We start from the raw sequence: 143,774 nt of genomic DNA on the forward strand, positions 1-143,774 counted from the left end.
GCGGGGTCACTCACGGGCTGGCAGCTGCCGCGGTAGTGGCGGGTCATGTCGGCCACCAGCTGGTCCAGCCGCAGGCTGCGGGGGCCCAGGATCTGGATCCAGAAGTGCCCGGGGTTCTCCGACGCCGACACGTACACCTCCAGCAGCTCGTCCGCCGGGAAGCTCAGGTCGGGGCTGGGCACTGGGCCGGCCGGGAGGGTCAGCCGGCCCCCCCCGGGGTCACTCGGCATCCCCCCACCAGCTGCCAGCGGGTCGTTAGCGCGGGTCCCGGGGTCAATCAATCAATCAATCAATCGTATTTATTGAGCGCTTACTATGTGCAGGGCACTGGACTAAGCGCTTGGGAAGTCCAAATTGGCAACATCTAGAGACAGTCCCTACCCAACAGTGGGCTCACAGTCTAAAAGGGGGAGACGGAGAACAAAACCAAACATACTAACGAAATAAATAGAATAGATATGTCGCCCCGCTGCCCGGCCGGAGGGGCCTACCTTCAAACTTGGGGCTCTTGTTTTGGGGGGCCGGCTCGGGGGGTCCCTCGGGCAGGGGGGCGGCTTCATCTCCCCCTCCTCCTCCTCCTCCTCCTCCTCGCGGGGCCGCCTTCCACCGGCCTTCCGGGTCCCTGGGGGTGACGGGTTCTCCGGCCGCCTCCCGCCGCACGCCGACTGGTTGCTTGCGTTGGACGCGCAGCTCGGCCGAGTGGGCGATGTGGTTCCGCAGCACTTCGTCCTCCTGGACTTTCTCCCGGATTAGGCTCTGCGGGAGAAGGGGAGGGAAAGCAGAGGGGAAGGGGACGCCTCCTCCGGTAAAGTAATAATAATGACGACGACGGCATTTATTAAGCGCTTACTCATCATCATCATCATCATCATCAATCGTATTGATTGAGCGCTTACTATGTGCAGAGCACTGGACTATGCGCTTGGGAAGTCCAAATTGGCAACATCTAGAGACAGTCCCTACCCAACAGTGGGCTCACAGTCTAAAAGGGGGAGACGGAGAACAAAACCAAACATACTAACAAAATAAATAGAATAGATATGTACAAATAAAATAAATAGAGTAATAAATATGTACAAACATATACATATATACAGGTGCTGTGGGGAAGGGAAGGAGGTAAGATGGGGGGATGGAGAGGGGGACGAGGGGGAGAGGAAGGAAGGGGCTCAGTGTGGGAAGGCCTCCTGGAGGAGGGGAGCTCTCAGCAGGGCCTTGAAGGGAGGAAGAGAGCTAGCTTGGCGGATGGGCAGAGGGATTGGGGGCATTCCAGGCCCGGGGGAGGACGTGAGCCAGGGGTCGATGCCGGGGGGGTTACAAGGTGATCAGCACCTGTATATATGTTTGTACATATTCATTACTCTATTTATTTATTTTACCCGTACATATCTATTCTATTTATTTTATTTTGTTAATATGTTTGGTTTTGTTCTCTGTCTCCCCCACTTCTAGACTGTGAGCCCACTGTTGGGTAGGGACTGTCTCTATATGTTGCCAACTTGGACTTCCCAAGCGCTTAGTACAGTGCTCTGCACACAGTAAGCGCTCAATGAATACGACTGAATGAATGTGTATATGTTTGTACATATTTATTACTCTATTTATTTTACTTGTACCTATCTGTTCTATTTATTTTATTTTGTTAAAATGTTTGGTTTTGCTCTCTGTCTCCCCACTTCTAGACTGTGAGCCCACTGTTGGGTAGGGACTGTCTCTAGATGTTGCCATCTTGGACTTCCCAAGCGCTTAGTACAGTGCTCTGCACACAGTAAGCGCTCAATAAATACAATTGATGATGATGATGATTATGTTTGGTTTTGTTCTCTGTCTCCCCTTTTTAGGCTGTGAGCCCACTGTTGGGTAGGGACTGTCTCTAGATGTTGCCAACTTGGACTTCCCAAGCACTTAGTACAGTGCTCTGCACACAGTAAGCGCTCAATAAATACGATTGATGAGGATGATGATGATCAGGTTGTCCCACTGGGGGTTCACAGTCTTCATCCCCATTTGACAGACGGGGGAACTGAGGCCCAGAGAAGTGAAGTGACTGGCCCGAGGTCACACAGCAGGCCCGTGGCGGAGCCAGGATTGGAACCCAGGTCCTAACTCCCAGGCCTGTGCTCTTTCCACTAGGCCACGCTGCTATCCCTGCCCTCAAGGAACCCGGAGTCTCATGGGGGAGACAGCGGGTGTGATTGGCAGATTCTGAGGTAGCGAAAAACGCCCCCAATAAGGACTGTGAGCCCGTTGTTGGGTAGGGACCGTCTCTATATGTTGCCAACTTGTACTTCCCAAGCGCTTAGAACAGTGCTCTGCACACAGTAAGCGCTCAATAAATACGATTGATTGATTGATTGACAATCCCGGCTCCACCACTTGCTTGCGGAGTGACCTTGGTCAGGTCACTTCTGTGGGCCTCAGTCATCTGTAGAACGGGAGCCTCTACCTGTTCTCCCACCTCCTTGGAGCGTAGCGTCCCATGTGGGACAGAGACCGTGTCCGACCGGATTATCTACACCAGCGCTTTCTACAGAGGCAGCGAGGCTCAGTGGAAAGAGCCCGGGCTCTGGAGTCAGAGGTCATGGGTTCAAATCCCGGCTCCGCCAACTGTCAGCTGTGTGACTTTGGGCAAGTCACTTCACTTCTCTGCGCCTCCGTTACCTCATCTGTAAAATGGGGATTAAGTCTGTGAGCCCCACGTGGGACAACCTAATCACTTTGTATCCTCCCCAGCGCTTAGAACAGTGCTTTGCACATAGTAAGCGCTTAATAAATGCCATTATTATTATTATTATTATAAAATGGGGATTAAGACTGTGAGCACCCCCGTGGGACAAGCTGATCACCTTGTAACCTCCCCAGTGCTTAGAACAGTGCTTGGCACATATTAAGTGCTTAATAAATGCCATTATTCATTCAATCGTACTTATTGAGCGCTTACTGTGTGCAGAGCACTGTACTAAGCGCTTGGGAAGTCCAAGTTGGCAACATATAGAGACGGTCCCTACCCAACAGTGGGCTCACAGTCTAGAAGGGGGAGACAGAGAACAAAACAAAACATATTAACAAAGTAAAATAAGTGGAATAAAAAAGGACAAGTAAAATAAATAGAGTAATAAATACGTACAAACGTATATACATATATACAGGTGCTGTGGGGAAGGGAAGGAGGTAAGGCGGGAGAGATGGAGAGGGGGTGGGGGGAGAGGAAGGTGGGGGCTCAGTCTGGGAAGGCCTCCTGGAGGAGGTGGGCTCTCAGTAGGGCCTTATCATTCAATCAATCAATCAATCATATTTATTGAGCGCTTACTGTGTGCAGAGCACTGGACTAAGTGCTTGGGAAGTACAGGTTGGCAACATATAGAGACGGTCCCTACCCAACAGTGGGCTATCATTATTATTATTACAGGGCACATAGTGAGTGCCTATGTGAGAAGGCGAGAAGCAGCGTGGCTCAGTGGAAAGAGCCCGGGCTTTGGAGTGAGAGGTCATCGGTTCAAATCCCGGCTCCGCCGCTTGTCAGCTGTGTGACTTTGGGCAAGTCACTTCACTTCTCTGGGCCTCAGTGCCCTCCTCTGGAAAATGGGGACAAAGACTGTGAGCCCCCCGTGGGACCACCTGATCACCTTGTAACCTCCCCAGCGCTTAGAACAGTGCTTTGCACATGGTAAGCGCTTAATAAATCCCATCATTATTATAAGTGCCTACCAAGTGCTTAACAAAGACAATAAAGAAACAAGTACCATTGGTTGATTGATGACTCAGTTGATGGTATTTATTAAGCACTTCATCATCATCATCATCAATCGTATTTATTGAGCGCTTACTGTGTGCAGAGCACTGTACTAAGCGCTTGGGAAGTACAAGTTGGCAACATCTAGAGACAGTCCCTAACCAATAGTGGGCTCACAGTCTAAAAGGGGGAGACAGAGAACAAAACCAAACATACTAACAAAATAAAATAAATAGAATAGATATGTACAAGTAAAATAAATGATAGAGTAATAAATCTGTACAAACCTATATACATGTGCTGTGGGGAAGTCGAAGTAGGTAAGATGGGGGGATGGAGAGGGGGATGAGGGGGAGAGGAAGGAAGGGGCTCAGCCTGGGAAGGCCTCCTGGAGGAGGTGAGCGCTCAGTAGGGCCTTGAAGGGAAGCACTTACTGTGATGGGGAGGGTCCCGGGGCGAGGAAGTTGGGGGGCGGAGGGGGGACACCTTACCTTGGCCGTGTCCACTTCCTTCCGGGAGCCCGACAGGTTGATGGACCTGGTGAGAAGCAGTGCCCCCTCGGCCTCCCGGTCGCAGGAGATCCTGGCCCCCGAGCTCTTACAGATGGAGCGGATGGTCTCGCCCCCCCTGCCTGCGGAGCCCAACGTGCCCACCTGAGCCCGTGGGCTCCCCCCCGACCCAATCCAGCGGCGGGCGGGTTGGGGGGCCAAGCGGAAGAAGCTTAGTGGACAGAGCCTGGGCGTTAGAAGGACCTTAATATATGTCTAGACTGTGAGCCCACTGTTGGGTAGGGACCGTCTCTATATGCTGCCAACTTGTACTTCCCAAGCGCTTAGTACAGTGCTCTGCACACAGTAAGTGCTCAATAAATGCAATTGATTGATTGATTGATTGACCTGGGTTCTAATCCCGGCTCCACCACTTGTCTGCTGAGCCCCTTCCTTCCTCTCCCCCTCATCCCCCTCTCCATCCCCCCCATCTTACCTCCTTCCCTTCCCCACAGCACCTGTATATATGTGCCTTGTTCTCGCCCATCCCGCCGTCGACCCCCGGCCCACGTCCTCCCCCTGGCCTGGAATGCCCTCCCTGTGCCCATCCGCCAAGCTAGCTCTCTTCCTCCCTTCAAGGCCCTACTGAGAGCTCACCTCCTCCAGGAGGCCTTCCCAGGCTGAGCCCCCTCCTTCCTCTCCCCCTCGCCCCCCTCTCCATCCCCCCATCTTACCTCCTTCCCTTCCCCACAGCACCTGTACATATGTTTGTACATATTTATTACTCTATTTTACTTGTACCTATCTATTCTATTTATTTTATTTTGTTAGTATGTTTGGTTTTGTTCTCTCTCTCCCCCTTCTAGACTGTGAGCCCGCTGTTGGGTAGGGACCGTCTCTATATGTTGCCAGCTTGTACTTCCCAAGCGCTTAGTACAGTGCTCTGCACACAGTAAGCGCTCAATAAATATGACTGAATGAATGAATGAATGTATATATGTTTGTACATATTTATTACTCTATTTTACTTGTACCTATCTGTTCTATTTATTTTATTTTGTTAGTATGTTTGGTTTTGTTCTCTGTCTCCCCCTTCTAGACTGTGAGCCCACTGTTGGGTAGGGACCGTTTCTAGATGTTCCCAACTTGTACTTCCCAAGCGCTTAGTACAGTGCTCTGCACACAGTAAGCGCTCAATAAATACGATTGAATGAATGAATGAATGTATATATGTTTGTACATATTTATTACTCTATTTATTTTACTTGTACCTATCTATTCTATTTATTATATTTTGTTAGTACGTTTTGTTTTGTTCTCTGTCTCCCCCTTCTAGACTGTGAGCCCACTGTTGGGTAGGGACCGTCTCTATATGTTGCCAGCTTGTACTTCCCAAGTGCTTAGTACAGTGCTCTGCACACAGTAAGCTCTCAATAAATACGATCGAATGAATGAATTGAATGAATGAATAGTGCTTGGCACGCACCTGTATATATGTATATACGTTTGTATGGATTATTACTCTATTTATTATTTTACTTGTACATTTGTATTATACTTATTTTATTTTGTTAATGTGTTTTGTTTTGTTCTCTGTCTCCCCCTTCTAGACTGTGAGCCCACTGTTGGGTAGGGACCGTCTCTATATGTTGCCAACTTGGACTTCCCAAGCGCTTAGTACAGTGCTCTGCACACAGCAAGTGCTCAATAAATACGATTGAATGAATGAATTGAATGAAGGAACAGTGCTCGGCACGCACCTGTATATATGTATATACGTTTGTACGGATTTATTACTCTATTTATTTATTTTACTTGTATATATTTATTCTACTTATTTATTTTGTTAATATGTTTTGTTTTGTTCTCTGTCTCCCCGTTCTAGACTGTGAGTCCGCTGTTGGGTAGGGCCCGTCTCTAGATGTTCCCAACATGGACTTCCCAAGTGCCTAGTACAGTGCTCTGCACACAGTAAGCGCTCAATAAAAATGATCCAATGAATGAATTGAATGAATGAACAGTGCTCGGCACATAGTACGAGGAGCAGCGTGGCTCAGTGGAGAAGAGCACGGGCTTTGGAGTCAGAGGTCATGGGTTTGAATCCTGGCTCTGCCACATGTCTGCTGTGTGACCTTGGGCAAGTCACTTAACTTCTCTGAGCCTCAGTTACCTCATCCGTAAAATGGGGATTAAGACTGTGAGCCCCATGTGGGACAACTTGATCACCTTGTATCCACCCCCAGCGCTTAGAACAGTGCTCTGCACATAGTAAGCGCTTAACGAATGCCATTATTATTATTATAGTAAGCGCTTGGCAAGTAATAATCACGATAATAATAATAATGGCATTCATTAAGCGCTTACTATGTGCAAAGCACTGTTCTAAGCGCTGGGGAGGTTACAAGGTGATCAGGTTGTCCCACGGGGGGCTCACAGTGACCCCGCATGGACCATCCCACACCCCCGACTCTCCCCTCTCCATCCCTGACTCTCCCCCGGTGACCCCGCACGGACCACCCCGCACCCCCGACTCTCCCCTCTCCATCCCTGACTCTCCCCCAAGCAGCGCGGCTCAGTGGAAAGAGCCCGGGCTTTGGAGTCGGAGGTCACGGGTTCAAATCCCGGCTCTGCCACTGTCAGTTGCGTGACTCCGGGCAAGTCACTTCACTTCTCTTCATCCCCATTATCCAGCTGAGGCAGCTGAAGCACAGGGGAGTGAAGTGACTTGCCCAGAGCCACACAGGCGACGGTTGGCGGAGCCGGGATTTGAACCCACGACCTCTGACACGGAAGCCCACGCTCTTTCCACTGAGCCACGCTGCATCGCACCATAATTATCATTATCCGGGGTCGGTCCCCCTGCTAGGACACAGACGGGTAGCCCCCCAGCTTGGGGATAGAGGGGGGGTTTACAGGGAGGAGACGGGGGGCGGGAGGGCGCGTACCAATGATCTTGCCGATGGACCTCTGCGGTACGGAGATCTGCTCGTGCACCTGGGCGTGCTCCCGCAGGAGTCTGTGGACGGCGGCCTCGGCCTTGCACACTTGGACGGGGAAGCCACTGATGAGCAGCACCCGCTCTTCCCCGGCCCCTTCCACGTCCACGTTGATGCGGGCTCCCGTCTCCTTCCGCAGCTGCGGGGACGGGGGGATCATCATCATCATCATCAATCGTATTTATTGAGCGCTTACTATGTGCAGAGCACTGGACCAAGCGCTTGGGAAGTCCAAATTGGCAACATCTAGAGACAGTCCCTACCCAACAGTGGGCTCACAGTCTAAAAGGGGGAGACAGAGAACAAAACCAAACATACTAACAAAATAAAATAGAATAGATATCATCATCAGCATCATCAATCGTATTTATTGAGCGCTTACTATGTGCAGAGCACTGTACCAAGCGCTTGGGAAGTACAAATTGGCAACATCTAGAGACAGTCCCTACCCAACAGTGGGCTCACAGTCTAAAAGGGGGAGACGGAGAACAAAACCAAACATACTAACAAAATAAAATAGAATAGATATGTAGAAATAAATTAGAGTAAAAAAAAAAATATGTACAAACATATATACATATATACAGGTGCCGTGGGGAAGGGAAGGAGGTAAGATGAGGGGGATGGAGAGGGGAACGAGGGGGAGAGGAAGGAAGGGGCTCAGTCTGGGAAGGCCTCCTGGAGGAGGTGAGCTCTCAGCAGGGCCTTGAAGGGAGGAAGAGAGCTAGCTTGGCGGATGGGCAGAGGGAGGGCATTCCAGGCCCGGGGGATGACGTGGGCCGGGGGTCGATGGCGGGACAGGCGAGAACGAGGTACGGTGAGGAGATTAGCGGTGGAGGAGCGGAGGGTGCGGGCCCGGCTGGAGAAGGAGAGAAGGGAGGTGAGGTAGGAGGGGGCGAGGGGATGGACACCCTTGAAGCCCAGGGTGAGGAGTTTCTGCCGGATGCGCAGATTGATTGGTAGCCACTGGAGATTTTTGAGGAGGGGAGTAACATGCCCAGAGCATTTCTGGACAAAAATAATCCGGGCAGCAGCATGAAGTATGGATTGAAGTGGAGAGAGACACGAGGATGGGAGATCAGAGAGAAGGCTGGTGCAGTAGTCCAGGCGGGATAGGATGAGAGCTTGAATGAGCAGGGTAGCGGTATGGGTGGAGAGGAAAGGGCAGATCTTGGCAATGTTGCGGAGTTGAGACCGGCAGGTTTTGGTGACAGCTTGGATGTGAGGGGTGAATGAGAGAGCAGAGTCGAGGATGACACCAAGGTTGCGGGCTTGTGAGACAGGAAGGATGGGGATGGCGGGGGGTGACGGCTGGACCCGGCGGCCCGTCCTCCGCTCTCCCCCAGTGACGCGGCACGGACTATCTAGACTGTGAGCCCACTGTTGGGTAGGGACCGTCTCTATACGTTGCCAACTTGGACTTCCCAAGCGCTCAGTACGGTGCTCTGTACACAGTAAGCGCTCAATAAATACAATTGATTGACTATTCCACGCTTCGACTCTCCCCTCTCCATCCCTGACTCTCCCCCGGTGACCCCTTATGGACCATCCCGCACCCCCGACTCTCCCCTCTCCATCCCTGACTCTCCCCCAAGCAGCGTGGCTCAGTGGAAAGAGCCCAGGCTTTGGAGTCGGAGGTCATGGGTTCAAATCCCGGCTCTGCCACTGTCAGTTGTGTGACTCTGGGTAAGTCACTTCACTTCTCTGGGCCTCAGTTCCCTCATCTGGAAAACGGGGATGAAGACTGCGGGCCCCAGGTGGGACAACCTGATCACCTTGTGACCTCCCTGGGGCCTAGAACAGTGCTTTGCACATAGTAAGCGCTTAATAAACGCCATCAATATTATTATCATCATCCAAAATTCCCGACTTTCCTCTCTCCATCCCCGACTCTTCCCCAGTGGCCCAGCATGGATCATCCCACCCCTCTGTCTCTCCCCTCTCCATCCCTGACTTCCACAGTGACCCAGCACAGAGCACCCCACACCTCTGACTCTCCCCTTCTCCATCCCTGACTCTCCCCCAGTGGCCCCGCACGGATTATCTCACACCCCTGACTCTCCCCTCTCCATCCCTGACTTTCCCCCCGAGATCCAGCGGATTCCGCACCACACCCCCACATCTCCCCTCTCCATCCCTGACTTTCGCCCCGAGATCCAGCAGCTTCCACCCCCCCCCATCTCCCCCTCCACCCCTGACTTTCCCCCCGAGATCCAGCGGATTCCGCACCACACCCCCACATCTCCCCTCTCCATCCCTGACTTTCCCCCCGAGATCCAGCAGATTCCGCACCACACCCCCACATCTCCCCTCTCCCATCCCTGACTTTCCCCCTGAGATCCAGCGGATTCCGCACCACACCCCCACATCTCCCCTCTCCATCCCTGACTTTTGCCCCGAGATCCAGCAGCTTCCACCCCCCCCCCCCACATCTCCCCTCTCCCATCCCTGACTTTCCCCCCGAGATCCAGCGGATTCCGCACCACACCCCCACATCTCCCCTCTCCATCCCTGACTTTCCCCCCGAGATCCAGCAGATTCCGCACCACACCCCCACATCTCCCCTCTCCCATCCCTGACTTTCCCCCCCGAGATCCAGCGGATTCCGCACCACACTCCCACATCTCCCCTCTCCATCCCTGACTTTCCCCCCGAGATCCAGCGGATTCCGCACCACGCCCCCACATCTCCCCTCTCCATCCCTGACTTTTGCCCCGAGATCCAGCAGCTTCCACCCCCCCCACCATCTCCCCTCTCCACCCGACTTTCCCCCCGAGATCCAGCGGATTCCGCACCACACCCCCACATCTCCCCTCTTCATCCCTGACTTTCCCCCGAGATCCAGCGGATTCCGCACCACACCCCCCCATCTCCCCTCTCCACCCCTGACTTCCCCCCCGAGATCCAGCGGATTCCGCACCACACCCCCACATCTCCCCTCTCCACCCCTGACTTCCCCCCCGAGATCCAGCGGATTCCGCACCACACCCCCACATCTCCCCTCTCCACCCCTGACTTCCCCCCCGAGATCCAGCGGATTCCGCACCACACCCCCACATCTCCCCTCTCCATCCCTGACTTTCCCCCCGAGATCCAGCAGCTTCCACACCACACCCCCACATCTCCCCTCTCCATCCCTGACTTTCCCCCCGAGATCCAGCGGATTCCGCACCACACCCCCACATCTCCCCTCTCCATCCCTGACTTTCCCCCCGAGATCCAGCAGATTCCGCACACCCCCCCCACATCTCCCCTCTCCACCCCTGACTTTCCCCCCGAGATCCAGCAGCTTCCACACCACACCCCCACATCTCCCCTCTCCATCCCCGACTTTCCCCCCGAGATCCAGCGGATTCCGCACCACACCCCCACATCTCCTCTCTCCATCCCTCTTGAGCCCAGGGGCCTTGGCTGACCACCCACGGGAAGGCAGGGGCGGCGAGGCTGTGGAACCCCCCAGATGGTCCGTACCTGCGTGCCCACGTGCCCGGGGATGGCACCTTTTTCCTGCCGTTACCTTTTTGATGTTGGCTCCCTGGCGTCCGATGATGAGTTTCAGTGCCTCCTGGGGAACCCGCACCTCCACCTCCATGTCGTCGTCCCCGACGAACGTCAGCCGCTCCTCTGCGTCCGGCACAGGGTGTCAGCGGCCCCCCGGTGCCCCCGTCCAGCCCCCCCATTCTGCGACGCAGCCGGGGAAGGATGGGCGACGGTGCCCAAGCCCGGGTACCCACACCCCACCGCCTTGGGTCTCCTGGGCCCAGCAGAACAGGAAGCCCCCGACGGTTCCCACGTGCCCGGCCGCCCTCACCCATCCCCGTGCCCGCACCTCGGCTCTCGCGGAAGCGCCGGTACAGGATGTACCCGACGGTGATGCCAGCCGGGACCCCCAGAGCCACGGCCACTTTCTGGATGGGGGACAGGCTCTGCCACCAGCTCCGCCCGGCAGCCATGGTCTCCGGACAACTGACCGCATCCTGCACCGGGAGGGAGGAACGGACCCGTAACTACGCCGAAGTGGCCCACGCTTGCCCTCCCTACCCACCCCACCCCACCCAGAGAAGCAGGGTGGCCTAGTGGACAGAGTCCGGACCCTGGGAGTCAGAAGGACCCGGGTTCTAATCCTGGCTCCGCCACTTGTCATCATCATCATCATCATCAATCGTATTTACTGAGCGCTTACTATGTGCAGAGCACTGTACTAGGCGCTTGGGAAATACAAATTGGCAACACATAGAGACAGTCCCTACCCAACAGTGGGCTCACAGTCTAAAAGGGATATGTACAAGTAAAATAAATAAATAAATAGAGTAACAAATATGTACAAACATATATACATATATACAGGTATACATATATACAGGTAGACATGGATGTGGGGAGGGAGGGCATTCTGCTGCGGGACCTTGGGTGCGCTCCTTGTGAGCCCACTGTTGGGCAGGGACTGTCTCTATATGTTGCCGACTTGTACTTCCCAAGCGCTTAGTACAGTGCTGTGCACACAGTAAGCGCTCAATAAATACGATTGATTGATTGCCAACTTGTACTTCCCAAGCGCTTAGTCCAGTGCTCTGCACACAGTAAGCGCTCAATAAATACGATTGAATGAATGAATGAATGACTCTATTTATTTTGAAGCAGCGTGGCTCAGTAGGAGAGAGCCCGGGCTTTGGAGTCAGAGGTCACGGGTTCAAATCCCGGCTCTGCCAATTGTCAGCTGGGTGACTTTGGGCAAGTCACTTAACTTCTCTGGGCCTCAGTGACCTCATCTGTAAAATGGGGATTAAGACTGTGAGCCCCATGTGGGACAACCTGATCACCTTGTAACCTCCCCAGCGGTTAGAACAGTGCTTTGCACATAGTAAGCGCTTAAGAAATGCCATTATTATTATTTGTACTAAGCTGCACTAAGACATTCTATTAATGTCTATTCCATTTGACACCTGACTACATGTTTTATTTGGTCGTCTGTCTCCCCCTTCTAGACTGTGACCCCGTTGTCGGGTAGGGACCGTCTCTTATGTTGCCGACCTGTACTTCCCAGGCGCTTAGTACAGTGCGCTGTGCAGGTTGTCCCACTCGGGGCTCACAGTCTTAATCCCCATTTCACAGATGAGGTAACTGAGGCACAGAGAAGTTACGTGGCTTGCCCAGGGTCGCACAGCTGACGGGTGGTTTACTATTCTATTTATTTCGTTAATGATGTGCATTTAGCTTTAATTCTATTTATTCTGATGGCTTGACACCTCTCCACACGTTTTGCTTCGTTGCCTGTCTCCCCCTTCTGTGAGCCCGTTGTTATCAGAATAAATAGAATTAAAGCTAAATGCACCTCATTAACAAAATAAATAGAATTAATCAAATAAATAGAATTAATAAAATAAATAGCTCTGCACACAGTAAGTGCTCAGTAAATACGATTGAATGAATGGATGAATATATAGGCATATTGTGTATATATGCACATATCTATAATTCTATTTACTTATATTGATGCTATTGATGCCTGTTTACTTGTATTGATGTCCGTCTAGACTGTCAGCCCGTCGTGGGCAGGGATTGTCTCTGCTGCTGAATTGTGCTTTCCAAGCGCTTAGTACAGTGCTCTGCACACAGTAAGCGCTCAATAAATACGACCGAATGAATGAATTCAAGGTCCCGCACCGGGCAAGTGACGATGCCAAGATTACAACCCAGGTCCGCTGACGCTCAGGCCCGCTCTCCAATCAATCAATCAATCAATCGTATTTATTGAGCGCTTACGGTGTGCAGAGCACTGTACTAAGCGCTTGGGAAGTACAAGTTGGCAATATATAGAGACAGTCCCTACCCAACAGTGGGCTCACAGTCTAAAAGTCTCCATCCACTAGACCACGCTGCTCTGTGACACTGGACTCCTCCAAGCGCTTACGACAGTGCTCTGCACCTAGTAAGCGCTCAATAAATACGATCGATCGATTGATCTCCAATTCCCTCACTCACAACCCCCGCTCCAGCACGACTTCGCCCTCCCGCATGGCTTCACGGCTTCCTCAGCGTGGCTCAATGGAAAGAGCCCGGGCTTGGGGGTCGGAGGTCATGAGTTCAAATCCTGCCTCTGCCAACTGTCAGCTGTGTGACTTTGGGCAAGTCACTTCACTTCTCTGGGCCTCAGTTCCCTCATCTGTAAAATGGGGATGAAGACTGTGAGCCCCCCATGGGACAACCTGATCACCTTGTATCCTCCCCAGCGCTTAGAACAGTGCTTTGCACAGAGTAAGCGCTTAACAAATGCCATCATCATTATTATTATTATTCCTCATGCCAACTCTCTTGACCGCTTTTCCCCAGGCCTCACGCTAAGCGCTCAGTCCAGTGCTAAGTGCTCATTCATTCATTCATTCATTCAATCGTATTAATTGAGCGCTTACTGTGTGCAGAGCACTGTACTAAGCGCTTGGCAACATATAGAGACGGTCCCTACCCAACAGTGGGCTTACAGTCTAGAAGGGGGAGACAGACAACAAAACAAAACTTATTAACACAATAATATAAATAGAATAGTAAATATGTACAAGTAAAATGACGATCATTATTATTATTACTCTATTTCACTTGTACATATTTATTCTATTTATTTTAGTTTGTTAATACGTTTTGTTCTGTTGGCTGTCTCCCCCTTCTAGACTGTGAACAAAACAAAACATATTAACAAAATAATATAAATAGAATAGTAAATATGTACAAGTAAAATGACGATCATTATTATTATTACTCTACTTATTTTACTTGTACATATTCACTCTATTTATTTTGTTAATATGTTTTGTTCTGTTGTCTGTCCCCCTTCTAGACTGCGAACCCGCTGTTGGTTAGGGACCGTCTCTAACTAAATAGAATAAATATGTACAAGTAAAATAAATAAATAGAGTAATAATAATAATGATGGTCATTTTACTTGTACATATATACTATTCTATTTATATTATTTTGTTAATATGTTTTGCTCTGTTGTCTGTCTCTCCCTTCTAGACTGTGAACCTGCTGTTGGGTAGGGACCGTCTCTAGATGTTGCCAACTTGGGCTTCCCAAGCGCTTAGTCCAGTGCTCTGCACACAGTAAGCGCTCAATAAATACGATTGAACGAATGACCGTCTCTAGATGTTGCCAACATGGACTTCCCAAGCCCTTAGTCCCGTGCTCTGCACACAGTAAGCGCTCAATAAATACGATTGATTGATTGATTCTAGACTGTGAGCCTGCTGTTGGGTACGGACCGTCTCTATATGTTGCCAACTTGTACTTCCCAAGCGCTTAGTCCAGTGCTCTGCGCACAGCAAGCGCTCAATAAATACCATTGAATGAATGAAAAGAACACTATTATATTATAATATAATATACTATATATATAATATATAGGGACCATCTCTATATGTTGCCAACTTGTACTTCCCAAGCGCTTAGTCCAGTGCTCTGCACACAGCAAGCGCTCAATAAATACCATTGAATGAATGAAATGAACATTATTATATTATAATATAATATATTATATATATAATATATAGGGACCGTCTCTATATGTTGCCAACTTGTACTTCCCAAGTGCTTAGTACAGTGCTCTGCACACAGTAAGCGCTCAATAAATACGATTGAATGAATGAAATGAACATTATTATATTATACAGAGAAGCAGCGTGGCTCAATGGAAAGAGCCCGGGCTTAGAGAGTCAGAGGTTGTGGGTTCAAATCCCAGCTCCGCCACTTGTCAGCTGGGTGACTTTGGGCAAGTCACTTGACTTCTCTGGGCCTCAGTTCCCTCATCTGGAAAATGGGGATGAAGACTGGGAGCCCCACGTGGGACAAGCTGATCATCCTGTATCATCCCCAGCGCTTAGAACAGTGCTCTGCACATAGTAAGCGCTTAACAAATGCCATCATTATTATTATTATTATGTCAAATCCCGGCTTGTCAGCTGTGTGACTTTGGGCGAGTCACTTGACTTCTCTGGGCCTCAGTTCCCTCATCTGGAAAATGGGGATGAAGACTGGGAGCCCCATGTGGGACAACCTGGTCACCTTGTAACCTCCCCAGCGCTTAGAACAGTGCTCTGCACATAGTAAGCGCTTAACAAATGCCATCATCATCATTATTATTATTATTTCAAATCCCAGCTTGTCAGCTGTGTGACTTTGGGCAAGTCACTTGACTTCTCTGGGCCTCAGTTCCCTCATCTGGAAAATGGGGATGAAGACTGGGAGCCCCATGTGGGACAACCTGATCACCCTGTATCCTCCCCAGCGCTTAGAACAGTGCTCTGCACATAGTAAGCGCTTAACAAATGCCATCATTATTATTATTATTATGTCAAATCCCGGCTTGTCAGCTGGGTGACTTTGGGTGACTCACTTGACTTCTCTGGGCCTCAGTTCCCTCATCTGGAAAATGGGGATGAAGACTGGGAGCCCCACGTGGGACAACCTGATCACCCTGTATCCTCCCCAGCGTTTAGAACAGTGCTCTGCACATAGTAAGCGCTTAACAAATGCCATCATCATCATTATTATTATTATTTCAAATCCCAGCTTGTCAGCTGTGTGACTTTGGGCAAGCCACTTGACTTCTCTGGGCCTCAGTTCCCTCATCTGGAAAATGGGGATGAAGACTGGGAGCCCCAGGTGGGACAGCCTGGTCACCATGTATCCTCCCCAGCGCTTAGAACAGTGCTTTGCACATAGTAATTTATTTATTTTACTTGTCCATATCTATCCTATTTATTTTATTTTGTTAGTATGTTTGGTTTTGTTCTCTGTCTCCCCCTTTTAGACTGTGAGCCCACTTGTTGGGTAGGGACTGTCTCTAGATGTTGCCAACTTGTACTTCCCAAGTGCTTAGTACAGTGCTCTGCACACAGTAAGCGCTCAATAAATACGATTGATGATGATGATGATGATAGTAAGCGCTTAGCAAATACCAACATTATTATTATTATTATTATTATTCTAGCCCGACCGTTCCTCCATGGCTAGATGGTTCTCTCCCTCCCACTCCCCTCCCTCCCCCGCCATACCGCTCCCTTCTTTCCCCCCAGTCCCCGGGATCCCCCACTTCCCAAGCGCCTAGTACAGTGCTCTGCACACAGTAAGCGCTCAATAAATACGATTGATTGATTGATTGATTGATTGATTGATTGCCCATTGTGTTACTCGACGACCCCAGGCCCTCCCCCTCCCCGGCTTTACCGCTCAGGCCGCTCCCAAGCGGCTCCACCCGCCCGGCCGCGCGAAGCTCCTTCGCCCCGCGCCCCGCGCGCCGGCCCAGCCAATCAGCGCCCGCCCCGCCCCCTCCCCGGACCAATCACCGCCCTCCCTCCCGACGGCGCAGCCAATCACGCCGCCGCCCCGCGGCCGGCCAATCGGAGAGCCCGCTGGCTCGCTCCGCCCCCGTCGCGCGCCGCCGCCCGCCCCCCGCGGCCAATGGGAGCCGGAGCCCCCTGGGGGACGGGGCGGGGGGGAGGGAGGAGCAGGGGAGCGAGACGCAGCCAATCATTAATTAGGCTCGCGACTGCCTGGGAATAAAGCGACCAATCGGAGGCTCCGGGGGTGGGGCGGGGTGGAGGAGCGGGGGAGCGAGACGCAGCCAATCATTAATTGGGCTCGCGACTTTCTGGGAATAAAGCGGCCAATCGGAGGCTCCGGTTGGGGGGGGCGGGGCTGCCCGAGGGGGCGGGGGCGAATGTCGCCCTCCAACTTCACGGCGAAGGGAATAATATCTCCCTCCTCCCCCTCCCCACAGCACCTGTCTATATGTATATATGTTTGTACGTATTTATTACTCTATTTATTTTACTTGTACATATCTATTCTATTGATTTTATTTTGTTAGTATGTTTGGTTTTGTTCTCTGTCTCCCCCTTTTAGACTGTGAGCCCACTGTTGGGTAGGGACTGTCTCTAGATGTTGTCAATTTGGACTTCCCAAGCGCTTAGTCCAGTGCTCTGCACATAGTAAGCGCTCAATAAATACGATTGATGATGATGATTGTGTTACTTGACAACCCCTGGCCCCCCCACCCAAGGCCCCCCCCCCGGCGTTACCGCGCAGGCCGCTCCCAAGCTGCTCCACCCCGCCCGGCCGCGCGAAGCTCCTTCGCCACGCGCCCCCGCGCGCCGGCCCAGCCAATCAGCGCCCGCCCCGCCCCCTCCCCGGACCAATCACCGCCCTCCCTCCCGACGGCGCAGCCAATCACGCCGCCGCCCCGCGGCCGGCCAATCGGAGAGCCCGCTGGCTCGCTCCGCCCCCGTCGCGCGCCGCCGCCCGCCCCCCGCGGCCAATGGGAGCCGGAGCCCCCTGGGGGACGGGGCGGGGGGGAGGGAGGAGCAGGGGAGCGAGACGCAGCCAATCATTAATTAGGCTCGCGACTGCCTGGGAATAAAGCGACCAATCGGAGGCTCCGGGGGTGGGGCGGGGTGGAGGAGCGGGGGAGCGAGACGCAGCCAATCATTAATTGGGCTCGCGACTTTCTGGGAATAAAGCGGCCAATCGGAGGCTCCGGTTGGGGGGGCGGGGCTGCCCGAGGGGGCGGGGGCGAATGTCGCCCTCCAACTTCACGGCGAAGGGAATAATATCTCCCTCCTCCCCCTCCCCACAGCACCTGTCTATATGTATATATGTTTGTACGTATTTATTACTCTATTTATTTTACTTGTACATATCTATTCTATTGATTTTATTTTGTTAGTATGTTTGGTTTTGTTCTCTGTCTCCCCCTTTTAGACTGTGAGCCCACTGTTGGGTAGGGACTGTCTCTAGATGTTGTCAATTTGGACTTCCCAAGCGCTTAGTCCAGTGCTCTGCACATAGTAAGCGCTCAATAAATACGATTGATGATGATGATTGTGTTACTTGACAACCCCTGGCCCCCCCACCCAAGGCCCCCTCCCCGGCTTTACCGCTCAGGCCGCTCCCAAGCTGCTCCACCCGCCCGGCCGCGCGAAGCTCCTTCGCCACGCGCCCCGCGCGCCGGCCCAGCCAATCAGCGCCCGCCCCGCCCCCTCCCCGGACCAATCACCGCCCTCCCTCCCGACGGCGCAGCCAATCACGCCGCCGCCCCGCGGCCGGCCAATCGGAGAGCCCGCTGGCTCGCTCCGCCCCCGTCGCGCGTCACCGCCCGCCCCCCGCGGCCAATGGGAGCCGGAGCCCCCTGGGGGACGGGGCGGGGGGGGAGGGAGGAGCAGGGGAGCGAGACGCAGCCAATCATTAATTAGGCTCGCGACTGCCTGGGAATAAAGCGACCAATCGGAGGCTCCGGGGGTGGGGCGGGGTGGAGGAGCGGGGGAGCGAGACGCAGCCAATCATTAATTGGGCTCGCGACTTTCTGGGAATAAAGCGGCCAATCGGAGGCTCCGGTTGGGGGGGGCTGCCCGAGGGGGCGGGGGCGAATGTCGCCCTCCAACTTCACGGCGGAGGGAATAATATCTCCCTCCTCCCCCTCCCCACAGCACCTGTCTATATGTATATATGTTTGTACGTATTTATTACTCTATTTATTTTACTTGTACATATCTATTCTATTTATTTTATTTTGTTAGTATGCTTGGTTTTGTTCTCTGTCTCCCCCTTTTAGACTGGGAGCCCACTGTTGGGTAGGGACTGTCTCTATATGTTGTCAATTTGGACTACCCAAGCGCTTAGTCCAGTGCTCTGCACATAGTAAGCGCTCAATAAATACGATTGATGATGATGATTGTGTTACTTGACAACCCCTGGCCCCCCCACCCAAGGCCCCCTCCCCGGCTTTACCGCTCAGGCCGCTCCCAAGCGGCTCCACCCGCCCGGCCGCGCGAAGCTCCTTCGCCACGCGCCCCGCGCGCCGGCCCAGCCAATCAGCGCCCGCCCCGCCCCCTCCCCGGACCAATCACCGCCCTCCCTCCCGACGGCGCAGCCAATCACGCCGCCGCCCCGCGGCCGGCCAATCGGAGAGCCCGCTGGCTCGCACCCACCCTGTCGCGCGCCACCGCCCGCCCCCCGCAGCCAATGGGAGCCGGAGCTTTCTGGGGGACGGGGCGGGGGGGGAGGGAGGAGCAGGGGAGCGAGACGCAGCCAATCATTAATTAGGCTCGCGACTGCCTGGGAATAAAGCAGCCAATCGGAGGCTCCAGGGGTGGGGCGGGGTGGAGGAGCGGGGAGCGAGACGCAGCCAATCATTAATTAGGCTCGCCACTGCCTGGGAATAAAGGGGCCAATCGGAGGCTCCGTGGGGTGGGGGCGGTGCCGAGGGGGCGGGGGTGAATGTCGCCCTCCATCTTCGCCGCGGAGGGATTCCCTTCTAATAATAATAATAATTATTATTATTATGAGAAGCAGCGAGGCTCAGTGGAAGGATCCCGGGCTTTGGAGTCAGAGGTCATGGGTTCAAATCCCGACTCTGCTAGTTGTCAGCTGGGTGACTTTGGGCAAGTCACTTCACTTCTCTGTGCCTCAGTTCCCTCATCTGTCAAATGGGGATGAAGACTGTGAACCCTATGTGGGACAACCTGATCACCTTGTAACCTCCCAGCGCTTAGAACAGTGCCTTGCACATAGTAAGCTCTTAATAAATGCTATCATTATTATGATTATTATATATATTATTATAATATATACATATATTATAATAATCATAATAATAATGACATTTATTAAGCGCTTACTATGTGCAAAGCGCTGGGGAGGCTACAAGGTGATCAGGTTGTCCCACGGGGGGCTCACAGTCAGTCCCCATTTTACAGATAAGGGAACTGAGGCCCAGAGAAGTAAAGTGACTTGCCCACAGTCACACAGCTGACAAGTGGTGGAGCCGGGATTTGAACCCATGACCTCTGACTACAAAGCCCGGGCTCTTGCCATTGAGCCACACTGCTTCCACAAGGAGCTACAAACTCCTCCATCCCAAATCTAAGTGGCATGTAATTTGGTACCCCCCACCCCGACCACGTAGTAGACACCCCCCAACACACACAGGTCAACCGGCGCTGGCACGCGCGTACCCCCGGCGCTTAGAACAGTGCTTGGCACATAGTAAGCGCTTAACAAATGCGAAAACATAAAAAAAGGGCAGTAGCGTTAACCCCTTGCGCCCTGCAGCGCTTGCCGCTTTCGCATTTTTAATAATAATGATAATAATGGAATTTATTAAGCGCTTTATTTTTATGGTCGGGCGGCAAAGAGAGAGACCGTCCGGGGAAATGCGTAGAAATGGGGAGGAGAAGCAGCAGCCTTTTATTAATAATGATAATAATTATTAATAATTATAGCACTTGTTAAGCACTTACGATGTGCCAAGCACTGTTCTAGGCGGCAGGGTAGATACAAGTTAATCAGGTTGGACACAGTCCCTGTCCCACATGGGGCTCACACTCTTATCCCCATTTTCCAGATGAGGGAAGTGAGGCCCAGAGAAGTTAAGGGACTGGTCCGAGGTCACACAGCAGACACGTGGCTGAGCGAGATGAGAACCCAGGTCCTTCTGACTCCCCAGGCCCGGGCTCTAGCCACTAGGCCACATTGCTTTTCTGCTTCTTTGGGCACAGGGTGAGGACGGTGGTGTTGTCTAGGGCCCAGGGAGGAGGGAGGTAGGAGCTGTGGGCATAAGAGTGTATGTATATGGGAATGCCCTGTCTCCCCCATCATACTTGCAACCCTTCGAGGGCAGGGCCCGTGTCCCCTCCCTCGAATCCTCCTGGCATCCCTCGCTAAGCTCAATATGGGCAGAGAATATAATAATAATAATAATAATAATAATAATAATGGCATTTATTAATTTATTAATGCCATCTATCACCCTATTTATTTATTTATTTATTATTATTATTATTCATTATTTATTATTATTTATTTATTTATTTTACTTGTACATTTCTATCCTATTTATTTTATTTTGTTGGTATGTTTGGTTCTGTTCTCTGTCTCCCCCTTTTAGACTGTGAGCCCACTGTTGGGTAGGGACTGTCTCTATGTGTTGCCAATTTGTACTTCCCAAGCGCTTAGTACAGTGCTCTGCACATAGTAAGCGCTCAATAAATACGATTGATTGATTGATTGATTGATTAAGTGCTTACTATGTGCAAAGCACTGCTCTAAGCACTGGGGAGGTTACAAGGTGATCAGGTTGTCCCATGTGGGGCTCACAGTCTTGATCCCTATTTGACCGATGAGGTAACTGAGGCCCAGAGAAGTGAAGTGACTTGCCCAAAGTCACACAGCTGACATTTGACGGAGCCGGGATTTGAACCCAAGACCTCTGACTCCAAAATCCGTGCTCTTTCCACTGAGCCCTGCTGCTTCTCTATGATAGCATTTATTAAGCGCTTACTATGTGCAAAGCACTGTTCTAAGCACTGGAGAGGTTACAAGGTGATCAGGTTGTCGCACGGGGGGCTCACAGTTTTAATCCCTGCTGCTTTAATGCTGCTTCAGAAGCACTGTGGCTTAGTGGAGAGGGCACGGGCTTGGGAGTCAGAGGTCGTGGGTTCTAATCTCAGCTCTGCCACTTGTCCGCTGTGTGATTTGGGCAAGTTACTTAACTTCTCTGGGCCTCAGTGACCCCACCTGTAAAATGGGGATTCAGACTGTGAGCCCCACGGGGGACAACCTGATTACCTTGTATCCACCCCGGTGTTTAAAACGGTGCTTGGCGCGTAGTAAGCGTTTAACAGATACCATCATTATTATTATCAAGCCCTTAACAAATACCATAATTATTATTATTATTTGCTTGGATTCATACGTTCATTCAATCATATCCATTGAGCACTTGGCACTGCACTAAGCGCTTGGAAAGTACAATTCAATCAATCAATCAATCAATCAATCAGTTGTATTTACTGAGCGCTTACTGTGTGCAGAGCACTTGGAAAGTACAATTCGGCAACAGATAGAGACAATCCCTACCCAGCAACGGGCTCAGAGTCTCGACGCCAACCCAGAGCTTAGCACAGTGCCCGGCACGTAGTAAGCGGTTCCAAAATGCCGCAGTTATTATTACCATTACTGGGAGAGCTCAACGTAACGAATATGTTGCCAATTTGTACTTCCCAAGCGCTTAGTACAGTGCTCTGCACATAGTAAGCGCTCAATAAATACGATTGATGATGATGATGATGATATAACAGACGCACTCCCTCCGCCCATCCGCCAAGCTAGCCCTCTTCCTCCCTTCAAGGCCCTACTGAGGGCTCCCCTCCTCCAGGAGGCCTTCCCAGATTGAGCCCCCTCCTTCCTCTCCCCTTCCTTCCCTTCTCCATCCTCCCCGCCTTACCTCCTTCCCCTCCCCACAGCACCTATATATGTATACATATTTGTATACATACTTTGTACTTCCCAATTTGTACTTCCCAAGCACTTAGTACAGTGCTCTGCACATAGTAAGTGCTCAATAAATACGATTGATGATGTATACATACAGTATATATGTATCTATTACGCTATTTATTGATTGATTTCATTTGTACATATTTCTTCTATTCATTTTATTTTGCTACTATGTTTTGTTGGCTGCCTCCCCCTTCTATCATCATCAATCGCATTTATCGAGCGCTTACTGCGTGCAGAGCGCCGTACTAAGCGCTCGGGAAGTCCAAGCTGAGCCCGCTGTCGGGTAGGGACCGTCTCTAGACGTCTGCCTTATGGCCTTGCATAAATAGGTGCGTAAATTCTCGTTATCTTCTGTCGTCACTGTCTTGTGCAGGACGTCATCTGCCCTACGACCTTACATGGATAGGCGTTACTTGTTAATGGCCCTGAAGGCATCTGTTGCAGACAATACAAAAAGGAGTTTGATGATGATTGATGATGATTGATGATGATACGATTGATGATGATGAGTTGTTCTCTCAGCCTGCACAAAATGGAGGGTTCCTGTCATCATCATCATCATCATCAATCGTATACACAGAATGGAGTCAGCATACACAAAATGGAGTCAGTCAGGTCAAGTCCGCTAGTGGACAACAGGAGGTCAATCAATCAATCAATCAATCGTGTTTATCGAGCGCTTACTGCGTGCAGAGCGCCGGACTAAGCGCTTGGGAAGTCCAAGTCGGCAACATATAGAGACGGTCCCTACCCGGCAGTGGGCTCACAGTCAGTTGGGGAAAAACTGGACGACACCTGGGGGGAATTGGAGGGCGCAGGGGTTGGGGGGTCTGGAGGGGTGGGTCACGGGCCGGTTCCCCCGGGGGTCTCGGCTTCGCCGCCGAAGAGTTCGCGGTAGAGCGGGGGGAAGGTGTCTGGGGCCAAGGCCGGGTACAGGCGCTGGAAGGCCCGGAGCTGCTCCACGTGTTGGCTGCACAAGGCCCGGAGCTTCGTCTTGGGTGGGAGCTGTGGGAGGAGAGCCGGGTCAGTGGGTCCCCCTCCCCTCCCCGCCCCCTGCCCCCTGCCCCTCGCCGACTTGGGCCCGGGCCCCGCACCTGGGCCAGGACGTCCACGCGGTGCGATCCGCCCAGGAGGAGGTGGAGACCGGCTTCCAAAAGGCGCTGGAGCTGATGCACCTTCTCTCGGTCCCGCAGGCAAGGCCGGGCTGAGGGAAGAGGGAGGGAAGAAGGGGAAGTCACGGGGACCTGGGTTCTAATCTGGCCTCTGCCATTTAGAATAATAATAATATTATTATATATACTATATTATAATAACACAATACAATAGAATATAATATAATATGATATAATATAATAATATAATATAACATAATATAACATAATATAATATAATATAATACAATATAACATAATATAATATATAATGTAATATAATATAATATAATATAATGCAATATAATATAATACATTACAATATATAATATAATATCATATAATATAATATAATATAATATGATATGATATGATATGATATGAAATATAATATAATATAACAATACAATACAATATTATAATATAATATTACAATACAACCTAATGTAAAACATAATATAATACGATACTATATTATAATATATCATAATATAATACAATACAATTTCATAATACAATACTATAATATAATACAATATAATAAATATAACATAATACAATACAACATAAAACATAATATAATATAATATAATATAATATAATATAATATAATATATAATGTAATGTAATGTAATGTAATATAATATATATAATATTATGTATAATAATAATCTTTTAGACTGTGAGCCCACTCTTTTAGACTGTGAGCCCACTGTTGGGTAGGGACTGTCTCTATATGTTGCCAACTTGTACTTCCCAAGCACTTAGTACAGTGCTCTGCACACAGTAAGCGCTCAATAAATACAATTGATTGATTGATTGATCAACTGATTGATAACAATGATGGTATCTGTTAAGCACTTACTCTGTTCCAAGCACTGTTCTAAGTGCTGGGGTAGATACAAGGTAATCAAGACGACCCATGTGGGGCTCACAGTCACAACCCCCATTTTCCAGATGAGGTAACTGAGCCCCAGAAAATAATAATAATGGCATTTGTTAAGTGCTTACTCTGTGCCAAGCACTGTTCTAAGCGCTGGGATAGATACAAGGTAATCAGGTTGTCCCACGGGGGGCTCACAGTCTTCACCCCTATTTTCCAGATGAGGTGACTGAGGCCCAGAGAAGTGAAGTGACTTACCCAAAGTCACACAGCAGACAAGCGGCGGAGCCGGGATTAGAACCCATGACCTCTGCTTCCCCCAGCCCCTGCTCTTTCCACTAAGCCACGCTATGAAGTGACTTGCCCAAGGTCACACAGCAGACTGTGAGCCCGTTGTTGGGTAGGGACCGTCTCTAGATGTTGCCGACTTGTACTTCCCGAGCGCTTAGTCCAGTGCTCTGCACGCAGTAAGCGCTCCATAAATGCGATTGAATGAATGAAAGTGGCGGAGCCGGGATTAGAACCCACGACCTCTGCCTCTCCAGTCCGTGCTCTTCCCACTAGGCCGCTCCTTCAGCCCGTGAGCCCCCAAATGGGACTCTGTACAACCCGATGAGGTTATATTGCCCTTAGCGCTTAGTACAGTGAGCCCACAGTCCTTCTAGACTGTGAGCCCACTGTTGGGTAGGGACCGTCTCTAGATGTTGCCAACTTGTACTTCCCAAGCGCTTAGTCCAGTGCTCTGCACACAGTAAGCGCTCAATAAATACGATTGAATGAATACAGTGCACCTGGCACCTGGCCCCTTATACATATTTATTACTCTATTTACTTATTTATTTATTTATTTATTTATTTATTTATTTATTTATTTATTTATTTATTTTACTTGTCCATATCTATTCTATTTATTTTATTTTGTTGGTATGTTTGGTTCTGTTCTCTGTCTCCCCCTTTTAGACTGGGAGCCCACTGTTGGGTAGGGACTGTCTCTATGTGTTGCCAATTTGTACTTCCCAAGCGCTTAGTACAGTGCTCTGCACATAGTAAGCGCTCCATTAATACAACTGATTGATTGATTGATTAATAACAAACACCATAAAAAGGTGGAGGAGCAGCGCGGCTCAGTGGAAAGAGCCCGGGCTTTGGAGTCAGAGGTCATGAGTTCAAATCCCGGCTCCGCCCATTGTCAGCTGTGTGACTTTATTCCAAGCGCTTAGTCCAGTGCTCTGCACATAGTAAGTGCTCAAGTGTCCCCACAGCACCTGTATATATGTATATATGGTTGTACATATTTATTACTCTATTTATTTATTTATTTATTTATTTATTTATTTATTTATTTATTTATTTATTTTACTTGTACATTTCTATCCTATTCATTTTATTTTGTTGGTATGTTTGGTTCTGTTCTCTGTCTCCCCCTTTTAGACTGGGAGCCCACTGTTGGGTAGGGACTGTCTCTATGTGTTGCCAATTTGTACTTCCCAAGCGCTTAGTACAGTGCTCTGCACATAGTAAGCGCTCCATAAATACAATTGATTGATTGATTAATTGATTAATAACAAACACCATAAAAAGGTGGAGAAGCAGCGCGGCTCAGTGCAAAGAGCCCGGGCTTTGGAGTCAGAGGTCAAGGGTTCAAATCCCGGCTCCGCCCATTGTCAGCTGTGTGACTTTATTCCAAGCGCTTAGTACAGTGCTCTGCACATAGTAAGTGCTCAAGTGTCCCCACAGCACCTGTATATATGTATATATGGTTGTACATATTTATTACTCTATTTATTTATTTATTTATTTTACTTGTACATTTCTATCCTATTTATTTTATTTTGTTGGTATGTTTGGTTCTGTTCTCTGTCTCCCCCTTTTAGACTGTGAGCCCACTGTTGGGTAGGGACTGTCTCTATGAGTTGCCAATTTGTACTTCCCAAGCGCTTAGTACAGTGCTCTGCACATAGTAAGCGCTCAATAAATACAATTGATTGATTGATTGATTGATTAATAACAAACACCGTAAAAAGGTGGAGGAGCAGCGCGGCTCAGTGGAAAGAGCCCGGGCTTTGGAGTCAGAGGTCATGGGTTCAAATCCCGGCTCCGCCCATTGTCAGCTGTGTGACTTTATTCCAAGCGCTTAGTACAGTGCTCTGCACATAGTAAGTGCTCAATAAATACGATTGATCGATTGACTTTGGTCAAGCCACTTCACTTCTCTATGCTTCAGTTACTTCGTCTGTAAAATGGGGATGAAGAGTGGGAGCCCCCCATGGGACAACCTGATCACCTGGTAACCCCCCGGGCGCTTAGAACAGTGCTTCGCACATAGTAAGCGCTTAATAAAAATGCCATTATTGTTATTAAAAGGGGGCAGGGGAGAGGGGGACGGCCCCCCACCAGCCAGTCCACCACCCTCGCCCGTGTGCGGGCCCCAAAGCTCACTGGCGTTAATGAGGACCAGGGCGGCGTAGAGCGAGATCTCGTCCTCGGAGAAGCGCAGGGCGCACAGAGACTGGCAGAAGTCGAAGATGGCACCGACCAGTTCAGCACAGCCTGGGGGGGTGGTGGGGGGTCAGGGGGACAGAAGGGACAGGGGTGGGGTCTCCCCCACTCCCCCACCCCCCTCTCCGGCCCGACATGGGGTCACCGGCCGGCCCGGCGGGAGATGAGTCTGGCAGTGCGGCCCAGACAGAGCCCCCTTTTCCCTCTCCTCCTCCCCGCCCCACAGCCCCTGTATATAGGTTTGTACAGATTTATTACTCTGTTTATTTTCCTTGTACTATTAATAATAATGATAGCATTTATTAAGCGCATACTATGAGCAAAGCACGGTTCTAAGCGCTGAGGAGGTTACGAGGTGATCGGGTTGTCCCACGGGGGGGCTCACAGACTTAATCCCCATTTTACAGATGAGGGAACTGAGGCCCAGAGAGTAATAATAATAATGATGATGATGGCATTTGTTAAGCGCTTACTAGGTGCAGAGCACTGTTCTAAGCGCTGGGGGTGGATACAAGGTGATCAAGTTGTCCCACGGGGGGCTCACAGACTTAATCCCCATTTTACAGATGAGGGAACTGAGGCCCAGAGAATAATAATAATAATAATAATAATGATGGCATTTGTTAAGCGCTTACTATGTGCAGAGCACTGTTCTAAGCGCTGGGGGTGGATACAAGGTGATCAAGTTGTCCCACATGGGGGTCACAGACTTAATCCCCATTTTACAGATGAGGGAACTGAGGACCAGAGAATAATAATAATAATAATAATGATGATGATGGCATTTGTTAAGCGCTTACTACGTGCAGAGCACTGTTCTAAGCGCTGGGGGTGGATACAAGGTGATCAAGTTGTCCCACAGGGGGCTCACAGACTTAATCCCCATTTTACAGATGAGGGAACTGTGGCCCAGAGAATAATAATAATAATAATAATAATGATGGCATTTGTTAAGCGCTTACTATGTGCAGAGCACTGTTCTAAGCGCTGGGGGTGGATACAAGGTGATCAAGTTGTCCCACGGGGGGCTCACAGACTTAATCCCCATTTTACAGATGAGGGAACTGAGGCCCAGAGAATAATAATAATAATAATAATAATAATGATGATGATGGCATTTGTTAAGCGCTTACTATGTGCAGAGCACTGTTCTAAGCGCTGGGGGTGGATACAAGGTGATCAAGTTGTCCCACATGGGGCTCACAGTCTTAATCCCCATTTTACAGTTGAGGGAACTGAGGCTCAGAGAAGTTAAGTAACTTGCCCAAGGTCACACAGCAGACATGTGGCGGAGCTGGGATTTGAACCCATGACCTCTGACTCCAAAGCCCGGGCTCTTTCCACTGAGCCACGCCACTTCTCTGCTATTCTGTTAATGATGGGCATTCGGCTTTAATTCTATTTGTTCCGACGCCTTGACACCTGTCCACGTGTTTTGTTTTGTCGCCTGTCTCCCCCTTCTAGCCCGTGAGCCCGCTGTTGGGTAGGGACCGTCTCTCGATGCCGCCGACTTGGACTTCCCAAGCGCTTAGTACAGTGCTCTGCACATGGTAAGCGCTCAATAAATGCGACTGAATGAATGAATGTAGGGAGGGCACTGTTTGCGCGCCCCTCGCCTCACCCAGGGCGCGGAAGATGTCGGAGCCCCCGTATTTGCCCTCGAAGAAGACCGTGCGGTTGTCGGCGTTGAAGGCGCGGCTCATCTTCACCAACACCACCTCCATGGCGCCTGGCGGGGAGGGGGTAGACTGTGAGCCTGCTGTTGGGTAGGGACCGTCTCTATATGTTGCCAACTTGGACTTCCCAAGCGCTTAGTGCAGTGCTCTGCACACAGTAAGCGCTCAATAAATACGATTGATGATGACCGTCTCTATATGTTGCCAACTTGTACTTCCCAAGCGCTTAGTGCAGCGCTCTGCACACAGTAAGCGCTCAATAAATACGATCGATGATGACCGTCTCTATATGTTGCCAACTTGTGCTTCCCAAGCGCTTAGTACAGCGCTCTGCACACAGTAAGCGCTCAATAAATACGATTGATTGATTGATTGATTGATTGGGGGGGTGGCATGGAGACCCCAGACCCTGCCCCTTTTCCTATCCCCCAGTTCCCCCCCTTAATAATAATAATAATAATATAATCATCATCATCAATCGTATTTATTGAGCGCTTACTGTGTGCAGAGCACTGTACTAAGCGCTTGGGAAGTACAAGCTGGCAACATATAGAGACAGTCCCTACCCAACAGTGGGCTCACAGTCTAGAAGGGGGAGACAGAGAACAAAAACAAACATACTAACAAAATAAAATAAAGAGAATAGATAGGTACAAGCAAAATAAATAAATAGAGTAATAAATATGTACAAACATCTATACATATATACAGGTGCTGTGGGGAGGGGAAGGAGGGAAGATGCAGGGGATGGAGAGGGGGACGAGGGGGAGAGGAAGGAAGGGGCTCAGTCTGGGAAGGCCTCCTGGAGGAGATGAGCTCTCAGTAGGGCCTTGAAGGGAGGAAGAGAGCTAGCATTGAGAGCTAGCATTTATTAAGCTCTTACTATGTGCAAAGCACTGTTCTAAGCGCTGGGGGAGGTTACAAGGTGATCAGGTTGTCCCACGGGGGGCTCACAGTCTTAATCCCCATTTTACAAATGAGGTAACTAAGGCACAGAGAAATTAAGTGACTTGCCCAAAGTCACACAGCTGACAAGTGGGGGGAGCCGGGATTTGAACCCATGACCTCTGACTCCAAAGCCCGGGCTCTTTCCACTGAGCCATGGAATAATAATAATAATAATGATGGCATTTATTAATGTCATGCCCCTTCTAGACTGTGAGCCCGTTGTTGGTTAGGGACCATCTCTATATGTTGCCAACTTGGCCTTCTCAAGCGCTTCGTCCAGTGCTCTGCACACAGTAAGCGCTCAATAAATACGATCGAAAGAATGAATGAATTAAGCGCTTACTATGGGCAAAGCACTGTTCTAAGCGCTGGGGAGGTTCCAAGGTGATCAGGTTGTCCCGCGGGGGGGCTCACAGTCTTGATGAGGTCACTGAGGCTCCGAGAAGTGAAGTGACTCACCCAAGGTCACACAGCAGACATTTTGGGGAGCTGAGATTCGAACCCATGACCTCTAACTCCAAAGCCTGGGCTTTTTCCACTGAGCCACGCTGCTTCTGTACACTTCTGCACGCTCCCTTCTACTTGACCCCCCTTCTCTGTCCTATCCAGGCCCTCGCCCCCCGACACTCACAAACTCGTGCCTTCTCCAGACCCCTTCACACATACACACACACACACACATGCACACGCACACACACACACACACACACACACACACGCACTCCAGACCCCCTTCACACACACATAATCGAAGCAGCTTGGGAGCCAGAGGTCGGGGGTTCTAATCCTGCCTTCGCCACTCGTCAGCTGGGTGGCCTTGGGCAAGTCACTTCGCCTCCCCCTTTTAGACTGTGAGCCCACTGCTGGGTAGGGACCGTCTCTATATGTTGCCAACTTGGACTTCCCAAGCGCTTAGTACCGTGCTCTGCACACAGTAAGCGCTCAATAAATACGATTGACTGATTGATTGATTGATTGATTCTCGGGGCCTCAGTGACCTCATCTGGGAAATGGGGATGAAGGCTGGGCGCCCCACCTGGGACAACCTGATTACCGTGGGTCTACCCACCAGAAGCAATGTGGCTCAGTGGAAAGAGCACGGGCTCTGGAGTCAGAGGTCACGGGTTCAAATCCCGGCACCACCAATTGCCAGCTGTGTGACTTCGGGCAAGTCACTTAAATTCTCTGTGCCCCAGTTACCTCATCTGTAAAATGGGGGTTAAGACTGTGAGCCCCCCATGGGGCAACCTGATCACCTTGGAACCTCCCCAGTGCTTAGAACAGTACTTTGCACATAGTAAGCACTTAACAAATACCATCATCATTATTATTATTATTATGTATATATGCTTGTACATATTTATTACTCTATTTATTTATTTATTTTACTTGTACATATCTATTCTATTTTATTTTGTTAGTATGTTTGGTTTTGTCTCCCCCTTTTAGACTGTGAGCCCACTGCTGGGTAGGGACTGTCTCTACATGTTGCCAATTTGTACTTCCCAAGCGCTTAGTACAGTGCTCTGCACACAGTAAGCGCTCAATAAATACGATTGATGATGATGATGATGATGATGATTATCCTCCTCACACAAACATACCCTATCAAGACGCCCCCATGCCCTATCTAGATCTCCCTCACACCCCGCCATGCAGACCACTCCTCTAACACACATGCTCTACCCAGACCCCTGCAGACACACATACACAACCTATCCATATCACCCACTCTCTCGCCGCCCCAACACACATGTCCTATCCAGACTCTGCCCACACAAATACACTCTAATCAGACCCCCCCGTAAGCCCTATCAAGACCCTCTCCCCCCCAGCACATGCGACTTATCCAGACCCCCGCCCTCCACCCCGTCCCCCAACACAAGCACAGGGTCCCACCCGTCCCGCTCGTCCCCGCGTACCGGCTTTGAGCAGGACGATCTGGTCGTGCTGGCACAGATCCATGAAGCCGGGGAGCCCCTTGGCAAACTCCACCACGGACTGGATGGCCTCCGTCAGGCGCCAGGCGCAGCACCGCCACATCTCCCACACCGTCTGCGGGGGACAGGGGGGCGGCCCGGGCAGAGGGGGTCCGGGGTCAGATCCCCTTGACCCCACGTGGAAAGCCAGGCCTGAGGGTGGGTGCTGGAATAAGGGGTCGCGGGGGGTGTCCTAAAACAGGGATCAGGATGCTGGGGACCACTTAATAGGGGAGGATCTGGGGTGGGACACATTCCCCGTTCCATACAGGCCTCACAATCTAGGTACTGGTATCCGCAGCATGCCTTAGTGTTGGGTAGGGATCGTCTCTATATGTTGCCGACTTGGACTTCCCCAGCGCTTGGTGCGGTGCTCTGCGCACAGTAGGCGCTCAATAAATATGATTGAATGAGCCCCCCATCCCCCCTGCCTCACCTCCTTCCCCTCCCCACAGCACCTGTATGTATATATATATATATATATATATATACATACACAGTCCTTTCAGACTGTGAGCCCACTGTTGGGTAGGGACTGTCTCTATATGTTCCCAATTTGTACTTCCCAAGCGCTTAGTACAGTGCTCTGCACATAGTAAGCGCTCAATAAATATGATTGAATGAGCCCCCCATGCCCCCCGCCTCACCTCCTTCCCCTCGCCACAGCACCTGTATGTATATATATATACATACACAGTCCTTTTAGACTGTGAGCCCACTGTTGGGTAGGGACTGTCTCTATATGTTGCCAATTTGTACTTCCCAAGCGCTTAGTACAGTGCTCTGCACATAGTAAGCGCTCAATAAATACGATTGATGATGATGATGGTATATGTTTGAACGTATTTGTTACTCAATTTATTTATTTATTTTATTTGTGCATATTTATTCTATTTATTTTAGTTTGTTAATAAGTTTGGTTTTGTTGTCTGTCCCCCCCTTCTAGACTGTGAGCCCGCTGTCGGGTAGGGATCGTCTCCATATGTTGCCAACTTGGACTTCCCAAGCGCTTAGTACAGTGCTCTGCACACAGTAGGCGCTCAAAAAATATGAATGAATGAATGAATGAATAAAGCACGGGCCTCGGAGTCAGAAGGTCTACTGAGAGCTCCCCTCCTCCAGGAGGCCTTCCCAGACTGAGCCCCCTCCTTCCTCTCCCCCTCCTCGCCCTCCCCATCCCCCCCCGCCTTACCTCCTTCCCCTCCCCACATCACCTGTATATATGTATATATGTTTGTACATATTTATTCCTCTATTTTACTTGCACATTCATTCCTTCAATCATATTTATTGAGCGCTTACTGTGTGCAGAGCACTGTACTAAGCGCTTGGGAAGTACAAGTTGGCAACATACAGAGACGGTCCCTACCCAACATATCTATTCTATTTATTTTATTTTGTTAATAGGTTTTGTTTTGTGGTCTGCCTCCCCCTTCTAGACTGGGAGCCCGCTGTTGGGTAGGGACCGTCTCTAGATGTGGCCGACTTGTACTTCCCAAGCGCTTAGTACAGTGCCCTGCACCTAGTAAGTGCTCAATAAATACGATTGAAGAAGAGGGGTTCTAATCCCTGCTCCGCCACTTAACAATAATAATAATAATAATTGGTATTTGTTAAACACTTACTATGTGCAAAGCACTGCTCTAAGCGCTGGGGAGGATACAGAGTGATCAGGTTGTCCCGTGTGGGGCTCACAGTCTTAATCCCCATTTTACAGATGAGGTAACTGAGGCCCAGAGAAGTGAAGTGACTTGCCCAAGATCACACAGCAGCCATGGGGTGGAGTCGGGATTCGAACCCATGACCTCTGACTCCAAAGCCCCTGCTCTTTCCACTGAGCCACGCTGCTTCCCCAACACACTTGTCTGTTGTGTGACCTTAGGCGAGTCACTTCACTTCTCTGGGCCTGAGAGCTCTGAGCTTAGGGTTTCGGGCACAGGAGAGACGTGGGGGGATTTGTGGGGTGTGTGGCCCGAGGGCTACTGAGTCAGGAGGTCAGAGGCACAGATTGGGCTGGGGGAGGGGGAGAAGGAGACCCCCCCTTGCCCCCCACCATCATCTTCACCTTCCGCTGGTAACCGGCCACCTCCTCCCGAGAGAAGAGGAGGGGGCGCAGGCGCTGGAGGTGGTCCAAACGGAACTGGCACGTTTGACGGAAGGATTGGCAAACATCCCGAACCAGCCGCTCTATGGGGAAGAGGGAGAAGGGTGCTCACAGCTGATAATAATAATAATAATAATAATAATAATAGTATTTACTAAGCACTTACTATGTGCCAAGTACTGTTCTAAGTGCTGGGCACTATTCTAAGTCCCTTCCTGAGCCCCTTCTTTCCTCTTCCCCTCATCCCCCTCTCCATCCCCCCCATCTTACCTCCTTCCCTTCCCCACAGCACCTGTATATATGTATATATGTTTGTACATATTTATTACTCTATTTATTTATTTTACTTGTACATATCGATTATATTTATTTTATTTTGTTAGTATGTTTGGTTTTGTTCTCTGTCTCCCCCTCTTAGACTGCGAGCCCACTGTTGGGTAGGGACTGTCTCTCTATGTCGCCAACTTGTACTTCCCAAGCTCTTAGTACAGTGCTGTGCACGCAGTAAGAGCTCAATAAATACGATTGATGATGATGATGATGATGATGATGATGATGCTGGGCACTAAGTCCCTTCCTGAGCCCCTTCCTTCCTCTCCCCCTCGTCCCCCTCTCCACCCTCCGCATCTTACCTCCTTCCCTTCCCCACAGCACCTGTATATATGTTTGTACAGATTTATCACTCTATTTATCTTACTTGTACGTATCTATTCTATTAATTTTCTTTTGTTCGCATGTTTGGTTTTGTCCTCTGTCTCCCCCTTCTAGACCGTGAGCCCGCTGTTGGGTAGGGACTGTCTCTATGTTGTACTTCCCAAGCGCTTAGTCCAGTGCTCTGCACACGGTAAGCGCTCAATAAATACGATTGATTGATTGATTGATTGATTCTAAGATCTCATCCCGGCTGGACCGCCTCTCCCCCCACCCCTCCAACACTGACCTCCCCCCCACCCCAACAATTCCCCTCCTTGTCTCCCACCTCACCTATTTCCATCCAGGGGGTATCGGGGGCCTGTGGAAGTCCAGTGCAGGCCCCATTGAGACCCTGCTTGGCCGGGGGGCCGCGGTAGGGGCAGGGGTCCGGAGGGCACACGGGGGTCTCCGGGTGGTCCGGGCCTAGGGGAGGAGGGGGCTCAGGAGCTGCGGCTGCCGGGGGGGTCCCCTCCTCCTCCGGCCTTTGCTCCCGCTGCTGAAGCTGCTTCTGCACCTCGGCGTGTAGACTCTCTCGCTGCTTCTTGGACATGCGGCCGAATTTCACAGCTACGAGGTGTGGAGCGGGAGAGGAGTCATGTGTAGAGAAATAATAACACTACTACTACTTATCAAGCGCTTACTATATAGCAACCACTGTTCGAAGTGCTGAGGTAATAATAATGATTATGGTATTTGTGAATCGCTATGTGTCCTAAGCCCTGGGGTAGATACGAGGTAATCGGGTTGGACACAGTCCCTGTCCCATATAGGGCTCACAGTCTTAACCCCTATTTTACAGATCAATCAGTCAATCAATCGTATTTATTGAGCGCTTACTGTGCGCAGAGCACCGTACTAAGCGCTCAAGTACAGATGAGGGAACTGAGGCACAGAGAAGTGGAGTGACTTGCCTTCGGTCACACAGCAGACAAGTGGCAGACAGGGATTAGAACCCATGACCTTCTGATACCCAGGCCCGTGCTCTAACCACTAAACCATAGGTGCTTACTATGTGCCAGGCACTGGACTAAGCGCTGGGGTGGATCCTAATTAAGCACTTACTATATGCCAGGCACTGGACTAAGCGCTGGGGTGGATCCAAGCAAATCTTGATTGGCTTGTATTCTTAACAGTGATCATCCTCATGATAATAGTAATAATAATAGTAAGCGCTTAACAAAAACCACCATCAACCACAGAGAAGCAGCGTGGCTCAGTGGAAAGAGCCCGGGCTTTGGAGTCAGAGGTCATGGGTTCAAATCCCAGCTCTGTCAATTGTCAGCTGTGTGACTTTGGGCAAGTCACTTAACTTCTCTGGGCCTCAGTTACCTCATCTGTCAAATGGGGATTAAAAATTTGAGCCCCCCGTGGGACAACCCCATCATCTTGTAACCTCCCCAGCGCTTAGAACAGTGCTTTGCACATAGTAAGGGCTTAATAAATGCCACTATCATTATGATGATTATTGTTATGAATACAAGCCAATCGGGATTTGCTTGGATCCACCCCCAGCACTTAGTACAGTGCCTGGCACATAGTAAGTGCTTAATAAAATGCCATTATTATTATTATCATGATGATAATTATTGTTATGAATACAAGCCGATCGGGATTTGCTTGGATCCACCCCAGCGCTTAGTTCAGTGCCTGGCACATGGTAAGCGCTTAATAAATGCCATTATTACTATTATCATTATGATGATTACTGTTATGAATACAAGCCAACCAAGATTTGCTTGGATCCACCCCAGCGCTCAGTGTAGTGCCTGGCATATAGTAAGCGCTTAATAAATACCATTATTATTATTATCATTGTGTTATGAAAACAAGCCAATCGGGATTTGCTTGGATCCACCCCAGTGCTTAGTCCAGTGCCTGGCACATAGTAAGCACTTAATAAAGATCCACCCCAGCGCTTAGTCCGGTGCCTGGCACATAGTAAGCGCTTAATAAATGCCATTATTACTATTATCATGATGATGATTATTGTTATGAATACAAGCCAAACGGGATTTGCTTGGATCCACCCCAGCCCTTAGTCCAGTGCCAGGCACAAAGTAAGCGCTTAATAAATGCCATTATTATTGTTATCATGATGATGATCACTGTTATGAATACATGCCAATCGGGATTTGCTTGGATCCACCCCAGCGCTTAGTTCAGTGCCTGGCACATAGTAAGCACCTAATAAAGATCCACCCCAGCGCTTAGTCCAGTGCCTGGCACACAGTAAGCGCTTAACAAATGCCATTATTACTATTATCATTATGATGATTACTGTTATGAATACAAGCCAATCAAGATTTGCTTGGATCCACCCCAGCGCTTAGTCCAGTCCCTGGCATATAGTAAGCGCTTAATAAATGGCATTATTATTATTATCATTATGTTATGAATACAAGCCAATCGGGATTTGCTTGGATCCATCCCAGCACTTAGTCCAGTGCCTGGCACATAGTAAGCGCTTAATAAAGATCCACCCCAGAGCTTAGTCCAGTGCCTGGCACACAGTAAGCGCTTAATAAAAGCCATTATTACTATTGTAATGATGATGATTACTGTTATGAATACAAGCCGATCGGGATTTGTTTGGATCCACCCCAGCGCTGAGTCCAGTGCCTGGCACATAGTAAGCATTTAATAAAGATCCACCCCAGCGCTTAGTCCAGTGCCTGGCACATAGTAAGCGCTTAATAAAGATCCACCCCAGCGCTTAGTCTAGTGCCTGGCACACAGTAAGCACTTAATAAAAGCTATTATTGCTAGTATCATGATGATGATCACTGTTATGACTACAAGCCGATCGGGATTTGCTTGGATCCACCCCAGAGCTTAGTCCAGTGCCTGGCACATAGTAAGCGCTTAATAAAGATCCACCCCAGCGCTTAGTCCAGTGCCTGGCACATAGTAAGCGCTTAATAAAAGCTATTATTGCTAGTATCATGATGATGATCACTGTTATGAATACAGGCCGATCGGGATTTGCTTGGATCCACCCCAGTGCTTAGTCCAGTGACTGGCACATAGTAAGCACTTAATAAAGATCCACCCCAGCGCTTAGTCCAGTGCCTGGCACACAGTAAGCGCTTAATAAAGATCCACCCCAGCGCTTAGTCCAGTGCCTGGCACACAGTAAGCGCTTAATAAAAGCTATTATTGCTAGTATCATGATGATGATCACTGTTATGACTACAAGCCGATCGGGATTTGCTTGGATCCACCCCAGAGCTTAGTCCAGTGCCTGGCACATAGTAAGCACCTAACAAAGATCCACCCCAGCGCTTAGTCCAGTGCCTGGCACATAGTAAGCGCTTAACAAATGCCATTATTACTATTATCATTATGATGATTACTGTTATGAATACAGGCCGATCGGGATTTGCTTGGATCCACCCCAGTGCTTAGTCCAGTGACTGGCACATAGTAAGCACTTAATAAAGATCCACCCCAGCGCTTAGTCCAGTGCCTGGCACACAGTAAGCACTTAATAAAGATCCACCCCAGCGCTTAGTCCAGTGCCTGGCACACAGTAAGCGCTTAATAAAAGCTATTATTGCTAGTATCATGATGATGATCACTGTTATGAATACAGGCCGATCGGGATTTGCTTGGATCCACCCCAGCGCTTAGTCCAGTGCCTGGCACACAGTAAGCTCTTAATAAAAGCTATTATTGCTAGTATTGTGATGATGATCACTGTTATGAATACAAGCCGATAGGGATTTGTTTGGATCCACCCCAGCGCTTAGTCCAGTGCCTGGCACATAGTAAGCACTTAATTAGGATCCACCCCAGCGCTTAGTCCAGTGCCTGGCATATAGTAAGCGCTTAATAAATGCCATTACTATTATTATCATTATGATGATCACCGTTATGAATACAAGCCAATCGGGATTTGCTTGGATCCACCCCAGCGCTTAGTCTAGTGCCTGGCACATAGTAAGCACTTAATAAAATCCACCCCAGCGCTTAGTCCAGTGCCTGGCACACAGTAAGCGCTTAATAAAAGCCACTATTGCTAGTATCATGATGATGATTATTGTTATGAATACAAGCAGATCGGGATTTGCTTGGATCCACCCCAGAGCTTAGTCCAGTGCCTGGCACATAGTAAGCACTTAATAAAGATCCACCCCAGCGCTTAGTCCAGTGCCTGGCACATAGTAAGCACTTAATTAGGATCCACCCCAGCGCTTAGTCCAGTGCCTGGCACACAGTAAGCGCTTAATAAAAGCTATTATTGCTAGTATCATGATGATGTGATCACTGTTATGACTACAAGCCGATCGGGATTTGCTTGGATCCACTCCAGTGCTTAGTCCAGTGCCTGGCACATAGTAAGCACTTAATTAGGATCCACCCCAGCGCTTAGTCCAGTGCCTGGCACACAGTAAGCTCTTAATAAAAGCTATTATTGCTAGTATCATGATGATGATCACTGTTATGAATACAAGCCGATCGGGATTTGTTTGGATCCACCCCAGCTCTTAGTCCAGTGCCTGGCACATAGTAAGCACTTAATTAGGATCCACCCCAGCGCTTAGTCCAGTGCCTGGCACATAGTAAGCACTTAATAAATGCCATTACTATTATTATCATTATGATGATCACCGTTATGAATACAAGCCAATCGGGATTTGCTTGGATCCACCCCAGCGCTTAGTCTGGTGCCTGGCACATAGTAAGCACTTAATAAAGATCCACCCCAGCGCTTAGTCCAGTGCCTGGCACATAGTAAGCGCTTAATAAATGCCATTCCTATTAACTATTATAATGATGATGATTACCGTTATGAATACAAGCCAATCGGGGTTTGCTTGGATCCACCCCAGAGCTTAGTCGGGTGCCTGGCACATAGTAAGGGCCTAACAAAGACCATCATGAGGATGATTGTTGCTATGGATACCAGCCAATCGGGTTGGGCACAATCTCTGGGGCAAACTGTGTGATTCCAAGGGGGGGGGTGGGGTTGCTTTTGGTCCCCCCGTGGGCCCTCACCGTGGCGGGACATGCCCAGGGCGAGGCATTTCTGCAGGCGGCAATGCTGGCATCGGTTGCGGCTGGCACGGTCGATGGGGCACGAGCGCTGCCGGGCGCACGAGTAGGAGGCCGCCCCCTGCTGGCTGCGGCGGAAAAAACCCTGCGGGACACCGGGCGCGCGTGACCGGAGGGGGGCGCGCGCGGGCTGCGCGTGCGCGATGTGGGGGGGGGGCGCGCGGACGTGAGACCCCCCCCTCCCTCCCAGACTATTCATTCATTCAATCGTATGTGTGTGCAGAGCACTGGACTAAGCGCTTGGGAAGTCCAAGTTGGCAACATCTAGAGACGGTCCCTTCCCAACAGCGGGCTCACAGTCTAGAAGAGGGAGACAGAGAACCAAACCAGACATACTAACACAATAAAATAGAATAGATATGGGCAAGTAAATGAAATAAAGAAATAAATAGAGTAATAAATGGGGAATGGGGAATAGACGTGTACAAGTAAAATAAATAAATAGAGTAATAAATGGGGAGTGAATGATTGAATTCATTCATTCAGTCGTATTCATTGAGCGCTTACTGTGTGCAGAGCACCGGACTAAGCGCTTGGGAAGTCCAAATTGGCAACATCTAGAGACAGGCCCTTCCCTACAGTGGACTCACAGTCTAGAAGGGGGAGACAGAGAACCAAACCAGACATACTAACACAATAAAATAGAATAGATAGGGGCAAGTAAAAGAAATAAAGAAATAAATAGAGTAATAAATGGGGAATGGGGAATAGATATGTACAAGTAAAATAAATAAATAGAGTAATAAATGGGGAATGAATGATTGAATTCATTCATTCAATCGTATTTATTGAGCGCTTACTGTGTGCAGAGCACCGGACTAAGCGCTTGGGAAGCCCAAGTGGGCAACATACAGAGACGGTCCCTTCCCAACACCGGGCTCACAGTCTAGAAGGGGGAGACGGAGAACCAAACCAAACATACTAACAAAATAAAATAAATAGAATAGATATGTACAAGTAAAATAAATAGAGTAATAAATATGTACAAACATATATACATATCTACAGGTGCTGTGGGGAAGGGAAGGAGGTAAGGCGGGGGGATGGAGAGGGGGACGAGGGGGAGAGGAAGGAAGGGGCTCAGTCTGGGAAGGCCTCCTGGAGGAGGGGAGCTCTCCGTAGGGCCTTGAAGGGAGGAAGAATCGTATTTATTGAGCGCTTACTGTGTGCAGAGCACCGGACTAAGAGCTTGGGAAGCCCAAGTTGGCAACATCTAGAGACGGTCCCTACCCGACAGCGGGCTCACAGGCTAGAAGGGGGAGACAGCCAACAAAACAAAACATATTGACAAAATAAAATAGATAGAATAAATATGTACAAGTAAAATAAATACATATTTATTGAGCGCTTACTGTGTGCAGAGCACCGGACTAAGCGCTTGGGAAGTCCAAGTTGGCAACATCTAGAGACGGTCCCTACCCAACAGCGGGCTCACAGGCTAGAAGGGGGAGACAGCCAACAAAACAGAACATATTAACAAAATAAAATAGATGAAATATGTATAAGTGAAATAAATAAATATTTATTGAGCGCTTACTGTGTGCAGAGCACCGGACTAAGCGCTTGGGAAGTACAAGTTAGCAACATATAGAGACGGTCCCTACACGACAGCGGGCTCACAGGCTAAAAGGGGGAGACAGCCAACAAAACAAAACATATTAACAAAATAAAATAGGTAGAATAAATATGTACAAGTAAAATAAATACATATTTATTGAGCACTTACTGTGTGCAGAGCACTGTATTAAGCGCTTGGGAAGTACAAGTTGGCCACAGATAGAATATGCGCTCGTTGTGGGCAGGAATTGTCACTCTCTGCTCCAGCGCTTAGAACAGGGCTTGGCACATAGTAAGCACTTAAGATATATATTTTATATATATAATATAAGTTTGTATATATTTATTACTCTATTTATTTATTTATTATTTATTTATTTTACTTGTACATATTTCTTCTATTTATTTTATTTTGTTAATATGTTTTGTTTTGTTCTCTGTCTCCCCCTTCTAGACTGTGAGCCCGCTGTTGGGTAGGGACCGTCTCTAGATGTTGTCAACTTGGACTTCCCAAGCGCTTAGTACAGTGCTCTGCACACAGTAAGCGCTCAATAAATACGATTGAATGAATGAATGAATAATAATATCGTTGTGGGCAGGGATTGTCACTCTCTGCTCCAGCGCTTAGAACAGGGCTTGGCACATAGTAAGTGCTTAATAATAATAATGTTGGTATTTGTTAATGATAATAATGATGATGGCATTTGTTAAGCGCTTACTATGTGCAAAGCACTGTTCTAAGCGCTGGGGGGATACAAGGTGATCAGGTTGTCCCACGTAGGGCTCACAGCCTTAATTCCCATTTTTCAGTTGAGAGAACTGAGGCTCAGAGAAGTTAAGTGACTTGCCCAAGGTCACACAGCAGACATGTGGCAGAGCCGGGATTAAGCACTTACTATGTGCTAAGCGCTGGGAGAGATACAAGATAATCAGATGGTCCCACGTGGGGCTCACAGTCTTCATCCCCATTTGACAGATGAGGTCACTGAGGCCAAGAGAATAATAACAATAATGGTATTTGTTAAGCGCTTACTATGTGCAAAGCACTGTTCTAAGCGCTGGGGAGGTTACAAGGTGATCATGTTGTCCCACGGGGGGCTCACAGTCTTCATCCCCATTTTTTACAGATGAGGTAACTGAGGCCCAGAGAAGTTAAGTGACTTGCCCAAAGCCACACAGCTGACAGTTGGCAAAGCCGGGATTTGAACCCATGACCTCTGACTCCAAAGCCCGGGCTCTTTCCACTGAGCCACGCTGCTTCTCAAGCACTTAGAACAGGGCTTGGCACATAGTAAACGCTTAATAATAATAATAATGTTGGTATTTGTTAAGTGCTTACTATGTGCTAAGCCCTGGGGGAGATACAAGATAATCAGATGGTCCCACGTGGGGCTCACAGTCTTCATCCCCATTTGACAGATGAGGTCACTGAGGCCCAGAGAATAATAATTATAATAATAATGGTATTTGTTAAGCACTTACTATGTGCCAAGCACTGTTCTAAGCACTGGGTAGGTTACAATAATAATAAAAATAATACTAATGATAGCATTTGTTAAGCACTTACTATGTGCAAAGCACTGTTCTAAGCGCTGGGGGGGGATACAACGTGATCAGGTTGTCCCACAGGGGGCTCACAGTCTTAATCCCCATTTTACAGATGAGGGAACTGAGGCCCAGAGAAGTCAAGGGACTTGCCCAAAGTCACAAAGCTGGCAAGTGGCGGAGCCAGGATTGGAACCCATGACCTCTGATTCCAGAGCCCATGCTTTTTCCACTGAGCAATCAGATGGTCCCACGTGGGGCTCACAGTCTTCATCCCCATTTGACAGATGAGGTCACTGAGGCCCAGAGAAGTTCAGTGGCTTGCCCAAAGTCACCCAGCTGACAAGTGGCGGAGGCGGGATTAGAACCCACAACCTCTGATTCCCAAGCCCGGGCTTTTTCCACTAAGCACACCATTATTATTATTATTATTATTGTTATTATTGATAATAACAATGGTAATGTTTGTTAAGCGCTTACTACGTGCCAAGCACTGTTCTAAGCACTGGGGGAGATACAATAATAATAATAATGGCATTTATTAAGCGCTTACTATGTGCAAAGCACTGTTCTGAGCGCTGGGGGAGATACAGGGTCATCAGGTTGTCCCACGTGGGGCTCACATCTTAACCCCCATTTTACAGATGAGGTCACTGAGGCACAGAGAAGTTCAGTGACTTGCCCAGGGTCACACAGCAGACAAGTGGCAGAGGCAGGATTAGAACCCACGACCTCTGGCTCCCAAGCCCGTGCTCTTTCCGCTGAGCCACATTGTTGCACTGTACTTTCCCAAGCGCTTAGTACAGTGCTCTGCCCACAGTAAGCCCTCAATAAATACGATTGAATGAATGAATGAATTGTTCTTTCCCAAGCGCTCATTAAAATTAGAGAAGCAGCGTGGCTCAGTGGAAAGAGCACGAGCTTTGGAGTCAGAGGTCATGGGTTCGAATCCCGCTCCGCCACATGTCTGCTGTGTGACCTTGGGCAAGTCACTTAACTTCTCTGAGCCTCAGTTACATCATCTGTAAAATGAGGATTAAGACTGTGAGCCCCACGTGGGACAAGTTGATCTCATTGTATCCCCCCAGTGCTTAGAACAGTGCTTTGCACATAGTAAGCGCTTAACAAATGCCATTATTATTATTATTAAAAACAATTATAATAATTATAATTAGGGCATTTGTTAAGCACTTACTACTTGCCAGGCACTGTACTAAACGCAGGAGTGGATCTGATTAAATCGGGTTGGATCCAGTCCCTGGCCCACGAGGGGCTTACAGTCTCAATCCCTGTTTCACAGGGGAGGGAACTGAAGCCCAGAGAGGTAAAGCGACTTGCCCAGGGTCACACAGCAGACAAGTGGTGGAATCGGGATCAGACCTCTAACTCTCAGGCTCTATCCACTACACCATGCTGCTTCTCAATAGACTGTGAGCTCGCTGTGGACAGGGATTGTCACTGTTTATGGTTGCTCAGTGGAAAGAGCCCGGGCTTTGGAGTCAGAGGTCATGGGTTCAAATCCCGGCTCCGCCAATTGTCAGCTGTGTGACTTTGGGCAAGTCACTTCAATTCTCCGTGCCTCAGTTCCCTCATCTGTAAAATGGAGATTAAGAATGTGAGCCCCACATGGGACAACCTGATCACCTTGTAACCTCCCCAGCGCTTAGAACGGTGCTTTGCACATAGTAAGTGCTTAACAAATACCATCATCATTATTATTATTATTATTTCCCCCAGCGCTTAGTACAGTGCTCTGCACACAGTAAGCGCTTAGTAAGTACGAGTGAATAAATTTCCCTGTGGATTCTGGGGAGGAATAGGAGAGTTTAACCACCCCTTCCCCCCCCCCCCCACTGCAAGAAGCAGCGTGCCTCAGTGGAAAGAGCCCGGGCTTTGGAGTCGGAGGTCATGGATTCAAATCCCGGCTCCTCCAATTGTCAGCTGTGTGACTTTCGGCAAGTCACTTTGCTTCTCTGGGCCTCAGTTACCTTATCTGTAAAATGGGGAGTGTGAGCCCCCCGTGGGACAACCTGATCACCTTGTAACCTCCCCAGCGCTTAGAACGGTGCTTTGCACATAGTAAATGCTTAACAAATACCATCATTATTCTTATTTATTACCATGTGCCCTCTCTTTCCCGTGGGTTTCATGGTGGTATGTGTGTGTGTGTGTGTGGGGGGGTGACTTTGGGCAAGTCACTTTGCTTCTCTGGGCCTCAGTTACCTTATCTGTAAAATGGGGAGTGTGAGCCCCCCGTGGGACAACCTGATCACCTTGTAACCTCCCCAGCGCTTAGAACGGTGCTTTGCACATAGTAAACGCTTAACAAATACCATCATTATTCTTATTTATTACCGCGTGCCCCCTCTTTCCCATGGGTTTCATGGTGGTGTGTGTGTGTGTGTGGGGTGACTTTGGGCAAGTCACTTTGCTTCTCTGGGCCTCAGTTACCTTATCTGTAAAATGGGGAGTGTGAGCCCCCCGTGGGACAACCTGATCACCTTGTAACCTCCCCAGCGCTTAGAACAGTGCTCTGCACATAGTAAGCACTTAACAAATACCATCATTATTCTTATTTATTACTGCCTGCCCTCTCTTTCCCGTGGGTTTCATGGTAGTGTGTGTGGGGGGTGGGGGGGTGACTTTGGGCAAGTCACTTTGCTTCTCTGGGCCTCAGTTACCTTATCTGTAAAATGGGGAGTGTGAGCCCCCCGTGGGACAACCTGATCACCTTGTAACCTCCCCAGCGCTTAGAACAGTGCTCTGCACATAGTAAGCACTTAACAAATACCATCATTATTCTTATTTATTACTGCCTGCCCTCTCTTTCCCGTGGGTTTCATGGTGGTGTGTGTGCGGTGGGTGACTTTGGGCAAGTCACTTTGCTTCTCTGGGCCTCAGTTACCTTATCTGTAAAATGGGGAGTGTGAGCCCCCCGTGGGACAACCTGATCACCTTGTAACCTCCCCAGCGCTTAGAACGGTGCTTTGCACATAGTAAGCGCTTAACAAATGCCATCATTATTCTTATTTATTACCGCGTGCCCTCTCTTTCCCGTGGGTTTCGTGGTGGTGGTCTTGGGGGGCGGCAGTGGTTGGGAGGGAAGGGAGAGGCTGGAGGGGGGAAGGAAGGTCAGAGGTCAGGGGAAGGGGCCTAACCTTGCAGCCCTCGCAGGTGACGACTCCATAGTGCACGCCAGACGAGCGGTCTCCGCAGACCTTGCAGGGAATCGCTTCGATCTGCGCTGGAAGGGCGGGCGGTGATGCCTGGGACCCCGGGGACCCCTTTCGGAGTCCCACGAGACCCCCCCAAACCTCCCTCCCCTCCCCTCCACCCACCCACCCACCACCACCTGCTTCCCGCTCTCACGTGCGGGCGCGGGGAAGGGTGGGGGGATGATGGGGTGGCAGGGATGGGGAGGATGTGGTGAGCGTTGGGCAGGGGACACCTGGATTTCAGACCCCCAACCTCTCCCCGCCCCAACCCACCCACAAAGTCCCAGCTGGCTAGAGGCGGAGGGTGAGGGGGTGGTGAGGGAGGGAGAGAGCAGCGTGGCTCAATGGAAAGAGCCCGGGCTTGGGAGCCAGAGGTGGTGGGTTCTAATCCCCCTGTACTATCAATCAATCAATCAATCAATCAATTTATTGAGCGCTTACCGTGTGCAGAGCACTGGACTAAGCACTTGGGAAGTCCAAGTTGGCAACACATAGAGACAGTCCCTACCCAACAGTGGGCTCACAGTCTAGAAGACTAAGACTAAGCGCTAAGTACAGTGCTCTGCACACAGTAAGCACTCAATAAATGAATGAATACGTATTCATACACATATGCTCTGCACACAGTATGTGCTCAATAAACTAGAAGACTAAGACTATGTGCTTAGTACAGTGCTCTGCACACAGTAAGTGCTCAATAAATGAATGAATACGTATGCATACGCATACACGTATATATGTTTGTACGTATTTATTACTCTTTTATTTGTACATATTTATTCTATTCATTTCATTTTGTTAATATGTTCTGTTTTGTTGTCCGTTTCCCCCTTCTAGACTGTGAGCCCGCTGTCGGGTAGGGACCGTCTCTATGTGTTGCCAGCCTGTACTTCGCAAGCGCTTAGTCCAGTGCTCTGCACACAGTAAGCGCTCAATAAATACGATTGAATGAATCAATATGCATGCATACGCATGCACGTATATATGTTTGTACGTATTTATTACTCTATTTTATTTGTACAGATTTATTCTATTTATTTCCTTTTGTTAATCTGTTTTGTTTTGTTGTCCGTCTCCCCCTTCTAGACTGTGAGCCCGCTGTCGGGTAGGGACCGTCTCTATGTGTTGCCAACCTGTACTTCGCAAGCGCTTAGTCCAGTGCTCTGCACACAGTAAGCGCTCAATAAATACGATTGAATGAATGAATATGCATGCATACGCATGCACGTATATATGTTTGTACGTATTTATTACTCTACTTTATTTGTACATATTTATTCTATTCATTTCATTTTGTTAATATGTTTTGTTTTGCTGACCGTCTCCCCCTTCTAGACTGTGAGCCCGCTGTTGGGTAGGGACCATCTCTAGATGTTGCCAACCTGTACTTCCCAAGCGCTTAGTCCAGTGCTCTGCACACAGTAAGTGCTCAATAAATACGATTGAACGAATATGTATACATACACATATATATGTATATATGTTTGTACATATTTATTACTCTATTTCATTTGAACATATTTATTCTATTTATTTCATTTTGTTAATATGTTTTGTTTTGTTGTCCATCTCCCCCTTCTAGACTGTGAGCCCGCTGTTGGGTAGGGACCGTCTCTATCTGTTGCCAACTTGTCCTTCCCAAGCGCTTAGTACAGTGCTCTGCACACAGTAAGCGCTCAATAAATACGATTGAATGAATGAATATGTATACATACGCATATACGTATATATGTTTGTACGTATTTATTACTCTATTTTACTTGTACATATTTATTCTATTCATTTCATTTTGTTAATACGTTTTGTTTTGTTGTCCATCTCCCCCTTCTAGACTGTGAGCCTGCTGTCGGTAGGGACCGTCTCTATACGTTGCCAACCTGTACTTCCCAAGCGCTTAGTGCAGTGCTGTGCACACAGTAAGCGCTCTCCCCACAGCACCTGTATATATGTATATATGTTTGTACGTATTTATTACTCTATTTATTTTATTTGTACATATTTATTCAATTTATTTTATTTTGTTAATATGTTTTGTTTTGTTCTCTGTCTCCACCATTTCTAGCTGCCTCTGCATCTCTCTCAATCAATCAATCATATTTATTGAGTGTTTATTATTATTGTTGAGCATTGAGTGTTTATTATTATTATTATTATTATTATTATTATAATGATAGTACTTGTTAAGCCTTGTTAAGCGCTTACTATGTGCCCAGCCCTGTTCTAAGCGCTGGGGTTGATACAAGGAAGTTGGGTTGGACATAGTCCCTGTCCCACATGGGGCTCACCCTTTTAATCCCCATTTTGCCGATGAGGGAACGGAGGCCCAGGGAAGTGAAGCGACTTGCCCAAGGTCACACAGCAGAGATGAAAGCCCACTGTTGGGTAGGGACTGTCTCCATATGTTGCCAACTTGTACTTCCCAAGCGCTTAGTATGGTGCTCAGCCCACAGTAAGCGCTCAATAAATACGACTGATTGATTGATTGATTGATGTAACGGAGGCAGGATTGGAACCCATGCCAAGTCTGTGCTCTATCCACTACGCCACGCTACTTCTCGAACAGCGCTCCATAAATACGGCTGATTGATTGATTGATTGATGGATTGAACACGGAGACACTCAGAGAGGCAGGAGACTGGGGCCAGAGGGGGCCAGAGGGGGCCTCTCCCCCTCGTCCCCCTCTCCATCCCCCCCATCTGACCTCCTTCCCTTCCCCACAGCACCTGTATATATGTATATATGTTTGTACGTATTTATTACTCTATTTATTTATTTTACTTGTACATATCTATTCTATTTATTTTATTTTGTTAGTATGTTTGGTTTTGTTCTCTGTCTCCCCCTCTTAGACTGCGAGCCCACTGTTGGGTAGGGACTGTCTCTATATGTTGCCAACTTGGACTTCCCAAGTGCTTAGTCCAGTGCTCTGCACACAGTAAGTGCTCAATAAATACGATTGATTGATTGATTGATTCTGACTGCCACGTCTGTGCTCTACCCATTACGCCACGCTGCTTCTCGAACAGCACTCCTTAAATACGATTGATTGATTGATTGATTGATTGATGGATTAATTGAACATGGAGACACTCAGAGAGGCAGGAGACTGGGGCCAGAGGGGGAGAGATGGAGAGACAGGGAGACCCACAGGGATGGAGAGACAGGGAGTGAAGGGGATCAGAGAGAGACGCAGAGGGATGGGGCGATGAGAGACACACTCCCACCCGCCAGTTTCATCAATCGTATTTATCATCATCAATCGTATTTATTGAGCGCGTACTATGTGCAGAGCACTGTACTAAGCGCTTGGGAAGTACAAATTGGTAACATACAGAGACAGTCCCTACCCAACAGTGGGCTCACAGTCTAAAAGGGGGAGACAGAGAACAAAACCAAACATACTAACAAAATAAAATAAATAGGATAAATATGTACAAGTAAAATAAATAAATAAATAAATAAATAGAGTAATAAATATGTACAAATATATATACATATATACAGGTGCTGTGGGGAAGGGAAGGAGGTAAGATGGGGGGATGGAGAGGGAGACGAGGGGGAGAGGAAGGAAGGAAGGAAGGATGGATGGATTGAACATGGAGACACTCAGAGAGGCAGGAGACTGGGGCCAGAGGGGGAGAGATGGAGAGACAGGGAGACCCACAGGGATGGAGAGACAGGGAGTTAAGGGGATCAGAGAGAGACGCAGAGAGATGGGGCGATGAGAGACACACTCCCACCCGCCAGTTTCATCAATCGTATTTATCATCATCAATCGTATTTATTGAGCGCTTACTATGTGCAGAGCACTGTACTAAGCGCTTGGGAAGTACAAATTGGCAACATATAGAGACAGTCCCTACCCAGCAGTGGGCTCACAGTCTAAAAGGGGGAGACAGAGAACCAAACCAAACATACTAACAAAATAAAATAAATAGAATAGAAATGTACAAATAAATAGAGTAATAAATCTGTACAAACATATATACAGGTGCTGTAGGGAAGGGAAGGAGGTAAGATGGGGGGATGGAGAGGGGGACGAGGGGGAGAGGAAGGAAGGGGCTCAGTCTGGGAAGGCCTCCTGGACCCTGGGCCCCCAGCCCTTCCTCCGCACCCCTCCTCAAGGACAGGGCCCATCATTTATTCATTCATTCATTCAGTCGTATTTACTGAGCGCTTACTGTGTGCAGAGCACTGTACTAAGCGCCTGGGAAGGACAAGTTGGCGACATACAGAGCCGGGCCCTACCCAACAACGGGCTCACAGTCTAGAAGGGGGAGACAGAGGACAAAACACCAATGAGTCAGCCCAGGAGCCTCTGTCACACCCGAAACCCCTCACCCTGCCAGGACTCATTTGCCAGGAAACGTTCGCCGCTCCGTCTCCGGGAACCGGAGCGAGCAGAAATCAGCCAGGGCCCGGCCCCACCCCGGGGAAATCCTCCCTCGAGTCTGACCTCCATCCCTCTCGCTGCAGGCTGAAGAAAGCAGCGTGGCTCAGTGGGAAAGAACCCGGGCTTTGGAGTCAGAGGTCGTGGGGCCAAATCCCGGCCCCGCCAATTATAATAATAATAATAATAATGGCATTTATTAAGCGCTTACTATGGGCAAAGCACTGTTCTAAGCGCTGGGGAGTTTACAAAGTGATCAGGTGGTCCCACGGGGGGCTCCCAGTCTTCATCCCCGTTTTACAGATGGGGGAACTGAGGCCCAGAGAAGTGAAGTGACTTGCCCAAAGTCCCCCAGCTGACAAGTGGCGGAGCAGGGATTTGAACCCATGACCTCTGACTCCAAAGCCCGGGCTTTTCCACTGAGCCACGCTGCTTCCCCCAATTCCCCCAATTGTCAGCTGTGTGACTGTGGGCAAGTCACTTCACTTCTCTGGGCCTCAGTTCCCTCACCTGTAAAATGGGGATTAAGACTGTAAACCCTCCGTGGGACAACCTGATCACCTTGTAACCTCCCCAGCGCTTAGAACAGTGCTTTGCACATAGTAAGCGCTTAATAAATGCCATCATTATTATGATTATTATTATTCCCATCCAGAATTCCCGTCTCCCCGAGCCCGTCTAGCCCCAGATCTCTTTCCATCCATTCATTCATTCAACTGAGCGCTTACTGTGTGCACAGCACTGTACTAAGCGCTTGGGAAGTCCAAGTTGGCAACATCTAGAGACGGTCCCTACCCAACAGTGGGCTCACAGTCTACCCAGTGTGGCCCACCCGGGATGGGCAAGAAATCCTCGCCCCCGACCCCCATCCCTAAATCTAATCTCACTCCCACCTGCTGTCTGTTGGAGCCAGGTGGGACCTCTGGGATCCCAGCGCTTAGTACAGCGCCGGGCACACAGTAAGCACCTAACGAATACCATCATCATCATCATCAATCGTATTTATTGAGCGCTTACTATGTGCAGAGCACTGTACTAAGCGCTTGGGAAGTACAAATTGCCACCGTTATTATGAGGGATGGGTGAGGAGGGGGAGATGGGGGGCCCGAGGTAATAGACGCCCCCCAGAGAGGCTGCGATTGTGGGCTGGACCCCCTCCCGCCGGGCTTTGGAGGGAAGCTGGATTGCGTTGGAGGGGGATCTGGATCTTTCCTTTTCCTGCTGACCCAAGGAGAATCAAAATCATGATGGTATTTGTTAAGCGTTTACTACAGAGCAGCAGCGTGGCTCAGTGGCAAGAGCACGGGCTTTAGAGTCAGAGGTCAATCAATCAATCAATCAATCGTATTTATGGAGAGCTTACTGTGTGCAGAGCACTGTACTAAGCGCTTGGAGTTGGCAACATCTAGAGACAGTCCCTACCCAACAGTGGGCTCACAGTCTAAAAGGGGGAGACAGAGAACAAAACCCAACATACTAACAAAATAAAATAAATAGAATAGATATGAGCAAGTAAAATAAATAAATAAATAGAGTAATAAATATGCACAAACATATATACCTATATACAGGTGCTGTAGGTCATGGGTTCGAATCCCGGCTCCCCCACGTGTCTGCTGTGTGACCTTGGGCAAGTCACTAAAGCGCTTACTGTAAGTAGTAGTAAGGCCCTACTGAGAGCTCACCTCCTCCAGGAGGCCTTCCCAGACTGAGCCCCCTCCTTCCTTTCCCCCATCCCTCCGTCTTACCTCCTTCCCTTTCCCACAGGACCTGTATAGATGTTTGTACATATTTATTACTCTATTTTACTTGTACATATCTATTCTATTTATTTTATTTTGTTAATATGTTTGGTTTTGTTCTCTGTCTCCCCCTTCTAGACTGTGAGCCCACCGTTGGGTAGGGACTGTCTCTATATGTTGCCATCTTGGACTTCCCAAGCGCTTAGTACAGTGCTCTGCACACAGTAAGCTCTCAATAAATACGATTTATTGATTGACAACTTCTCGGAGCCTCAGTTACCTCATCTGTAAAATGGGGATGATTGTGAGCCCCACGCGGGACAACCTGATCACCTTGTATCCCCCACAGCGCTTAGAACAGTGTTTTGCACGTAGTAAGCACTTAACAAATGCCGTCATTATTATTATGTGCCAAGCACCGCTCTAAGCGCTGCGGTAGATACAAGGTAATCAGATTGTCATGCGGGGCTCACAGTCTTCATCCCCATTTTCCAGATGAGGGAACTGAGGGACAGAGAAGTGAAGTGACTTGCCCAAGGTCACACAGCAGACAATAATAATAATGGTGGTATTTGTTAATCGCTTTGACAAGCAGCATGGCTCAGTGGAAAGAGCCCGGGCTTTGGAGTCAGGAGTCATGGGTTCGAATCCTGACTCTGCCAGTTGTCAGCTGTGTGACTTTGGGCAAGTCACTTCACTTCTCTGGGCCTCAGTTCCCTCATCTGTAAAATGGGGATTAAGACTGTGAGCCCCACGTGGGACAACCTGATCTCCTTGTAACCTCCCCAGCGCTTAGAACAGTGCTTTGCACATAGTAAGTGCTTAATAAATGCTATTATTATTATTATTATTATTATTATTATGTGCAAAACACTGTTCTAAGCGCTGGGGGGGCTAGAACAGTGCTTTGCACATAGTAAGCACTTAATAAATGCCATCATTATTGTTATTATGTACAAAGCACTGTTCTAAGCGCGGGGGGGGGCTAGAACAGTGCTTTGCACATAGTAAGTGCTTAATAAATGCCATCATTATTATTATTATGTGCAAAGCACTGTTCTAAGCGCTGGGGGGGCTAGAACAGTGCTTTGCACATAGTAAGTGCTTAATAAATGCCATCATTATTATTATTATGTGCAAAGCACTGTTCTAAGCGCTGGGGGCTAGAACAGTGCTTTGCACATAGTAAGCGCTTAATAAATGCCATCATTATTATTATTATTATTATTATTATTATTATTATTATTATTATTATGTGCAAAGCACTGTTCTAAGCGCTGGGAGGGGGGCTACAAGGTGATCAGGTTGTCCCACTTGGGGCTCACAGTCTTAATCCCCATTTTCCAGATGAGGTCACTGAGGCCCAGAGAAGTGAAGTGGCTTGCCCAAGGTCACACAGCAGACAAGTGGCGGAGTCGGGATTAGAACCCACGTCCTCTGATTTACAGGCCTGTGAGCCAAGCTGAAGTCCCCTCCAACAACCCATCAGCCCAACAGCTCTTCTTCCCTGGGGTGTCAGCCCCTCTCCTGGTGGGGGGGAGGTTGGGGGGCTTCGGGGGGGAGGGGAGGACCACGTGACAACCAGGTGAGACCCCCCGGCGGGCATCACCCCCGCCCCCCACCCCCAATCTCCGTGGGGCACAGCTGGGCGATGCAGAGATAGCGCTCGCATCTGTTGCGATGTGTTGCCGACTGGTCCTTCCCAAGCGCTTAGTCCAGTGCTCTGCACACAGTAAGCGCTCAATAAATACGACTGATTGATTGATTGAGGAGAGGCAGGGTCGGGGGGTGGGGGGCTTTTGGGGGGGAGGCCAAATAGGCTGGGGAGGGGGAGTCTTCTCTGCCCTTCTCTGCCCTTCTCTTCTAGACTGGGGGGCCCACTGTTGGGTAGGGACTGTCTCTCTATGTTGCCAACTTGGACTTCCCAAGCGCTTAGTCCAGTGCTCTGCACACAGTAAGCGCTCAATAAATACGACTGATTGATTGATTGAGGAGAGGCAGGGTCGGGGGGTGGGGGGCTTTTGGGGGGAGGCCAAATAGGCTGGGGAGGGGGAGTCTTCTCTGCCCTTCTCTGCCCTTCTCTTCTAGACTGGGGGCCCACTGTTGGGTAGGGACTGTCTCTCTATGTTGCCAACTTGGACTTCTCAAGCGCTTAGTCCAGTGCTCTGCACACAGTAAGCGCTCAATAAATACGATTGAATGAATGAATGAATATATATATACACATACATATATACATACATATATACATACGTATATATACATACGTACACATATACATATATATATACATATATATATATATAAGTTTGTACTTGCTAACTTGTACTTCCCAAGCGCTTAGTCCAGTGCTCTGCATCATCATCATCATCATCATCAATCGTATTTATTGAGCGCTGACTATGTGCAGAGCACTGGACTAAGCGCTTGGGAAGTACAAATTGGCAACATATAGAGACAGTCCCTACCCAACAGTGGGCTCACAGTCTAAAAGGGGGAGAATAAATACGATTGAATGAATGAATGAATGAATGAATGAATGAATGAATGCCCTGCGGTTAGGGGTCCGCCCGGATCGGGGGTCGCGGAGTCCAGGCGTCCTGCCCCTCACCCCTCTCCCTCTCGTCCCCCTCTCCATCCCATCTTACCTCCTTCCCTTCCCCACAGCACCTGTATATGTGTATAAATCAATCAATCATATTTATTGAGCGCTTACTGTGTGCAGAGCACTGGACTAAGCGCTTGGGATATGTTTGTACAGATTTATTACTCTGCTTATTTATTTATTTTACTTGTACCTATCTATTCTATTTAGTTTATTTTGTTAGTATGTTTGGTTTTGTTCTCTGTCTCCCCCTTTTAGACTGTGAGCCCACTGCTGGGTAGGGACTGTCTCTATATGTTGCCAGCTTGGACTTCCCAAGTGCTTAGTACAGTGCTCTGCACACAGTAAGCACTCAATAAATACGACTGATTGATTGATTGATTTTACTTGTACCTATCTATTCTATTTATTTTATTTTGTTCGTATGTTTGGTTTTGTTGTCTGTCTCCCCCCTTTTAGACTGTGAGCCCGCTGTTGGGTAGGGACCGTCTCTATATGTTGCCAACTTGTACTTCCCAAGCGCTTAGTCCAGTGCTCGGCACACAGTAAGCGCTCAATAAATACGATTGATTGATTGATTAATGAATTAATAATGATATTTGTTAAGCGCTTACTGTGTGCCAAGCACTGTTCATTCATTCATTCAATCGTATTTATTGAGCGCTTACTGTGTGCAGAGCACTGGACTAAGCGCTTGGGAAGTACAAGTTAGCAAGTACAAACATATATATATATATTCATTCATTCATTCAATCGTATTTATTGAGCGCTTACTGTGTGCAGAGCACTGGACTAAGCGCTTGGGAAGTACAAGTTAGCAAGTACAAACATATATATATATATATACATTCATTCATTCATTCAATCGTATTTATTGAGCGCTTACTGTGTGCAGAGCACTGGACTAAGCGCTTGGGAAGTCCAAGCTGGCAACATCTAGAGACGGTCCCTACCCAACAGCGGGCTCACAGTCTAGAAGGGGGAGACGGATGACAAAACAAAACATATTCTAAGCTCTAAGGTTGATGCAATAATGAGAATAATGATAGCATTTATTAAGCGCTTATTATGTGCCAAGCACTGTTCTAAGCTCTAATGTAGATACAATAATAAGAATAAATGATAGCATTTATTAAGCGCTTACTATGTGCCAAGCACTGTTCTAAGCTCTAATGTAGATACAATAATAAGAATAAATGATAGCATTTATTAAGCGCTTACTATGTGCCAAGCACTGTTCTAAGCTCTAAGGTAGATACAATAATAATAATAATGATAGCATTTATTAAGCGCTTACTCTGTGCCAAGCACTGTTCTAAGATCTAATGTAGATACAATAATAAGAATAATGATAGCATTTATTAAGCGCTTACTATGCACCAAGCACTGTTCTAAGCTCTAAGGTAGATACAATAATAATAATGATAACATTTATTAAGCGCTTACTATGTGCCAAGCACTGTTCTAAGCTCTAAGGTAGATACAATAATAATAATAATGATAGCATTTATTAAGCGCTTACTATGTGCCAAGCACTGTTCTAAGCTCTAATGTAGATACAATAATAAGAATAATGATAACATTTATTAAGCACTTACTATGCGCCAAGCACTGTTCTAAGCTCTAAGGTAGATACAATAATAAGAATAATGATAACATTTATTAAGCACTTACTATGCGCCAAGCACTGTTCTAAGCTCTAAGGTAGATACAATAATAAGAATAATGATAGCGTTTATTAAGCACTTACCATGTGCCAAGCACTGTTCTAAACTCTAAGGTAGATACAATAATAATAAGAATAATGATAGCATTTATTAAGCGCTTACTATGTGCTAAGCACTGTTCTAAGCTCTAAGGTAGATACAATAATAAGAATAATGATAGCATTTATTAAGCACTTACCATGTGCCAAGCACTGTTCTAAGCTCTAAGGTAGATACAATAATAATAAGAATAAATGATAGCATTTATTATGCGCTTACTATGTGCCAAGCACTGTTCTAAGCTCTAAGGTAGATACAATAATAATAAGAATAAATGATAGCATTTATTAAGCGCTTACCATGTGCCAAGCACTGTTCTAAGCTCTAAGGTAAGATACAATAATAAGAAGAATAAATGATAGCATTTATTAAACGCTTACTATGTGCCAAGCACTGTTCTAAGCTCGAAGGTAGATACAATAATAAGAATAATGATAGCATTTATTAAGTGCTTACTATGTGCAAAGCACTGTTCTAAGCGCTGGGGAGGTTACAAGATGATCAGGTTGTCCCATGTGGGGTTCACAGTCTAAAGAAGCAGCGTGGCTCAGTGGAAAGAGCCTGGGCTTTGGAGTCAGAGGTCATGGGTTCAAATCCCGACTCCACGCCTTGTCAGCTGCGTGACTTTGGGCAAGTCACTTTGCGTCTCTGGGCCTCAGTTACCTTATCTGTAAAACGGGGAGTGTGAGCCCCCCGTGGGACAACCCGATCACCTTGTAACCTCCCCAGCGCTTAGAACAGTGCTCTACACACAGTAAGCACTTAATAAATGCCATTATTATTATTATTATTATAAAAGCAGCGTAGCTCAGTGGAAAGAGCACGGGCTTTGGAGTCAGAGGTCATGGGTTCGAATCCCGGCTCCACCACATGTCTGCTGTGTGACCTCGGGCACGTCACTTAACTTCTCTGAGCCTCAGTTACCTCATCTGTAAAATGGGGATTACGACTGTCAGCCCCCCGTGGAACAATCTGATCACCTCGTATTCCCCAGTGCTTAGAACAGTGCTTTGCACATAGTAAGCACTTAAATGCCATCATCATTATTATTTTTTTTTCCAGATAAGGGAACTGGGGCACAGAGAAGTGAAGCGGCTTGCCCAAAGTCACACAGCTGACAAGTAGCGGAGCGGGATTAGAACTCACGACCTCTGACTCCCAAGCCCGTGCTCTTTCCACTAAGCCACACAGTCCATCCGAGGGTGGGAGGTTTCAAAGGCCTGCGTGGAAGAGGGGGCTGCAGGCTAAATTAATTGGGTGGGGGGGTGGGGGGGTCCTGAGACCCGGATCCGTGCGGGGGATGGGGGCCAGAATCCAGAATCCAGAATCCAACTGGGAACAGCTTTCCAGCCCCCTCCCCATTATTAGAGCATCCCAGAGGTGGGTGAGGAGGAGTCGGGGAGGGGAGACTCCAAATGCTAGAGAAACAGCGTGGCCCAGTGGAAGGAGCCCGGGCTTTGGACCCAGAGGTCATGGGTTCGAATCCCGACTCCACCATATGTCTGCTGTGTGACTTTGGGCAAGTCACTTAAATTCTCTGGGCCTGTTACCTCATCTGTAAAATGGGGATTAAGACTGTGAGCCCCACGTGGGACAACCTGATCACCCTGTATCCTTCCCAGTGCTTAGAACAGTGCTTTGCACATAGTAAGCGCTTAACAAATGCCAATTATTATTATTATGCTGGGCGATTCCCCCCAGCTCCGCCTCCACTTTCCCCAAGCCAGGGCGAGAGTAACTGGTCTTCAGTTGCAACGAGAGGGAGCGAGGTTAGACTCAGGAGACGGGGGAGGAGTGAGGGTCACGCTCTGACTCTCCCCCAGTGACCCAGCACTGACCACCGGACACTTTTGACTCTCATCATCATCATCATCATCATCAATCGTATTTATTGAGCGCTTACTATGCGCAGAGCACTGTACTAAGCACTTGGGAAGTACAAATTGGCAACATATAGAGACACTCCCCTCTCATTCATTCGATCGTATTTATTGAGCACTTACTGTGTGCAAAGCACTGTACTGAGCGCTAGGGAAGTACAAGTTGACAATAATACGATTGATGATGATGATGATATAGAGACCCAACTCTCCCCAGTGACCCAATATAAATAATCTGATACCTCTGACTCTCCCCTCTCCCTCCCTGACTCTCCCCCAGTGACTCAACCTGAGCCGCTAGTCCAAAATTCTGCCCAAACTCCACTTAAGCATGAGTGCCTTTTTCCCTCCGGTATTTGTTAAGCGCTTACTATGTGCCAGGCACTGTACTAAGAGCTGGGGTAGATATAAGACAATCAGGTTGGACAACAGTCCATGTCCCACTAGGGCTCACAGTCTTAATCCCCATTTTATACTACTATTAATAATGGTATTTGTTAAGCGCTTACTAGGTGCCGAACACTATCCTAAACACTGGGGTAGATACAAGACAATCAGGTTGGACAACAGTCCACGTCCCACTAGGGCTCACAGTCTTAATCTCCATTTTATACTACTATTAATAATGGTATTTGTTAAGCGCTTACTAGGTGCCGAACTCTATCCTAAGCACTGGGGTAGACACAAGACAATCAGGTTGGACAACAATCCACGTCCCACTAGGGCTCACAGTCTTAATCTCCTTTTTATACTACTATTAATAATGGTATTTGTTAAGCGCTTACTAGGTGCCGAACACTATCCTAAGCACTGGGGTAGATACAAGACAATCAGGTTGGACAACAGTCCACGTCCCACTAGGGCTCACAGTCTTAATCTCCATTTTATACTACTATTAATAATGGTATTTGTTAAGCGCTTACTAGGTGCCGAACTCTATCCTAAGCACTGGGGTAGACACAAGACAATCAGGTTGGACAACAATCCACGTCCCACTAGGGCTCACAGTCTTAATCTCCTTTTTATACTACTATTAATAATGGTATTTGTTAAGCGCTTACTAGGTGCCGAACACTATCCTAAGCACTGGGGTAGATACAAGACAATCAGGTTGGACAACAGTCCACGTCCCACTAGGGCTCACAGTCTTAATCTCTATTTTATACTACTATTAATAATGGTATTTGTTAAGCGCTTACTACGTGCCGAACACTATCCTAAGCACTGGGGTAGATACAAGACAATCAGGTTGGACAACAGTCCATGTCCCACTAGGGCCCACAGTCTTAATCTCCATTTTATACTACTATTAATAATGGTATTTGTTAAGCGCTTACTACGTGCCAAACTCTATCCTAAGCACTGGGGTAGATACAAGACAATCAGGTTGGACAACAGTCCATGTCCCACTAGGGCTCACAGTCTTAATCTCCTTTTTATACTACTATTAATAATGGTATTTGTTAAGCGCTTACTAGGTGCCGAACACTATCTCACAGTCTTAATCTCCTTTTTATACTACTATTAATACTGGTATTTGTTAAGCGCTTACTAGGTGCCGAACACTATCCTAAGCACTGGGGTAGACACAAGACAATCAGGTTGGACAACAATCCACGTCCCACTAGGGCTCACAGTCTTAATCTCCTTTTTATACTACTATTAATAATGGTATTTGTTAAGCGCTTACTAGGTGCCGAACACTATCTCACAGTCTTAATCTCCTTTTTATACTACTATTAATACTGGTATTTGTTAAGCGCTTACTAGGTGCCGAACACTATCCTAAGCACTGGGGTAGACACAAGACAATCAGGTTGGACAACAATCCACGTCCCACTAGGGCTCACAGTCTTAATCTCCTTTTTATACTACTATTAATAATGGTATTTGTTAAGCGCTTACTAGGTGCCGAACACTATCTCACAGTCTTAATCTCCTTTTTATACTACTATTAATACTGGTATTTGTTAAGCGCTTACTAGGTGCCGAACACTATCCTAAGCACTGGGGTAGACACAAGACAATCAGGTTGGACAACAATCCACGTCCCACTAGGGCTCACAGTCTTAATCTCCTTTTTATACTACTATTAATAATGGTATTTGTTAAGCGCTTACTAGGTGCCGAACACTATCCTAAGCACTGGGGTAGATACAAGACAATCAGGTTGGACAACAGTCCACGTCCCACTAGGGCTCACAGTCTTAATCTCCATTTTATACTACTATTAATAATGGTATTTGTTAAGCGCTTACTACGTGCCGAACACTATCCTAAGCACTGGGGTAGATACAAGACAATCAGGTTGGACAACAGTCCATGTCCCACTAGGGCCCACAGTCTTAATCTCCATTTTATACTACTATTAATAATGGTATTTGTTAAGCGCTTACTACGTGCCAAACTCTATCCTAAGCACTGGGGTAGATACAAGACAATCAGGTTGGACAACAGTCCATGTCCCACTAGGGCTCACAGTCTTAATCTCCTTTTTATACTACTATTAATAATGGTATTTGTTAAGCGCTTACTAGGTGCCGAACACTATCTCACAGTCTTAATCTCCTTTTTATACTACTATTAATACTGGTATTTGTTAAGCGCTTACTAGGTGCCGAACACTATTCTAAGCACTGGGGTAGATACAAGACAATCAGGTTGGCCAACAGTCCACGTCCCACGAGGTCTCACAGTCTTAATCTCCATTTTATACTACTATTAATAATGGTATTTGTTAAGCACTTACTAGGTGCCGAACACTATCCTAAGCACTGGGGTAGATACAAGACAATCAGGTTGGACAACAGTCCACATCCCACTAGGGCTCACAGTCTTAATCTCCTTTTTATACTACTATTAATAATGGTATTTGTTAAGCGCTTACTAGGTGCCGAACACTATCCTAAGCACTGGGGTAGATACAAGACAATCAGGTTGGACAACAGTCCACGTCCCACTAGGGCTCACAGTCTTAATCTCCATTTTAGAGTTAAGGTAACCGAGGCCCAGAGAAGTGAAGTGACTTGTCCAAGGTCATACAGCAGACAATTGGTGGATTCGGGATTAGATCCCAGGTCCTTCTGACTCCCGGGCCCGTGCCATGCTGTTTCTCTGGATGGGGCCTCCCCGCCAAAGCCCAGACCAAATTCCCGATTATCCAGGGTCGTGGGTGACCTGGGCTCTGGCCCCCCAACCTCCCACCGGAGGAGGAGAGATCTTCTCTTCCTAGCAACTCTTCGCAGAGATAGACTGGAGAGATCTCCCCCCCGGTCCCTATGCAGAGACACAGGAGAGAGATGTGCACCCCCTCTCCCCCACCCGAGGGAGAATCTAGAAGCCCGTGAGTGTTCTAGACACCCTCGATAGAGAATTGGGGATCACCATGGGGATCACCCCTCTTTGTGGGGAAGGAGAGGGAGCGAGGGAGGAAGAAGGGGGGGGACCGAATCAAGCCAGGGAAGAGGAGGCAGGAGGGGGGGAAATAGAGGCTGGGAGTGGAAATAAGAGTCATGAGACCGGAGAGAGAGGGGAAACAGAGAAAGAAAGGAGGGGAAACAGAGGCAGGGAGGGGAAACAGAGATTTATTTATGTATTTTACTTGTACATATCTATCCTATTTATTTTATTTTGTTAGTATGTTTGGTTTTGTTCTCTGTCTCCCCCTTTTAGACTGTGAGCCCACTGTTGGGTAGGGACTGTCTCTATATGTTGCCAATTTGTACCTCCCAAGCGCTTAGTACAGTGCTCTGCACATAGTAAGCGCTCAATAAATACGATTGATGATGATGACGATGATGGAGAAAGACAGTAAAGAGGAGACAGGTAAAGGGGAAAAAGGAGACAGGGAGGGGAAACAGGAACAGCGGGGGAGACAGAGCAGGGAAGGGGAGAAAGACAAGGAGGGAGTATACAGGCAGGGAAGGGGGAGAGAGGCAGGAAAGAGGAGGCAGAGGCAGGGAAGGGGGGGAAACAGAGGCAGGGAGGGGAAACAGAGGCCCGGAAAGGGAGACAGACAAGGTAGCGGGAAACAGAGGCAGGGAGGGAGGAAACAAGGCACAGAGAGGGAGAAAGAGACACAGAGAGGGATACAGAGACACAGAGAGGGAGACAGAGGCAGGGAAGGGGGGAAAGAGAGGCAGGGAGGGGGAAAACAGAAGCACGGAGAGGGAGACAGAGACATGGAGAGGGAGACAGACACGAAGAGGGAGACACGGAGAGGAAGACAGAGACACGGAGCGGGAGACAGGTACGGAGGGGGAGAAAGAGACACGGAGACCATGTTCTCTGTCTCCCCCTTCTAGACTGTGAGCCCACTGCTGGGTAGGGACTGTCTCCATATGTTGCCAACTTGGACTTCCCAAGCGCTTAGTACAGTGCTCTGCACACAGTAAGCGCTCAATAAATGCGATTGATTGATTGACTGAGAGGGAGACAGAGGCAGGGAAGGGGGAGACAGGCAGGGAGGAGGGAAACAGAAACAGGGAAGAGGGGACAGAAGTAGGGAAGAAGAGACGGAGGTAGGGAGGGGAAACAGAGGCAGGAAAGGGGGAGAGGCAGGAAAGAGGAGACAGAGACAGGGAGGGGAAACAGAGGCCCCGAGAAGGAGACAGAGGCAGGGTCTCATCATCATCATCAATCATATTTATTGAGCGCTCACTGTGTGCAGAGCACTGTACTAAGCGCTTGGGAAGTCCAAGTTGGCAACATATAGAGACAGTCCCTACCCAGCAGTGGGCTCACAGTCTAAAAGGGGGAGACAGAGAACAAAACCAAACATACTAACAAAATAAAATAAATAGAATAGATATGTACAAGTAAAATAGAGTAATAAATATGTACAAACATAATATACATCTATGCAGGTGCTGTGGGGAAGGGAAGGAGGTAAGATGGGGGGGATGGAGAGGGGGACGAGGGGGAGAGGATGGAAGGGACTCAGTCTGGGAAGGCCTCCTGGAGGAGGTGAGCTCTCAGTAGGGCCCTGAACGGAGGAAGAGAGCTAGTTTCCTAGCTAGGCCCTAGGGTCTGGGCTTCCCTGGTTCCCTGGGCCCCGGGTCTGGGTTCGAGGTGCCCCCCGGCCTGGGTTCCATCCTTCCCCCGTCCCCACGCCCCCCAGGTCGCCCTCCCCAACTTACTCCTCATGGCCAAGAGCCGTCGGTGGGCGGGTGGACAGCGTCCGAGGGATGGGCAGGCCGGGCCGAGCAGGGCTCTCAGACCCTGGGCGGACACCTGCGCTCTGCCCGGGGCCAGAGGGGGCTGGCCATGGGGACCCAGGGGTCCCGGGGGTGGGACCGTCCCCCCCCCCAGCCCCCCCACCACACACTGTTGGCCAATCGGTGTCCCCGGGAGGTCCCGGGCTGGTGGGGAGGGGGGAAGAAGGAGCGTGGGCCCGACGGGGCGGTGGAAAGTTGGAAACCGCAGCTCGAAGCCACAGCTACTGCTCACACGCAGGTGGGGAAGGGGACCCCCCCCTCGCCCCCTCCCCATCTCTCCATCTCCCTCCTTCCCCCACCCCGGAGTCCCACCTCTCCCTAACCCCCTCCCTTTTTTTAATGGCATTTATTAAGCGCTTACTGTGTGCAAAGCACTGTTCGAAGCGCCGGGGAGGTTACAAGGTGATCAGGTTGGCCCAGGGTGGGGGCTCACGGTCCTCATCCCTATTTGACAGATGAGGGAACTGAGGCACAGAGAAGTTAAGTGGCGTGTGGCTCCGTGGAAAGAGCCCGGGCTTTGGAGTCAGAGGGCATGGGTTCGAATCCCGACTCCACCGCAACTCTGCCGTGTGACCTCGGGCAAGTCACTTAACTTCTCTGAGCCTCAGCGACCTCATCTGTGAAAATGGGGATGAAGACTGTGAGCCCCAAGTGGGACAACTTGATCACACTGTATCCCCCCCCGGTGCTTAGAACAGTGCTTGGCACATAGTAAGCGCTTAACAAATGTCATCGTTATTATTAAGTGACTTGCTCAAAGTCACACAGCTGACAATTGGCGGAGCTGGGATTTGAACCCATGACTTCTGACTCCAAAGCCCGTGCTCTTTCCACTGAGCCACGCTGCTTCCTTCTCTCCATACCCCCCCCAACCTTAAGCCCCTGTTCCCATCAGTAAGCGCTCAATAAATACGATTGATTGAATGAATGAATGAATCATGGCCTAGTGGCTAGAGCCCGAACCTGGGAATCAGAAGGTCATGGGTTCTAATCCCGGCTCCTCCACTTGTCTGCTGTGTGACCTTGGACACGTCACTTAACTTCTCTGGGTCTCAGTTACCTCATCTGTAAAATGGGGATTAAGACTGTGAGCCCCACATGGGACAACCTGATAACCTTGCAAGCAGCGTGGCTCCGTGGAAATAGCTTTGGAGCCAGAGTTCATTGTCAGCTGTGTGACTTTGGGCAAGTCACTTAACTTCTCTGGGCCTCAGTGACCTCATCTGTAAAAATGGGGATTAAGACTGTCAGCCCCCACTGGGACAACCTGATCGTTTTGTAACTTCCCCAGAGGTTAGAACAGTGCTTTGTACATAGTAAGCGCTTAATAAATGCCATTATTATTATTATTATTATTACCCTAGCACTTAGAACGGTGCTTGGCACATAATCAGTGCGTAATAAATGCTATTATTATTGTTCTTATAACCCGCTCCCCTCCTCCCTCCACTCCTTCTCCCCATAACCCCTTTCTCCCTTAACCCTCTCCCTTTTCCCCATAGCCCCTTCCCTCTTCCCTTAACCCTCTCTCTCCTTGTCCCTTCCCTTTCGCTTCCCACCTCCAGCTCCCTTCCCGCCCCCCTCCCAGAAAAGACGGACAGACGGACAAATGGACAGATAGATGGGTTTGGCAAAGTGGGGAGCTCTCTCTACGACCCGGCGTCTTGGGGAGCGGGTTTATCTCTGCAGAATCCCCCCACTCCTAGGGGGGAGAACGTTCCCCCAGGCAATTCCTCAACTGATAATAATAATAATAGTATTTGCTATATATATATATATATATATGCATATATATATATTTGCTATGTATATATGTTTGTACATATTTATTACTCTATTTATTTTACTTGTACATATCTAGTTTAGTTAGCATGTCTGGTTTTGTTCTCTGTCTCCCCCTTTTAGACTGTGAGCCCACTGTTGGGTAGGGACTGTCTCTATATGTTGCCAATTTGTACTTCCCAAGCGCTTAGTACAGTGCTCTGCACATAGTAAGCGCTCAATAAATACGATTGATGATGATGATGATTTGCTAAGCGCTTATTAAATAATGGTGGCATTATGAAGCGCTTACTATGTGCAAAGCACTGTTCTAAGCGCTGGAGAGGTTACAAGATGATCAGGTTGTCCCATGGGGGGGGCTCACAGTCTTCATCCCCATTTTACAGATGAGGTAACTGAGGCCCAGAGAAGTTAAGTGACTTGCCCAAATTCACACAGCTAATTGGCAGAGGCCGGATTTGAACCCATGACCTCTGCCTCCAAAGCCCGTGCTCTTTCCCACTGAGCCACGCTGCTTCTGCAGAACACCGTTCTAAGCTCTGGGGGGGATACAAGGTGATCAGGTTGTCCCACGGAGGGCTCACAGTTTTAAGCCCCATTTTACAGATGAGGGACCTGAGGCACGGAGATATTAAGTGACGAAGTCACACAGCTGACAATTGGCGGAGGTGGGATTTGAACCCATGACCCCTGACTCCAAAGCCCGGGCTCTTTCCACTGAGCCAAGCTGCTTCTCTGTACTTGTACAACTTGAACTTCCCAAGCGCTTAGTCCAGTGCTCTGCACAGAGTAAGCACTCAATAAATCCGATTGATGATGATGAAAAGGGGGGCGTCGAGGGGGTCCCAACTTGCCCTGGAGGGGGAGGGGGATCTTATTGCCCAATGGGCCTGTTTCTGCCCCCTCCCCACCCCCGCTGGGCCCGCTCCCCCCAAGCAGGCCCCCCGCCCCCCCCCCCCCCCCCCCGCGCTGACCTCTTTTCCTGGGCCCGGAGTCAGCGTTTCCGTGGGGCCTGCGGCCGGGGGAGGGGAAGGGCACAGGGACGAGCTGATGAAATCCGCTGAGCTGAGCAAAGCCCCTTCCCCCCACTCCCCACCCCCCCAGGACCGAGAGACCCCCCTCCTCTGCCTGGCGCTGCAGCAGGAGGGATGCGAGGGAGACCCCAAGGGCGTGGACTGAGGTGCAGGGGCCCTGCCGGGGGAGGACCACCTCTGGGCCTTCTCATCAATCAATCGTATTTATTGAGCGCTTACTATGTGCAGTGCACTGGCCTTCTGATTTCAGTGCGGACGTCCCCACCGTGAGTTTGCCCTCCATCCCTCCTGCTGCAGCGGCCCCCTCTACCTCCACCAGGCCGCCTCTGCCCCCCGTTCACACCTCGGCTCCGGTTAACCACGGGGATTCCCACCTGAGCCCAGCCTCGCCACAGCGCCCAGAGGCCCGCGGATGGGGATGGTGGGGGTTTCTTCCACTGCCCCCCTGCCTCCAAACCTCAGTACTTCCAGGTTCATCTCACTGCCGGTATCTCTCCCGCCTCCTCATCTCCCATGTCTTTTCAACTCCCCAACTCTCTGTCCTTGTCTCTCCCGTCTCCTCCATGTCCCCTGTCTCTCCACTCAACTCCCCTACCTCTCTGTCCTTGTCTCTCCTGTCTCCTCCATGTCTCCTGTCTCTCCAACTCCCCAGCTCTCCTGTCTCCTTCATCTCCGTCTCCTTCCATCTCTCCTGCCTCTCCCTGTCTTTCCTATTCCTCTCCACCTCCCCTATCTCTCTCCATCTCTCCTGTCTCCTCCATCTCCCTCTCTCCTTCCTTCTCTCCTGCCTCTCCCTGTCTTTCCTATTCCTCTCCACCTCCCCTATCTCTCTCCATCTCTCCTGTCTCCTCCATCTCCCTGTCTCCTTCCTTCTCTCCTGCCTCTCCCTGTCTTTCCTATTCCTCTCCACCTCCCCTATCTCTCTCCATCTCTCCTGTCTCCTCCATCTCCCTGTCTCCTTCCTTCTCTCCTGCCTCTCCCTGTCTTTCCTATTCCTCTCCACCTCCCCTATCTCTCTCCATCTCTCCTGTCTCCTCCATCTCCCTGTCTCCTTCCTTCTCTCCTGCCTCTCCCTGTCTTTCCTATTCCTCTCCACCTCCCCTATCTCTCTCCATCTCTCCTGTCTCCTCCATCTCCCTGTCTCCTTCCTTCTCTCCTGCCTCTCCCTGTCTTTCCTATTCCTCTCCACCTCCCCTATCTCTCTCCATCTCTCCTGTCTCCTCCATCTCCCTGTCTCCTTCCTTCTCTCCTGCCTCTCCCTGTCTTTCCTATTCCTCTCCACCTCCCCTATCTCTCTCCATCTCTCCTGTCTCCTCCATCTCCCTCTCTCCTTCCTTCTCTCCTGCCTCTCCCTGTCTTTCCTATTCCTCTCTCCCGTCTTTCCATGTCCCAGATCTCTCGTTATGTCCCCAGATCTCTCGTTATGTCTCTCTGTCTCTCCTACCTCTTCCATCTCTCCTGTCTCCCTCCATCTCTCCTGCCTCTCCCTGTGTGTGGCCTGAAAGCCACAGCACCTGTATATATGTATGTACATATTTATTACTCTATTTATTTATTTTACTTGTACATATCTATTCTATTTATTTTATTTTGTTAGTATGTTTGGTTTTGTTGTCTGTCTCCCCCTTTTAGACTGTGAGCCCACTGTTGGGTAGGGACTGTCTCTATATCTTGCCAACTTGTACTTCCCAAGCACTTAGTACAGTGCTCTGCACACAGTAAGCGCTCAATAAATACGATTGATGATGATGATGATGAAATCAGAGGAAGCAGTGGGTTGGGTGGCTGGAGGAGAGAAGGGGAAGCGGCAGAAAAGTTTGGCCTAGGGGACAGAGCACAGGCTTGGGAGTTACAAGGACCTGGGTTCTGGTCTCGGCTCACCACTCATCCGCTGTGTGACCTCGGGCAGGTCACTTAACCTCTCTGTGCCTCAGGTGCCTCATCTGTAAAATGGGGATTAAGACTGTGAGCCCCATCTAGGACAGGGACTGTGTCCAGCTGGATTATCCTCTATCTACCCCAGTGCTCAGAACAGTGACTGGCACATAATAAGCACCTAACAAATACTGTTATTATTACCATTATTATAAAGAAATGTACCTTGGACATTATACTCACAAGACCTGGGTTCTAATCCCGGCCCTGCCCTTGTCTGCTGTGGGACCTAGGGCAAATCACTTAATTTCTCTGAGCCTCAGTTTCCCCTAGACTGCAAGCTCATCATGGGCAGGGAACGTATCTGCTATTTCTGTTGCACTGTACCCTCCCAAGCACTTAGTACAGTGCTCTGAACATAGTAAGTGCTCAATAAATACCACTGATTGATCGATTGATCTGCAAAATGGGAATCCAATACCTGCTGTTCCTCCCATTTAGATTGTGAACCCCCTGTGAGGTGGGAACTGCATCCGATCTGACCAACTGTTATCTACCCCAGCGCTTAGAGAAGCCACATGGCTTAGCGGACAGAGCCCAGGCCTGGGAGAAAGAAGGTCATGGGTTCTAATCCTGCCTCCGCTGCTTGTCTGCTGGCTGCTTGACTGCTTGGGCAAGTCACTTCACTTCTCTATGGCTCAGTTCCCTCATCTGGAAAATGGGGATTAAGACTGTGAGCCCCATCTGAGACGGGGACTGTGTCTGGCCCATTTACTTCGTATCTCTCCCAGCACTTAGCACAATTCATTCATTCATTCAATCGTATTTATTGAGTGCTTACTGTGTGCAGAGCACTGTACTAAGCGCTTGGGAAGTACAAGTCGGCAACATCTAGAGACGGTCCCTACCCAACAACGGGCTCACAGGCTAGAAGGGGGAGACAGACAACAAAACAAAACATGTAGACGGGTGTCAAAATCGTCAGAACGAATAGAATTAAAGCTATATGCACATCATTAACAAAATAAATAGAATAGTAAATATGTACAAGTGAAATAGAGTAATAAATCTGTACAAATATACATACAAGTGCTGTGGGGAGGGGAAGGAGGTAGGGCGGGAAGGATGGAGAGTAGGAGAGGAAAAAGGGGGCTCGGTTTGGGAAGGCCTCCTGGAGGAGGTGAGCTCTCCGTAGGGCTTTGAAGGGAGGAAGAGAGCTAGTTTGGTGGATGTGTGGAGGGAGGGCATTCCAGGCCGGGGGTCGACGGTGGGACAGGTGAGAACGAGGTACAGTGAGGAGGTTAGCGGTGGCAGAGGAGCAGAGGGTGCGGGATGGGCTGGAGAAGGAGAGAAGGGAGGGGAGGTAACAGGGGGCGAGGGGATGGACGGCCTTGAAGTCGAGAGTGAGGAGTTTTTGATTGATGCACAGGTTGACAGGCAGCCCCTGGAGATTTTTGAGGAGGGGAGTGACATGCCCAGAGCCTGGTATATAGTAAGCATAGTAAGCAATTGAGAAATATCAATCAATCAATCAATCAATCGTATTTATTGAGCGCTTACTGTGTGCAGAGCACTGTACTAAGCGCTTGGGAAGTCCAAGATGGCAACATATAGAAGCAGTCCCTACCCAACAGTGGGCTCACGGTCTAGGAGGGGGAGACAGAGGACAAAACCAACCATACTAACAAAATTAAATAAATAGAATAGATATGTACAAGTAAAATAGAGTAATAAATATGTACAAATATATATGCAGGTGCAGTGGGGAAGAGAAGGAGGTAAGATGGGGGGGACGGAGAGGGGGACGAGGGAGAGAGGAAGGAAGGGGGTCAGTCTGGGAAGGCCTTCTGGAGGTCTTTCACTTCACAATTATTGTTACTGGGGGTCCTCGTCTCCCCGTGGAGCAGCTTCTGGCGGACACCAGTGGACACTGGTGGGGGTGGGTGGGTGGCTGTGTGCCACGTCCTCATCAGCTATGCAGGCAAGAAGAAGCTGCTGAGGTTGGAAGGAGAGGCCCCCTCACCCCCAAAGGGAAATGAATCAGATTCGGGTCATCTCCGCTCTGCCCCCTCTCCCGCCTCCACAGATGGAGAAGAGGTGGGCCCGGGGAGGGGGGAGAACGGTGAGGGGCTGAGCGTGAAGATAATAATAATAATTATGGTATTTCTTAAATGCTTACTATGTGCCAGGCACGGTACTAAGCGCTGGATCAATCATTCAATCAATCAATCATATTTATTGAGCACTTACTGCGTGCAGAGCACTGGACTAAGCGCTTGGGAAGTCCAAGTTGGCAGCATATAGAGACGGTCCCTACCCAACAGTGGGCTCACAGTCTAGAAGGGGGAATCTTTCACTGTACTTCTCAAGTGCTTAGTACAGTGCTCTGCACACAGTAAGCGCTCAGTAAATACGATTGATGATGATGATGATATTTGTACATATTTGTTACTCTATTTATTTATTTATTTTACTTGTACACATCTACTCTGTTTTATTTTGTTAGTATGTTTGGTTTTGTTCTCTGTCTCCCCCTTTTAGACTGTGAGCCCACTGTTGGGTAGGGACTGTCTCTATATGTTGCCAACTTGTACTTCCCAAGCGCTTAGTACAGTGCTCTGCACACAGTAAGCGCTCAATAAATACGATTGATGATGATGATGATATTTGTATATATTTGTTACTCTATTCATTTATTTATTTATTTTGCTTGTACGCATCTACTCTATTTTATTTTGTTAGTATGTTTGGTTTTGTTCTCTGTCTCCCCCTTTTAGACTGTGAGCCCACTGTTGGGTAGGGCCTGTCTCTATATGTTGCCAACTTGTACTTCCCAAGCGCTTAGTACAGTGCTGTGCACACAGTAAGCGCTCAATAAATACGATTGATGATGATGATGGTGATCTTCAGTGGACGACACCTCGACCCAGTGGCCTGCGTGGTTTTGGCCGCTGGTTTGTGTGGTGTGTGTGTCTGTGTGTGTCCTTGTGTGTTGGATTTATGGTAGCCAGGGAGGTTGGCAGTGAGTGAACGTGTGTGATTGTGCAATGGAGGAAGTGATGGGAGACTGAGGTTGTAGGTGTGAGAGAGAGAGAGTGTGTGTGGGTGTGTGGGTGTAATAATAATAACTGCGGTGTTTGTTAAGCGCTTACTAAGTGCCAGACACTGTACTAAGCATTAGGGTAGATAAAAGATAATCAGGTTGGGCAGAGTCATAGGGCTCACAGTCTTAATCCCCATTTTATTCATTCATTAGGTTGTATTATTGAGCACTTACTGTGTGCAGAGCACTGTACTAAGCACTTAGGAGAGTACAAAACAACAATAAACAGACACATTTCCTGCCCACAATGAGTTTACCGTCTACAGATGATGAAACTGAGGCATAAGGAAGTGAAATGACTTAACCAAGGTCACACAGCAGACCGGTGGCGGTTCTGGGATTAGAACTCAGGTCCTTTGACCCCCAGGCCCGTGGTCTTTCCACTAGGCCACACTGCTTCTCTGTGTGTGTGGCCATCCTTGCTCAGGGGAGATTATATGTGTGGTTTTGAGTGAGTGTGTTTGTCGTGGATCTGTTTGTGCGCTCCCTGCCTCAGTAGCCAAGAGCACTGGGTCTCCCCTGGGGAGGAATCAATCAGTCAATCAATCAATCAATCAATTGTATTTATTGAGGGCTTATTGTGTGCAGACCATGTACTAAACACTTGAACACTGTACTAAGCGCTTAGCAAGGAACCTCCCTTGCTCCACTGGGACGTCCCCTCTGAAATCTCACCTCCATCTTTCTTGCTGCCTCCCCCAGCTTCTCTTCCCTCGGAGAATGTTTTCTTTAATGTATTTGTTAAGCGCTTATTATGTGTTGAACACCGTTCTAAGCGTTGGTGTAGACACAAGTTTACCAGGTTGGATCCAGTCCCTGGCTCACACGGGCCTCACAGTCTAAGTAGGAAGGAGAACAGATATTGAATCCCCATTTTGCAGATGGGGGAACTGAGGTCCAGAGAAGTGACGTGACTGGCTTCAGGTCACACAGCAGAAAAGTGGCGGAGCTGGGATTAGAACTCAGGTCCCCTGATGCCCAGGCCTGGGCTCTTTCCACTAGGCTGTACTTTTTCTCCGGAAGCGCTCTTCGATTCAGACCCTCCATAGGTATAGGAGAGGGTCTCCATGGCTCCCACACCTCCAGGTTAGGGAAGTGGCAGAACTAAGTGCTTATTACAGTGCTCTGCACAGAGTAAGCTTAGTGGATAGAGCACAGACTTGGGAGTCAGAAGGACCTGGGTTTTAATTCCGGCTCTGCCACCTGTCTGCTGTGTGACTTAGGGCAAGTCACTTTACTTCTCTGGGGTTCCCTCATCTGTAAAATGGGGATTAATAATAATAATAACAATAACGGCATTTATTAAGCGCTTACTATGTGCAAAGCACTGTTCTAAGCACTGGGGAGGTTACAAGCTGATCAGGTTGTCCCGCGGGGGGCTCCCAGTCTTCATCCCCATTTTACAGATGGGGTAACTGAGGCCCAGAGAAGTGAAGTGACTGGCCCAAAGTCACACAGCTGACAAGTGGTGGAGTCGGGATTTGAACCCATGACCTCTGACTCCAAAGCCCGGGCTCTTTCCACTGAGCCACGCTGCTTCTCTATCTTCTCACAGATTGAGTCAGGGGGTCCCGAGGAGGGGTTCCGCCGACCCCCACCTGAAACCTTGGCGAAGAAGGTCTCTCCATCAGGGCTGCGGATGAGGCAAGAGAAGAACAGCTTCTGATCTTCGATCCTGTCCACCTGGACATCTTCTATCTTCTCACAGATTAAGACTGTGAGCCCCATGTGGGGCAGGGACTGCGTCCAACCTGATTAACTGGTTAATCAGAGTACTTGGCACACAATAAGCGCTTAGCAAGTACCGTAATTATTATTATTAGCAGTAGTAAGCGCTCAAAAAATGCCGCTGATTGACAAAGAACGGCCAGGGAGCACAAACCACCAACTGACCACCTTGAGAGTCACCGTTTAATCTTTGACCTAAGGGAATTGACCCTGTCCTCCAAAATCCCGAGCTGGAGTCAGGGGTTAAGGGTAGGGGTCAGAGGTTAAACTTAGGGGTCAGGGGTTACAGCCGGGGTCAGGGCAGATTGGCTTCAAATTCTGCGCTTGGTGAATTGCGTCCACAGGCTCGTGGGAAGGGGATGGTGAGTGGGGGGCAGCGTCTGGGGGGGCGGTGAGTTCCAGGGGCTCCTTCAGCCTGGGGGCTGTTCCCGGTGGGGTCCATCCCAGGACCCCAAGGGGGGCGGAGAGCGAGGCGTCGCGGTTGTGGTCCCCTCCCGGGGGCATCTACTCCACCGTCTCCTCTTCCAGCTCCAACTGGAGAAATGTGGCTGGAACAGAGACACCCGGAAACTGAGCCATGATGCACAGCATCACGATAGGGAGGGGGTGCGGTTGGCTGCCCCGTTGGGGTTATGGAAATATATGCTCCCCACCAGCCCAGCTCGTTGTGGGCAGGGAATGTGTCCGTTTGTTGTACTCTTCCAAGAGCTTAGTACAGTGCTTTGCACACAGTAAGCACTTGATAAATATGATGGATTGGGGTGGGTTCAGGTGGTTGGGAGAAGTGAGGGTAAGGGGGTCTGGGATTTGAGGAGTCCCAGGGATCCCGGAGTTTGGTGGGTCAGGGGGTCTCGGGGAGGGGTTCCGCGCACCCCCACCTGAAGCCTTGGCGAAGAAGCTCTCTCCGTCAGGGCTGCGGACGAGGCAAGAGAGGAACAGCTTCTGATCTTCGATCCTGTCCACCTGGACGTCCAGCACAGCCACTGTCTGGATGGGGATCAGGCTGCGGGGAGAACCCCCCAGCAAACACCCTCAGCGGACGGGTCATCCGGTCCCTCCCCCTGCCTCCGTGCCCTGGCCTCGCCTGCTGAATCATCATCATCATCATCAATCGTATTTATTGAGCGCTTACTATGTGCAGAGCACTGTACAAATTGGGGACATATAGAGACAGTCCCTACCCAACAGTGGGCTGCCTCCCGCCCATCCTCTCCCTAACGTTTTCTCTCCCGCTAGACTGTAAGCTAGTTGAGGGCAGGGAAGGTATCTGTTTATTACTCTATTGTCCTCTCCCAAGCCTTCAGCACGGCATGGCATAGTGGATAGAGCATGTGGGAGTCAGAAGGTCAAGGGTTCTAATCCTGGCTCCACCACTTGTCTGCTGTGTGACCTTGGGCAAGTCACTTCACTTCTCTGTTCCTCAGTTACCCTGTCTGTAAAATTGGGATTGAGACTGTGAGCCCCGCGTGGGCAGGGACTGTGTCCAGCCCAATTTGCTCGTACCCACCCCAGTGCTTAAGACGGTGTCTCGCACACAGCAAACGCTTAAACGCTTAGTCTAGTCCCTTCTAGTCTGTGAGCCCGTTGTTGGGTAGGGACCGTCTCTATATCAGTCAATCAATCGTATTTATTGAGCGCTTACTGTGTGCAGAGCACTGTACTAAGCGCTTGGGAAGTCCAAGTTGGCAACATATAGAGACAGTCCCTACCCAACAGTGGGCTCAACTTGTATTTCCCAAGTGCTTAGTACAATGCCCTGCACACAGTAAGCGGCTCAATAAATACTATTGAATGAAAGAATGAACACAGTCCATTATTATTATTGATATTACAGTGCTCCGCACACAGTTAAGTGCCCAGCAAATACAACCGAATAGGATAGAATTAACCTTCTCGGCTCCGGACCGGGTGGGAGGGAAGACTTTCGGGATCTCTGCTTCTCCTTTCCTCCCTCTTTCTCACCATCCCTGTCTCTGTCTCTCTTCCTTGCTCTCTCATCTCTCTCCCCAGGCTCCTTACTTCTTAAATTTGATGTTCAGGTTCATGGTGAAGAGTCCCTGGCCGGCCAGGTAGGCTGTTTTGGAGCAGGTTTCGTCGATCATAGCCGCGAGGGCCCCTCCATGGGTGAATCTGGATAGGGTAAGGGGAGGGGGTAGGAGATGGCGACCACCTGAACTCTACCCCACCTCTCCACCCTCAGCCCCTGATGAGATGCTTCTCCAAACTGGTCGGAGCCTAAGGCCCTGCCGGGGGAGAGGAGGGATTCAGAGGGGTTTCCCAGTCAGGAAAGGAGGGTTTCCTCCCTCGGCCCCCCAGCCCCTTACCCCGGCGGCCCCTCCAGGCACGGTCCCGGCTGGAACAGGCAGACCGATTTCCTCTGGTCCGGGTGGAAGAAAATCACGTATTCGAAGCCGCGACCCTCCGTCTCGAAGCCCCGGGTGAAGAGCCGAGAGGCCTGGTCTGCCGAGAGGGGGTGGGGGCAGAGACACACACCTTGAGACAACTGGGCAAGCCGCTAAACTTCTTTGTGCCTCGGTTGCTTCATCTATAAAATGGGGCTTAAGTCTGGGAGCCTTCTGTGGGTCAGGGATTGTGTCCACCCAGATTATCTTGCATCTACCCCAGTGCTTGGTGCGGTGCCTGCGTATAGTAAACGCTAAGCAAACACCACAATTATAGAGGGACAGACCAAAACGGAAACGGAAAACCAGACACAGAGATAGAAAGATCAATCAATCAATCAATCGTATTTATTGAGTGCTTACTGTGTGCAGAGCACTGGACTAAGCGCTTGTGAAGTACAAGTTGGCAACATATAGAGACAGTCCCTACCCAACAGTGGGCTCACAGTCTAAAAGCACTGTTCTAAGGGCTGGGGAGGTTACAAGGTGATCAGGTTGCCCCACGGGGGGCTCACAGTCTTAATCCCCATTTTACAGATGATTTTAAAGATGGATTGGGAGGGAGTGACAGAGAAAGAAATATGGAGAGGCAGAGATCCAGAAGAGGCAGAGGAAGAGAAATAGGTGAGGAGTTAAAGATTGAGAGAGAGAGGCAGAGATCCCAGGACTGAGGCAGAGAGGTGGGTGGGATGGAGAGGGAGAAGCGAGATGGAGCGATAGACAGGGAACAGCTTAGCATCTGGGGGTGTCCGGGGCAGGGAATGAACCCGGGCCCGGACTTGTCCAGACGTGCCGATCCGAACTGGATCCTCCAAGAAATCCCGGGACCTTGGGGCAGTCCCAGGAGGAACTTGGATAATAATTGCAGCATTTGCCAAGCACTCAGGTGTGCCAGGCACTGTACTAAGTGCTGGGGTGGTTTCGAGCAAATCGGATTGGACACAGTCCCTGTCCCACGTGGGGCTCACAGTCTCAATCTTCATTTTACAGATGAGGGAAATGAGGCACAGAGAAGTGAAGTGACTTGCCCAAGGTCACACAGCAGACAAGTGGGAGAAGCAGCATAGCTCAGTGGAAAGAGCGCGGGCTTTGGAGTCAGAGGTCATGGGTTCAAATCCCGGCTCTGCCAATTTTCAGCTGTGTGACTTTGGGCAAGTCACTTCACTTCTCTGGGCCTCAGTTCCCTCATCTGTAAAATGGGGATTAAGGCTGTGAGCCCACCCCGTGGGACAACTGGATCACTTTGTAACCCCCCCAGTGCTTAGAACAGTGCTTTGCACATAGTAAGCACTTAATAAACAAGACCCTGAACCCACTGTTGGGTAGGGACCGTCTCTATATGTTGCCAATTTGTACTTCCCAAGCGCTTAGTACAGTGCTCTGCACGTAGTAAGCGCTCAATAAATACGATTGATGATGAAGTGGGAGAGCCGGGATTAGAACTCACAGGCCCGGACTCTAACGCTACGCTGATGTCCAGAAAGACCCGGTTTGGGGCAAGGGTTGGATTCGGGATTCCCTTCCCCTCCCTTCGGGAGCTCCAAATGGGGGAGCGGAGCCCCCCTTCCTGAGGGAAGACCCTCGTACCGGAGGCGGAGGAGGGGATCCCAGGCAGCCTGAGTCCGCGGATGTGGTCTCCGTTGGATTTGTAGGAAGGCAACTTGACCCATCCGCTCCCGTCCTCGGTCCTGGCGAGCAAGGTGGCGAACAGGCCGGACAGGGCCGGACTCCAGCTGGGGTTGGGTTGGCCATGGTCCTGGAGGTCCGTCTTCTTGAGGCAGAACCTACCCACCTGAAATGGGTCGGGGGTCCCATTGGCACGCGCGCATTTTTTGTGCATCTTAGGTGTGTGTGTGCGTGAGTGGGACCCCCCACCCCCCGGGGATCCACCTCCCCTCCTCAGTCATCAGTCAGCGGGGCGTCCTAGTTTTCTGTTTCTTTTTCTTAAATGGGATTTTTTAAGCACATCATCATCATCATCATCATCAATTGTATTTATTGAGCGCTTACTGTGTGCACAGCACTGTACTAAGCGCTTGGGAAGTACAAGTTGGCAACATATACAGACAGTCCCTACCCAACAGTGGGCTCACAGTCTAAAAGGGGCAGACAGAGAACAAAACCAAACATACTAACAAAATAAAATAAATAGAATAGATAGCATCATCATCATCATCAATCGTATTTATTGAGCGCTTACTATGTGCAGAGCACTGTACTAAGCGCTTGGGAAATACAAATTGGCAACACATAGAGACAGTCCCTACCCAACAGTGGGCTCACAGTATAAAAGGGATATGTACAAGTAAAATAAATAAATAAATAAATAAATAAATAGAGTAACAAATATGTACAAACATATATACATATATACAGGTATACATATATACAGGTAGAAGCACATGCTACGGGCCAAACACTGTTCTAAGCACTGGGGTTGATCATCATCATCATCATCATCAATCGTATTTATTGAGCGCTTACTACGTGCAGAGCACCGTACTAAGCGCTTGGGAGTCCAAGTTGGCAACATATAGAGACGGTCCCTACCCAACAGCGGGCTCACAGTCGAGAAGGGGGAGACGGACAACGAAACATATAAACCAAATAAAATAAATAGAATAAATATGTACAATCAATCAATCAATCAATCGTATTTATTGAGCGCTTACTGTGTGCAGAGCACTGTACTAAGTGCTTGGGAAGTACAAGTTGGCAACGTATAGAGACAGTCCCTACAAGTAAAAGAATTGTTATGGAGAATATAACAATAGCGTGGCCTAACGGGTAGAGCCCAGGCCTGAGGGTCAGGAGGTCCTGGGTTCTAATCCCAGCTCAGCCACTTGTCTGCAGTGGGACCTTGGGCAAGTCACTTCTCTTCTCTGGGCCACGATTCCCTCATCTGTAAAATGGGGATTAAAATTGTAAGCCTTATATGGGACTTGGAAATGGAAAGAGAAGCAGTGTGGTCTAGCAGATAGAGCACGGGCCTGAGAATCAGGAGATCCTGGGTTCTAATCCCGGCTCCGCCACTTGTCTGCTGTATGACCTTGGACAAGTCACTTCACTTCTCTGTGCTTCAGTGTCATCATCATCATCAATCGTATTTATTGAGCGCTTACTATGTGCAGAGCACTGTACTAAGCGCTTGGGAAGTACAAATTGGCAACATATAGAGACAGTCCCTACCCAACAGTGGGCTCACAGTCTAAAAGGGGGAGACAGAGAACAAAACCAAACATACTAACAAAATAAAATAAATAAGGGTCCTCATCTGTAAAATGGGGATCGAGACTGGGAGCCCGACGTGGGACAGGGGCTATGTCCAGCCCGATTTGCTCGTGCCCACCCTCGCACTTAGTACAGTGCCGGGCACATAGTAAGCGCGTGGCTCCGTGGAAAGAGCCCGGGCTTGGGAGTCAGAGGTCATGGGTTCAAATCTCTGCTCCGCCACTTCTCAGCTGTGTGACTTTGGGCAAGTCACTTAACTTCTCTGTGCCTCAGTTCCCTCATCTGTAAAATGGGGATTAAGACTGTGAGCCCCACATGGGACAACTTAATCACCTTGTATCCTCCCTAGCACTTAGAACAGTGCTTTGTACATAGTAAGTGCTTAACAAATGCCATTATTATCATTATTATTATTATTATTAACAAGTACCCTAATTATACTATGGACTATGTCCAACCTGATTACCTCATATGTACCCCAGCGCTTAGTACAGTGCCTGGTACATAGCAAGCGCTTAACAAATACCCTAATTATAATATGGATTATGTCCAACCTGATTACCTCATATGTACCCCAGCGCTTAGTACAGTGCCTGGCACATAGCAAGCGCTTAACAAATACCCTAATTATAATATGGATTATGTCCAACCTGATTACCTCGTAGGTACCCCAGCGCTTAGTACAGTGCCTGGCACATAGCAAGTGCTTAACAAATACCCTAATTATAATACGGATTATGTCCAACCTGATTACCTCGCATGTATCCCAATGCATAGTACAGTGCCTGGCGCATAGCAAGCGCTTAACAAATACCCTAATTATAGTATGGATTATGTCCAACCTGATTACGTCGCACATATCCCAATGCTTAGTACAGTGCCTGGTGCATAGCAAGCACTTAACAAATACCTTAATTATAACATAGATTATGTCCAACCTGATTACCTCATATGTACCCCAACGCTTAGTACAGTGCCTGGCACATAGCAAGCGCTTAACAAATACCCTAATTATAACATGGATTATGTCCAACCTGATTACCTCATATGTACCCTAGTGCTTAGTACAGTGCCTGGCACATAGCAACCGCTTAACAAATACTCTAATTATAATATGGATTATGTCCAACCTGACTGTGAGCCCACTGTTGGGTAGGGACCGTCTCTGTATATTGCCAACTTGTACTTCCCAAGCGCTTAGTACAGTGCTCTGCACACAGTAAGCGCTCAATAAATACGATTGATTGATTGATTACCTCGCATGTAATCCCAATGCTTAGTACAGTGCCTGGCACATAGCAAGCGCTTAACAAATACCCTAATTATAATATGGATTATGTCCAACCTGACTGTGAGCCCACTGTTGGGTAGGGACCGTCTCTATATGTTGCCAACTTGTACTTCCCAAGCGCTTAGTACAGTGCTCTGCACACAGTAAGCGCTCAATAAATACAATTGATTGATTGATTGATTACCTCGCATGTAATCCCAATGCTTAGACAGTGCCTGGCACATAGCAAGCGCTTAACAAATACCCTAATTATAATATGGATTATGTCCAACCTGACTGTGAGCCCACTGTTGGGTAGGGACCGTCCCTATATGTTGCCAACTTGTACTTCCCAAGCGCTTAGTACAGTGCTCTGCACACAGTAAGCGCTCAATAAATACAATTGATTGATTGATTACCTCGCATTTAATCCCAATGCTTAGTACAGTGCCTGGCACATAGCAAGCGCTTAACAAATACCCTAATTATAACATGGATTCTGTCCAACCTGATTACCTCATATGTACCCCAGCGCTTAGTACAGTGCCTGGCACATAGCAAGCGCTTAACAAATACCCTAATTATAACATGGATTATGTCCAACCTGATTACCTCATATGTACCCCAGCGCTTAGTACAGTGCCTGGCACATAGCAAGCGCTTAACAAATACCCTAATTATAAGATGGATTATGTCCAACCTGATTACCTCGTATGTACCCCAGCACTTAGTACAGTGCCTGGCACATAGCAAGCGCTTAACAAATACCCTAATTATAACATGGATTATGTCCAACCTGATTACCTCGTATGTACCCCAGCGCTTAGTACAGTGCCTGGCGCATAGCAAGCGCTTAACAAATACCCTAATTCTAATATGGATTATGTCCAACCCGATTACCTCGCATGTAATCCCAATGCTTACCTGGCACATAGCAAGCGCTTAACAAAACCCTAATTATAACATGGATTATGCCCAACCTGATTACCTCGTATGTACCCCAGTGCTTAGTACAGTGCCTGGCACATAGCAAGTGCTTAACAAATACCCTAATTATAATATGGATTATGTCCAACCTGATTACCTCGCATGTATCCCAATGCTTAGTACAGTGCCTGGCACATAGCAAGCGCTTAACAAATACCCTAATTATAACATGGATTCTGTCCAACCTGATTACCTCGTATGTACCCCAGCACTTAGTACAGTGCCTGGCACATAGCAAGCGCTTAACAAATACCCTAATTATAACATGGATTCTGTCCAACCTGATTACCTCGTATGTACCCCAGCACTTAGTACAGTGCCTGGCACATAGCAAGCACTTAACAAATACCCTAATTATAAGATGGATTATGTCCAACCTGATTACCTCGTATGTACCCCAGCGCTTAGTACGGTGCCTGGCGCATAGCAAGCGCTTAACAAATATCCTAATTCTAATATGGATTATGTCCAACCCGATTACCTCGCATGTAATCCCAATGCTTACCTGGCACATAGCAAGCGCTTAACAAAACCCTAATTATAACATGGATTATGCCCAACCTGATTACCTCGTATGTACCCCAGTGCTTAGTACAGTGCCTGGCACATAGCAAGCGCTTAACAAATATCCTAACTATAATATGGATTATGTCCAACCTGATTACCTCGCATGTATCCCAATGCCCGGCACATAGCAAGCGCTTAACAAATACCCTAATTATAACATGGATTATGTCCAACCCGATTCCCTCGCATGTACCCCAACGCTTAGTACAGCGCCTGGCGCAGAGTAAGCGCTTAACAAATGCTATTAAGAAGAAATCGGAGGAGGAGAAAACTTACCATCTTGCGGATGGACTGCCCTGCATCTGACAGGGGTCGTCGGGGTGACCCTGGCGGGGTGAGTGGGCGCCCAAGGTGACGCAGGTGGGAGCCGAGCCCCCCAGGACTCCGGAGCACGGCTAGCATGGCTAGTATTTGGGAGGATGAGGAGGCCCAAAAATGCATCCTCAGAGCCGCCCTCACCACCCTCCCTCTGCCCCGGTTTCATCACCGAGAGACAAGTTGGGACTTGGGAGGTGATTGTCTCCAAAGACACCCACCTCCCCGCTCCGGGAGAAGGCGTGGGGGGGGAAAAGTCAAACACGTTGGACGATTTTTATAAGGTTGGAAGGGGTGGGGGACGGCGAGGAGGGCCCCCGGGAATTTATTTTGATGACACCCGTCCACGTGTTTGGTTTTGTCGTCCGTCTCCCCCTTCTATCATCATCAATAATCGTATTGATGGAGCGCTTACTATGTGCAGAGCGCTTGGGAAGTCCAAATTGGCAACATCTAGAGACAGTCCCTACCCAACAGCGGGCTCACAGTCTAAAAGGGGGAGACAGAGAACAAAACCAAACATACTAACAAAATAAAATAAATAGAATAGATATGGACAAGTAAAATAGAGTAATAAATATGTACAAACATATATACAGGTATATACGTTTGTACATATATATACTTCTAGACTTTGAGCCCGCTGTTGGGTAGGGACCGTCTCTAGATGTTGCCAACTTGGACTTCCCAAGCGCTTAGTCCAGTGCTTTGCGCACGGTAAGCGCTCAATAAACACGATTGAATGAATGAATGAATCCGGTGGGACTTTTAATTGATTGAGGGGTTTCTTTGTCTGGCTGGTTTCATTCCTTCATTCATTCAATCGTATTTATTGAGCTCCTACTGTGGGCAGGGCAATTAATTGATTAATGATGGTATTTGTTAAGCGCTGATTAGGAGCCAAGCACAAGTCTCAGCACTGGGGTAGATGCAAGGTCATCAGATTGTCCCACACGGTGCCTCAAGGTCTTAATCGCTCAGTACAGTGCTCTGCTCACAGTAAGCGCTCAATAAATACAATTGATTGATTGATTAATCATCATCATCATCATCAATCGTATTGATTGAGCGCTTACTGTGTGCAGAGCACTGTACTAAGCGCTTGGGAAGTACAAGTTGGCAACATATAGAGACAGTCCCTACCCAACAGTGGGCTCACAGTCTAAAATGTGTGATTAATCACACATTAATCAGACAATCACACTCTTGGAAGCAGTGTGGCTCAGGGGAAAGAGCACAGGCTTTGGAGTTACAGTTCATGGGTTCGAATCCCAGCTCCGCCAATTGTCAGTTGGGTGACTTTGGGCAAGTCACTTAACTTCTCTGTGCCTCAGTTACCTCATCTGTCAAATGGGGATTAAGATTGTGAGCCCCCCGTGGGACAACCTGATCACCTTGTAACCTCCCCAGAGCTTAGAACAGTGCTTTGCACTTAGTAAGCGCTTAATAAATGCCATTATTATTATTATTATTATTAATCCCCATTTTACACATGAGGTCACTGAGGCCCAGAGGAGTGAAATGGCTTCCCAAGGTCACACAGCCCCCCGCCCTATGTCCTTCCCCTCCCCACAGCACCTGTATATATGTTTGTACAGATTTATTACTCTATTTATTTTACTTGTACATACTTACTATTCTATTTATTTTGTTAATGATGTGCATCTAAGCTTTATTTCTATTTATTCTGATGACGACACCTGTCCACATGTTTTGTTTTGTTGTCTGTCTCCCCCTTCTAGACTGTGAGCCGTTGTTGGGTAGGGACCGTCTCTATATGTTGCCAACTTGGACTTCCCAAGCGCTTAGTACAGTGCTCTGCCCACAGTAAGTGCTCAATAAGTACGATTGAATGAAAGACAGAGCGGGATTAGAACCCACGTCCTCTGACTCCTAAACTCGGGCTCTTTCTGCTAAACCACACCGCTTCTTTTAGCTAAAAGAGACAATCCCTGCCCATACGGGGCTCTCAGTCTACAGGAGGGGAGACAGACTTCAATATAAGTAAATAGGCATCAATATAAATAGAATTATAGATATATACATACACACATAAGTGCTTTTAGACTGTGAGCCCACTGTTGGGTAGGGACCGTCTCTATATGTTGCCAATTTGTACTTCCCAAGCGCTTAGTACAGTGCTCTGCACACAGTAAGCGCTCAATAAATATGATTGATGATGATGATGATACGGGGCTCTCAGTCTAGAGGAGGGGAGACAGACTTCAATATAAGTAAATAGGCATCAATATAAATAGAATTATAGATATATACATACACACATAAGTGCTTTTAGACTGTGAGCCCACTGTTGGGTAGGGACCGTCTCTATATGTTGCCAATTTGTACTTCCCAAGCGCTTAGTACAGTGCTCTGCACACAGTAAGCGCTCAATAAATACGATTGATGATGATAAGTGCTGTGGCGGGAGAGGAAAGGAAGCGAGGCTGGTGCCGTGCCTTCCCGGGGCCCGTGTTGCCCCGTTCGGCGTTCTTCTCTCTTTTTTAAGCACTTAGTACAGTCCTCTGCACAGATTAAGTGCTCAATAAATACGATTGAATGAGTCAGGGTGACACAGAAGGGAGGGGGAGCTGAGGAAAAGTGGAGCTTAGTCTAGGAAGGCTTCTTGGAGGAGGTGGGCCTTCAGTAGGGCTTTGGAGGGGGGAAGTGTGATTGTCCGTCAGATTTGAGAAGCAGCGTGGCTCAGTGAAAGAAGCACGGGCTTTGAAGTCAGAGGTCATGGGTTCAAATCCTGGCTCCACCACTTGTCAACTGTGTAACTTTGGGCAAGTCACTTAACTTCTCTGGGCCTCAGTTCCCTCATCTGTAAAATGGGGATGAAGACTGTGAGCCCCACGTGGGACAACCTGATCACCTTGTAAATTCCCCAGCGCTTAGAACAGTGCTGTGCACATAGTAAGCGCTTAATAAATGCCATTGTTATTATTATTATTATTTGAGGAGGGACGGTGTCCCAAGCCAGAGGTAGGATGTGGACCAGGGGTCGGTGGCCAGACAGTGTCCTTTTCCCTCCCCTTCCTGGGGTCCCTGGAAGTCTGGCTGGGGGTGTCCTCATTGTGGGAATTATGGGGGTCCCCAGGAATCGGTCGAGGTGCGGAGAGGGAGCAGGGTGGGGGTCGTCCCAGGGGGAGAGGAGAGGCAGGAGGGCAGAGTGAGGCCCAGGCCGGGGAAATCAAATCCCGGCTCCGCCAACTGTCAGCTGTGTGACTTTGGGCAAGTCTCTTAACTTCTCTGTGCCTCTGTTACCTCATCTGTAAAATGGGAATGAAGACTGTGAGCCCCCCGCGGGACAACCTGATCACCCTGTAACCTCCCCAGCGCTTAGAACAGTGCTTTGCACAGAGTAAGCGCTTAATATTAAGCCACTATTATTATTAAGGGTGATTAAACCCCTCCTGGCCTCTCCATTGGCTCGCCCCCCCCCCCCCACCTCAGGATGAAAACATTTAATCGCTTAATCGGAACAGCAGGTCCTTAATAGGTGCCAGGCAGTGAGCGGGAAGGAGTTTTAAGTCTCGAAAAAGGCTGGGCCATCATCATCAATCGTATTTATTGAGCGCTTACTATGTGCAGAGCACTGTACTAAGCGCTTGGGAAGTACAAATTGGCATCCCCACCTCTGACACTCCCCAAGCCCCTCAAGACACTCTGTCTCCACTGTTTTGTTCCTGGCTCAAATCTGGGCTGCTGTGGCGTCCCTCCCCTCCTTCAAAATGCCACCTCCTCCAAGAGGTCTTCCCTGATTACACCCCCTCCCAGGAATCAAACTCTGTAGAGGCCTTCCCAGACTGGAGCCCCCTCCTTCCTCTCCCCCTCCTCCCCATCCCCCCCGCCTTACCTCCTTCCCTTCCCCACACCACCTGTATATATTTTGTACGTATTTATTACCCTATTTATTTGTACATATGTTTGGACGTATATATTACTCTATTTATTTGGACATATTTTAGACTTTGAGCCTTTCAGGCTGTGAGCCCACTTTTGGGTCGGGACTGTCTCTATATGTTGCCAACTTGTACTTCCCAAGCGCTTAGTACAGTGCTCTGCACACAGTAAGCGCTCAATAAATACGATTGATGGTGATGATGGAAGGGGAGCAAGGCGGAGAGGGTTGGGGGTGGTCCTGGGTGTGAAGATCCCTGATTCTCTTTAATATAAACTATAAATAAGTAGTAATAATAATAATGATGGTATTTGCTAAGCACTTTACGTGCCAGGCACTGTACTAAGCGCTGGGGTTAAGCTCACCTCCTGCAGGAGGCCTTCCCAGACTGAGCCCCTTCCTTCCTCTCCCCCTCGTCCCCCTCTCCATCCCCCCATATTACCTCCTTCCCTTCCCCACAGCACCTGTATACATGTATATATGTTTGTACATATTTTTTTTACTCTATTTATTTATTTTATTTGTACATATCTATTCTATTTATTTTATTTTGTTAGTATGTTTGGTTTTGTTCTCTGTCTCCCCCATTTAGACTGTGAGCCCACCACTGGGTAGGGACTGTATCTATATGTTGCCAATTTGTACTTCCCAAGCGCTTAGTACAGTGCTCTGCACATAGTAAGCGCTCAATAAATACGATTGATGATGATGATGATGGGGTTGATACAAGCAAATCGGGTTGGACACGGTCCCTGTCCCACGTGAGGCTCACATTTTCAATCCCCACTTTACAGACGAGGTAACTGAGGCCCAGAGAAGTGAAGCGACTCGCCCAAGATCACACAGCAGACAAGTGGCCGAGGCAGGATTAGAACCCATGACCTCCTGACTCCGGGTCCGTGCTCTATCCACTCCGCCAGGCTGCTTCTCGTAAATAAATTACGGCTATAGACGTAAGTGCTGTAGGGCTGGGAGGGGGGATGAATTAGAGGAGCGGCGTAGTATTAAGGATTCAGAAGGTCATGGGTTCTAATTCTGACTCCACCACTTGCCTGCTGAGTGGCCCTGGGCAAGTCCCTTCTTTGCCTCCGTCTTTGTCTCTCCTCAAACCGACCAGGTGGGAAAGGGAGGTGCTTCTGGGGGTGAGGGGGTGGAGATGTGGGGAGTTCAAGCGCCTGACTGCACGGAGGCAGGGGACTGGATCATCATCATCAATCGTATTTATTGAGCGCTTATTATGTGCAGAGCACTGTACTAAGCGCTTGATCTGGATCTGGAGGGTTTGCTCCTCTCCCCACCCACAAGGGAACGTCAACTCTTCGAGGTCCACGGGCATGAGGGTGACTGCGGGGGAGACGGAGACACACAAAGGAAGAGGGAGACAGAGAAAAAGGAAAACGGGCACACAGAGATGGGGAGACTGAGGTACAGAGACAGGGACGGAAGGCAGATAAACACACTGAGAGAGGCAGAGATTCATTCTTTCATTCAATCACTCAAACGTATTTATTGAGCACTTACTGTGCGCTGACCACTGGACTCAGTGCTTGGGAGAGTAGAATATAACAACAGACCGACCCATTCTCTGCCCACAGTGAGCTTACAGTCTAGAGGGGGAGATAGACACTAAAAGAGAAGCAGCGTGGCTCAGTGGAAAGAGCACGGGCTTTGGAGTCGGAGGTCATGGGTTCAAATGCCAGCACTTGTCAGCTGTGTGACTTCGGGCAAGTCACTTCTCTGGGCCTCAGTTACCACATCTGTAAAATGGGGATGAAGACTGTGAGCCCCCCGTGGGACAACCTGATCGCCATGTAACCTCCCCAGGGCTTAGAACAGTGATCATCATCATCATCATCAATCGTATTTATTGAGCGCTTACTATGTGCAGAGCACTGGACTAAGCGCTTGGGAAGTACAAGTTGGCAACATATAGAGACAGTCCCTACCCAACAGTGGGCTCACAGTCTAAAAGGGGGAGACAGAGAACAAAAGCAAACATACTAACAAAATAAAACAAATAGATATGTACAAGTAAAATAAATAGAGTGATAAATCTGTACAAACATATATACATATATACAGGTGCTGTGGGGAAGGGAAGGAGGTAAGATGGGGGGGATGGAGGGGGGACGAGGGGGAGAGGAAGGAAGGGGCTCAGTCTGGGAAGGCCTCCTGGAGGAGGTGAGCTCTCAGTAGGGCCTTGAAGGGAGGAAGAGAGCGAGCTTGGCGGATGGGCAGAGGGATTGGGGGCATTCCAGACCCGGGGGATGACGTGGGCCGGGGGTCGATGGCGGGACAAGTGATGATGATGATGGCATTTGTTAAGCGCTTACTATGTGCAAAGCACCGTTCTAAGCGCTGGACAGTGCTTTGCACATAGTGAGCGCTTAATAAGTGCCGTCATTATTATTATTAAAAGAAATAATTACAGATATGGATCTAAGTGCCGTGGGGCCGGGAGAGGCCGAATAAAGGGAGCAAGTCGGGGCGAAGCAGAAGAGATGGGGAGAAGAGGAAAGGAAGTCTTAGTCGGGGAAGGCCTCTTGGAGATGGGCCTTCAATAAAGGTTTAAAGCGGGGGAGAAGAACCGTCTGTTGGACATGAGTATCTTTGGTTTTGTTCTCTGTCTCCCCCTTTTAGACTGTGAGCCCACTGTTGGGTAGGGACTGTCTCTATATGTTGCCAATTTGTACTTCCCAAGCGCTTAGTACAGTGCTCTGCACATAGTAAGCGCTCAATAAATACAATTGATGATGATGATGATGATGATGTATGGCCTAGTGGAAAGAATGCAGGCCTGGGAGACAGAGAACCTGGGTTCTAATCCCAACTCTGCAACACTCCTACCACCTTGGGCAAGTCACTTCACTGCTCCGTGCCTCAGTTCCCTCTTCGGCAAAATGGGGATTCAATACCTGCTCTCCCCCCTTAGCTTATGAGCTCCACCCTGGACCCGATTATCTTAAGAAGCAGCGTGGCTCAGTGGAAAGGGCCCGGGCTCTGGAGTCAGAGGTCGTGGGTTCAAATCCCGGCTCCGCCAACTGCCAGCTCTGTGACTTTGGGCAAGTCCCTTCACTTCTCTGGGCCTCAGTTCCCTCATCTGGAAAATGGGGATTAAGACTGTGAGCCCTCTGTGGGACGATGTGATCACCTTGTAACCTCCCCAGTGCTTAGAACAGTGCTTTGCACATAGTAAGCGCTTAATAATTACCATCATTATTATTAGTATTAAGAAGCAGCCTGGTGTATTGGATAGAGCATGGGCCTGAGAGGCCACCAGTTACCTACCGTCTGACCTTGGGGAAGTCACTTCACATCTCTGTGCCTCAGTTACCTCATCTGTAAAATGGGGATTGAGACTGTTGGCCCCTTGTGGGACAGGGACTGTCTCCAACCCCATCAGAGGAGCAGCGTGGCTCAGTGGAGAAGAGCACAGGCTTTGGAGTCAGAGGTCATGGGTTCGAATCCCAGCTCCGCCACATGTCCGCTGTGTGACCTTGGGCACTTAACTTCTCTGAGCCTCCGTTACCTCATCTGTAAAATGGGGATTAAGACTGTGAGCCCCTTGTGGGACAACTTGATCACCTTGTATCCACCCCCAGCGCTTAGAACAGTGCTCCGCACATAGTAAGCACTCAACAAATGCCATTATTATTATTATTATTATTATTATCTGCTTGTACCCACCTCAGTGCCTGGCACAAGGTAAGTGCTTAACCAATACCACAAAGATTATTATTACCCCCAGTGCTTAGCACGAGGTAAGCACTTAACGGACACCACAATTAATCACGTTGGCAGGTTAGGTGCCCGGGGGAGGAGCTGGGAATGTGGGAAGCCTCCCCTCCAGTCATGGAGCAAACAGGGAAGTGGATGGACAAACAGGAGCTTGGATTCGGCGCTCGGCTCACACCCAGTCGGTCTGGCTGAGGTCCGGGGTTCGGCCCAGTGGGTTTTGGGGACTCCTGGTTTGGGAGTCTAGACTATCTTCTAGACTGTAAGCCCACTGTTGGGTAGGGACCGTCTCTATATGTTGCCAGCTTGGACTTCCCAAGCGCTTAGTACAGTGCTCTGCACACAGTAAGCGCTCAATAAATACAACTGATTGATTGGGAAGCTCAGAACAAGCGCGAGGGGAGCACGCTGCTCCCTCCACCATCCATGTACACGCTCCCCGTATCTTTGAAGACCCCACTCCCACCAGATGTCGAGTTTTTGGAGGAGAACATGAAGGAGTAAAAGACACCACCCCCTCCCCAACTCTCTAGAACATTTTATTATATCCCAACCAACAAAGCTTTGAGCAGCTGCTCCAAAAGGGGGATTTCATTCCCCGTCCACCATCACCCCCAAACTGCTCTGATTTACCTGCCCCTGAGAACGGAAAATAATTTGGGGCGGCCACACCAGTAGCACGCAGGTCCTCACCAGGCTCCAGGTCCCAGTTCCCGGAAAGGCTGGTCTCAGAGTGGCTTCAGAGACATTCCCGCCCCACATTTTCCACTCACGGAGTCCCTCCCCGCCCACCCCGCTGTTTCTCAAATGGGGGGGAAACTGAGTCCACGGCCCGGGTTGGCCCGGAGACGCCGTGGGGTTCCGTCAGCGGGAGGAGCGGGAGAAAATGAGGGAATCAAGAATCTGGTTGGATCGGCCACTTCGGAGGCCCTTTGTGGCGGAGGCAGTCTCTCGCAGTCCCGTCATATCATCTTGTCGGGGTCCAGTTTGACAAAAAGACCTGAAGAGAGAAAGGGGACGTGAAAGGATGATCCCTACCACCTTGCGGGGTGGGGAGGGAGGGCTTTGAGTGCTCAATAAATACCACCGGTTGATTGATTGATGCAGCAGGAGGGAGCGTGGGTACACTCAAAGGCAGGTGGTTGCTCTGGGGACTGGTGGCCCCAGTCAGCCTCCGAAAACTTTAAAAAAAACCGGGCTGGATTCCCCCACCCCCGACCTCCGTGTTTCTGCCTCAGAGGCAGGGGACTGGGCCAGATCATCATCATCAATCGTATTTATTGAGCGCTCACTATGTGCAGAGCACTGGACTAAGCGCTTGGGAAGTCCAAATTGGCAACATCTAGAGACAGTCCCTACCCAACAGCGGGCTCACAGTCTGAAAGGGGGAGACAGAGAACAAAACCAAACATACTAACAAAATAAAATAAATAGAATAGATAGGTACAAGTAAAATAAATACATAAATAGAGAAATATGTACAAACATATATACATCATCATCATCAATCGTATTTATTGAGCGCTTACTATGTGCAGAGCACTGGACTAAGCGCTTGGGAAGTCCAAATTGGCAACATATAGAGACAGTCCCTACCCAACAGTGGGCTCACAGTCTGAAAGGGGGAGACAGAGAACAAAACCAAACATACTAACAAAATAAAATAAATAGAATAGATATGTACAAGTAAAATAAATAGAGTAATAAATATGTACAAGCATATATCCATATATACAGGTGCTGTGGGGAAGGGAAGGAGGTAAGATGGGGGGGATGGAGAGGGGGACGAGGGGGAGAGGAAGGAAGGGGCTCAGTCTGGGAAGGCCTCCTGGAGGAGGTGAGCTCTCAGTAGGGCCTTGAAGGGAGACCTCCTCAGTTCCCTGTGGGGAGCGGCGGGACGGGGTGAGAAGCACGGTGACTTAGCGGACAGAACCTTCTGGGAGTCAGAAGGACCTGGGTTCTAATCCCGGGCCCGCCCCCTGTCTGCTGGGTGACCTTGGGTAAGTCACTTCACTTTTCTGGGCCTCAGTTACCTCATCTGTAAAATGGGGATTAAGAATGTGAGACCAGGGGCTGTGTTCAGCCTAACGTGCATCTACCCCCGTGCTTTGCACATAGTAAGCACTTAACTGCCACCACCCCCTCCCCAACTCTCTAGAACATTTTATTATATCCCAACCAGCAAAGCTTTGAGCAGCTGCTCCAAAAGGGGATTTCATTCCCCTGTCCACCGGGTGACCTTGGGTAAGTCACTTTACTTTTCTGGGCCTCAGTTACCTCATCTGTAAAATGGGGATTAAGAGTGTGAGACCAGGGGCTGTGTTCAGCCTAACTTGCATCTACCCCCGTGCTTTGCACATAGTAAGCACTGAACTGTTATTTTTATTATTGTGAGCGGTTAGGAGAGGAGGTGGGAGGATGATTATCTGGCCTTGTGAGAAGGGTGAACGGGTTTGGCCGGGGGAAACACAGGTGGATTATCCGCAGATTTCAATTATCCAGGCGCGCCCTCAACCCTCAAGGGCAGGAGGGGGGCGGCTGCGTTCATTCTTTGATTATCTGAGCCCTGTGGGGAAGGGTGGGCGGTCGGCGGTGGCCTTATCATCATCATCATCATCAATCGCATTTATTGAGCGCTTACTATGTGCAGAGCACTGGACTAAGCGCTTGGGAAGTCCAAATTGGCAACATCTAGAGACAGTCCCTACCCAACAGTAGGCTCACAGTCTGAAAGGGGGAGACAGAGAACAAAACCAAACATACTAACAAAATAAAATAAATAAAATAGATATGTACAAGTAAAATAAATAAATAAATAGAGTAATAAATATGTACAAACATATATACATCATCATCATCAATTGTATTTATTGAGCGCTTACTATGTGCAGAGCACTGGACTAAGCGCTTGGGAAGTCCAAATTGGCAACATCTAGAGACAGTCCCTACCCAACAGTGGGCTCACAGTCTAAAAGGGGGAGACAGAGAACAAAACCAAACATACTAACAAAATAAAATAAATAGAATAGATATGGACAAGTAAAATAAATAAATAAATAGAGTAATAAATATGTACAAACATATATACATCATCATCATCAATCGTATTTATTGAGCGCTTACTATGTGCAGAGCACTGGACTAAGCGCTTGGGAAGTACAAATTGGTAACATATAGAGACAGTCCCTACCCAACAGTGGGCTCACAGTCTGAAAGGGGGAGACAGAGAACAAAACCAAACATACTAACAAAATAAAATAAATAGAATAGATATGTACAAGTAAAATAAATAAATAAATAGAGTAATAAATATGTACAAACATATATACATCATCATCATCAATCGTATTTATTGAGTGCTTACTATGTGCAGAGCACTGGACTAAGCGCTTGGGAAGTCCAAATTGGCAACATCTAGAGACAGTCCCTACCCAACAGTGGGCTCACAGTCTAAAAGGGGGAGACAGAGAACAAAACCAAACATACTAACAAAATAAAATAAATAGAATAGATATGTACAAGTAAAATAAATAGAGTAATAAATATGTACAAACATATATACATATATACAGGTGCTGTGGGGAAGGGAAGGAGGTAAGATGGGGGGGATGGAGAGGGGGACGAGGGGGAGAGGATGCCTTACTCGTTGCATCGGCGTGGAGGGTCTCCTGGTTGGCACTGAGGATGTGGCAGGTAATGAATATCTTTCGCCCCTCGAGCCGATCCACCCAGCTTTTCAGTACAATGGTCGAGCCAAGAGGGACGGGGCTGTGGGAGACACAAAACGGTGCCGTCGTCAGGCCTTGAGCCCTTCCCGGGCCCCTCCCCGCATCAGTGGGGTGGCAGGGGGGGTGCCCGGGGGGATACCAGGAAGGGAATCAATCAATCAATCAATCAATCAATCGTATTTACTGAGCGCTTACTGTGTGCAGAGCACCGGACTACGCGCTTGGGAAGTCCAAGTTGGCAACATATGGAGACGGTCCCTACCCAACAGTGGGCTCACAGTCTAAAATAATAATAATAATTGGCATTTGTTAAGCGCTTACTATGTGCAAAGCACTGTCCTAAGCGCTGGGGAGGATACAGGGTGATCAGGTTGCCCCACGTGGGGCTCACAGTCTTCATCCCCATTTTACAGATGAGGGAACTGAGGCTCAGAGAAGTTGCCCAAGATCACACAGCAGACATGTGGCGGAGCCGGGATTCGAACCCATGACCTCTGACTCCAAAGCCCATGCTCTTTCCACTGAGCTACGCTGCTTATAATAATAATAATAATGGCATTTATTAAGCGCTTACTGTGTGCAGAGCACTGTTCTAAGCGCTGGGGAGGTTACAAGGTGATCGGGTTGTCCCGGGCAAAGGGGGAGACAGAGAACAAGACCAAACATACTAACAAAATCAAATCAATAGAATAGATACGTACAAGGGAAGCAGCGTGGCTCAGTGGGAAAGAGCCCGGGCTTTGGAGTCAGGGGTCATGGGTTCGAGTCCCGGCTCTCTCACATGTCTGCTGTGTGACCTTGGGCAAGGCACTTCACTTCTCTGAGCCTCGGTTCCCTCATCTGTAAAATGGGGATTAAGACTGTGAGTCCCACATGGGACAATCTCGTCACCTTGTATCCCCCCCCCAGTGCTTAGAACAGTGCTTTGCACGTAGTAAGCGCTTAACAAATACCATCATCATTATTATTATTTAAGTAAAATAAATAAATAAATAGAGTGATAAATATGTACAAACATATATACAGGTGAAGGGAAGGCATCCGGCCGCCTGCCCCTCCTACCTCTTGTAGTTGATGTTGAGGTTGGCGGTCATCACGGCACCGCTGACCAGGACGGCGCAGGTGGCCATGATGCTGTCGACCATGGTTGCGATGGCTCCTCCGTGGACGAACCTGGGGCGCGGGGGGGGGGGGAGAGGGAGTTTTCCGGGGAGCCGGCGGGGAGGAAGTCAATCAATCAATCAATCAATAAATCGCATTTATTGAGCGCTTCCTATGTGCAGAGCACCGTACTAAGCGCTTGGGAAGTACAAATTGGCAACATACGGAGACGGCCCCTACCCAACAGTGGGCTCACAGTCTAAAAGGGGGAGACGGAGAACAACACCAAACATGCCAACAAAATAAATAGAATAGATATGTACGAGTCCAGGTTGGACTTCCCAAGGAAGTCCCAAGAGTGGGATTTCTGGGAAGACAGCTCCCAGTCCCGAGTTGTCTTCTTGGGGCCACCCTCCAGGAATGGACCCTTGACCTCAACTCCATTTCTGACCCCCAGGCTCCCCTCCAGGGATGGGGCCTCGGCCCCCTGCTCTTACTGTCTCTATGTGATGCCAATTTGTACTTCCCAAGCGCTTAGTACAGTGCTCTGCACATAGTAAGCGCTCAATAAATACGATTGATTGATTGATTGATTGTTCTATCTGCTGTATGACCTTGGGTAAGTCATTTAGACTGTGAGCCCACTGTTGGGTAGGGACTGTCTCTCTAATGTTGCCAACTTGGACTTCCCAAGCGCTTAGTACAGTGCCCTGCACGCAGTAAGCGCTCAATAAATACGATTGATTGATTGAACGTCCCCATTCCTCAGTTCCCTCATCTGTAAAATGGGGATTAAGACTGTGAGCCCCGTGAGGGACATGGGCCGTGTCCAAACTGATTGAATTCTACCGATCCCAGCGCTTAGAACAGTGCATGGTATATAGTAATAATAATAATAATGATGGCATTTATTAAGCGCTTACTATGTGCAAAGCACTGTTCTAAGCGCTGGGGAGGATACAAGGTGATCAGGTTGTCCCACATGGGGCTCACAGTCTTCACCCCCATTTTACAGATGAGGTAACTGAGGCACAGAGAAGTGACTTGCCCAAAGTCACCCAGCGGACAATTGGCAGAGCCGGGATTTGAACCCGTGACCTCTGACTCCAAAGCCCGGGCTCTTTTCCACTGAGCCACGCTGCTTCTCTAAGCGCAAGCACTTCAATAAGCACTTAAATATCGAAATTATTATTATTATTCTGACCTCGGGGCTCCCTTCAGGAATGGACTCTTGGCCCCCTGTTCCAGTTCCATCTGCTGAGAGACCTTGGGCAAGTCACTTAATTTCTCCGTGCCTCAGTTCCTTCATCTGTAAAATGGGCCTTGGGCAAGTCATTTAATTTCTCCGTGCCTCAGTTCCTTCATCTGTAAAATGGGGATTAGGACTGCGAGCCCCAGATGGAACACGGACTCTGTCCAACCCGATCAGCTTCTACCTACCCCAGGGCTTAGTACAGTGCTCGACACATAGTAAGTGCCTAACGCCATTATTACGTCACTCAGAGAAGCAGCGTGGCTCAGTGGAAAGAGACCCGGCTTTGGAGTCATCATCATCATCAATCGTATTTATTGAGCGCTTACTATGTGCAGAGCACTGGACTAAGCGCCTGGGAAGTACAAATTGGCAACACATAGAGACAGTCCCTACCCAGCAGTGGGCTCACAGTCTAAAAGGGGGAGACAGAGAACAGAACCAAACATACCAACAAAATAAAATAAATAGGATAGAAATGGACAAGTAAAATAAATAAATAAATAAATAAATAGAGTAATAACTACGTACAACCATATATACATATATACAGGTGCTGTGGGGAAGGGAAGGAGGTAAGATGGGGGGATGGAGAGGGGGACGAGGGGGAGAGGAAGGAAGGGGCTCACAACAGTGGGCTCACAGTCTAAAAGTCAGGGGTTCGAATCCCGGCTCCGCCAATTGTCGGCTGTGTGACTTTGGGCAAGTCACGCCACTTCTCTGGGCCTCAGTTCCCTCATCTGGAAAATGGGGATTAAGACTGTGAGCCCCCCCGTGGGACCACCTGATCTCCTTGCAATCTCCCCCAGCACTTCGTACAGTGCTTTGCACATAGTAAGCGCTTAATAAATGCCATTATTATTATTATTATTGTTATTCTGACCCCAGGGCTCCCTCCAGGAGCGGCCCCCCGGCCCTGGCCCTTACCCCGGGGCTCCCTCCAGGAAAGGGCCGGACTGGAAGAGGCAATCGGCCTTCTGTTGATGGCTGCTGTAGAAGGTGACGTACTCAAAGCCCAGCCCTTCGCCCTGGATGCCGCGGGTGAAGAAGCGCGGTGGCTGCGTGAACTTCGGGGGCTCCACGGACATCTCTGGGAATGGAAGGACACCCGTGAGGCCTGGCTCTGGCCCTCCCCTTCTCCAACCCAATCCCCTTTGCCACTCCTGCCCTCCTCAATAATAATAATAATAATGATGGCATTTATTAAGCGTTTACTATGTGCAAAGCACCGTTCTAAGCACTGGGGAGGTTACAAGGTGATCAGGTTGTCCCTCATGGCGGCAGGGGGGCTCACAGTCTTCATCCCCATTTTCCAGAGGAGGGAACTGAGGCCCAGAGAAGTGACTCGCCCGAAGTCACCCAGCTGACAAGTGGGGGAGCCGGGATTTGAACCCATGACCTCTGACTCCAAAGCCCGGGCTCTTTCCACCGAGCCACGCTGCTTCCTCAATTCTCCCCGCCCTTTCCAACCTGTCTCCCCATCGGCCCGCTGCAGTTTTCACTTGCCCTAAGCCCCCCTTCCCTCTCCCCCGCATCCTTGCGTCACCCCGACTTGCTCCCTTTACTCACCCCCACAGCGCTTATCTCTGGCATTTATCATCATCATCAATCGTATTTATTGAGCGCTTACTGTGTGCAGGGCACTGTACTAAGCGCTTGGGAAGTACAAATTGGCAACATATAGAGACAGTCCCTACCCAACGGCGGGCTCACAGTCTAAAAGGGGGAGACAGAGAACAAAACCAAACATACTAACAAAATAAAATAAATAGAATAGATATGTACAAGTAAAATAGAGTAATAAATATGTACAAACATATATACATATATACATACAGTAAGCGCTTAATAAATGCCATTATTATTTTTATTATTATTAAATATGATTGAATGAATGAATGAAAGCGGGAAAACCATGGCACCTCAGGCTCCCCTGCTGATTGGCTAAGGAGAAGCAGTGTGGCTCAGTGGAAAGAGCACGGGCTTTGGGGTCGAGGTCATGGGTTCAAATCCCTGCTCTGCCAACTGTCAGCTGTGTGGCTTTGGGCAAGTCACTTAACTTCTCTGGGCCTCAGTTCCCTCATCTGGAAAATGGGGATTAAAACTGTGAGCCCCCCATGGGACAACCTGGTAATAATAATAATGGCATTTATTAAGCGCTTACTATGTGCAAAGCACTGTTCTAAGCACTGGGGTAGATACAAGGTGATCAAGTTGTCCCACGTGGGGCTCACAGTCTTCATCCCCATTTTACAGATGGGGTAACTGAGGCCCAGAGAAGTTAAGTTTTAGACTGTTTTAGACTTTAGAAGTTTTAGACTGTGAGCCCACTGTTGGGTAGGGCCTGTCTTTATATGTTGCCAACTTGGACTTCCCAAGCGCTTGGTACAGTGCTCTGCACACAATAAACGCTCAATAAATACGATGGATTGATTGAGTTGCCCAAAGTCACCCGGCTGACAATTGGCAGAGCCGGGGTTTGAACCCGTGACCTGTGACTCCAAAGCCCGGGCTCTCTCCACTGAGCCACGCTGCTTCTCTAGTAGGCGCTTAACAAATGCCATCATTATTAAGGAAGCGCCCCCCTCGCCCCCCAACACCACACCCCGAAGCAGCGTGGCTCACTGGAATGAGCCCGGGCTTTGGAGTCAGAGGTCATGGGTTCAGATCCCGGCTCTGCCAATTGTCAGCTGGGTGACTTTGGGCAAGTCACTTCACTTCTCTGGGCCTCAGTTTACCTCATCTGTAAAATGGGGGTTAAGACTGTGAGCCCCCCGTGGGACAACCTGATCACCTTGTCACCTCCCCAGCGCTTAGAACAGTGCTTTGCACATAGTAAGCGCTTACTAAATGCCATTATTATTATTATTATTATTATTACCGCAGGCTTTCCTTTTTCTCGTTAGACTGTGAGCCCACTGTTGGGTAGGGACTGTCTGTATATGTTGCCAACTTGGACTTCCCAAGCGCTTAGTACAGTGCTCTGCACACAGTAAGCGCTCAATAAATACGATTGATTGATTGATTTTATTTCTTTAGTATGTTTGGTTTTGTTCTCTGTCTCCCCCTTTTGGACTGTGAGCCCACTGTTGGGTAGGGACTGTCTCTAGATGTTGCCAATTTGTACTTCCCAAGCGCTTGGTACAGTGCTCTGCACACAGTAAGCGCTCAATAAATACGATTGATGATGATGATTGAGTCTCGGCAGGCGCGCATGCGCAGCAGCGCGAAGCCACGCCCCCTTCGCCCGGGAGCCGCGCGTGCGCAGCAGCAGGAAGCCACGCCCCCTTTTCGGCCGGACCGCGCGTGCGCGGGGACCCTCCCCGGCCGAGGGAGAAGTGCCTTGGGCGGCCGGGAGGGGGCGGTGTCGACCCGTACTGATGGGCCTGCGGGTGGTGGTGGGGTCCAGTACAGTGTCCTCGACCCCAGGGGTGTAGCAGCAGAAGGAGGGCAGGCGCTCCCAATCGTCGTCCTCACACCGCTCCATGTACTGCGCGTAAAGCCCCCTCAGCTCCCGGCTCCACGAGGCGTTGGGCAGCGAATAGTCCTTGGAGGCAGGGCCCTCCCCCTGGAGAAGCAGAGGGAGGAGATATAATAATCATCACCAGGGCATCTCTCACTGATTCATTCCTTCATTCAATTCCTTCATTCAATCGTATTTACTGAGCGCTTACTGTGTGCGGAGGACTGGACGAAGCCCTTGGGAAGTACAACTTGGGATGGTTTCAAAGAACCATCGCCAGGGAAAGGGATCATCATCATCAGTTGTATTTATCGAGCGCTTACTGTGTGCGGAGCACTGGACGAAGCGCTTGGGAAGTACAAACTGGCAACATATCATCATCATCAATCGTATTTATTGAGCGCTTACTATGTGCACAGCACTGTACTAAGCGCTTGGGAAGGACAAATGGGCAACATCTAGAGACAGTCCCTACCCGACAGTGGGCTCGGCGTATTTACTGAGCGCTTACTGTGTGCGGAGGACTGGACGAAGCGCTTGGGAAGTACGAGTTGGGATGGTTTCAAAGAACCATCGCCAGGGAAAGGGATCATCATCATCGGTTGTATTTACTGAGCGCTTACTGTGTGCGGAGCACTGGACTAAGCGCTTGGGAAGTACAAATTGGCAACATATATTGACAGTCCCTGCCCAACAGTGGGCTCACAGTCTAAAAGGGGGAGACAGAGAACAACACCGAACATGCTGACAAAATAAAATAAATAGAACAGATATGTACAAGTAAAATAGAGTAATAAATATGTACAAACATATATACATATATACAGTTGCTGTGGGGAAGGGAAGGAGGTAAGATGGGGGGGATGGAGAGGGGGACGAGGGGGAGAGGAGGGAAGGGGCTCAGTCTGGGAAGGCCTCCTGGAGGAGGTGAGCTCTAAATGAGAAGCAGCATGGCCTAGTGGAAAGAGCCCAACCTGGGAGTCAGAGGACCTGGGTTCTAATCCCCGCCCCGCCAGCTGTCTCCTGTATGACCTTGGGCAAGTCACTGCACTTCTCTGGGCCTTAGTTCCCTCATCTGCAAAACGGGGAGTCAATACCTTGGTTTTGTTCTCTGTCTCCCCCTTTTAGACCGTGAGCCCACTGTTGGGTAGGGACTGTCTCTAGATGTTGCCAACTTGGACTTCCCAAGCGCTTAGTCCAGTGCTCTGCACACAGTAAGCGCTCAATAAATACGATTGATGATGATGAATACCTGTTCTCCCTCCTACTTAGACTGTGAGCCCCATGTAGGATCTGATTATCTTGTACCTGCCCCAGAGGTCAATGCAGTGCTTGGCACATAATAAACGCTGAAACGCATAATAAACGCTTTTAGACTGGGAGCCCACTGTTGGGTAGGGACTGTCTCTCTATGTTGCCAATTTGTACTTCCCAAGCGCTGAGTACAGTGCTCTGCACATAGTAAGCGCTCAATAAATACGACTGATGATGCTTAAGGAATACTACAATTATTATTATGATTACTATTAAGCTCTGTCCCAGTCAGTCAACATTTATTGAGCACTTACTGTTTGCAGAGCACTGTATTAAATGCTTAGGAGAGTATAATACAGAGTTGGTAGATCCGTTCCCTTCCCTTAAGGAATTTATAGTCTAGAGAGGAGCTAGATGGTCTAGACTGTCTTTCTTGCCCATTCTCTCCCCACTGACGGTTTGATTTCACCTGTCAGGGTCTAGACAGGTTCTCTCGGCCATTCTCTCCCTGTTTGACTTCACCATTCACTCATTCAATCGTATTTATTGAGCGCTTACTGTGTGCAGGGCACTGCACTAAGCGCTTGGGAAGTTGGCAACATATAGAGACGGTCCCTACCCAACAGCGGGCTCACAGTCTAGAAGGGGGAGACAGACATCAAAACGTGTGGACAGGTGTCAAGTCGTCGAACAAACGGAATTTCTGGTTCACTCATTCATTCATTCAAATTTATTGAGCGCTTACTGTGTGCACAGCACTGTACTAAGCGCTCGGGAAGTCCAAGTCGGCAACAGATAGAGACGGTCCTTACCCAACAGCGGGCTCACAGTCTAGAAGAGGGAGACAGACAACAAAACATGTAGACAGTTACCGCCTTCTGAACTCAGAGCACCCTGTAATTGGTTTCTGTCTTATTTTTGACCACTTAGGTCCGTGCAGTAGGCATTTTGCAAAAACAATATGAGAATAAATTCTTCATTTTAGATGCAGCCTACCTGGAAGCACGAGGGGGAGGTAAATGACTTCTGAAGTTCTCTTCTAACTGAATGATCGCATCCGAGGAGGAAGTTCTCCAACTGACAGAACTAAAAGAACTAAAGTTATTTTAGACTGTGAGCCCACTGTTGGGTAGGGACTGTCTCTATATGTTGCCAATTTGTACTTCCCAAGCGCTCAGTCCAGTGCTCTGCACACAGTAAGCGCTCAATAAATACGATTGATGAGGAAACGGTATTAAAGCTAGATGCGCATCATTAACAAAATAAATAGAATAGTAAACATCTAGACAGGCTCTCAGGATGACTCTTTCCCCGCTGAATGTTTGACTTCGCCTTTTAAGACTCAATAAATAAGCGCTCAATAAATATGATTGATGATGATTAAGACAGTCTCTCTCAACCATTCTGCCCCACCGACTGTGCGGCTGCGCCTTTCGTGAGACCACCAGAGCCGAAGATGACGCTAATCCTAACCTGTCCGACCCCTTAATAATAATAATAATAATGATGGCATTTATTAAGCACTCGCTATGTGCAAAGCACTGTTCTAAGCGCTGCGGGGATACAAGGTGATCAGGTTGTCCCCCGTGGGGCTCACAATCTTAACCCCCATTTTACAGATGAGGGAACAGAGGCCCGGAGAAAATAATAATAATAATGCAACTCTCCCCTCTCTGTGTCAGCAGCAGGTGCCAGACCCAAACTGGACAATACTATCTTGTGCCAGGGGCTTTGGACTGAACCGTGGTTGGGGAAGAGTCAGGGATGGAGAGGGGAGAATCAGGGATTTTGGATGGTCATCATCATCATCAATCGTATTTATTGAGCGCTTACTATGTGCAGAGCACTGTACTAAGCGCTTGGGAAGTACAAATTGGCAACATATAGAGACAGTCCCTACCCAACAGTGGGCTCACAGTCTAAAAGGGGGAGACGGAGAACAAAACCAAACATACTAATAAAATAAAATAAGTAGAATAGATATGTACAAATAAAATAAATGAATAGAGTAGTAAATATGTACAAACATATATACATATATACAGGTGCTGTGGGGAAGGGAAGGAGGTAAGATGGGGGGATGGAGAGGGGGATGAGGGGGAGAGGAAGGAAGGGATGGAGAGTCAGGGATGGAGAAGGGAGAGTCAGGTGGGGTGGTCCATGGTGGGTCACTGGAGGGAGAATCAGTGATGGAGAGGGGAAAGCCAGGGGTTCTGGGGCTCAGATGGTCCAGTATAGTGTCCGGCGTACAGAAGGCTCCCAACACAGTGACCTGCTCAGCAGTCAGCACTTAGCAGGTGCCCAATCAATCAATCGTATTTATTGAGCACTTACTATGTGCAGAGCACTGTACCAAGCGCTTGGGAAGTACAAATTGGCAACATATAGAGACGGCCCCTACCCAACAGTGGGCTCACAGTCTAAAAGGGGGAGACAGAGAACAAAACCAAACATACTAACAAAATAAAATAAATAGGATAGATATGTACAAGTAAAATAAATAGAGTAATAAATATGTACAAACATATATACAGGTGCTGTGGGGAAGGGAAGGAGGTAAGATGGGGGGATGGAGAGGGGGAGGAGGGGGAACTCACCATCAGAGTGGTGAGTTGTTCTTTTTTTTTTAATTTTTCTCGTCTGTTCTCGCGGAGGCACCCTCTAGTTCCCGGGTACACTAGGGGGGAAGGAAGGACCGACCGGGTCAGTCCGGGAAAAGGACCTCTCGTCAGGTAGAAGGGAGAGTCAGGTGGGATGGTCCATGGTGGGTCCATGGTGAGTCTTTTAGACTGTGAGCCCACTGTTGGGTAGGGACTGTCTCTATATGTTGCCAATTTGTACTTCCCAAGCGCTTAGTACAGTGCTCTGCACGTAGTAAGCGCTCAATAAATACGATTGATTGATTGATTGGTGGGTCACTGGAGGGAGAATCAGTGATGGAGAGGGGAAAGCCAGGGGTTCTGGGGCTCAGATGGTCCAGTATAGTGTCCGGCGTACAGAAGGCTCCCAACACAGTGACCTGCTCAGCAGTCCGCACTTAGCAGGTGCCCAATAAATACCGTTGACTCCGACTTTGACGGAAGTTGGTGTAGCCACCTGGTAGCCTCAAATTATTCCCTCAGCCGCCCGGAAGCTGTTTCAGACATCTCAAGAGGCTTTTACTTACCCGGATCATTTTCTCCCTAATTATCTCCTTTTATCCGCTCCCCATCCCCAGGAGGCAGGGAGGGAGCAGGTATCATTAGATCCACTTCAAAGAGGAGGAAACTGAGGCCCAGAGAGATCTGGTCACTTGCCTGGGGTCACCCAGCAGGCACAGCTGATACCCCCTACTCTCAGACCCCTGGGGTTTTCTTTCCCTGCTCCCGCCCCCCGAAAAACACCCCTCAAATCCTCGACTTCCAGAAATCATCCATCATCATCATCAATCGTATTTATTGAGCGCTTACTATGTGCAGAGCACTGTACTAAGCGCTTGGGAAGTACAAATTGGCAACATATACAGACAGCCCAATCCCCTGCTTCCAGACCAGGAAAAACAAGGCTCGACTCCTCCCTCCCCTACATAATTATAGTTTATCTCTATTCAGCCCCCACAGTGGCAGGAAGTTTTATTGGGTGATTCCAACCGGAATCACTCTTGCCTACTGTCTTCTACCTCTTGTAATAATAATAATAATAATAATAATAATAATAATAATAATAATGGTATTTGTTAAGCACTTACTATGTGCCAAGCACTGTTCTAAGCGCTGGGGAGGTTACAAGGTGATCAGGTTGTCCCACAGTGGGCTCGCAGTTTTAATCCCCATTTTCCAGATGAGGTCACTGAGGCCCAGAGAAGTGAAGTGACTTGCCCAGAGTCACCCAGCTGACAGGTGGCGGAGCCGGGATTTGAACCCACGACCTCTGACTCCAAAGCCCGGGCTCTTTCCCCTGAGCCAAGCTGCTTCTTGTACTCAGTACAGTGCTCTGCACCTGGTGTGAGAAGCAGCTTGGCCTAGAAGATAGAGCCGGGAAGGACCTGGGTTCTAAACCCAGCTCCGCCACTTGTCTGCTGTGTGGCCCTGGGCAAGTCACTTCCCTGGGCCTCAGTTTCCTCCTCTGTAAAACGGGGATTAAATCTTATTCCCTCCTACCTAGACTGTAAGTCCCATGCGGGAAAAAGGATTGTGTCCAACCTGATTAGCTTCTATCTACCCCAGTGCTTAGAACAGTGTTAGGCACATAATAAGCACTTAAATACCGTGGAAAAAAAAATAACGATGAGCAGAGCACTGTATTAAGTGTTTGGGGAGAGTATCAAGGAGTTAGTAGCAACAGGCAAGTGTGCTGAGCGTGGAACTGTGTCCATTGCCCTGCACACAGAAAGCCCTCAATAAATACTAATACTTGATTGATCGATTATTGGGGAACTCTGCACTACAGAGGAGGAAGACAGACCCTGTCCTCTGGGTATATATATATACATATATATATGTATATATGTTTGTACATATCTATTACTCTATTTATTTATTTATTTTATTTGTACATATCTATTCTATTTATTTTATTTTGTTAGTATGTTTGGTTTTGTTCTCTGTCTCCCCCTTTTAGACTGTGAGCCCACTGTCGGGTAGGGCCTGTCTCTATATGTTGCCAATTTGTACTTCCCAAGCGCTTAGTACAGTGCTCTGCACATAGTAAGCGCTCAATAAATACGACTGATGATGATGATGGGAGTTTACGATCTAAGAAGGATTGTAAGTAGCATGCAAGCAGGCCATGTAGTGTGGCCTAGTGGAGAGAGCCTGGGCCCGAGAGTCGGAAGGAACTGAGATAATAATAATGATAATAATAATAATAATAATTGTGGTATTTCTTAAGCACTCATTATGTGCCAGGCACTGTTATAAGTGCTGGAGTATATAGAAGATAATCAGGTTGAACACAGTCCCTGTCCTGCATGGGGCTCACACTCTTAATCCCCATTTTATACATGAGGTAACTGAGGACCAGAGAAGTGAAGTGACTTGCCCAAGGCCACCCAGCAGACAAGTGGCAGCATCACTTAACTTCTCTGTGCCTTAGTTCCCTCATTTGTAAAATGGGGATTCAGACTGTCAGTTCCCCGTGGGACAACCTGATCACCTTGTAACCTCCCCAACGCTTAGAACAGTGCTTTGCACATAGTAAGTGCTTAATAAATGCCATTATTATTATTATTAAGTGGCAGAGTCCCAATTAGAACCCAGGACCTTTAGACTTCCAGGCCCAAGTCTATCCAAATACACCATCCTGTTGCATCATAAAAGAAGTTCAAGTACAGGTACAAGTAAAAAAAAATATACACATTCATTCAATCATATTTACTGAGCGCTTACTGTGTGCAGAGCACTGTACTAAGCGCTTGAGAAGTCCAAGTTGGCAACACAGAGAGACGGTCCCTACCCAACAGCGGGCTCACAGTCTAGAAGGAGGAGACAGAGAACAAAACAAAACATATTAACAAAATACAATAAATAGAATAGATATCATCATCACCATCATCATCAATCGTATTTACTGAGTGCTTACTGTGTGCAGAGCACTGTATTAAGCGCTTGGGAAGTATAAGTTGGCAACATATAGAGACAGTCTCTACCCAACAGCGGGCTCACAGTCTAGAAGGGGGAGACAGACCACAAAACAAAACATATTAACAAAATACAATAAATAGAATAAACATCATCATCATCATCAATCGTATTTATTGAGCGCTTACTGTGTGCAGAGCACTGTACTAAGCGCTTGGGAAGTACAAGTTGGCAAAATATAGAGACAGTCCCTACCCAACAGCGGGCTCACAGGCTAGAAGGGGGAGACAGACCACAAAACAAAACACATTAACAAAATACAATATATAGAATAAACATCATCATCATCATCAATCGTATTTATTGAGCGCTTACTGTGTGCAGAGCACTGTACTAAGCGCTTGGGAAGTACAAGTTGGCAACATACAGAGACAGTCCCTACCCAACAGTGGGCTCACAGGCTAGAAGGGGGAGACAGACCACAAAACAAAACATATTAACAAAATACAATAAATAGAATAAACATCATCATCATCAATCGTATTTATTGAGCGCTTACTGTGTGCAGAGCACTGTACTAAGCGCTTGGGAAGTCCAAGTTGGCAACATAGAGAGACGGTCCCTACCCAACAGCGGGCTCACAGGCTAGAAGGGGGAGACAGACCACAAAACAAAACATATTAACAAAATACAATAAATAGAATAAACATCATCATCATCATCAATCGTATTTACTGAGCGCTTACTGTGTGCAGAGCACTGTACTAAGCGCTTGGGAAGTACAAGTTGGCAACATATAGAGACAGTCCCGACCCAACAGTGGGCTCACAATCTGAAAGGCTCAAAGTCTAAAATATGTCCAAATAAATAGAGTAATATATACGTCCAAACATATGTACAAATAAATAGGGTAATAAATACGTACAAAATATATACAGGTGGTGTGGGGAAGGGAAGGAGGTAAGGCGGGGGGGATGGGGATGGGGAGGAGGGGGAGAAGAAGGAGGGGGCTCAGTTTGGGAAGGCCTCTACAGAGTTTGATTCCTGGGAGGGGGTGTAATCAGGGAAGACCTCTTGGAGGAGGTGGCATTTTGAAGGAGGGGAGGGACGCCACAGCAGCCCAGATTTGAGCCAGGAACAAAACAGTGGAGACAGAGCGTCTTGAGGGGCTGGCGGGTGTCAGAGGTGGGGATGCCAATTTGTACTTCCCAAGCGCTTAGTACAGTGCTCTGCACATAGTAAGCGCTCAATAAATACGATTGATGATGATGGCCCAGCCTTTTTCGAGACTTAAAACTCCTTCCCCCTCACTGCCTGGCACCTATTAAGGACCTGCTGTTCCGATTAAGCGATTAAATGTTTTCATCCTCAGGTGGGTGGGGGGGCGAGCCAATGGAGAGGCCAGGAGGGGTTTAATCACCCTTAATAATAATAGTGGCTTAATATTAAGCGCTTACTCTGTGCAAAGCACTGTTCTAAGCGCTGGGGAGGTTACAGGGTGATCAGGTTGTCCCACCGGGGGCTCACAGTCTTAATCCCCATTTTACAGATGAGGTAACAGAGGCCCAGAGAAGTTAAGAGACTTGTCCAAAGTCACACAGCTGACAGTTGGCGGAGCTGGGATTTGAACTCATGACCCCTGACTCCAAAGCCCGGGGTCTTTCCACTGAGCCACGCAGTTGAACCCCAACACTCCCCCACCAACACTGGTCCTAAGGGGCTTTCGGACAAGAGAAGCAGTGTGGCTCAGTGGAAAGAGCATGGGCTTTGGAGTTATTCATTCATTCAATCGTATTTATTGAGCGCTTACTGTGTGCAGAGCACTGTACTAAGCGCTTGGGAAGCCCAAGTTGGCAACATATAGAGCCGGTCCCTACCCAACAGTGGGCTCACAGTCTAGAACGGGGAAACAGAGAACAAAACGTATTAACAGAGTCAGAGGTCATGGGTTCAAATCCCCATTCCGCCAATTGCCAGCTGGGTGACTTTGGGCAAGTCACTTCACTTCTCTGTGCCTCAGTTCCCTCATCTGTAAAATGGGGATTAAGACTGTGAGCCCCCCTTGGGAAAACCTGATCACCTTGTAACCTCCCCAGCGCTCAGAACAGTGCTTTGCACATAGTAAGCGCTTAATAAATGCCATTATTATCATTATTATTATTATTAAGTGGGGTGTTTGTGCCACCTCAGGCATGGCGACCCTTGCCCAACCTCTGGATGCAAGACAAGAGGTGGGAGTGCGCCTTCGACCCCGACTAGGGGAATCTTCCCCCATTAGTCTGTATATATGTATACATGTTTGTACGTATTTATTACTCTATTGATTTATTTATTTTACTTGTACCTATCTATTCTATTTATTTTATTTTGTTAATATGTTTGGTTTTGTTCTCTGTCTCCCCCTTCTAGACTGTGAGCCCACTGTTGGGTAGGGACCGTCTCTGTGTGTTGCCAACTTGTATTTCCCAAGCGCTTAGTGCAGTGCTCTGCAAATAATCAATCAATCGTATTTATTGATTATTTATTGTGTGCACAAAGTAAGTGCTCAATAAATACGATTGATTGATTAGTCTGATCCACTGGAGGAGGGGGGGACCCCAAGGGGGGCTAAGGGAGGGGATTAAGGCCCAGGCTTGGGCAGGGGACACTGGCCAGCTGGGGAACAGGGGAGCTGTTGACCTTCCTTAACCCCGACTGTGTACGAATGTGTGTGTATGTACGAATGGGTATAAATGTGTGTATATGAATATATAAGTGCAAGAGTGTGTGAATGTGTGTGTATATGAATAATAATAATAATAATAATAATGTTGGTATTTGTTAAGGGCTTAATATGTGCCAGGCACTGTTCTAGGCGGGGGGGGGGGGGGATACAAGGTCATCAAGGTTGTCGCATGTGGTGCTCACAGTCTTAATCCCCATTTTACAGATGAGGGAACTGAGACCCGGAGAAGCGAAGTGACTCACCCACAGCTGGCAATTGGCAGAGTCGGGATTTGAACCCACGACCTCTGACACCCAAGCCCGGGCTCTTTCCACTGAGCCACGCTTCAGGTGGGTGAGTGTGTGTGTGTGTGTGTGTGTGTGTGTGTGAATATGTATGTATCGCCCCCCTGGTGCTCAGAGGCTCTGGAGTCAGAGGGCATGGGTTCAAATCCCAGCTCCACCGCCTGTCAGCTGTGTGACTTTGGGCAAGTCACTTAGCTTCTCTGTGCCTCAGTTCCCTCGTCTGTAAAATGGGGATTGACTGTGAGCCCCTCGTGGGACAACCTGATCACCTTGTAACCTTCCCAGTGCTTAGAACAGTGCTTTGCACATCATCATCATCATCAATCGTATTTATTGAGCGCTTACTGTGTGCACAGCACTGTACTAAGCGCTTGGGAAGTACAAGTTGGCAACATATAGAGACAGTCCCTACCCAACAGTGGGCTCACAGTCTAAAAGGGGGAGACAGAGAACAAAACCAAACATACTAACAAAGTAAAATAAAATAATAAGCGCTTAATAAATGCCACTATTATGGAGAAGCAGCGTGGCTCACTGGAAAGAGCCCGGGCTTTGGAGTCAGAGTTCATGGGTTCAAATCCCGGCTCTGCCAATTGTCAGTGTGTGACTTTGGGTAAGTCACTTCACTTCTCTGGGCCTCAGTGACCTCATCTGTAAAATGGGGGTTAAGACTGCGAGCCCCACGTGGGACAACCCGATCACCTTGTAACCTCCCCCGCGCTTAGAACAGTGCCCTGCACGTAGTAAGCGCTTAATAAATGCCATCATCATCATCATCAGAACAGTGCTCTGCACATAGTAAGCGCTCTCCCCCTTCTAGACTGTAAGCCCGCTGTTGGGTAGGGGCTGTCTCTATCTGTTGCCGACTTGTACTTCCCAAGCGCTTAGTCCAGTGCTCTGCACATAGTAAGCGCTCAATAAATACGATTGATTGATTGATCGATTATTAGTATAGTAAGCACAGTTAGGAAATAGCGTCATTATGATCGTGGCTCAGTGGAAAGAGCCCGGGCTTTGGAGTCAGAGGTCATCATCATCAATCGTATTTATTGAGCGCTTACTATGTGCAGAGCACTGTACTAAGCGCTTGGGAAGTACAAATTGGCAACATGTAGAGACAGTCCCTACCCAACAGTGGGCTCACAGTCTAAAAGGTCACGGGTTCAAATCCCGGCTCCGCCCGTTGTCAGCTGGGTGACTTTGGGCAGGTCCCTTCACTTCTCTGGGCCTCGGTTCCCTCATCTGTAAAATGGGGATGATGACCGGGAGCCCCCCGTGGGACACCCTGATCCCTTGGTAACCTTCCCAGCGCTCAGACCAGTGCTTTGCACAGAGTAAGCGCTTAATAAATGCCGTCATTCTGATGATGATGATGTGTGAGTGTGTGGGTGGGGGGGACTCACGGACAGAAGTCGGTCTGGCGGCGGGGGTCCCGGGGGTCCCCGTTGTCCGGGGTGGCGGAGGAGGGCGCCGGAGGCCCGGAGGAGGCCGCCTCGTAGCCAGGCAACGGCCTTCATCCCGCGGGGCTCGGGCGGCCTCCGCGCTGACCTCCGGGCTGACCTCCCGCCCGCCGCCCCGGACGGAAGGGGGCGGGGCCGGGACTGACGTAAGGGGCGGGGCGTGACGCAGGGGGCGGGGACGGCCACGGTGGGCGGGGCCTGACGGAATGGGCGGGGCCGTGCCTGACGGGCGGGGCGTGACGTACGGGGCGGGCCCGGGCCCGGGCCCGCCGAGGTGGGCGGGGCCTACGGCAGTGGGCGGGGCCCGGCACGGGGGTCGGGGCCGCGTCTGACGTCATGGGCGGGGCACGACGTGGAGGGCGGCCCCGGACCTGACGCGATGGGCGGGGCCCGACGCAGGGGGCGGGGCCTAATGCACTGCGCGGGACCTGACGCGATGGGCGGGGCCCGGACCTGACGAGGTGGGCGGGGCCCGGGCCCGCCGAGGTGGGCGGGCCTACGGCAGTGGGCGGGGCCCGGCACGGGGGTCGGGGCCGCGTCTGACGTCATGGGCGGGGCACGACGTAGGGGGCGGCCCCGGACCTGACGCGATGGGCGGGGCCCGGGCCCGACGAGGTGGGCGGGGCCTATGGCAGTGGGCGGGGCCCGGCTCGGGGGTCGGGCCCGCGTCTGACGTAATGGGCGGGGCACGACGTAGGGGGCGGCCCCGGACCTGACGCGATGGGCGGGGCCCGGACTTGACGAGATGGGCGGGGCCCGACGCAGGGGGCGGGACCTGACGCAGTGGGCGGGGCCCGGGCCCGACGAGGTGGGCGGGGCCTATGGCAGTGGGCGGGGCCCGGCTCGGGGGTCGGGCCCGCGTCTGACGTCATGGGCGGGGCACGACGTAGGGGGCGGCCCCGGACCTGACGCGATGGGCGGGGCCTGACGCAGGGGGCGGGGCCTAATGCACTGGGCGGGACCTGACGCGATGGGCGGGGCCCGGACCTGACGAGATGGGCGGGGCCCGACGCAGGGGGCGGGACCTGACGCAGTGGGCGGGGCCCGGGCCCGACGAGGGCGGGGCCTACGGCAGTGGGCGGGGCCCGGCTCGGGGGTCGGGCCCGCGTCTGACGTAATGGGCGGGGCACGACGTAGGGGGCGGCCCCGGACCTGACGCGATGGGCGGGGCCTGACGCAGGGGGCGGGGCCTAATGCACTGCGCGGGACCTGACGCGATGGGCGGGGCCCGGACTTGACGAGGTGGGCGGGGCCAGACGCAGGGGGCGGGACCTGACGCAGTGGGCGGGGCCCGGGCCCGACGAGGTGGGCGGGGCCTATGGCAGTGGGCGGGGCCCGGCTCGGGGGTCGGGCCCGCGTCTGACGTAATGGGCGGGGCATGACGTAGAGGGCGGCCCCGGACCTGACGCGATGGGCGGGGCCTGACGCAGGGGGCGGGGCCTAATGCACTGCGCGGGACCTGACGCGATGGGCGGGGCCCGGACCTGACGAGGTGGGCGGGGCCCGACGCAGGGGGCGGGACCTGACGCAGTGGGCGGGGCCCGGGCCCGCCGAGGTGGGCGGGGCCTATGGCAGTGGGCGGGGCCCGGCTCGGGGGTCGGGGCCGCGTCTGACGTCATGGGCGGGGCACGACGTAGAGGGCGGCCCCGGACCTGACGCGATGGGCGGGGCCTGACGCAGGGGGCGGGGCCTAATGCACTGCGCGGGACCTGACGCGATGGGCGGGGCCCGGACTTGAGGAGATGGGCGGGGCCCGACGCAGGGGGCGGGACCTGACGCAGTGGGCGGGGCCCGGGCCCGACGAGGTGGGCGGGGCCTATGGCAGTGGGCGGGGCCCGGCTCGGGGGTCGGGCCCGCGTCTGACGTAATGGGCGGGGCACGACGTAGAGGGCGGCCCCGGACCTGACGCGATGGGCGGGGCCTGACGCAGGGGGCGGGGCCTAATGCACTGGACGGTACCTGACGCGATGGGCGGGGCCCGGACCTGACGAGATGGGCGGGGCCCGACGCAGGGGGCGGGACCTGACGCAGTGGGCGGGGCCCGGGCCCGACGAGGTGGGCGGGGCCTACGGCAGTGGGCGGGGCCCGGCTCGGGGGTCGGGCCCGCGTCTGACGTAATGGGCGGGGCACGACGTAGGGGGCGGCCCCGGACCTGACGCGATGGGCGGGGCCTGACGCAGGGGGCGGGGCCTAATGCACTGGGCGGTACCTGACGCGATGGGCGGGGCCCGGACCTGACGAGATGGGCGGGGCCCGACGCAGGGGGCGGGACCTGACGCAGTGGGCGGGGCCCGGGCCCGACGAGGTGGGCGGGGCCTACGGCAGTGGGCGGGGCCCGGCTCGGGGGTCGGGCCCGCGCCTGACGTAATGGGCGGGGCATGACGTAGGGGGCGGCCCCGGACCTGACGCGATGGGCGGGGCCTGACGCAGGGGGCGGGGCCTAATGCACTGGGCGGTACCTGACGCGATGGGCGGGGCCCGGACCTGACGAGATGGGCGGGGCCCGACGCAGGGGGCGGGACCTGACGCAGTGGGCGGGGCCCGGGCCCGACGAGGTGGGCGGGGCCTACGGCAGTGGGCGGGGCCCGGCTCGGGGGTCGGGCCCGCGTCTGACGTCATGGGCGGGGAACGACGTAGGGGGCGGCCCCGGACCTGACGCGATGGGCGGGGCCTGACGCAGGGGGCGGGGCCTAATGCACTGCGCGGGACCTGACGCGATGGGCGGGGCCCGGACTTGACGAGATGGGCGGGGCCCGACGCAGGGGGCGGGACCTGACGCAGTGGGCGGGGCCCGGGCCCGACGAGGTGGGCGGGGCCTATGGCAGTGGGCGGGGCCCGACTCGGGGGTCGGGCCCGCGTCTGACGTAATGGGCGGGGCACGACGTAGAGGGCGGCCCCGGACCTGACGCGGTGGGCGGGGCCTGACGCAGGGGGCGGGGCCTAATGCACTGGGCGGTACCTGACGCGATGGGCGGGGCCCGGACCTGACGAGATGGGCGGGGCCCGACGCAGGGGGCGGGACCTGACGCAGTGGGCGGGGCCCGGGCCCGACGAGGTGTGCGGGGCCTATGGCAATGGGCGGGGCCCGGCTCGGGGGTCGGGCCCGCGTCTGACGTAATGGGCGGGGCACGACGTAGGGGGCGGCCCCGGACCTGACGCGATGGACGGGGCCTGACGCAGGGGGCGGGGCCTAATGCACTGGGCGGTACCTGACGCGATGGGCGGGGCCCGGACCTGACGAGATGGGCGGGGCCCGACGCAGGGGGCGGGACCTGACGCGATGGGCGGGGCCCGGACCGGCAAGGTGGGGCGGGGCCTGACGCAGTGGGCGGGGCCCGGGCCCGACGAGGTGGGCGGGGCCCGAAGCGTTGAGCGGGACCTGACTCCATGGGAGGGGCCCAACGCTGTGGGCGGGGCCTAATGCACTAGGCGGGACCTGACGCTGTGGGCGGGGCCCGGACCTGACGAGTGGGCGGGGCCTGACGCGGTGGGCGGGGCCCGGACCAGACGAGGTGGGCGGGGCCCGACGCGTTGGACGGGGCCCAATGCACTGGGAGGGGGCGGGCGCAGAGGGCGGGGCCAGACGCAGCAGGCGGGGCCCAGACTCGAGGAGGTGGGCGGGGCCCGAAGCATTGAGCGGGACCTGACTCCATGGGAGGGGCCCAACGCTGTGGGCGGGGCCTAATGCACTAGGCGGGACCTGACGCTGTGGGCGGGGCCCGGACCTGGCAAGGTGGGGCGGGGCCTGACGCAATGGGAAGGGCCCGACGCCGTGGGTGGGGCCTGACGTAGGGGGCGGGGCTCTGGCGTGACGAGGCGGAGGGGGTCTGACGCAATGGGCGGGGTCTGAGACTGTGGGCGGGGCTTCTCGCAGGGGGCGGGGCCCGGACCTGACGCAGTGGGAGGGGCCGGCCGTAGGGGCGGGACTTGATAGGGTGGGCGTGACCTGACGCAGTGGGCGGGGCCGGACGCATTGGGCGGGGCTTGGCGCCGGGGCGGGGCCGGCTGGAAAATCCCTGGTTGAGGAAGGGCGCTCGACTGTAGCAGCGGGCGGTGGGCCGGGCGGGTTTATTTATTTTACTTGTACCTATCTATTCTATTTATTTTATTTTGTTAGTATGTTTGGTTTTGTTCTCTGTCTCCCCCTTTTAGACTGTGAGCCCACTGTTGGGTAGGGACTGTCTCTATATGTTGCCAATTTGTACTTCCCAAGCGCTTAGTACAGTGCTCTGCACATAGTAAGCGCTCAATAAATACGATTGATGATGATGATGATGACCCCCGCCGGTGGGAGGAGGCGGCGCCGCCAAGGGGCGGGGAGGGCTTTGATCTCGGCCCCTTCTTCGGTTCCCCCACCAGGGGGCGCAGGGAACGGCTGTGCTCCCTCCTGTTCGCTTCTCCTTCCGGTTTCGGGCCGGGGCCGCAGTGCGCTTGCGCCTCGGCGCGCGCGCGAAAGGCGGAATGGCGCCATCCCGCTCGTGACGTAGGCACGGCGGGAGCGGGCGGGGGAGGGGGGGTTGGTGCGCGCGCTCCGGGCTGCGCATGCGCGCGTTGTATGAGGCCCTGAGGCCAGGGAGTGGGGGGGTAGCGGGGGTTGTCCGTTTCATTCATTCAATCGCAGTATTTATTGAGCGCTTACTGTGTGCAGAGCACTGTACTGAGCGCTTGGGAAGGACAAGTCGGCAACATCTAGAGACGGTCCCGACCCAACAGCGGGCTCACAGTCTAGAAGGGGGAGACAGACAACGAAACGAAACATGAGGACAGATGATGATGAGTCATCAGAATAAATAGAAGTAGAGCTCGATCAATCAATCAATCGTATTTATTGAGCACTTACTGTGTGCAGAGCACTGGACTAAGCGCTTGGGAAGTCCAAGTTGGCAACATCGAGAGACGGCCCCTACCCAACAGTGGGCTCACAGTCTAAAAGGGGGAGACAGAGAACAAAACCAAACATACTAACAAAATAAAATAAATAGAATAGATATGGACAAGCAAAATAAATAAATAAATAGAGCAATCAATCAATCGTATTTATTGAGCGCTTACTGTGTGCAGAGCACTGGACTAAGCGCTTGGGAAGTACAAGTCGGCATCATACAGGGACAGTCCCTACCCAACAGTGGGCTCACAGTCTTGAAGGGGGAGACAGACAACAAAACCAAACATATTAACAAAATAAAATGGAATAGATATGTACAAGTAAAATAAATAAGTAAATAGAGTAATCAATCAATCGTATTTATTGAGCGCTTACTGTGTGCAGAGCACTGGACTAAGCGCTTGGGAAGTCCAAGTTGGCAACATCTAGAGACAGTCCCTACCCAACAGTGGGCTCACAGTCTTGAAGGGGGAGACAGACAACGAAACCAAACATACTAACAAAATAAAATCAATAGAATAGATATGGACAAGCAAAATAAATAAATAAATAGAGCAATCAATCAATCGTATTTATTGAGCGCTTACTGTGTGCAGAGCACTGGACTAAGCGCTTGGGAAGTACAAGTCGGCATCATACAGGGACAGTCCCTACCCAACAGTGGGCTCACAGTCTTGAAGGGGGAGACAGACAACAAAACCAAACATATTAACAAAATAAAATGGAATAGATATGTACAAGTAAAATAAATAAGTAAATAGAGTAATCAATCAATCGTATTTATTGAGCACTTACTGTGTGCAGAGCACTGGACTAAGCGCTTGGGAAGTCCAAGTTGGCAACATATAGAGACGGTCCCTACCCAACAGTGGGCTCATAGTCTAGAAGGGGGAGACAGACAACAAAACCAAACATACTAACAAAATAAAATAAAGAGAATAGATATGTACAAGCAAAATAAATAAATAAATAGAGCAATCAATCAATCGTATTTATTGAGCGCTTACTGTGTGCAGAGCACTGGACTAAGCGCTTGGGAAGTCCAAGTTGGCAACATATAGAGACGGTCCCTACCCAACGGTGGGCTCACAGTCTAGAAGGGGGAGACAGACAACAAAACCAAACATATTAGCAAAATAAAATAGATAGAATAGATATGTACAAGTAAAATAAATAAATAAATAGAGTAATCAATCAATCAATTGTATTTATTGAGCGCTTACTGTGTGCAGAGCACTGGACTAAGCGCTTGGGAAGTACAAGTTGGCAACATACAGAGACGGTCCCTACCCAACAGTGGGCTCACAGTCTAAAAGTCTCACAGTCTCACAGTCTAGATGCACATCATTAACAAAAGAAATAGAATAGTTAATATGTACAAGTAAAATAAATAGAGCAATAAATCTGTACAGACATATATACAGGTGCTGTGGGGAGGGGAACGTTTGCGGATATGTTTTTTATCCTTGCGTCCTTCTCTCCTAATAACAGTACTACTAATTTCGGTATATGTTAAACTCTTACTGTGTTCCAAGGATTGTGCTAAGCGCCGGGGCAAATACAAGATAATCAGATGACACACAGACCCTGTTACACATTGGTTTATTAATAATAATAATAATAATGGAATTTATTAAGCTCTATATGCGAAGCACTGTTCTAAGCGCTGGGGAGGTATAATAATGATGATGGTGTTTGTCCATCCCACTGTCGGGTAGGGACCATCTCTCTATGTTGCCGACTTGGACTTCCCAAGCGCTTAGTACAGTGCTCTGCACACAGTAAGCGCTCATTAAATACGATTGAATGAATGAATGAATGTCTTCTAGACTGTGAGCCCACTGTTGGGTAGGGACCGTCTCTAGATGTTGCCGATTTGGACTTCCCAAGCGCTTAGTCCAGTGCTCTGCACACAGTAGGCACTCAGTACATACGATTGAATGAATGAATGAAAGTCTTCTATTTATTACTCAATTTATTTTACTTGTACATATCTATTCTATTAATTTTATTTTGTTAGTATGTTTGGCTTTGTTCTCTGTCTCTTCCCCTTCTAGACTGTGAGCCCACTTTTGGGTAGGGACCGTCTCGATATGTTGCCAACTTGGACTTCCCAAGCGCTTAGTCCAGTGCTCTGCATACAGTAAGCGCTCAATAAATACGATCAATCAATCAATCAATCGTATTTATCGAGCGCTTACTGTGTGCAGGGCACTGGACTAAGCGCTTGGGAAGTCCAAGTTGGCAACATAGAGAAACAGTGATTGATTGATTCTAGACCGTGAGCCCACTGTTGGGTAGGGACCGTCTCTAGATGTTGCCGACTTGGACTTCCCAAGCGCTTAGTCCAGTGCTCTGCACACAGTAAGCGCTCAATAAATACGATTGAATGAATGAATGAATGATTGAATGAATGAATGAATGAATGAAATACCAGAAAAAAAAAAGAGAGAGAGGAGGGAGCTCCGGTCGGCGCCCAAGGGGAGGTTCTTCCCCGAGCCAGCAGAGGGCGCCCTCCACCGGCTTCAATCAATCGTATTTATTGAGCGCTTACTATGTGCAGAGCACTGTACTAAGCGCTTGGGAAGTCCAAGTTGGCAACATCTAGAGACAGTCCCTACCCAACAGTGGGCTCACAGTCTAAAACGGGGAGACAGAGAACAAAACCAAACATACTAAGAAAATAAAATAGAATAGATATGTGCAAGTAAAATAAATAAATAAATAGAGTAATAAATAGGTACAAACATATATACATCATCATCATCAATCGTATTTATTGAGCGCTTACTATGTGCAGAGCACTGGACTAAGCGCTTGGGAAGTCCAAATTGGCAACATCTAGAGACAGTCCCTACCCAACAGTGGGCTCACAGTCTAAAAGGGGGAGACAGAGAACAAAAGCAAACATACTAACAAAATAAAATAAATAGAATAGATAGGTACAAGTAAAATAGCCGGGAGCCACGAGGAGGGAGGGAGTTGGCTGGCACAACGTGGGGCGCAGTGTGTCGCTTCCTCACTTGAAGCCAGAGCTCCAGGGGCCGTCAGCTTTCCCCTCCCCTCCTTCCTCCACCCCAACCCCAGCCCTACCCTCCCTGCCAACTCACAAACACTCACAACTCCTCCCCCTTCTACTCATTCATAGGGACTGTCTCTATATGTTGCCAACTTGGGCTTCCCAAGCGCTTAGTCCAGTGCTCTGCACACAGTAAGCGCTCAATAAATACGATTGATTGATTGATTCATTCATTCATTCATGAGCGCTTGCTGTGTGCAGAGCACTGGACTAAGCGCTTGGGAAGTCCAAGTTGGCAACATAGAGAGACGGTCCCTACCCGACAGCGGGCTCACGGTCTAGAAGGGGGAGACAGACAACAAAACAAAACATTAATTCATTTATTCAATCGCATTTATTGAGCGCTTACTGTGTGCAGAGCACTGTACTAAGCGCTTGGGAAGTACAAGTTGGCAACATAGACGGTCCCTACCCGACAGCGGGCTCACAGTCTAGAAGGGGGAGACAGACAGCAAAACAAAACATTCTTCATTCATTCAATCGTATTTATTGAGTGCTTACTGTGTGCAGAGCACCGTACTAAGCGCTTGGGAAGTACAAGTCGGCAACATTCATTCATTCAATCGTATTTATTGAGCGCTTACTGTGTGCAGAGCACTGTACTAGGCGCTTGGGAAGTACAAGTTGGCAACATATAGAGACGGTCCCTACCCAACAGTGGGCTCACAGTCTAGAAGGGGGAGACAGAGAACAAAACAAAACATACTAACAAAATAAAATAAATAGAATAAACATGTACAAATAAAATAAATAACTAAATAGACTGTGAGCCCATTGTTAGGTAGGGACCGTCTCTATCTTTTGCTGATTTGTACTTCCCAAGTGCTTAGTACAGTGCTCTGCACTAAGCGCTCAATAAATACGATTGAATGAATGAATGAAACACATGCACAGGCTCAGCAGGCCTACTCTGTGCACACAACACATCAAACAAAGACCCCGTGCTCACGACGGACACGCAATACACGTAATAATAACACGGATACACGCACAACACAAGGTGCAGACCCCCTTTACACGCAACCCACGCAATGCAAATCCACGGTACATACAACACACGCAGCCCCTTGGAGCGCGCAGGCTTAATCCTCATTTTACAGATGAGGGAACTGAGGCCCAGAGAAGTGAAGCGACTAGCCCAAGGTCACACAGCAGACTAGTGGCAGAGCTGGATTCGAACCCAGGTCCTTCCGACTCCCAGGCTCCTGCACTCTCTCCTCCCACAGTGGCTTCTCGACTGTGAGCCTTCTAGACTGTGAGCCCACTGTTGGGTAGGGACCGTCTCTAGATGTTGCCAACTTGGACTTCCCAAGTGCTTAGTACAGTGCCCTGCACAAGTAAGCGCTCAATAAATATGATTGATTGATTGATTGATCGGCTCCGGGAGGGCTGAGATCACTTCACAGGCTGGCTGAGGGCCATAGCCTGAGAGATGAGTGAGTTAGGGATCTGGGGACGGATCCTGATTTTTGCAGCATCTTCCCGTAGTTCAACACTCCACTCACTCCTCCTTGGGCGGCCCTCTGAGCCTCTGTTTCTGAGTATTTAGGCGCTTACTATGTGCCACAGCTGTACTGAGCGCTGGGATACATACAAGATCATCAGGTTCGACACTGCCCCTGTCCCACATGGGGTTCACAGTCTTAATCCCTCAATAAATATGATTGAATGAGCTCCCCATCCCCCCCGCCTCACCTCCTTCCCCTCCCCACAGCACCTGTATGTATATGTATATATATATATGTATATATATATATATATATATATATATACATACACAGTCCTTTTAGACTGTGAGCCCACCGTTGGGTAGGGACTGTCTCTATATGTTGCCAATTTGTACTTCCCAAGCGCTTAGTACAGTGCTCTGCACATAGTAAGCGCTCAATAAATACGATTGATGATGATTTTACCGAAGGAGGTAAATGAGGCCCAGAGAAGTAAAGCGACTTGCCCGAGGTCACACAGCAGACAAGTGGCGGAGCCGGGAATAGATCCCAGGTCTTCTGAATCCCAAGCCCTAACTCTATCTGCCAGGCCACACTTCTTCCCTGTTTTCATGTGTGTCTTCATCCCTCTTTTAGACTGTGAGCCCACTGTTGGGTAGGGACTGTCTCTATATGTTACCAACTTGTACTTCCCAAGCGCTTAGTACAGTGCTCTGCACACAGCAAGCGCTCAATAAATACGATTGATGATGATGATGTCTTTGTCTTCATTAATAATAATAATAACGATGATGGCATTTATTAAGCGCTTACTATGTGAGCAGTGGCTTCTCTAATAATGGCTCAGTGGAAAGAGCGCGGGCTTTGGAGTCAGAGGTCAGGGGTTCAAATCCCGGCTCCGCCAATTGCCAGCTGGGTGACTTTGGGCGAGTCACTTCACTTCTCTGGGCCTCAGTTCCCTCATCCGTAAAATGGGGATTAAGACTGTGAGCCACCCCCGTGGGACCGCCTGATCACCTTGTAACCTCCCCAGCGCTTAGAACGGTGCTTTGCACATAGTAAGCGCTTAATAAATGCCATCATTATTAGGGGTTCAAATCCCGGCTCCGCCAGTTGCCCGCTGTGTGACTTTGGGCAAGTCACTTCACTTCTCTGGGCCTCAGTGACCTCCTCTGCAGTGTGGCTCATTGGAAAGAGCCTGGGCTTTGGAGTCAGAGGTCATGGGTTCGAATCCCGGCTCCACCACACGTCTGCTGTGTGGCCTTGGGCAAGTCACTTAACTTCTCTGAGCCTCAGTTCCCTCATCTGTAAAATGGGGATTAAGACTGTGAGCCCCACGTGGGACAACTTGATCACCTTGTATCCCCCCCCAGCGCTTAGAACAGTGCTCTGCACATAGTAAGCGCTTAACAAATGCCATAATAATAATAATAATTATTATTATTATTATTATCTCTGAGTGTGTCTCTGTCTTGCAGTCCTCCATCTCTGAGGATCTCTGTCTCTCCATTAGCTAATTCTTTCTTGGAGTATTTCTCTCTGTCCATTTCGAAATCCGTCTCCCCCGTTAGACTGTTAGCTTCTTAAGGACAGGGATCCCGTCTACCAATTTTAGGGTACTGTACTCCCCCAGGCACGAAGTACGGTGCTCTGCACACAGAAAGTGCTCAATAAATACCAAAGATTGTCTAATCGTTTGATTAATTGATCTTTCTTTCTTCCAGGGCCTCTATATTTTTCCATCTCCGACTCCCTTTCTCAAATCTCTACCTCCCCGTGTCTCTTCATCCCTCTGACTCTTCACATCTCTCTTCGTGTGCCAATTTCTCCTTTTCTTAAAGCCCGGGCTTTGGAGTCAGAGGTCATGGGTTCAAATCCCGGGTCCACCACTTGTCAACTGTGTGGCTTTGGGCAAGTCACTGAACTTCTCTGGGCCTCAGTTCCCTCATCTGTAAAATGGGGATGAAGACCGTGAGCCCCACGTGGGACAACCTGATCACCTTGTAAATTCCCCAGCACTTAGAACAGTCCTCTGCACATAGTAAGCGCTTAATAAATGACATTATTATTATTATTATTATTATTATTATCTCCCTTTCTCTCTGCTTTTCTCCCTCTCTCTCTCTCTCCCCCCCCTACTCGTTTCTCGATTTCTCTCTTCTCTTGTTCCCTTCCTTTACACCCTTTCGCTAGCCCGTGTTGCAATCTTGCAAGCTAGTAATAATGGAAAAAAACAAAAAATTGCCACCAGGGCCTAGATTTATTCCCCAGCCCTTCCTCTTCCCTTTCCCTTTCTCTCTCCCACCTCCCTCCCCCGTCCCTTGGCCCATCATCATCATCAATCTTATTTATTGAGCGCTTACTACGTGTACTAAGGGCCCATGTGCCCTCCTCTTGGCCTGCGTCCACCTGCAAAGGAATTCTGCTGAGAGGCGGACATTCCCCACATACTGCCCGCTCCCGGAGTGGGAAATTCTCCAAGTGGTCGCGGCACTTGGAAGAGACCGGGCTCTTCCAAAGCGGATCCGGGGAAACCCCTCCCTCCTGCCCCCACCAAGTCACGGGTGGGAAGCAGGGTGAGTCAGCTCTGCCCCTTTTCTGCCAGGTGAAAGTCCCTTCACTTCTCTGGGCCTCAGTTACCTCATCTGTAAAATGGGGATTGCGACTGCGAGCCCCACGTGGGATAGGGACTTTGCTCCACCCGATTTGCTTGTATCCATCCCAGCGCTTAGCACGGTGCCTGGTATATAGTAAATGCTTAACAAATCCCACAATTAGTATTAATTATTAATTACTATTATTATTATTTCACCTCTCTGTTCCTCAGGTACCTCATCTGTAAAATGAAGATTAATTCAATTCAATCCAGTCATATTTATCGAGCGCTTACTGTGTGCATAGCACTGTACTCTCCCAGCGCTTAGAACAGTGCTTCGCACATAGTAAGTTCTTAACAAATGCCATCATTATTATTATTATTTCTAAACGCTTGGGAGAGTATGATACGACAATAAACAGACACATGGTGAGAACTACGTGGGACAGGGACTGTGTGCAACCCGATTATCTTGTCTCTACCCCAGCGCTTAGTACAGTGCCTGGCACATAGTAAATGCTTAACAAATACCACAATTACAATTATTAAACTGGGGGTGGGGGGAGAGTGAGATGATAGGTGAGGGGTTGGGCTCATAATAATAATAATAATAATAATAATAATAATAATAATAATAATTGTGGTATTTGTAAAGAGCATACCATGTGCCAGGCACTGTTGTGGATACCAGCAGCATGGTGTAGTGGACAGAGCACAGGCCTGGGACTCAGAAGGTCATCGGTTTTAATCCCACCTCTGCCACTTGTCTGCTGTGTGACTTTGAGCAAGTCACTTCACTTCTCTGGGCCTCAGTCACCTCATCTGTAAAATGAGGATTGAGACTGTGAGCCCCTCATGGGACTGTGTCCAACCAGATTTGCCGGTATCCACCCCAGCGCCTAGTACAGTGCCTGGCACATAGTAAGTGCTTAACAAATACCACAGTTATTATTATTACAAGCTAATTCCCCTTCACTAGACTGTAAGCCCCCTGTGGGCAGGGAGTGTCACCCTTTATTGCTGCATTGTACTTTCCAAGCGCTTAGTTCAGTGCTGTGCACACGGTAAGCGCTCAATGAGTACAGCGAAGCAGCGTGGCTCAGTGGAAAGAGCCCGGGCTTTGGAGTCAGAGGTCATGGGTTCAAATCCCGGCTCTGCCACTTGTCAGCTGTGTGACTTTGGGCAAGTCACTTCACTTCTCTGGGCCTCAGTTCCCTCATCTGTAAAATGGGGAGCCCCACGTGGGACAACCTGATCACCTTATGATCTCCCCAGCGCTTAGAACAGTGCTTTGCATATAGTAAGCGCTTAATAAATGCCATTATTATTATTATTATTAATACGATGAATGAATGAATGAATGAATGAATGAATGAATTGGCCGCTTCGCGTGGACTCGGCGGGGCAAGGCGGCTGCTGATTGGTGGCCTCTGAGTGACGTCACACTCATAGTCCCGATGCGGGGGGCGAGCTCCCCCTTGAGGCCGTTCGGGAAATCTCTCGGTGCAGGCCACGCCCCCCTACCCCTCCTAGGCCCCCTCTAATAATAATAATAATAATGGCATTTCTTAAGCGCTTACTATGTGCAAAGCACTGTTCTAAGCGCTGGGGAGGTTACAAAGTGATCAGGTGGTCCCATGGAGGGCTCACAGTCTTCATCCCCATTTTACAGCCACGCCCACCTACCCCTCCTAGGACCCCTCTAATAATAATAATGGCATTTCTTAAGTGCTTACTATGTGCAAAGCACTGTTCTAAGCGCTGGGGAGGTTACAAGGTGATCAGGTTGTCCCATCGGGGGCTCACAGTCTTCATCCCCATTTTACAGCCACGCCCACCTACCCCTCCTAGGACCCCTCTAATAATAATAATAATAATAATAATAATGGCATTTCTTAAGCGCTTACTATGTGCAAAGCACTGTTCTAAGCGCTGGGGAGGTTACAAGGTGATCAGGTTGTCCCATGGGGGGCTCACAGTCTTCACCCCCATTTTACAGATGAGGTGACTGAGGCCCAGAGAAGTGAAGTGACTTGCCCAAAGTCACACAGCTGACAAGTGGCAGAGCTGGGAATCGAACCCATGACCTCTGACTCCAAAGCCCATGCTCTTTCCACTGAGCCACGCTAATAATAATAATAATATCGATGGCATTTGTTAAGCACTTACTATGTGCCAAGCACTGTTCCAAGCGCTGGGGGGGATACAAGGTAATAATCAGGTTGTCCCGCATGGGGCTCACAGTCTTAATCCCATTTTACAGATGAGGTAACTGAGGCCCAGAGAAGTGAAGTGACTTGCCCAAAGTCACACAGCTGACAAGTGGCGGAGCGGGGATTAGAACCCACGACCTCTGACTCCCGAGCCCGGGCTCTTTCCACTGAGCCACGTTGCTTCTCTAGACTGGCAGAAAACGTATCTACTTATTGTTCTCTTGTACTCTCCCAAGCGCTTTTTAATAATAATCATTGTAGTATTTGGATTGAGACTGTGAGCCCCCCATGGGACAACCTGATCACCTTGTACCCTCCCCAGCGCTTAGAACAGTGCTTTGCACATAGTAAGCACTTAATAAATGCCATTATTATTATTACTATTAGTTAATCGCCTATTATGTGCCAGGCACCGTACTAAGCACTGACGTGGATCCAAGCAAATCAGGGTGGACACAGTCCCTGTTCCACAGTTTCAACCCCAATTTTACAGACCAGGGAACTGAGGCCCAGAGAAGTGAAGTGACTTGGCTAAGGTCACCCAGCAGAGAAGTGGCGGAGGAGCCGGGATTAGAACTCATTAATCCAGCGCTCCGCATACAGTGAGGGCTCAATAAATATGATTGACTGACTGACTGAGTGAGCCAGCTGGGCCTTGGCCTGTTGGGATAGTGCTGTCCCTGGACCTCGTGCCCCAAAAGGTCCACCCGCCGGGACTATCCATTCCTGGATTTCCCCCTTCTGCCCTCCTCCTCCATCCCGGGCTCCCTGCCCAGGCCCGAGCCCACAGCCTCCCTCCATCCTTCTGCCGCTGTCCTGCCCCCCTCTTCCTGTGACTCACAGTTGGAGGGTACAACTGGTCATGAAACCATGAAAACACACACATACGCATACACCGGAACACACGTCCCGGGACCCACCCAGCGTCCCGTTGCTGGGGCGATGGTGGATATTTAGTTAAACAGTGACGGGGGGGAAGGGAAGGCCCCGGGAACCTGGAAGAGGGGGGAAGGTTGAGGGGGGTCAATGAATCACAGCTGAATCTGTTCTCAATTAAACCAAGGAGGCCCATGTGCAAGGCGGGAAGGCTGCTGTCTTTTCCGGGCCACTGCAGGGAGGGTAGTTATGGTGGTGGGCTCTGTGGGGGCCGCCTCCTCCCCAACTGCTCCCCTGTGGGGAGTGAGACCCATCCTTTCCCCTTTCCCTGAGGTGAGACAGTCCCACCCCTCCAATGCCAACAAGCTGTGTGACCTTATGCAGGTGTCTTAACCTTTCTGGGCCTCCCTTCCTTTCCATTATTATTATTATTATTAATCTTAATAATTATCTTAATTATAATTATTATAATCTTAATAATAATCTTAATAATAATAATAATAATAATAATGGCATTTGTTAAGCACTTACTATGTGCAAAGCACTGTTCTAAGCACTGGGGGGATACAAGGTGATCAGGTTGTCCCACGTGGGGCTCACAGTCTCAATCCCCGTTTTACAGATGAGGGAACTGAGGCTCAGAGAAGCTAAGTGACTTGCCCAAAGTCACACAGCAAACATGCGGTGGAGCTGGGATTCGAACCCATGCCCTCTGGCTCCAGAGCCCGTGCTCTTCCCACTGAGCCCCGCTGCTTCTCTTAATCCCCATTTTATAGGTGCGGTAACTGAGGCACAGTGAAGTGACTCGCCCAAGGTCACGCAGGATACAAGTGGCAGAGTCAGGATTAGAACCCAAGTCCTTCTGTCTCCCAGGCCTGGACTCTATCCACTAGGCCATGCTGTTTCTCAGTACTTCTATACTCAATCAATCAATCGTATTTATTGAGCGCTTACCATGTGCAGAGCACTGTACTAAGCGCTTGGGAAGTCCAAGTTGGCAACATCTAGAGACAGTTCCTACCCAACAGTGGGCTCACAGTCTAAAAGTGGGAGACGGAGAACAAAACCAAACATACTAACAAAATAAAATAAATAGAATAGATATGTACAAGTAAAATAAATAAATAAATAAAGAGTAATAAATATGTACTCGAAAAGTTCTGTACCAAGCACTTAGTACAGTGTTCTGCACACAGTAAGTGCCCCGTAAATATCGATTGATTGAACCCCTTCCTTCCTCTCCCCCTCGTCCCCCTCTCCATCCCCCCATCTTACCTCCTTCCCTTCCCCACAACACCTGTATATATGTATATATGTTTGTACATATTTATTACTCTATTTATTTATTTTACTTGTACATATCTATTCTACTTATTTTATTTTGTTAGTATGTTTGGTTTTGTTCTCTGTCTCCCCCTTTTAGACTGTGAGCCCACTGTTGGGTAGGGACTGTCTCTAGATGTTGCCAATTTGTACTTCCCAAGTGCTTAGTACAGTGCTCTGCACATGGTAAGCGCTCAATAAATACAATTGATTGATTGATTGATTGATTGATTGGGAGCGGAGAGAAAGGCATGCCGTGGTGGAGGAACTGAAGTTCAGGAGGTCTTGGAAGTCGTTCAGTCAGTCAGTCAATAGTATTTATTGAGTGCTTCCTGTGTGCAGAGCACTATAATGAGCACTTGGGAGAGTACAATACAACAGTAAAGTCACATTCCCTATCCACAACGAGCTTACAGTAGAGGGGGAGACAGACATTAATATGCATAAATAAATGATGGAAATGAATATAAGCAGCAGCATGGCTCAATGGAAAGAGCATGGGCTTTGGAGTCAGAGGTCACGGGTTCAAATCCCAGCTCTTCCAAAACTGTGTAACTTTGGGCAAGTCGCTTCACTTCTCTGGGCCTCAATCAATCAATCAATCGCATTTATTGAGCGCTTACTATGTGCAGAGCACTGTACTAAGTGCTTGGGAAGTACAAATTGGCAACACATAGAGACAGTCCCTACCCAACAGTGGGCTCACAGTCTAAAAAGGGGAGACAGAGAACAGAACCAAACATACCAACAAAATAAAATAAATAGGATAGTAATGTACAAGTAAAATAAATAAATAAATAGAGTAATAAATATGTATTTATTTGTATTTATTTGTATTTGTATTATATGTAATTATGAGGCCTCAGTGACCTCATCTGTAAAATGGGGATTAAGATTGTGAGCCCCACATGGGGCAACCTATTCGCCTTGTATCCCCCCCCAGCGCTTAGAACAGTGCTTTGCACATAGTAAGCGCTTAACAAATACCATCATTATTATTATAAGTAGTGTGGGGCTGGGAGGGGGGGGATGAACAAAGGGATCAAGTCAGGGTGACGCAGAAGGGAGTGGGAGAAGAGGGAAGGGGGGCTCGGTCCGGGAAGGCCTCTTGGAGAAGAAGGGCCTTCAGTAGGGCTTAGAAAGGGTGGGGGAGGAGTGAGGGTGCTGGAATGAGGCTGGAGAGGGGGAATCCAGAAAATCTTTGGGATCATATTTCCCCTCGGCGGCCCCAGCTGAGTCATCAGGGACAGGGCCAATATTGTTCACTGGTCCCGGCCACAGCCAAGCCACGGGCCAGCTGGCCCGGCCCGGCCATCTTCAAAACATTATTAAGGTCCCATCTCTTCTGTTGTCCACAGCGGACTTGACATGACTGACTCCATTTTGTGTATACTAACAGTAACCCTCCATTTTGTGCAGGCTGAGAGAACAACTCCTTTCTGTATTGTCTGCAACAGATGCCTTCAAGGCAATTAACAAGTAACACTTATATATGTAAGGTCCTAGGTCCGATGACATTCTGACAACATAAGATAACAGAATTTAGGACTACATCCTGACTAGACAGTGACAACAGAAGATAACAGAATTTAGGATGACATCCTGACAAGACAGTAACAACAGAAGATAACGGAATTTACACACCTATTTATACAAGGCCATAAGGCAGATAACAACAACCTTAACAAGGCAGTAAAATCATAGAATTTACAGCATCCTGTCGGTCCTAATTGGATTCCTGAAATTCCTAAATGCTCCCTCCCATGTTGCTGTGACTCAATAAAAGACACAGTGAGAATGGGATCGGGGCTGCTTGTCACTCGTACCTCTCCCGGGAGGTGAACGGGCAGGTAGCCACTTTCCTTCTTTACTGCTCTATCTGAACTCATGTCTCCTAGTCATTTTTCCTATCTGCGTCACCACCCTGGGTACAAGAACCCTGCGGCCGATTTATACCGATTAACCTATTTTGCACCCTACTTGTCGATAACACTTCCAAGAAGCCTTCCCCCCAAAGTCCCCTCTTTTCCTCAGCTTGCTTTCCCCTTCTGCGTCATCTATACCCTTGGATCCGCGACCTCTGGACGTTGCTCGGCGCTTAGAACAGTGCTTGGCACATAGTAAGCGCTTAAATGCCATCATTATTATCCCCCGCTTCTCCCGCCCTGCCTCTCCCAGCTTCTCCAGGACCTTCTTTCGAGGAGTTTCGGGGCTGGCCGCACCCCTGTGTCACGGCCCAGGCATCTGATGAAATTTCCCACCCGTGATGGCCTGTGTCTGGCGGGAGACGTCTGGATGCCATTCTGGGGAGGGAGGACCCGGATTCCCTACGGGAAACGAGGAATGTGTCTCTTCATTCTGTTTTATCCAGCTGAGCGCTCAGCAACGTACATTTTATTATTACAATTTTTGTTAATAATAGTAATCAATCAATCAATCAATCGTATTTATTGAGCGCTTACTATGTGCAGAGCACTGTACTAAGCGCTTGGGAAGTACAAATTGGCAACACATAGAGACAGTCCCTACCCAAAAGTGGGCTCACAGTCTAAAAGGGGGAGACAGAGAACAGAACCAAACATACCAACAAAATAAAATAAATAGGATAGAAATGTACAAGTAAAATAAATAAATAAATAAATAAATAAATAGAGTAATAATTAAGTAATAATTAAGAATCGTGGCATTTGTTAAGTGCTTACTACGTGTAAATAAAATATTTATTTTATTTTGTTGGTATGTTTGGTTTTGTTCTCTGTCTCCCCCTTTTAGACTGTGAGCCCACTGTTGGGTAGGGACTGTCTCTATATGTTGCCAACTTGGACTTCCCAAGCGCTTAGTCCAGTGCTCTGCACACAGTAAGCGCTCAATAAATACGACTGATGATGATGATGATTTGTTAAGTGCTTACTACGTGTAAATAAAATATTTATTTTATTTTGTTGGTATGTTTGGTTTTGTTCTCTGTCTCCCCCTTTTAGACTGTGAGCCCACTGTTGGGTAGGGACTGTCTCTATATGTTGCCAACTTGGACTTCCCAAGCGCTTAGTACAGTGCTCTGCACACAGTAAGCGCTCAATAAATGCGATTGATGATGATTGATGATGCCAGGTTCTTCCCTGCCCCCAGGCCCACTGCAGTTATGTACATATCTGTAATTTACTTATTTGTATTGATGTCTGTCTCCCCCCTCTAATAATAATAATGGTATTTGTTAGGTGCTTACTATGTGCCAGGCACTGTACTAAGCACTGATGATGTCTACATGCTTTGTTTTGTTGTCTGTCTCCCCCTTCTAGACTATGAGCCCGTTTTTGGGTAGGGACCGTCTTTATATGTCACCGACAGCGTGGCTCAGTGGAAAGAGGCCGGGCTTTGGAGTCAGAGGTCATGGGTTCAAGTCCCGGCTCTGCCAAGTGTCAGCTGTGTGACTTTGGGCAAGTCACTTCACTTCTCTGGGCCTCGGTTACCTCATCTGTAAAATGGGGATGAAGACTGTGAGCCCCCCCCGGGACAACCTGATCACCTTGTAACCTCCCCAGCGCTTAGAACAGTGCTCTGTTCTATTGCCAATTTGTACTTCCCAAGCGCTTAGTACAGTGCTCTGCACATAGTAAGCGCTCAATAAATACGATTGATTGATTGATTGATTGCTTTGCACATAGTAAGCGCTTAATAAATTGCCATTAAAAAAAAAACTGCTTAGTACAGTGCTCTGCACACAGTAAGCGCTCAACAAATACGATTGAATGAATGAAAGTGGGCGGGGAATGTGTCTGTTTATTGTTGTATTGTACTTTCCTAAGCAACTAGTACAGTACTGTGCACGGAGTAAGCGCTCAATAAATACAATTGAATGAGTGAATGAATGAATGAATACAAGCAAATTGGGTTGGACACAGTCCCTACCCCACATGGGCCTGACGCTCTCAATCCCCATTTGACAGATGAGGTAACTGAGTCCCAGCAAGGCCGCACAACACACCTTTTTCCCTTTCCTTTCTCGCCCTTCCTTCTTTCAAAGCCGGGAGAAACACCCACCTCCTCCGGGAAGCCTTCTCAGATTAGTCCACCCTAATCAATCAATCAATCGTATTTATTGAGCGCTTACTATGTGCAGAGCACTGTACTAAGCGCTTGGGATTGAGAGAAGGAGCTAACAGATGTTGCTGGCAGAGATCAGTACGAGGGTTTGGGTGGAACAGATGATTTGGGGGAGGTTGCTGGGACTTGAAGTCCCATAAATCCACCGGGAATGCCACTCCTTGCAGATAAATCTGTCACTCCTTGAGAAAGGAGGGGAAGGGGAGGGAGAGGAAGAAGGGGAAGCCTCTGGAGATGGTGTTGTGGGGCGGGGATGAAACGCAGAAGCTGCGGAAAACCTATATTTATCTTGGCAGGAAAACCTGTGGTCACTCCCTGATCTGAAATCACAGCAGCCGTTATTCTTATTTCCCCCACTCACCCCTGACCCTCGCAGCTGGGGGCCCCTCCCCAGCTCCTCCCTTTCCTGCTTCCCCTACCCCACTTTTTTTTAAAAATTTTAGGGTATTTGTTAAGCGCTTACTATGTGCCAGGCACTGTACTAAGCGCTGGGATCGATACGTGCTGATCAGTATTTTTTAAATAGCATTTATTAAGCATTTACTATGTGCCAGACACCGAACTGCGCTGTTAGATACATGCTAATTATCTTCGGGTTCTTATCATCATCATCAATCGTATTTATTGAGCGCTTACTATGTGCAGAGCACTGTACTAAGCGCTTGGGAAGTACAAATTGGCAACATATAGAGACAGTCCCTACCCAACAGTGGGCTCACAGTCTATTTGTTAAGTACTTATTATGTGCCAGGCACTATAATCAATCAGTCAATCAATCGTATTTATTGAGCGCTTACTGTGTGCAGAGCACTGTACTAAGCGCTTGGGAAGTACAAGTTGGCAACATATAGAGACAGTCCCTACCCGACAGTGGGCTCACAGTCTAGAAGGGGGAGGCAGAGAACTAAACCAAATGTATTAACAAAATAAAATAAATAGATAAATAAATAAATAAATAAATAAATCAGCGCTGGAATAGACACATGCTACTCAGTTTTTTTAAGGTATTTGTTAAGCACTTACTATGTGCCCGACACTGCACTAAGTGCTGGGATGGATACATGCTAATCCATTTTGGGTTTTTTATAATAATAATAATGATGGTATTTATTAAGCGCTTACTATGTGCAAAGCACTGTTCTAAGCGCTGGGGAGTTTACAAGGTGATCAGGTTGTCCCACGTGGAGCTCACAGTCTTAATCCCCATTTTACAGATGAGATAACTGAGGCACAGAGAAGTTAAGTGACTTGCCCAAAGCCACACCGATGACCTCTGACTCCAAAGTCCGGGCTCTTTCCACTGAGCCACGCTGCTTCTCTTATAGTATTTGTTAAGCTCTTACTATGGGCCAGGCACTATACTAAGTGCAGGGATAATAATAATAATAATAATAATGTTGGCATTTGTTAAGCGCTTACTATGTGCAAAGCACTGTTCTAAGCGCTGGGGAGGATGCAAAGTGATCAGATTGTCCCATGTGGGGCTCATAGTCTTAATCCCCATTTTACAGATGAGGTAATTGAGGCTCAGAGAAGTGAAGTGACTTGCCCAAGGTCACACGGCAGATATGTGGCAGAGTCAGGATTCGAACCCATGACCTCTGACTCCAAAGCCCATGCTCTTTCCACTGAGCCACGCTGCTCCTCTGATAGATACGACTAATGAGTTTTGGGTTTTTTACAGTATTTATTAAGCACTTACTATGTGCCAGGCACTGTACTATGTGCTGGGATAGATACATGCTAATCAGATTTAGGTTTTTTATAGTATTTGTTAAATGCTTACTATGTGTCAGTCACTGTACTAAGTGCTGGGATAGATAATAATGATAATAATAATGATGGCATTTATTAAGCGCTTACTATGTGCAAAGCACTGTTCTAAGTGCTGGGGAGGTTACAAGGTGATCAGGTTGTCCCACGAGGGGCTCATAGTCTTAATCCCCATTTTACAGATGAGGGAACTGGGGCACAGAGAAGTGAAGCGACTTGCCCAAAGTCACACAGCTGACAATTGGCGGAGCCGGGATTCAAACCCGTGACCTCTGACTCCAAAGCCCGGGCTCTTTCCACTGGGCCACACTGCTACAGTGCTCTGCACACAGTAATAATAATAATAATGGTGGCATTTATTAAGCGCTTACTATGTGCCAAGCACTGTTCTAAGCGCTGGGGAGGTAACAAAGTGATCAGGTTGTCCCACGGGGGGCTCACCGTCTTAATCCCCATTTTACAGATGAGGGAACTGGAGCACAGGGAATCAATCGATCGTATTTACTGAGCGCTTACTGTGTGCAGAGCACTGCACTCAGAGAGATAAACGCTAATCAGGTTGGACCCAGTCCCTGTCCCATCTGGGACTCCCAGTCTTAATCCCCATTTTACAGATGAGGGGACCGAGGTCAAGAGAAGTGCAGTGACTTATCCAAGGTCACACAGCACGCAATTGGCAGAGCCGGGATTAGAGTCCCGACTCCCGAGCTCTTTCCACGAGGCCACGCTGCTTCTCAGGAATGTGTCCCATCTCCTCCAACCTGTTGGGTCAGGATGAGGGATGGGAAAGAGACCTAGGAGGAGCCAGAAGCGGCGTGGCTTCGTGGAATGAGCACCGCCTTGGGAGTCTGAGGACGTGGGTTCTAATCCCCGCTCTGCCGCTTGTCTGCTGGCTGACCTTGGGCGAGCCACTTCATTTATCCGTGCCTCAGTGACCTCATCTGTAAAGTGGGGATTAAGACTGTGAGCCCCGCGTGGGACAACCTGATTACCTTGTAGCTACCTCAGCGTTTAGGACAGTCTTGGCACAGAGTAAGCACTTAACAAATACCATAATTATTATTATTATTATTATCCCCAGCTGCAGAGGCAACTCTAGATGGTAATCTCCCCCTCTAGACTGTAAATCATTGTGGGCAGGGAATGTATCTGTTTATGTACCAAGTGTTTAGTCCAGTGCTCTGCACACAGTAAGCGCTCAAGAAATTGAATGAATGAATCGAAGGAACCCCATTGTACAGATGAGGAAACTGAGGCACATGACCTGCCTCTGGCCTGAATGTGTTGCCAATTTGTACTTCCCAAGCGCTTAGTACAGTGCTCTGCACATAGAAAGCGCTCAATAAATACGATTGATTGATTGATTGTTTGATTGATTGATTGAAACGCTCTCCCTTCTCAAATCCAATAGACAATGACCCTCCCCTGCCTTCAAAGCCTTACTGAAGGCCCAACTCCTCCGAGAGGCTGTACTGCACTTCCCAAGCGCTTAGCACAGTGCTCATTAAATACGACTGAATGGATGAATGAATGAATCTATATATTTATTTATTTCTGGATGAATGAATCTATATATTTATTTATTTCTATTAAGGTCTGGATGAATGAATCTATATATTTATTTATTTCTATTAAGGTCTGCCTCCCCCTCTAGACTGTGAGCTCGCTGTGGGCAGGAATGTGCTATTCATTGTTCTGTTGTACTCTCCCAAGCGCTTAGTACAGTGCTTTGCACACAGTGCGTGCTGTATAAATACGATTGAATGAATGAATGAATGGACGGGTGTGTGCGTGCATGTATGTGGATATTCATACACATGTACGCGCATGGTGGGGGGGTGCTTCCCCCCTGAAATTACGCTGTTGGAAATTTCCAGCCGTTTGGCCGACTAGGTCGGGGAGAAGGGGCGGCTCTATACGGACCTCTTCCCTTCTCCCTTTTTACAGTCCCCTTCTTCCTTTTTCCCCCTCTTCCCTCCATCCCCCTTCCCCCTTGCTTTTCCCTTTCTCCAGGGGAGAGGGGTCACCTGGGCCAGGGTCGGATCTTGGGGGGCGGGAAAGGGTCCGTCCCGTCTGACGGCCTGAGAGTAAAAGGCCAAACTCCCAAGCTAGAGTGGCTTCTCCTCCCTCTGGGGTCGGAGGACCACCCCCATTTTCCCCTTCCCCCTCTCTCCCACCCAGATCCTCCCCAGGCGGGATGGAATTCCTGGTCAGCGGGTTGGATGGGGCCCAAGGGGGAACCTCCAAAGCTTGGGGGTGGGAAGGGGAAGAAGGGAAAGAATGGGAATATCTTGGAATACCCCCACTCCATTCTCCCTGCTGCATAAACCCCCTCTGGTAGAGGTGTGGGTTGAGGGGCTCAAGGACCCCCAAGACTCTGGCAGATCCCCCTCCCCTCTACCAGGGCAATCTCCTGCAAGTCACTCCCCAGACCTCAGTTTCCCCTCGATTGGGAAATACTGAGCAAGCAAATGACACATTCCCTGCCCACAAGGAGCTCTTATACCCCAAGGAGGGAACGGGACATGAAAGTATTTACAACCAGAGGAATCAAAATGCAAGTGAACGCACAATTGAATAAGCATGAATAACTAAGAGCTGAGTAGGCATGGGTTCTTGGGGTCCTGGGAATGAATCTGGGAAGGCTTGTTGGAGGAGGAGGAGGGCTTTTAGGAGGGCTCTGATCATTCCCAAGATTCAAGTGGCTGCTTTTGGTTCTTCCCCATTAATCAATCAATCTGTGTCAGAAGGACCTGGGTTCTAATCCCTGCTCTGACACGTCTGCTGTGTGACCTTGGGCACTTCTCTGTGCCGGTTAGCTCATCTGTAAAATAGGGATTAAGACCGTGAGCCCCATGCAGGACATGGACTGTGTCCAATCGCATTAGTACAGTGCCAGGCACGTAGTAAGCGCTTAACAAGTACCATAAAAAAACAAAAACCCATCAATGTATTTATTGAGCACATGCCTTGTGCAGAGCACTGTTTTAAGACCATTCTAGGCTGTTCTAGTACACATGTTGCCTTTAGATTGTAAACCCTTGGGAGGCAGGGACTGGGAAACAGTGTGGACTAGGGGGGAGCACACAGGCCTGGGAATCTGATCCCGGGTCTGCCACCTGCCTGCTGTGACATCGAACAAGTCACTTAACTTTTTGGTGCCTCGGTTTCCCCATCTGTAAAATGGGGATCAAACTTCTGTTCTCCCTTTTATTTAGACTGTGAGCCTGAGGACGGACAGGGACCGTGACCAACCTGATTTTCTTTTATCTATTGGTGCAGTGCTGACTCACAGTATGCATTTAACAAATACCTCCATTATGATGATTTTTGCTTCTGGCACATTCTTCCCCAGGGCTCACTGTACTAGACTCAGCTGCCGATCTATAAATATTATTGATTGACGAGTGTTAACGCCACTCCTACTCCCCCCTCACTGCTCCTCCTCCTCCAAAAGGCCTTCCCTCTTGTCCTTTTCTTCAAACTTCCTTCTGCGTTGCCTTGATTTCCTCCCTTTATTCAGCCCCCCCTCAGCCCCACAGCACTTATGTCCACATCTGTCATTTATTTATTTCTATTAGTGTCTGTCTCCCGCCCCGACTGTAGAGCGTAAGCTAGTTGTGGGCAGGGAATGTGTCTGTTTATTGTTACACTGTCCTCTCCCAAACACTTAGTACAGTGCTATGCACACAGTGAACACTCAATGAATATGATTGACTGACTGGCTCACTGGTAGTGATAAGCCATAAAACACCAGGCTCGGGGGGTAGGGGGGATGAGGGTCATTGGGAACAGCATTCTAAAAAGACCCATTTTAGGATCCAGCGCAAAGCATTAACTTCTGACTTTTGCGAAGAAGGCACAGACAGGCTCAAGGAAGACATTTAAAAAATAAAACAAAACAGCATCTCTTTATTGTAGGGGCAGCGGCTGAGCACAGTATAAAAATCAAAAGCTTATCTGGCATTCAACAGATTTTTCTAGCGGCCAAATCGGGAATTTGGGGGTGGATGGGAGGGTCACTGATTCATAACTAAGGGTTTCGAGTGGACTGGGATGGGGGTGTTTCGGAGCTCTCCCCATCCCACATGATGTTCCCCCGCTGCCCCACGCCGGAGGCAGCAGGGATGGGCTACGCTATGTGGACCTGCACGGGTTGGATGTTTGGGGGACGGAGGGAGAGGGAGTCACGGTGGCTGTTCATCCCCACCTCCTCCCACCCCGGCTTCAGCCCCCCTCCCCAGGTTGCGGCCTCATTTCTTCCCTTTCTGCTTCATGTGCACCACAAAGTAGTCGTTGCAAGCGATGGTCAGCCCGGCGATCAGCGAGAAGAAGCTCTGGAAGCCCACTCTGCCATCCCGGCACTGGTCCAAATCCTTCATGATCTTATCCACGGCCAGGGGGTCCTTCTGGTTCTGGAAGGAGGCAAGGAGAGGGCGGGGGGTGTGCATCACTGGGACAGGTACTTTCTCCACTCCGGGCGGGGGAAAGGGTTACCACGGTCTTCTCCCCCGACCCCATCTCTCCCACCCATCCTCACAAGAGTCCTGTCTCCTCCTAAGCAGTGGGGATTGGGCAGACACCGCCTGGAAGGGAGCCCTAGGTCTTCTATCTCCCTGCCTACCCCTCGCCCACATCCTGCCTCTGGCCTGGAACATCCTCCCTCTTCATATTTGACAATTAGGCTTTTCAAATAATAATGATCATAATAAATAATAATAATAAGGCTTTTCAAAGCTTTATTGAAGGCCTTCTCCTCCAAGAGGCCTTCTTAAGCCCTCCTTACCCTTTCTCCCACTCCCTTCTGTGTCGCCCTGACTCTCTCCCTTTAATCGTCCCCCATTCTAGCCCCACAGCATTTATGTACCTATCCGTAATTCATTTATTTATATTAATGTCTGTCTCCCTTCCTCTAGACTGTACGCTCATTGTGGGCAGGGACTGTGTCTGTTATATTGTCATACTGTACTCTCCCAAATGCTTAGTACAGTACTCTGCACACAGTAAGCGCTCAATAAATACGATTGCCTGACTGACTGACTGACCTGCTGGGTGGTCTCAGGTCTCTGATTGAGTCTTGGTTTTCTGCCCTGACCAATGATTCCCGTCGGGCCCCGGAACAGCTGGGTCTCAGGGATGGAAAAGCGGGGGACCGCGATCACCCCACGGATCCCTTCTCCCTGCACCTCTTTCCCACCTGATCCCTGTCTGACGGCTCAGTGGGGAGGGCTGGTGGGCTGCCTGGGGCTCTGACGGGAAGAGGCAAGGAGGCGGTTCCGGACAATAAATAATTCATCTGCCAGCTTCTCCTTGGGGCCTACAGAGTTCAGACCTGGCTGGGTGGTGGCAGAGCGATCGATATTTTGCTGCTAATAGGATCAGCTCCAGGGCCTTCCATCCTGCCTGCCTTCTGCCGCTCTCAGACGGTGCCAACCAGTCCAGGATTTTAGCCCGGGGGTGTCCTGTCGCCTGCCCAAGACATGCAGCTACTTCTGGAGAGGAGCGGGGCGGCAGAGGGAGGCCGGGGAAGAGCCACGGAGGGAAGGAGGGTGGACACCCAAAGACTGAGGTAGCCCATTTACCAGCTGCTAGGAGTTGGGGACTGGGCTGGCCAACATACTTATTACTATTAGCCTATGAATAGCTTTGCTCCTGAGCAAGAAAGAGACAATGAGAGAGACAAAGAGGGTGACAAGAGACAGGAAGGAGAAACAGAGACAGTCATAGAGAGACAGGAAATAGATATCCAGAGAGAAAGACAGAGGGGGCAGGAGGAGAAACAAAGATAACTAGTAATGGTATTTATTGAGTGCCCCTTGAGTGCAGTGCACTGCACAGAGACAGAGAGGCAGGGTCAGAGAGAGATAGAGATGAAGAGAAAAATTGGACGGGGTGGGGGAGAAGGCTGGGGAGAGATGCAGAGTCGGAGATTGAGGGTCAGGGTCCACCTGTGCTGGAGAGCGTGTGCACTAGAGAGCATGTACGCTGGCAGCAACAAATGCGAAAGCACATGCATCCCGTTTCTCGTAGGAAAAGCTCGGTTTCGGCTATAGACGAGGAGATGATGGAGGTCAAGAGGAGTTGTGGGTGGGGGGAAGGGGGGAGGGTCTCACTCACTTCCAAGAATCCGGGGAACTCTTTCTCCATCATTACCCTCAGATCATCCTTGGTCAGGTAACCCTTATCCCCAGCGAACCGATGAAAGGTGAACATCATGGTCTCCATGGCATGTTCCATTTGAGATGGCATCTTTGCGATCCTGGTACAGAGGTGGCCTTTTGTTCCAAGAGAAAAGAATCCAGATGTCACGTCTCAGGACCACCGTGAAGGACCACACCCCCAACCCACTGAGACCTGTGTTTATCCTTTTCAGCCCCACCACTCATTCATTCATTCATTCAATCGTACTTACTGATTGCTTACTGTGTGCCAGCACTGTACTAAACACTTGGAAGAGTACAATATAACAATAAACCGACACATTCCCTGCCCACAATGAGCTCCATTATGCCCAATGCTCAGAGACACCCATTTGGGCCAGGGTAAGGGGGTGTCGGCCCTCCATCACCCCCCCAAATTAGGGGTGGACCTGGTAAAATTTAGTAATTCTATCAGCCAGGCTACAATCAATCAATCAAATTTACTGAGCATTTGCCATGTGCAGAACACTGTACTAAGCGCTTGGGAGAGTACAGTACAACAGAGTTGGTAGGCATGTTCCCGGCCCACAATGAGCCTACAGTCTAGAGACGGGGAGCAGATAGGAGTGGGGGAGAGGGAGGAGCTGGTGAGGGAGTTGTGCTCACCTCCTCCATGAGGCCTTCCCAGACTAAGCCCCTCTTTTCCTCAGCCTCCCCTCCCCTCCCCATCGCCCCTCCCTGATCCATAACACTTGTGTAAATATGTACATATCTAAAATTATACTTATTTGCATTAATGTCTGTTTTGATGTGTATATGTATATATCTATAATTCTATTTATTAATATTGATGCAATCGATGCCTGTTTACTTGTTTTGATGTCTGTCTCCCCCCTTCTAGACTGCGAGCCCCTTGTGGACGGGGACTGTCTCTCTTTATTGGTGACTTGTACTTTCCAAGGGCTTAGTACAGTGCTCGGCAATCAATCAATCAATCAATCGTATTTATTGAGCGCTTATTATGTGCAGAGCACTGTACTAAGCGCTTGGGAAGTACAAATTGGCAACACAACACAACAAATCGGCACACAGTAAGCGCTCAATAAATACGACTGAATGAATGAATCTGAGAACCTTCGAGTGCTCTGGGCTAGGTGGGGGAACCAGAGCAGTCCTTGGTGGGGGGGCTGGGAGCATGTGCGTTGAGTGTAATGGGGGTGGGGCCGCACATGCTCTTGCGGTCTAGTTTTCCACAGGGAACTAGCTGAAGACATCCACCCAGTGGGGCCTAGAGGGCCCAAATTTCAAAACTAAGGAGTCTCCCGTTCCTGCAGTACTGTTTGGGTGGAGGTGCAGGCTGAGTGGGTGGAGGCACCCATGGGTGTGTGTGTGTGTGTGAGACAGAGAGAGAGAGGGAGAGAGAGAAAGAGAGAGACTTTGGATGGATAGGAAACAGAAGTGCAGGTTGTGGTGGGGGTACTCTCCCCCTCCCCCTTTGTCCTCTTCCCCAGCTCAAGGGACTGAGCACGTTCACATTCTTCCCCCCCTGGGTGGGGTCTATCTGGGAGCGCTTCTCTTAAGAGAAGCCCCCCTCCCCAACCCAAGCCCCCTCACAGGGGACCCCCTCCCCCTGGGCAGACCACTCCCCATTCCCCCCCCAAGCTGACCGGTAGGTTCTCAGAGGGCAGCGGCTACTACTTGAATCTGCTGCGTCCATTGGGGGGGCCCCGGAGCCAAGAGAGGGAGGGGTGGGGCAAAAATGGCGCAGGGTGGCTAGTAGCCAAGGTGGCAAGGGAGCCAAAGGGAGGGGCCGGGAAGTGCAGCGCCCAGATGCACACCCATCCCTGTAAACACACATACACACAAAACACAACACACATACACAAAGACTCCTAGACACCTGGAATTTTTGGTTGTGGGGGGCTCAGGGCATGGGCGGGACATTGCCCCTGGGCCACCCCCGCGTATGGTCTCTAACCCCCGTCCATGCCCCCACGGTGCCCGCCCAGACCGCAGTCTTCCCTGCCCCCTTCCCACTCCCTACCCGTCTTTTCCTCCTCCCTTCCCTGGAATTCGCCCCAGCCAAAGATCAGGTTATTCCCGACGGGGGCGTTGGCCGGGGCCTGCCCCGACCCCATCCCGGGGGGCGCAAAGAAAGCTGAAATAACTCGAGGCCGCTGTCGGGTTCTTTCCCAATAACACCCAGATCCTTGTCAATCAATCAATCAATCGTATTTATTGAGGGCTTACTGTGTGACAGTAAGCGCTCAATAAATACGATTGATGATGATGATGATGCAGACCACTGTACTAAGCGCTTGGGAAGTACAAGTTGGCAACATATAGAGACACTGGGGGTCCTCTCCCCTTTGCATCGCCCCCACCCCTTTTTCCTGGAGTAATTAATCAATCAATCAATCCATCGTATTTATTGAGCGCTTACTATGTGCAGAGCACTGTACTAAGCGCTTGGGAAGTACAAATTGGCAACACATAGAGACAGTCCCTACCCAACAGTGGGCTCACAGTCTAAAAGAGTGGGCTCACAGTCTAAAAGTCTAAAATTAAGAGGCCCGAAGATGCCAGGGACCCCACCCCAATGAGTCACTGGACAGGATGACCCCAGCGAGGGCGGGCCCGGCCTCCCCCTAACACACACACACACACACACACACACACACACACACACACACACACTCTCTGTGTCCCCCTCCCCCGCACTTCGTGTGAAACCTCCTCCTTCAGGGAGAGGCACAGCCAAGAGTTGGGGGGATCTGCCTGCCCTGATCAGGAGGTTAGAATGGGGGGGTCCCCTTCCCAGTCCCATTTTCTCGGGGGTCTACAGCAGAACCTATAGGAGGACCGGTCGGATGTACCCCACACCCCGTCTTTCCCAGAGACAATGATCCCCTCTCCTGGCCCCCATCTCCCGAAAAAGCCCCCCTTCCATGGAAAACCCTGGACAGGGAAGCCCGGGGGGCAGTGGGGCCTGCGAGGAACCCGAAACCCGCCCCCCAACTCGATTCCCTGTTAGACTGTGAGCCCACTGTTGGGTAGGGACTGTATATGTTGCCAATTTGGACTTCCCAAGCGCTTAGTACAGTGCTCTGCACATAGTAAGCGCTCAATAAATACGATTGATGATTCCCTCTGGGGGGGAGTGGGAGTTGGGCAGCTTGGCCAGTCCTGCCCAAATTCCCTCCTTAGGAATTTGAGGGCGAACCGTCCCCCCCTTTAACCAGCCCCCCCCCAAGAGAAGGGGGGTGGTCACCGTCCCTGGGTACCCCCCAACCCGGCATTCCGGGGGCGCGGGGAACGGGGGGGTCGTCGACAGCCAGGACAACGGGAAAAGTAGCGGTAGGGCGGGAATCCCCCCAGGAAGAGGGAGATTCCCCCAGCCCCCTCCGCCCGCTCTGGGGGGTGTCTGCCTGCCCCCCTCGGGGAAGGGGCGCTCAGTGGGGAGCCCCTCGGGGGGAGCCGGGGGGCGGAAGGGACTCACCTTGCAGGAGAGGAGAGGAGTCCGAAGGGGAGAGACATGCACAGTCAGGAGCTGGAGGGGGCCGGACGGCCTTAGAGGAGTCTCCGGGTGGGTGGGGGAGAGGGAGGGGAAGCCGCAGCTCCCCCCCGCCCCCGGCCCCCCCCCCTCGTCCCCTCCCCTTGATCCCCCTCCCCTCCCCTTCCTTCCTGGGCCTCCCTCTCCCCGCCTCCCGGCCTCCAGTGCCCCCCACTCCACGCCCCAACTCCACCTACCAGCCCCGCCCCGCCCCGCCCCGCCGTTTCCTCCTTCTCCCTCTCCGTTCGTTGCTCCCACTCCCTCTCTCCTTGTCTGCTCTGTTTCTCTTTCTTCCTGTCTGCTCTGTCTCTCCCTCTCTCTCTCCCTGTCTGGTCTGTCCCTCTTTCCCTCTCCCTATCTGGTCTGACTGTTTCTCCCTCTCTTTCTCTGTTTCTCTGTCTCCCTTTCTGTCTGCTCTGTCTCTCCCTTCCTCTCCCTGTCTGGTCTGTCTCTCTCTCCCTCCCTCTCTCTCCCTCCCTTCCTCTCCGTCTGGTCTATCTGTTTCTGTCCTTCTCTCCCTCCCCCTTTCAGTCTGCTCTGTCTCTCCCTTCCTCTCCCTGTCTGGTCTGTCTCTCTCTCCCTCCCTTCGTCTCCGTCTGGTCTATCTGTCTGTTTCTCTCCTTCTCTCCCTTTCCCTTTCAGTCTGCTCTGTCTCTCCCTTCCTCTCCCTGTCTGTTCTGTCTGTCTCTCCCTCTCTCTCTCCCTCCCTTCCTCTCCCTGTCTGGTCTATCTGTCTGTTTCTCTCCTTCTCTCCCTCTCCCTTTCTGTCTGCTCTGTCTCTCCCTTCCTTTCCCTGTCTGGTCTATCTGTCTGTTTCTCTCTCTCCCTCTCTTTCTGTCTGCTCTATCTCTCCCTTTCTCTCCCTGTCTGGTGTGTCTGCTCTGTCTCTTCCTTCCTCTCCCTGTCTGGTCTATCTGTCTGTTTCTCTGTCTCCCTGTCCTTCTCCCTTTCTGTCTGCTCTGTCTCTCCCTTCCTCTCCCTGCTTGGTGTGTCTCTCTGTTTTTCTGTCTCCCTCTCCCTGTCTGGTCTGTTTTTCCCTCTCAGCTCTGTTTCTCTCTCTCCCTGTCTGCCTGTCTCACTCTCCCTCTGTCTGCTGTCTCTCTCCTCTCCCTGTCTGTTCTTTCTTTCTCTTTCTCCCTCCTTGCTCTCTCTGGCTCTGTTTCTTTCTCTCTCCCTGCTCTCTCTCTCCTCCTCTCCCTATATGCATTTTTTCTGCCTCGCTCCCCCCTGCTCTGTCTCTCTCTTCCTCTCTGCACTGTCTCCTTTTCTCCCTCCCTTTCTCTCTCCTTCTCCACTGTTGCTGGGTGACCTCGGGGAAGTCAGTTAGCCTCTCTGGGCTCTGGAGATCGGTTCGACTCCAGGGGTGGTAGGAAAAGGGCTGGGACAGTATGACACTCCCCCATCTGCCCTTTTCTTCTGCAGGGCCAGACCCCCACCCCCCCACCCCCACTCTTCAGCTGTGTGAGGGTGCAGGTAGGGAAACATTTAGTTGGCTAAGGTTTTGCTTCTTCCAGCACCCTCAACCCCCCCTCCCCACCCTGTCCCAGTTCCCTTCTGCTGAGACTGGGGGTGGGG

At 49.5% G+C, this 143,774-nt stretch overlaps 5 protein-coding genes across 9 annotated transcripts in view; all 5 read right to left on the reverse strand.

The window, feature by feature from the left end:
* Positions 1–11,180, reverse strand: part of TDRKH (tudor and KH domain containing) — a 15,571-nt gene extending 4,391 nt beyond the window's left edge. The window contains exons 1-6 of the mRNA XM_038768823.1: positions 11,047–11,180; positions 10,735–10,841; positions 7,167–7,356; positions 4,225–4,364; positions 492–756; positions 15–181 (exon numbers count right to left, since the gene is read on the reverse strand). Coding sequence (XP_038624751.1) covers positions 15–181; positions 492–756; positions 4,225–4,364; positions 7,167–7,356; positions 10,735–10,841; positions 11,047–11,170 — 993 coding nt within the window. The 5' untranslated portion in view covers positions 11,171–11,180. The remainder of the gene's footprint in view (positions 1–14; positions 182–491; positions 757–4,224; positions 4,365–7,166; positions 7,357–10,734; positions 10,842–11,046) is intronic.
* A 12,210-nt stretch (positions 11,181–23,390) lies between these two features.
* On the reverse strand, positions 23,391–72,314 carry RORC (RAR related orphan receptor C). Its single transcript, XM_038768471.1, has 12 exons — positions 72,255–72,314; positions 63,374–63,474; positions 50,180–50,234; positions 45,796–45,903; positions 39,479–39,620; positions 34,772–35,047; positions 33,749–33,870; positions 31,627–31,759; positions 28,702–28,809; positions 27,021–27,131; positions 23,642–23,751; positions 23,391–23,552 (listed from the first exon to the last, which is right to left on the reverse strand). The coding sequence occupies exons 1-12, from the start codon at positions 72,312–72,314 to the stop codon at positions 23,391–23,393; spliced, it is 1,488 nt and encodes a 495-aa protein (XP_038624399.1).
* A 1,119-nt stretch (positions 72,315–73,433) lies between these two features.
* Positions 73,434–81,832, reverse strand: THEM5 (thioesterase superfamily member 5). Its single transcript, XM_038769081.1, has 6 exons — positions 81,707–81,832; positions 76,963–77,167; positions 75,298–75,433; positions 74,993–75,103; positions 73,852–73,976; positions 73,434–73,521 (listed from the first exon to the last, which is right to left on the reverse strand). The coding sequence occupies exons 1-6, from the start codon at positions 81,830–81,832 to the stop codon at positions 73,478–73,480; spliced, it is 747 nt and encodes a 248-aa protein (XP_038625009.1). The 3' UTR covers positions 73,434–73,477.
* Positions 81,833–89,906: 8,074 nt separating this feature from the next.
* THEM4 (thioesterase superfamily member 4) lies at positions 89,907–110,320 on the reverse strand. Of its 4 annotated transcripts, none has more exons than XM_038768629.1 (7): positions 110,153–110,320; positions 101,179–101,268; positions 98,808–99,033; positions 96,393–96,555; positions 94,175–94,285; positions 93,028–93,152; positions 89,907–90,384 (listed from the first exon to the last, which is right to left on the reverse strand). In XM_038768629.1, exons 1-7 carry the CDS (start codon positions 110,264–110,266, stop codon positions 90,347–90,349), a joined length of 867 nt encoding a protein of 288 aa, XP_038624557.1. In that variant the 5' UTR covers positions 110,267–110,320; the 3' UTR covers positions 89,907–90,346. The 4 variants fall into 4 exon arrangements, with proteins under 4 accessions (XP_038624557.1, XP_038624558.1, XP_038624559.1 ...); XM_038768630.1 differs by having other exon boundaries at positions 98,844–99,033; positions 110,153–110,319; XM_038768631.1 differs by lacking the exon at positions 101,179–101,268 and having other exon boundaries at positions 110,153–110,319.
* A 26,065-nt stretch (positions 110,321–136,385) lies between these two features.
* S100A10 (S100 calcium binding protein A10) lies at positions 136,386–142,239 on the reverse strand. Of its 2 annotated transcripts, none has more exons than XM_038768782.1 (3): positions 142,146–142,239; positions 138,624–138,781; positions 136,386–136,921 (listed from the first exon to the last, which is right to left on the reverse strand). In XM_038768782.1, exons 2-3 carry the CDS (start codon positions 138,753–138,755, stop codon positions 136,760–136,762), a joined length of 294 nt encoding a protein of 97 aa, XP_038624710.1. In that variant the 5' UTR covers positions 138,756–138,781; positions 142,146–142,239; the 3' UTR covers positions 136,386–136,759. The 2 variants fall into 2 exon arrangements, with proteins under 2 accessions (XP_038624710.1, XP_038624709.1); XM_038768781.1 differs by lacking the exon at positions 142,146–142,239 and adding an exon at positions 140,314–140,378 and having other exon boundaries at positions 136,710–136,921.
* Positions 142,240–143,774: the final 1,535 nt, after the last annotated feature.

The sequence above is a fragment of the Tachyglossus aculeatus genome, chromosome Y4 (genome assembly GCF_015852505.1).
Source record: "Tachyglossus aculeatus isolate mTacAcu1 chromosome Y4, mTacAcu1.pri, whole genome shotgun sequence".
Classification (NCBI taxonomy): domain Eukaryota; kingdom Metazoa; phylum Chordata; class Mammalia; order Monotremata; family Tachyglossidae; genus Tachyglossus; species Tachyglossus aculeatus.

Bases quoted from the DNA above. Each gene is read 5' to 3' on its own strand.
- RORC (XM_038768471.1), bottom strand. From the start codon at position 72,314: ATGGAGACCCTCTCCTATACCTATGGAGGGTCTGAATCGAAGAGCGCT. The intron at 33,871-34,771 runs GTGAGGTGGGAG...TCTTCCCCATAG, and splicing joins TACCCCCTGGATGGAAATAG to AGCGGCTGGTTCGGGATGTT. The intron at 28,810-31,626 runs GTACGCGGGGAC...CCTCCCCGCCAG, and splicing joins GATCGTCCTGCTCAAAGCCG to GCGCCATGGAGGTGGTGTTG.
- THEM5 (XM_038769081.1), bottom strand. From the start codon at position 81,832: ATGCTAGCCGTGCTCCGGAGTCCTGGGGGGCTCGGCTCCCACCTGCGT. The intron at 77,168-81,706 runs GTAAGTTTTCTC...GACCCATTTCAG, and splicing joins GGCAGTCCATCCGCAAGATG to GTGGGTAGGTTCTGCCTCAA. The intron at 75,104-75,297 runs GTAAGGGGCTGG...TACCCTATCCAG, and splicing joins TGCCTGGAGGGGCCGCCGGG to ATTCACCCATGGAGGGGCCC.
- THEM4 (XM_038768629.1), bottom strand. From the start codon at position 110,266: ATGAAGGCCGTTGCCTGGCTACGAGGCGGCCTCCTCCGGGCCTCCGGC. The intron at 99,034-101,178 runs GTAGGCTGCATC...CTGCTTCTCCAG, and splicing joins CCTCCCCCTCGTGCTTCCAG to GGGGAGGGCCCTGCCTCCAA. The intron at 90,385-93,027 runs GTAAGGCATCCT...TTCTCTCTTCAG, and splicing joins CCTCCACGCCGATGCAACGA to GTCTTTTTGTCAAACTGGAC.
- S100A10 (XM_038768782.1), bottom strand. From the start codon at position 138,755: ATGCCATCTCAAATGGAACATGCCATGGAGACCATGATGTTCACCTTT. The intron at 136,922-138,623 runs GTGAGTGAGACC...GCCTCCTTCCAG, and splicing joins AGTTCCCCGGATTCTTGGAA to AACCAGAAGGACCCCCTGGC.